General features: G+C 42.6%; 1 protein-coding gene across 4 annotated transcripts; it reads left to right on the forward strand.

Moving 5' to 3' along the window:
* Nucleotides 1-64244: 64244 nt before the first annotated feature.
* VWC2L (von Willebrand factor C domain containing 2 like) lies at nucleotides 64245-120142 on the forward strand. 4 transcript variants are annotated; one of them, XM_075094065.1, is made up of 4 exons: nucleotides 64251-65265; nucleotides 67407-67873; nucleotides 86127-86256; nucleotides 92740-96113. In XM_075094065.1, the coding sequence occupies exons 2-4, from the start codon at nucleotides 67463-67465 to the stop codon at nucleotides 92763-92765; spliced, it is 567 nt and encodes a 188-aa protein (XP_074950166.1). In that variant the 5' UTR covers nucleotides 64251-65265; nucleotides 67407-67462; the 3' UTR covers nucleotides 92766-96113. The 4 variants fall into 4 exon arrangements, with proteins under 4 accessions (XP_074950168.1, XP_074950169.1, XP_074950166.1 ...); XM_075094064.1 differs by lacking the exon at nucleotides 92740-96113 and adding an exon at nucleotides 117938-120142 and having other exon boundaries at nucleotides 64252-65265; XM_075094067.1 differs by lacking the exons at nucleotides 86127-86256; nucleotides 92740-96113 and adding an exon at nucleotides 71997-75284 and having other exon boundaries at nucleotides 64245-65265.
* Nucleotides 120143-121896: the final 1754 nt, after the last annotated feature.

A 121896-nucleotide genomic window follows, 5' to 3' on the forward strand; every position in this document is an offset into this window, starting at 1 on the left:
TGCTGTCACTTTTCTATCTAGATGCAGCAGCTATTGGAGAAATTTGAGGCATTTCTTATACTGCTGTTGTCTAGGGGAAAAAAAAATAGTTCCAGTTTTGTCTTCCACCCCAGTGCTATGCTTTTGATGCAGTGTGAGGAAAGAGCCACTGCCTGTGAGAGCTATGGAACTACATACTGATTTTTTCACCTAAAGTCCTTGGAAGTCAATGAAAAGCCTCCCAGCATATTTGGCTATCACTAAATTCAGACTATGTTTTGAGGAGACATCAAAGAGACAGAAATTAAGGAAGTATGAGTACTGACGCTAAGGGGAAAATACTGAATAGAGCTGCCTGAGATCTGTCCAATGTTGATGAGTCCACCTCCATTTGAAAAATTACAAATGGTTTTTGTGGCACCTGGATTTAGTATAAATGTTCTCATAGGTGCCAGCAGGCACTGGGCCTGCTGGCGGCAGATGGAGTTCACCTATCTCAAAGGGGGAAAAGGATTCTTGCAAATGAATTGGCGGGGCTCATCGAGAGGGCTTTAAATTAGGTTCGAAGGGCGAAGGGGCTGCAGCAAGGCCCACCAGAGAGGAGCCAAGGTGTGGCATACCAGGGTTGGGGGTGAAACTGATAGCCCAGCTCGAGTGCATCTATGCTAATGCATGCCGCATGGGCAACAAACAAGAGGAGCTGGAAGACATTGTTCAGCGGGATATCTATGACTTAGTTGCCATCACAGAGACATGGTGGGATGACTCTTATGACTGGAGCGTGAGGCACTAAATGCCTTCTTTGCCTCAGTCTTTAACAGTAAGACCAGTTAACCCCAGGGTATTCAGCCCCTGGAGCTGGAAGGCAGGGACAGATCACAGAATAAACCTCCCATAATCCAGGAGGAAGCAGTTTACGACCTGCTGCTCCACCTGGACACTCACAAGTCTATGGGGCCAGACGGATCCACCCAAGAGTACTGAGGGAGCTGGCAGAAGAGCTGTCCATCACTTACCAGCAGTCCTGGTTAACTGGGGAGGTCCCAGATGACTGGAGGCTTGCCGATTTACAAGAAGGCCCATCTACAACAAGGGCTGGAAGGAGGATCCAGGGAACTATAGGCCTGTTAACGTGACCCCGGTACCGGGGAAGGTTATGGAGCAGTTCATCGTGAGTGAGCTCACCAAGCATGTGCAGGACAACCAGGGGATCAGGCCCAGTCAGCATGGCTTCATGAAAGGCAGGTCCTGCCTGACCAACCTGATCTCCTTCTATGACAGGGTGACCCACCTGGTGGATGAAGGAAGGGCTGTGGGTGTTGTCTACCTGGACTTTAGTAAAGCTTTTGATACTGTCTCCCATGGTATCCTCCTAGAGAAGCTGGTGGCTCATGGCTTGAACAGGTGTACTCTTTGCTGGGTAAAAACTGGCTGGATGGCCGAGCCCGGAGAGTTGTGGTGAACGGAGCTAAATCCAGTTGGCAGCCATTCACAAGCAGTGTTCCCCAGGGCTCAGTGCTGGGGCCAGTCTTGTTTAATATCTTTATCAGTGATCTGGATGAGGGGATTGAGTGTACCCTCAGTAAGTCTGCAGATGACACCAAGTTGTGTGGGAGTGTCAATCTGCTCAAGGGTAGGAAGGCTCTGCAGAGGGACCTGGACAGGCTGGATTGATGGGCCGAGGCCAACTGTATGAGGTTCCACAAGGCCAATTGCCGGGTCCTGCACTTCAGTCATAAAAACCCCATGCAACGCTACAGGCTTGGGGAGGAGTGGCTGGAAGGCTGCCTGGCGGAGAAGGACCTGAGGGTGTTGGTTGACAGCTGGCTGGACATGAGCCAGCAGTGTGCCCAGGTGGCCAAGATGGCCAGCAGCATCCTGGCTTGTATCAGGAATAGTGTGGCTAGCAGGAGTAGGGAAGCGATCATCCCCCTGTACTCGGCACTGGTGAGGCCACACCTTGAATGCTGTGTTCAGTTTTGGGTCCCTCAGTACAAGAAGGACACTGAGTTGCTGGAGCGTGTCCAGAGAAGGGCAGCAAAGCTGGTGAAGGGTCTGGAGCATGAGTCTTCTGAGGAGAGGTTGAGGGAACTGGGGTGTTTAGCCTGGAGAAGAGGAGGCTGAAGGGAGACCCTATTGCTCTCTACAACTACCTGAAAGGAGGTTGTAGCGAGGTGGGTGTTGGTCTCTTCTCCCAAGTTACTAGCGATAGAATGAGAGGAAACGGCTTCAAGCTGCATCAGGGGAGGTTTAGATTGGATATTAGGAAAAATTTCTTTATTGAAAGAGTGGTCAGGCATTGGACCAGGCTGCCCAGAGAGGTGGTGGAGTCGCCATCCCTGGAGGTATTTAAAAGACGTGGAGACGTGGCACTTTGGGCCATGGTTTAGGAGACATGGCAGTGTTGGGTTGATGGTTGGACTTGATGTTCCTAGAGGTCTTTTCCAACCTTAATGATTCTATGATTCTATGATAGTCTTTCATATACATGCCTTAATCACTGTTCCATGATTATGCTAAAGGAAAAATTGTGGAGATTTGAAATTAGTGTAAAACATGCATGAAATTTAAGACACGATGTATATGAACCATTGTGATATCAGCATAAGAAAAATTCAGACTTCACAGGAGATAAATACAGAAGTAATTGCATGGCATAGGAAATTTGAACATTACTAATTACAATAAGGACTCACTATGACTTTTTTGGATTAATCTAGCCTTTATCAAGTTTTGGTAGGAAATAAAGATTTTTAAAATAACAGAGAATTACACAGTGTAGCTACTTGGAAATTAATGTTAAAACAGCAAAATTATGCTTGTCATTTTGGGTACCTTTTTCTGATCTACTATGATATTGATGTGCCTGTTCATAACTTGATATAGTACTTTTTCATAGAATAGGGTTTTTTTAAATAAACATACTCTGGAAAACATAATGTTGAATGTGCATATTTGGAATACTTGGATTGCTTCATCTTCATATGCAAGTGAGTGATAACCTGTGGTTTGAATAAGTGGGAACAAATGAATGAGGGAGGATTCCCAGACCTGTGAAATTGTCAGTGTGGATTGCCTACAATTTTGGCACATTGCAATTTTCAAAGATTTGGTGTAGCTTGAAAGACAATAAAATGAAATATGTATGAGTAAGTCCAAATTAGGAAGCGAAAATTGGGTCAGTGGCATTTGCGGTGATTCTCCCTCAAAGCACTGCAAATACTACAGGTGATGTGGGAAATGCCAATGTTTTTAACTGGTTGTGCCCCAGGTAACTATACCTGCAGGACGCCAGCTGTTTCAATTTTGTGGCTTTAGAGCTTGTATGTAAGTGGGCTCCACGTAGAGCTACTTCACTTCTGAGGGTAGAAAGAGTATGGATGCAGTGGTTCGAGTAGAAATAAGTAATAATTCAAGTCACAAAGAAATGCCCTGTGCCCTTCCGCTGATTTTGTATCTAAATAAATGAATTGATAGAATACATCTTCCTCTATGGATGTATGTAAGAGTGGCAAAGGATAGCTCACTTTAATGATAGTGGCTGTATTTTCAAGCTGTGCTTGCTTTAAATTCTGGTGAAGCTTTGTTGTGCTGGTTAATCAGATTGTACCGCCTCAAAGAAACAGTAGTTTAGGTTTACGCTTTTCCATTTCTGCAAAAGAAGAGTTATTGTCAGCTTTTTAGTTTAAGTGGTTACCTATGGGCAAGTGCTTCTTTTCTGACTTTTCAGCAGCCGCATTCTGAAATGGCACCGTCAGTTGCAGTGATATTCTTTTTTGCTAATCAGAAATCAGATATGAGCCAGGGGCCAGGTAAGGGCGGGGGAGTGGAGTGCTGAGCTAAAATTCATAGCCCATGCCTATAAGCAGGACTCCAGGTTTGGCTCAGCGTCAGGCTGGTGTGGTTTCCTGACTTCTGGGTTGGCGCTAATTCATGTACGTGTAGAGCAGGTCTGTGACTGTTGCACATGGCATAGTGTGCTTTGAATTTCTCTGTGCACCGTTGTCCTGTGGGATTAATACCCTTTCTTTCTTTCAAAGGTGAGCTGTGAAAATAAATACTAAATTCAAAGTACCTGGATACAGTGCTGATGGACATATGAGGTAGATTGTGGGTATTTTGGAACCTATGGCACTATCTAATACTTGGGAGAAATGGCCTCAGCATCTATCCTGCTATTTTCAGTGGACCTACCCTTGAGTTAAAGGACTTGTGAAGAAGGGCATCAGAATTTGTCTTCAGATAAGCAGAAAACATTTCCAAACCCAGGTATCTAGGGCATTTTTTTTTATTTAGCTTTTAAACATTTATTTTTAGATGGCATGGCTCCACTTGATAGCAGAGTATGAATTTAAATGTTGTAAAGCAATATAAATGGCCATTAAGTTAGGAAGCACAGTATGACCTTTTTTGAAATATTATGCCAAACATTGTGTTTGCTTTGTGAGCTAAGTGGAACTTCTGGAAGGCTGTTGCTGATGAAAGGCATTGGCTAGGTCTCTGGGGAGAGAGCACATTATTACAAGATGAATCTGGGGATCTGACAAAAATAACAAAACAAAGCTGTAAGACAGGGTTAGTTTTTAACAGGAAGAAATTCAGATTGATTGCAATGGCTCTTGTATGCCTTATTTTTCCAGAACACGATGAATGCTTTTTTTTTGTAAACTAGCTTTCCAGCTTTAAAGGTGTGCTATCAAATCCTGAAAGACGCTCTGAAGGGGACTGCAGGAGACTATTTGTGCAAACTTGCCAAATATTTATGCACCTTCAATATTCTGGTATTATTAAATATTAGAGCAGCAATTACGAGCCCCAACCAATGCTGATGTCCCAGTATGCTATGCAGTGCATGAAAAGGCTAATAAGGAGCAGCTGAGGCAGGCAGGAAGATACAATTTACGTGGAGATGAGGCACAGTTGAAGAGGTGCAAAGGGAGGCATAGAGCAACTGCTATGGAGCGGACACAGAGCCCAGCCAGCATTAAGACTGGGGTAGAGTCTCATCAGTGACTCTTGTGGCCTGGGGTGAGGCAAGAGGAGCTATTCTGCACTGTTGAATATAGACATATTTTATCTAAAATACATCCTGAAAACAGCAGGAAGTTTTGCTTTTGTTTCTTCAGACTAAGCCTCAATACCTGTCTCTACAAGAGCAAATAGAGGATTTGGATTCTTGGTTGATCTTTTTTGCAACTTTGTGAGGGACATCACCACCAGAAAACAAGCAGTGATAAGGAATGGCTGCTGTTTTAAGACAGGAAGTATTCAAAGTAAAACTCCACCCTAATTCCAGTCACTTTGTTTACAGCCCCTTCTCTATCTCCTCTTTAGTTTATGCTTCACCTTAGTCAGTAGGTTTATTCTTGAAGGGGAGTAGAATATCCCAACACTAGCAATGAGTTCCAGTACAGTGTCCCATCTTTATATATACCACAGATAAGTAAGTAGTTGCACCACAGTTAAATGAAGCAGTTTATGTACTTCTGTTGTGGCCAACTGGAGTAAACTTAGGTAAGATTTATGAACACAGGGCAAGTATTTGTTATTTTCTCCAAAAAAGCAGTGTACCATTATGGAACAGGTAAATCAAGGATATAACCATTTCCCCTCTGCAGGAACATGTGGTTTAAGCCATTGCTTCTCAGCTGGAGAGATGCACCTCCCTCAGGAGGCATCACAGCTATAAAGGTTAGGCACATGCTGTATTGCAGAAAAAGCGGTGAATGAACAATTTCAACATTCATTTTGAAGAACGTTCATAATACCTTTTTCCTCACCATTTCATTTCATAGAAGGTAGAAAACCTTATATTTTTCAAGTGCACCTGGATTAAAAATCAGCTTTTACCCTTCCATTGGTTCAGCGTTGTCACGTGTCTTGGTAAGCTTTTCAGTTCATGCATACATAATCTGTGCACTACAAATATAACATAGTCTTATTTGCGTCTGTTCTTGTTGCATGAAACTCACAGACCAGAAGTAGGATTTTAAGTCATCGTCTTATTCTTATTTTCCAAAATACTCTTTTTGACCTACCTGGGTATAAAAGAAGTTGAAATTTAGAAGAAGTTTGAAAAAGGTTGAAATAAGTTCAAAGGCTTACCTTTGTATGCTACACCTTAGATGCTTCAAAATACTGGTTTTTGAATGAGATTTTGAAAGAGGATAATTACATATCATTGCAGAAGGCGTTGCCTCTTCCTCTGAAATTTTTTTAGAAAGGTGATAATTTTTCCATCTGAATTCATAGACAAAGCTGCTTAAGCAGTGCCAGACAACTAGACAGCTAACAAGCTTTTCACATTAGCAGGCAGTCATAGCATCAAGTAACCTTGTTGTTACACAATCAGTCATCTCAGTGTTTACATAAAGATGATATCAGGTTATATGAACATTTGTCCTGCATGTGGGACAAGCATGTTACAGAGAAATTACTTAATGTACCGCAGTTCCAAATCACAAGCAACTTTCCTACAATTTCAGGGGGTTAAAGAGTTTACAGGAAAAGCGTTCTCTAAGAAAATGTTTAGCACCTTTTCTAAAAGCCTTAGCTTATTAACTTTTTGTGCAAAGTGAGATAGAGACAGGCCTGTTTTTCACATAATTAATGTTTCTGTTAAAGCTTACATACACTCCTTGTTGCTCCTAAATAGAGCACCCTCCCTATATTCTGTTCAGTAAGGCTTCTTTCTAAAATGCATCTTGAAATATGATTTTTCAATATGAAGCTGATATCTGTACCAAAGTAACATCCGTGCAAAGAAAGGTGTCCTAGAGCCCTGAACAGATACAAATTCATCTTCTAAAAATGCCACCAAGGAACAGAATAACTGTGACTGTCAGACCACAGAACAGGAATCAAGCCTGTGACACCTCAACATGGCCATACTACCTACCCCTTTCTGGTGATTTACCCCTCTTCCAGCTAACCCCAGTGAGGACTTGTGTTTGTTAGGCTACCCCTACGCTGCAGCTGAGGTTGCAGCATCTGCCAACAGACGTAATTTTAACATTTTTACTACTTAGCTGAGGTACTGCTGATTAGATGTCTGCAGATGAAAAGGGACTGTGCACGTGGGTCTGCAGTGAGCTTTGCGCTGCTGTAGGTTAACTGGTAGTAGCAGCTGAGCATTACAACATGCAGGGAGACTGGGTGTATGTATCCTACCCTTGCAGTACAGGCGCAGCTCTCGTCCGTGCCTGTCTCCTATGTGTCGATGGGAGCTTTGTGATTTGCAAGATAATAATGTTTTTGGCGCAGTTTTAGCTATGGAACAAATTCTTGCTAGCGATGATTTCTGAAACACAATTCTAATAATTACATTCTTCACTTACATGACATAGCACTTTTCAAAGCACGTAGGAATTATGACTGAAATCTTAAAATACATCCTTAGGGTAAGTTTAGTCCCAGCAGTTATTCAGGTCAAGAAACAGAAGCATAGGGGTTTAAATAACTTGCCAAAAGTTGTAGAAGAAGTTTGTAGTAATGCTGAACTGAATTCTTGGATCCCTTCTCTCTGTGCAGGATAACACGGCTTTCTCAATATCACCCTTGAAGCAGTATGCTTTGCTATTGTCCTTTCATTACTTTTTAAATGAAACCAATCTTCTAAAGACTGAATTTTGCTTCTTTACTCTTTTGTACATATCTGTTAAATGAAACATATTTCTTCAGTTACCACTTAAGTTGCAAAGGGCATTTGTTTGATAACATACTTCTTAATTGTACCTTTCCAGTTAAGACTGCTACTAGTTTTGGTGATGCGAGTACATCAACCATCTGTCAAACCACAGCAGAATTCTGAATTATGAAGCACATTATGTATAAGCAACAGGCTGCAAGTACTTATTTAGAAAAATAAAAAGAATAATTATATGCATTGCCTTAAACAGTTGAACCTGGGTCCCCAGGTGGTGTAAATCACCATAGCAACATCGAATTTGCTGAATCTCACTTTGCAAAAACGAGAGACCTATTCTGTTTGTCATTTTTCCTTCATCCCTTGAAGACTTCAACAGTTATTCACAGCTTCTCTGTCCTTTACCTCATCCCCTAACTTTCTGTGCTCCCTTTATTACTTCCTGAATCATATTCCCAGTAAACTCATTCTCCCAGGGCGCTCCTGTGATTACAGAGCATCTTATAGCTCCAGGTAACACTCTCCCCTTTCAAAATCATCTGCCTTTTTCTGACACATAACTTCAGACCCCTTCCAATAGCATCACTACTTTCTGCTGCTCATTCCCTTCCCTTTCAACTCCCTTACAGCAATCTCTTTTGCCTTGTATTCCTTTGCTCCCCTACCCTTCAGCCACCTACCCACACACTTCCCCTTTACTCTCAGCATGACTCGTGTTCCTCATGGTTTGTCCTCTTTTCAGCCTGGATGCCTAAGGAAATAAGGCTTATATAATTGGTCCATCTGTTGGGTCCTCCGTGTGTTTGTCAATTCTCCTTTAATGACTTTAATGAATCTGTTTGCTAATTGCAGCTAAACCAGAAGGAGGGGCAGCACAGTAGGAGATGGTAAATTCCCTAAGGTTTCAAGAAAACAAGTGAGTGGGGAGAGGACTGAGAGCATGAGTGGTGGACGAAGGGATATGTAGCAGAGTTCAGCCCCTATACATTATATCTGGCAGAAAATGACTGTCCAGTAATATCCATTCTGTAGATCGGTGTTATTTCTTGTTTGTGCTGATGAAATGGGATAGGTGGGGTAAACTGTGCAATTGTGGCAAGGAGGACAGGGCAAGGCAACAGGAGATACAAATCCACCCAAAATTAGACAACGTTAATTGTTGTCTAATTGCAAAATAATGTTTTTTCTTCTTCTAGCTCCTTGTTCTGTTTGATTTTCCTCCAGATTTTTTCCCCTTTCTTTTCCCCTCTCCACCTGTTCTTGTCTCTGAAGTTTTCCTCTTTCCTTCTTTTTCCATCTTTCACTTGCCTATCCTCATCTTCTCTTCATAAATTCCTTTTCTCCTAAGGAATGCCTCAATAGTAATTTCAGTCTTGCCTTTCATCGTGCACTCCCCCACATACTCTCTTGTTACTGCTAATTGTGCTCCCTTCCTGGACTGACACTGCTTCCCGAGAGGAAGGAGAACTGCTGTAATGATTGGTGGCAGCAATGTCTTAACCATCTTCTTAGAGCACAAACACTGTCACAGTGTTTGAAAAGCTACATTAATTGAACATAGATTTGTTCAAGCTGCTCATTGAATGTATTTCCCTCGTGCCTGGCTTGTGTTACAGCTTATTTTAGCTATAGACTGAATCCGAATCTGACTCCTGCCCACGGCCACCTCTGCTGGATGCCATACCCCACTTGATCTGAGGGCAGAGGACTTTTCATGCACCAGTGCAGGGACTTAAGCAATCATGAACACCAACAACTGGATGCTAAGTGCATCAAACTGTGTACTTGGAACGGAAAGAAAAAGACTTTTCATGGCATAGATTTTACTTAAGATCAACTTCTGCAAGGAAGTTCATCTGCCACCTGTGAGCAGTATGGGGTTTTGGGTTATACCTTTCCCAGGCGCAGGACTGCCAAAGGGACTGGCAGGGAAACGGGGGGGCATTCCTGCCCGCCAAGGCTCTGTGACCGTTTCAGTGGTCTGTTTCATTTGTGTGTTGGCTTCATTTAGTCTGTGCATGATTACTATGCATTGTGCACTATAGAAGATCAAGTATGCTCCTTCCCACCCTTCTGTTTCAGCCTGCTGCCTGAGCACTATAGAAGTGGCATTGCCACGTGGAGTGTTCCTGGGAGGGGTCTTTCACCAATGCCCCAAGCCTTTTGTCACAGCTTAGGCTACTCCACAGTAATTTTTTGCAAGTTGAATACATTGGTAGAGAAGTAAGCAGTGGGGACATTTTGATCCATGCTCATCCATGAATGGCCTCAGTCAGCCATGTAATATCCGGGAACTGAAATAGTGCTTCTGCTAATGATAATTTGGCTACAGCCAGGCACTTCTTACAGTGCTAGTGATTTCTTACAGTAATGACCGCCACCCTTCAGTGTGATGAAAAAGCAGGACATGCAGAGGCAGCGAGCCACTCTCTGAGAAAAGGACTTCCAGCCTCTTGCTGCCTTTACCAGTTTCAATATGTCTCAAGTCTGTAACTGGAAGCAGTGTTGGTGGCAATCAGTGCCTGCTTGCATGTTTTTATTTTATAAATACAGCATACTGCTCTTGGTGTGGTCTTAGGTGCTAAACAAGCACAGCTCCGGGTAACAGTGGAAACTCCATATCTCTAGCATTTCACTGCTGTGCTGTGATCTGTGTCCTCAGAGTCTGCGTGTTGGATTGGGCTTGCTGATTTAGAGCTTCAGCAAGGGCACAGGTGCAGTGGCCCCGTACATGTAAGCACGATATATTTGCATTTCGTGTCTGAATCAGCGCAATTCTCCTAACTACCCTCTTCAGTAAATTCCTAATTGCCAGCAATTTATGTCTTTACCTATTTATTGCAGCTTGCAAAGTTTGCAGTAAATTTGGCTTGTGATTTTGTGTTTGTGCGTGCGTGTAGCAGTTAAATAATTTATGTTCTAAGAACTTTAAAGAAGTATATGCCTTAAAATCAGCAAAACATTTATTACTTTTGCATACATAGTGAAGCCTATTTTATTTTATTGCATTATGTTACTAAATGACCTTGGTTGTTATTCTTCAAGGTCTCAGTGCGTTGAGCCATTAACAGCTATGGAATGTATCTAAACTGCATTATAGCTGCATAACTAAGGGGTAATCGAAGATCTGTCAGGCTTAATGTACGCATATGGACAGCTCTCCACTACTAATATAGGAAAAAAACCCCGCACTTAATTTGGAATTTTAGGTAAAAGTCCCTAAGGATGCTTTTACCTAAATGATCTTCAACTTCCACAATGCAACTGGAACACCAATGTGGGAGAGTAAGGAACTAGGAGTTACTATGCTCTGAAAGGGAGAAGGAGCACATGAATATTTAATCTATGTGTATATATATGAAGTTAGTACACAGATAAACAATTTGATGAGTAATGATGCATATATTTAATTCATAGTTTTATGCATTTTTAAAGAAAATATAAGTATGTGGAAGCTTGAGCTTAATTAAAATAGCAAAAGAAGCATTCAGGCAAGTTTACTCTCTGCTAGATATTGAAACACATGTGACAACTGAAAATTACAGTTCCTGAAAGGGAGGAACCAGAAGAACCTATGAGATTTAACAGGAGTTCTGGTTGTGCTGTGGACAGCAGGCTTTTCATAAAGTCTGCAGAATTTGTGGAAATACAATATATTGAACCTTTCAGGCGTTGCCACTGGACACGCCTTTCATCATCTGAGTATCGTCAGTGCCAAAGTTGTGGAAGTTGTCAGGCATTGTGACACAACAGTGCTATTCTTTATGGTTTTGTATGGATGTTCTACTTTCGTATTATTAAAACCAAGAAGTGATTAATCTAAAGAGAAATGTGGCACTGCGTGGTGGAAAACACATTTTTCTTCTTAGGACCACTGTCTAGCAATTTTTCAGGAAGAATGGCACAGATTGAGAAATCCAAAACTTGAATTCATATTGACTCAGAGGGGATCCGACAAGAGAGCTGAAGTTCTAATTTCCAGCCTAGCTGTGCGCTGATTGAGATCCCACAGAGGTTAGAGGACAACAGTGGCCAGAGTGTGATGTAAGAGCTGAAAACACCTTCCAAGGGGCAGCAAAGCAGCTGTGAATTGCTGCATCCCTCCTCCGGATACACCCACAGGTCTGGTCAATTGATGTTTATATTATACAGCAATGCCTCCAGGCTGTAATCGTAATTGACATGGCATTGTGCTGGTGTTATCTTCATCCATATAAACAATTTTTTTTCTCCCAAGAACTTCTATAAGCCCCAAGATTTTATATAAGCATATACAAGTGACATATGAAGTATGGGAGTGGAAGAAGTACAATCTAATATATACCACTGGGATATAGTATAGTAAGAGGTAATATATATATCCATAAGAGAAAGGCTCAGTGCAGGAATTGCTAGAAGTTATTTTCCTGGAATCAAGATAGATCTTTGCTGTAATATGTTTACCAGCAACTCCTGTATTGTGATTTATTGAGAAGCTTTGTTATTGCTTTTAATTTTGAAAATTCATCTATAACCTGTTCAAAGGAATGAAACTCAAGAAAACCATATGTTCAGGATATTGTTGTTAGTGTGTTATGTTTTATGCTTCTTCAAGATGCCTTAAATGATTTCTCTGTTGGTGGGTCTTTATTTTGTGGGTGTTGCAGGTAGCTCTAGTCTCCAAGTAAATTAAATCCTGTTGTGTTGCTGCTACTTCTTCAGAAAAGCAGCTGTTTAACTTCTGTCCATATGGAAAAAACATCATGCAAATATATAACTTTTTTCCTGATATTGTAAATGTTATTATTAATTGTTTTCTTATAGTAATTTTGAAATAGGTAGGTGTAAAAGAAGTACAAAAAAGGCAATGTGGTGGTTAACAAAGTAATTGAGGAAGGCTGTGTGGCATGTACAGACTGCAAGGAAGGAGGAACAAAGATGTTTGTGTGAGAAGCTGATAAGCTGCTGTGTTGCTACAGAGGACAGGTGCAAAATCAGGCTAGTCAAGCCAAACTGCTCTCTCCTCTGTCACAGCTAAATTGTTGCATAGTACAAGCTGTCTGCAATATCAAAACCCCACCAGAAGTGTCACATTTTCTTAATTTCACTAACTTGCATTGAACATGCATGTCATCTTTTGTTTTTTTCTGTGTTTAGTTGGACAGTTGCCCCGTTACTGACACTGAGCAGAGAAGTTACTGGGTCTGGATCATACATCATTTACTGGATTAGCATTGTAGAGTCCTTCATAAGTTCTCCCTTGGCATTATGAAGGGTGTGTCTGCAGAACAAATGAAAGGCTTTCTTTAAAGGTAATACTCTCAGCATTGTGACTCTGAATGCTGTTCCCATGTAGCAGCCTTGCAGGTATGTATGTGCTGCACAATGAATCTGGAAATATGAGTATCTGATCTAGTTGTTGTGACATTGCTCTACCAGCACTGACAACTTGTGGTTTGGGCAAACTCTGTGCAAGTGAGCCTGATGCTATGTGCAGCTTTGGAGCTATGGAACAGATGCTGGTATCAAGCATTCATAGGCAACTACAGACATAACTTCAATAGCTTAATAGTCTATCAGTATATACTTTCCTAGAGATGTTAAATGTATAGCTGTTGTTTGACTGTCAACCTGTTGCAGATCTAGGAAGTCCTTCCAGAATCAGATACATAATAATTAGATTTGCTTCTGGAAAAAAAAAAAAAGGAGTGGAAAGGGATAAAATGTCTCATCTATAGCTACAAGCAGTTCCCGCTACAATCAAGGAGCCACTCTCTTGTCAGAGCTATGATTTGGCCACTGAAGTGCAATAGGAAATTATTGTGCCCCTCTGCTTCTGTGTGGAGAAATCCGATACAGGAAAGATGAGGTGCATCTTAGAACCAGATCTAAGTTCGTAGGCTGCATCCACCTCTACTAGACGTGTGTATGCAAACGAAGGAGACATCTTGCCATGCCTGCATATAAATGTGCGTTCCAAAATTTTAATATTTTTGGGCCTGAACTTCTCAGGTTCAAATATTAGAAGCCATTGTGTTTGGTTTTTTCTTTTTCTTTTCTAAATTACCATATCGCAGGTTGTTAGGGAAATGCATGCAGTACTTTGTCTGTCGATTGAAGCATTAATTGCCTTAGGCCTTCACGCTGTAAAAACCTGAATTATTCTTTCAGATTCCCCTTCAGTTCTTTAGTTTGAGTGCCTTAGCAATTGTGAAGGCTGGACTTGGTCAATGTGCAGGAAAGTAGGGAGAGTTCCTAAGCCTTGGGTTTCAGTCCATGAATTAACACGGCTACTGGGATAAGGGGACTATATCTTTGCAATTCTCTGAAGTGCCTATCTCACTATTTGTGTGCCATAAAATAAGCAGCAATAACAATAATCCATGTCTGACCATTCAGAGGAGTGAATCCACCGTGCCTTCAAGCAGTTTACAGTCAGTAAATGGGATCATATAGTGCATATCATCTGCATTTAGTGTGACTGCCTGGTACAGAGAATATTGATTGTTTTTCTATATTATTATTCTGAGTTTATATCTTCATTTCTTTCCTATCAGAGAACCACTCTTTTAGCCCAATGTGTTTCTCAGTAAAGAGAAACCTGTGAAAGGTGCGGGTTTGAACTGAGTGTGACTGGTCATGGTGTTTGGGGCTCAGGGACGCCCACACTTGTGTATCTGATGGATCAACACAAACAGGTAGTTCTGGCAGGAATACTCCTGAACTTCTGGTTTCCTTGGACTTCGCACTGCTTTTCATATATGCTGACCGTAGAACTCAAATAATGTGGCCATTCCTAGATGATAACATTTTTTTCACCAAAATGAATTCTGAAAAGCTCCTCACATTCTTACACTTAAAGTCTTAAGTTATTTGCTCTAACTCTGGATTACTGGATATTGTTCATACTGCATAAGAATTTAAAAGTTTTCCCCTTCTTACACAGGAGATGTTACTCGCTATTTTAAGAACTTAAATTTAGTTCCAGAGAAAGGTAGAGAGGACATACCAGCTTTTGAAAGAGATGAAGGACTGAGGCTGGTTTTCTGTCTTTCATCTTGGTATATTGTAAACCAGAAATTGGACAGAGAAACACTCTTTCTAATGGAGGGAGCAAGCTTTACTTCAGGCTGATGGGATCACATGCTTGCAGAATGGATGAAAATTCTTAAAAGGTGATGAGGTGAGCCTGCAGCAGCCTCAGGGTGCTGGGTAAAAATACTGACAGTCATTGCCGCTACGTGTTCATAGATGCAGATGGGACCTATCCCAAACAGGATGATATGTTATCAAATATGATGTGATATTATTGTCATCCGGTTAATACCTTGGAGTTTCCTTGAGTTTGGATAGTGATGTTTCTCCTTACCCTTTGCCTACTAAATTGCAGGATTTTTTTCCCATCAATCATAGGTAAAATTTGTTTTGTTGGTACTTTTTAAATTATTCACATGCAACCTAGCCACTTGAGCTCAAATGGAATAGAAAGCTTTATTCCAAACCAACGATGCATTAGAAGAATGTTGGCAGCATTTTATATTGCTCCAACACTTTGTGTTTAATGAGAAAAATATTTTAAGTGCACACATACCATTGTGGCACAGAAGATGAAGATATTTGAGTAGACTATGTTCACATTTGTGATCATTCCAATCCTGTCCCTTTTGTTTAAGATGCAATTTAAATTAACATACAAATAAAAATGTAATATGTAGATCTTTTTGTGAACTAGACACACAGAGAAATTATCAGAGGGAAGAAAAAAAATTCTGTAAAATAAAATTAATATTAAGCTTAGCTGGAGCTTACTAAGATGCAGATTCATTAAAACCAATTGTCAATCTGAACACTTCCTCTTGATATAGGAGCTGTAGAGTTCACCAGTTAACCAGGGAGCTCCTCTAACTTCTAGAAACAAGTGGCAAATGTGCTGTCACTTCTGCTTTGCAGGATTAAAGACACATAACTCAAGGGATGTTGTTGCTGATACTGAAGAAATCAGATACATACAGACTTGATCTTCCAAGGTGAACAAGACATTTCAAGCAATAAACTAGAACCTCAGATGATATCACTTGACTTTGAGGTGTTCATTTTCATTTTCTCACGCTGAAATTTGGGTCCTGTTTTTCTGTGCCATTTTCCTAGGTGGAGGGTTGACCTTTGTGTAACTCTAAAGTGTATCTACTGTTGTATAACAGCAGAAGATCTGGTTCATGTTTTTTTGAGCATACCGAGAAACAAACCTGTAGTCAACATACTGGTACTGCTCTGTGCAGACACAGGACATGACCTGCAGCTGCTGAGGTCAAATTAGTTCCTGTGCCGAGAAGGGACTTATGTCCCAGCTGCAGGTCTCACAGGTGCCCTTAACAAATATTTTATGTGTGGAAAGGTAGTGATTTTGCTTCTGGGATATAATTGTGGAAAAAGTAAAATCCAAGGAAAGTCTAGTCATGTTGACTTTGTGGATGATGGGAAGGCAACAATGGGAAAACCTGACTGGGACAAGTGCCTCTTACTCCACAGAATCACAGGTTGGAAGGGACCTCAGGGATCATCTAGTCCAACCTTTCCAGGAAGAGCACAGTCTAGACAAGATGGCCCAGCACCCTGTCCAGACGACTCTTGCAGGTGTCCAACGTGGCCGAGTCAACCACTCCCCTGGGGAGATTATTCCAGTGGTTGACTGTCCTCACTGTGAAAAATTTTCCTCTGGTGTCCAGACAGAATCTGCCCAAGAGCAACTTGTGTCCATTCCCCCTTGTCCTCTCCGTGTGACTCCTTGTAAAAAGGGAGTCTCTGTCTTCTTTGTAGCTGCCCCTTAAGTACTGGTACACAGTGATGAGATCCCCTCTAAGCCTCCTTTTCTCAAGGCTGAACAAACCCAGCACTCCCAGCCTATCCTCATATGGCAGGCTTCCCAGTCCTTTGACCATCTTGGTGGCCCTTCTCTGGACCCCTTCCAGCCTGTCCAGATCTTTTTGTATAGCGGGGACCAGAACTGTACACAGTACTCCAGGTGTGGCCTGACAAGCGCTGAGTAGAGCGGGAATATTTAGTTAGTTTTCAATGACTGAAAATTACTAGGCATACTGAGATTCACTTGCCATCCAACCTTTTTAAAGGTCGGTAAGTTAGTGGTTCTAATATTTAGAGACATATTTTACCCTTTGTACGTTCCTATTAACTTCCACAGAGTAGCTGCAGGAAGATTGCTGGAAAGTTGCCTCATATCATTAATTTACCTGTAGAAAGACTTAGAAAAACATGCAATATCAAAATCATTTCAGCTTGAGAGGGAGAGGGAATGGACACAGACATTATATGCACAGGAGATGGAAAGGCAAATAGGAGGGGAAAGACTAAATAGTAATATCTTGGCAATAAATGCCAGCCTACCTGAATTTGAAGGCAATGAAAAGAAAAAGCAGATTTAAAAAGGTGCAAATAACAATATTTTGAATTGCTAAAGATATTGTTTTCTCTTTGGAATAACTGTTTTATCATACACATTAAAATGTATGATTTGCTTCATTAATCACACTCCTTTCCCTTCCAAATGTACAGATATGATCACAACTTATTTCACAGGACCAATATAAAAAGGCTGAGCTTTTATTTTCTTTCATTTCAGTGTTCAGTCTGATTACTGTGAGAAACATTTCTACCCAGAAAAGTTTAAATGCTTTGTATCTGAATGTACAGGCTGCAATAGCCAGCAGCATCTCTTGCCTACCTGTAGTTTCAGTTCCAAATTCCCTTTCCTGACTCAGGAAAGAGAGATCAGTGATTTATTTCTAAACAGGTTACCAAGAATAAAAGATCTGGTGCTAGATTTCTGGACTTGGAGAGAGCAAAGCCAGCTGCAGCATGAGGTAAAAGGGGAAGATGGGGAAAAAACATATGCAGGCACACAGGTACACTTTTGGGGTTACATGGCACTCAGTTAAAATAACACATACTAGTAGCGGGATGAATGAGGACTGAAAAGGAAACATTCTGTAGAAACTGAATGGAGGCAAACATTAAGGGTTAGAAATACACGGGGAAATTACTTACTGAATCCTCAAAGAAAGGAATGACAGGTCATTCTAACAAAGAAACTGAGAAAGGCAAAGTTCAGAAATACCACCGTTTAAATGCTTCCCCCTAAGATGCATTAAATGAAATTCATTTAATATGAAGAAAGCTTCTCCTGAATATATGGGCAGAATTTGTCTTTGTGCAGCTACCAAGGAGAAAAGGTGAGTGAGATCGCATTGAATAACAATCAAGGGAAGAAAGGGAAAATTTTCAACAACAAAATATATCAGTGGAGGGCTCTCTGGAAAAGGGGATTATTCTCTCCACAAAAAAAGAACTCTGGGTGAATAACAGGCATATCTTAAAAGCATTTTTTTAGCCGATATGTTAGTCAATCCAGCCAGAACTGCTTTTACAAAGGCAAACTAGGCTATTGGTATTTATCATTGAAAGTATTGCTTTGGTATAAAATTACAAAGGATTCATTAAAACTATGCTCTTGGGCAGGCATTTTTCCTGGAAACTAAAAGAAAACAAGAGAAATCTTTAATAAAAAAAGGAAAAGATTATATGAAAGTAACAAATAGAAGTCAGATTCACAGCCAGTATAAACTGGAAGGAATTCTTTGTCCTCCCATCGAGGACACACTTGTTTGAAGCAGCTGCCTGATGAGAGCAGTGCCCTTCATTTTTTATACCTGTTCATCATTTCTACTCTTCTCCAGTCCTTGTTTCATGCCACTACAAAATGAGCAGAAGAGAAAAGGAAGCTGGTCCCCGCTATACAAAAAGATCTGGACAGGCTGGAAGGGGTCCAGAGAAGGGCCACCAAGATGGTCAAAGGACTGGGAAGCCTGCCATATGAGGATAGGCTGGGAGTGCTGGGTTTGTTCAGCCTTGAGAAAAGGAGGCTTAGAGGGGATCTCATCACTGTGTACCAGTACTTAAGGGGCAGCTACAAAGAAGACAGAGACTCCCTTTTTACAAGGAGTCACACGGAGAGGACAAGGGGGAATGGACACAAGTTGCTCTTGGGCAGATTCTGTCTGGACACCAGAGGAAAATTTTTCACAGTGAGGACAGTCAACCACTGGAATAATCTCCCCAGGGGAGTGGTTGACTCGGCCACGTTGGACACCTGCAAGAGTCGTCTGGACAGGGTGCTGGGCCATCTTGTCTAGACTGTGCTCTTCCTGGAAAGGTTGGACTAGATGATCCCTGAGGTCCCTTCCAACCTGTGATTCTGTGATTCTGTGATACATATAAGTGAAAAACTTAATGAAATACTGAGTTTTCATATGTTTCATACTCCACCGAAGGTGTTTCATACTCCACCGAAAGTGCTGGAAAACCACTGGTTTCAGCTAGCTTGTGAAAGAGGCTAGTGTACTTATTACCTTCTTGAAACAGATTGACTTCTCCTGTGGTCCATTATTCTATACTCTTCAGAGGTATGTGCAGTGTACTGCTTCACCTTGACTCCTGTTGAAGATCAGTTTAAGTCCTAAACCACAGATGTTATAGTGGCATTCTTAGTCTAGTAATCACAGATGGTTTTCTTCCTCATACATTTGAGTTTCAAGCTCTTTTTAGAAGTCATTTAAGTGGTGTCTTTTTTTTTTTTTCTCCGCACTAATTCTATTGTAAGGCTGTTTGAAGACTTTGCATTTCTAATGGCTTTCATTTCAAGGTTATATTTATTCATCATTGGTCAATTCATACTGAATTGTCTTCCTGTATGTTTTTATTTCACTTAAAACATCATACTTACTCTTGTAGCTTACAGTATCACATCAGACTTATCCTCACTCAGACCCCATTTCTGATCTGCTACTTTACATCTTTTAGGCTCCTCATTTCCTTGATCTTCTTTTTGGTCTTGCCAGCTGTTCCACTTTAGACTAAGCTGTTTAACTACAGTTTACACGGTATTCCAGAGGAAGTTGTATGAAGAACTTTGAAAAGGGCATTAATACTCCTTCACTTGTGTTTTATATCCCCATTTATGCTATGATCAAATGCATCTCTCTTGCATCTGACATGTTGGAAGCAGGAGAGGTAGCAGGTGTGATCAGCAAACGTTCTCTGCAATCAGTGGATTGAGTTGCTGTGAAATCACTGAGGAATATGCCAGTCTGTAGACTTTCCCCAGTTTCTACAGAGAATTTCTTTTGTGTTTAAGGTTACATGTGTCCCCAAAAATCAGAATAGCAGTTGCTTTCAAACATATCCCTTAGTAGGGAATTGTAATGGTCAGTGCAAAACAAATTAGTTCAGAGTCTTGGGAAATAATCTGAAGTTGATGTATAAGGTTCTGATACTCAGAAAGGTGAAGTGTCATTGGACACTGGAAGAGAACTGCAGTATTTTGCCACAGTGTCATTTTTTAACAAGTTAAGTGTGGGAAAGGAAACCTCTTACCCCATGCTATTTTTCTATACCTGGCTTTTCTCCATGCCAAGCTCTCTCCGGTTTCCCTATGGACAGCCATGCTCCTTAGCTCTGGCTCTTGGCATTAGCCAGTCTCTGCTCTCTGGAAGGTCTTTGCCTCTTATTTACTACTGAGACATCTGTGACAAGTTAAAATGCTACCACCTTGTGCTGCTTGCCATTTCTTCTCCCATGGACAATATGAGATAGGCCTTTGGGTTTTGCACTTGTGTGCTAGGCTGCTAGAGGAGTGGCAGTTTCTGGCAAAAAGGCAGTCTGGATAGATTGAAGCGGTTGTTTCTTACACTGATGTGGTTATCTGTAGTAGCCTCTCTGTCTGTGCCTCTGCCAGCATGCCGTGGTCTCTGTGGGCTGAATGCACTGTCAGTGAAACAGGAGCACACTGCAGTCCTTCACCTGCGAGTGGAGCTGACTGTGTTCATGTCACGTTCACCTCACCCAAAGGTAATTTTTCCTTGGGAACACACTCTCTCATGTCTGTGCCCATTGCCTTGCCTTTCCTTGAAGTATCTTTGCTTTTAGTATGACCTTTTCAAAGCGAGAATGACCACACCTCAGCGTGTCTTTTAAGACTATGAAATGTGAACATTTAATACATATTTCGTACAGGAACTCCTGTATGTCTGCGGGAGTTTGCTGGTCTGGTTTGCTGAGCCTGCAGTCTGGTTTGCTGGTGTGAACGTTGCTGTGTGAGTTCCTGAGTTGTCTGCAATGTCTCCTAGATCTTTTCTTAAGAGATTGTAACTAATTTAGAACTCATGTCTGTTTGTGTTAGGAGTTTGATTGGAGTAAGTATGCAGTAAATCTTTGTGTTAAAAGCTGACAGGGCATCTTAATGTTTAACCCAAGCAAAAAAATGGTTTTAAAAATTATTTTGATTTAATGAGAAAGCTAATTCCTCTTTGACATGTTGTGGGAATCTCTCATTCACACGCATCTGTAATCTGCATCTGTAATCTAACCAATAATCAATATTAAGATGACAACTACTCAATACTGTGCAGCTACAGATAGTAGGGACTGTCTTTACCAGACATCTGTGGTGTGTTTATATCAACTCATAAGGAACACTGGATGTGATGTTGTTACTTCAAGAGTAGACTCATTGATTTAAGAGGGGCTTTTTGTAAAGGAAGACTGTTAATTCAATATAAGTAACTGGAGTCTGGCCCTTACAAATTCAGCATACTTCTGTTGATTAGCTGTAACTGGAGTTGCTTTGAATCTTTAAGTTACACCTTTTCAGACCCAGAATATGCAATATGAATCCCAATTTTCACAGTCCCTGTATCTATTCGGATTTGATTTTGAATCAGAATTTTCTTATTCTTTCTCTATACTCTGTGCTCATTTGAATTGTATGAAAAGCCTTCTCCAGTACATATCCTGGATGAAGTAGCAATTCCTCGGTCTTTCCAGAGACAGATCAAAAGCTGTGCAGTTTATCCAAATTCAGAATGTCAGTGCAGACCTCTACAGACCTATCTGATGAGTGAATATTTCTGAATTGTGTTCACCATACTCTTTTATCAAAGCTCTATTGCTTATTTCATATTGTTGGATCTTTTTTTATATCTTCATGTCAGCTGCAACTACATTTCCTCAAATTTTCTCTCTGCCAGGTTTGGCTGTTACATTGAATATGAACAGCTTATTTTGTGGTAGGAAGAAGTTCAGTCATTTAAGACTGAACCGGTTACTGATTACAAAAGAAATTTTTCCTGTGAACCATGCATCTTGTGAGAAAGAATAGTATTAAAGGTGTGTTGTTATGTTTAGAGACAAATCCAACTTATATCTGACTGCTTCTCCAAAATCTACCAGATTAACATCAGTGCTTCAAAGTAACAATAAAAGTTGCTTCTCTAAATACATTCTGTTGTTTAAATATGTTTAAACAAAGTCAATAGTTTCCAAATAATACCCAATTAACATGTTTCAGTTGAGAACCAGGCAAAATATTCCATTAAATCTTCCTAATTTGTACAGTTTGTACAATTTTTTCATCTCTCTGTGAAAGACTCCATCTCAGATAACTCTAATCTCCTAGAAGTCGCTCCCTCTGTTGCCTCTGGAGAGATAAAGAGCTATTTTCTGAATGATGATTCATTTCATCCAAAAATAATTTAAATAAATCGCAAGTATAATCTAGATATATAACCTGTAGATGGCTCAAGTAGGGTGAGATGTACCTCACCTTTGATATGTAATACTGTAGGGTAATTCGTATGTGTTTATGAAGCGTAAAGATTTGTTGAAGATGACACATAATGAAGATCAAAACCACATTCTATTTCTTGCATGTTCTGAAGTGATCCCTGTCCATCTTTCAGGACATTCACGTTTACCCAGTTTAATCCTGAAATTTTACCTTCCACGGCTAATTAGTATGATGGCAAGAGACTGGAAGGAAAAGGCAGGGTGTCTTCTTACTTCTTAGAGGACACTTTCACCTTGTCCTCGTCCAACCTGGGCCTAGCTTTTCCTCTGGACACTGTGTTGTGCACTTTGGGAAGCGTGCATCAATAAAAGCTTCAATGAAACTACTCCTCTTTGCACAGTACTTGTACTTGCAAAGTTCCCACTGCAAGGATGGCAAAGGCTGGAGGCCGTGTTTGAAGATGAGGTTAGTTATTGAGGGGGAGGGAAATAATAAAGTTTAATCCGCTGTTAAGGGAACAAAGAGGAGCTGAAGCAGGTAAATGATGAGCAGGAGGGAAATGAGACAGCAAGTACTTAACTGAAAGGAGTGCCTGAGAGCTCTTAGGAGTGCCAAGGTGCGAGAAGGAAGAGAGGTTTGGAGAGCAGGGTTTGGAGAACCAGTTCTCATCTCATTGCCATCTCAGGAGTGTTCACTCTGCAGTACTTTTCATCAGAACGTGTGTCTTCTGTAATCCACTTCAACATGTGCAATTTGTGTCGGGGGAGCAAGCTGGTTTTATCCTTTTCACTCTGAGACTGGTACTATATCCAGTCCTGTACCTTGAATTAGCCGGTCTACCTTCATTCATAAAGCTTCAGCTTTCTCTGTAATAATAATAGTATTCTTGAGCTGATTCAGATTCATATCTAGACAGTTTATTTTCAGATCCCAAGACTGCTTTAAAATATATCTTAATGCAAACTTCTGTTAGTGGTTAACTGAGTGAACCTGGTTTTGATTCAATATCCCCATGATCTCAATCCCAATAGCTTTATTCTATCTCTTTTTTTTTTTTAAGTGCACCTTCTATAATAAATACACAATCAAAAGAAAATGTGCTAATGCTGTGAACAAAGCAAACTTTGATTTCATGGTTTAGCAAATCAGTCAAATTTTATCATTGTTGCTAGTGGGTGCTTCCACAAACACAACCTGTAGCAGCCTTTTTTTGCCTTTGGAAAGCTTAACTGCCTCACAAACTACTAAATTCCTATTGATCAAAGCAAGAAAGAGGCAAATTCATTTGTATCAATGACAAATGGATTTAAGATACCATATTTGGGTCCTTTTGAAGTAAATAATCTCTATAAAAGATCTCTCTGACTTTGGTTTTAACTGGATTTCCAATATGAATTTGTAGAAGTCTCAAAATAAAGAAGGAGTCCAAGTACTATAAATACTTACATATGTCCTGAAACTCACAGTGTTTTTGTTGAATATCTGTGACCTGCAGGGAAAAAAATAACAGCACCAGATCTCATCTGACTTGGTGGTGGAATACCTGAAACCCTAATTAGTTGGCATTAACACATAGTGCTGCAGTCCACTTGTAATATCTCATTACTTCAGAATTATTGCTTCCTTAAAGTTAGGCATAACAATTAGGACTTTGCAAAATTGGCTTTTTCTATCTTTACTCTTTTCATGTTGCCAGGAGATACCTAATGGGGGGAAGTGGGCACAGGTGCCACTAAAGGCTGTGTGATCACACACACTGGATTACCATGGTAGTGCATTATCCTTAAAATGATTGATTTGCTAAATTGTCTTGACTAAAACTAGTAAGGCGATAACTTAGCATAAAGGAATTATTATTATTTTTCCTCTCTTTAATAGCCAGAAAAAGATAGTAAATAAATAAATTTGGGACCTAGTAAAAAAAGATGTGGTCCAAGGCCAATCAAAGTCAACCGAAAAATAGCTATGAACATCAGTGGAATTTGGACTTTGGAGGATCTGAGAAAGGGAGAATGGTCAAAATTAGAACTTCAAAAAGCCAATTATTTCACCAAGAATCTGCTCCATCCCCTTTCAAGTGCAGACTTTTTCCCAAAAGTACATTCAAAGAGTGTGGAGGGCCAGGCAGGGAAGAGAGAAAGCTCACAATAGAAAGCTTTCACATAAATGCAGTATGTACCCAGAGGATATTAGAAGACTTTTGAGTAAACTGTATGATTGTACACTGGCTGAAAAACACAAGAGCCTGTAATTATGCTGTGTTGTCTTTATTCACTGGTGAATTCTTTTGGCTCTTTTTTCCCCCATAGGATATTCTTTATTTACAGGTCGTGTGTTATGGGTGTACTTCATTTTGAATACCATTCCTAATTTTGTTTTGGAACCACAATATTTATTAGAACAGTATAGCATATAAAAGCCACCTTTTTGCCTTTGTGCAGCTAAATAAATAACATATATAATACATACCCATCTCAGCGCTGAATATATTAAGGCACATTCACAGCACTGTACTTTTCAAGATCCAACTCTATGATTTAACTCTGCTCTGCACTATTTTTTTATTAAATCAGACAGATGGGTGATCTATTTTGCAGTGCATGGAATGTAAGCGGTCCCTGGTACTCTTCATTCTCTGCACACCCTCTGTTCTTTAAGATATTTATTGAAATGGTTGGTGAGGTGCAACAAGCCAGACATAATATTCCCCTTGCCTTTTGTGTGACTACACTGTAATGAAGAATTAATAACAGATTCCTGAAGAATATTAATCATACTTTCACAAGCCAGTAGGGAACAATTTAAGTGCAGGAAAATTAATGTAACAGTCCAACTCGTAGGCCCATGCAGAAAGTCAGAAAAAATGGGCCCTGCTAAAGGGCTTTCCTTCAGGTCTGATGCAGTGAAGCATTAGTGCAACTTGTCGCACAGACCACTAAGCTGCCTCCATCCTCAGCAGATTGTGGCTTTCCAATGTTTCTGGCCATGTTGTCAGCACCCCTCCTGTGCTTTCTGCGTAGGTACTCACTGAAAAGCCCTCTCTTCACAGGATGGAGAATAGCCCTAAATGGAAACCATTCATCCCTTCATGTAAGAATACTCCCACTTGAGATAAAAGTTGATCTGGCAATCTTCATGCATTAGCATACAGGGGGGAAAAATCAGGTGGCCAGTGAAAATATTTACTTTTGATATTTTAAAAATATTTATTTTTCATATCTACAAAACATTTCATTGCAACTTCATTCTTTTTCATTTTATATTTCACCTTTTTGGAAATAGATGTGAAATTAAATTTCAAAATGAGAAATGGTTTTAAGCAAAACTCCCTTTGAGATTTCTCATCCCAAAGACGTCAGAATGAACATTATGGTCATTCCTAAATTTTTTCCAACATTTTCCAGTCTGGAGAATCTCCTGAAACTTCTTCATTCAGGGGAGCAGTTTCAGTTTTGACAAACGGGTGTTTCTAGAGGAAAAAAATTATTCTGTCAGAGACGGTCTGACTAGCCAGAGGGCAAAGTTCCCAATGAGGCTTTTCAAGACCATGTCTTCTTGATGTGATAGATCTATGATAACTCTGCAGTAGTTAGTGCCTTCCATGTTTGCAAAAGGCAGGGTCAGAAGTTGACCCTGAAAACATCTTTAACGAAAAATTATAATGCTCTGTGTATAACCTGTAAAAGAATTAATTTTTCAGAATGTCTTAAAATGTTACACAGAGGGTAATCATGTTAGAAGAATCCTATTAATTAGACACTGTGTTAAAATGAAAAAGACTTCATGAAGGAGACTACATTGTTACATTACGGTCTTGTTTGTTAATCAGGATAAACATATTATATCAGGAAGAGCTATATATTTTTAGTAAGCTCACTGTTGAGGAACTTTACTAAACTAAGACTAAATCTTGGCCCCACAGTTAAGCACAGAAATGACTGACCAGTGGGAAGAAGGGGGCAGGGGGCTTCTTGTGAGTGTGATGATTATTTTGGGGAAAAATGTCCCAGTCCTGGCCCAGTTAGGGGTTTGTTGCTGTTTTCACAGGTATGTTGCATAGAAGAAACTCCAGCGAAGCAGTCATGAAAAACTGTCACAGCTATCCAAATCAATCTTTTGTTATCCCCAGTGAATTTTTTATTCATCTCTAATGTAAAGTATGTTCAGTGTGCATAACTTCACATGGCCAGCTGCTCAGATGGGTAACTAGCTACTGCTGCTGTGCTGTGGGATGCTTTGCATTATGCTGACCAGCCATGCTGGTGGCTCCTCCTGATTCTCTGGGGAGGTGGGATGCTTATTGCAGCAGGTCATAGTGGTAGCTGCTCATGGCATGTTCATAGTCATTGAGGCTCAGCCTTTCTCTTCCTTCAGCTCATCCTGCATCCCGCTGTCCTGTTGTATTAAATGCTAAGGATAACAGCCCCAACTTTGCACTTAGTCATGTGCCAGCATGTAATGTTGTGAGGAATTTAGCCTTTCTGACTAACTGTAAGTGCTTATAAATCTGAGCTGAGCCATGAGGATGTACTGTGGTGCAGAGGAGTGGTGTGTTAAGACCTCATTAAGCCAACTGAACCTGGTAATGGTTTTGCTTCCTTTCGCTCTGTCTTTTGGCAGAGGGGCCTCTATCCTGGATTTTGTGACAATGTTATCACAAAACATGGACCCAGGTAATTCTTCATCCATAGCCAGCCAGCTAAAAGGGCCCCCTTTCCCCACCTAGTAATAGAATTGGCATATGTGGCATGTGTCCTTGCAAAAAGCCCACAAATCATACAGTTTCTAGAGACTCCAAGACCTTCGGGATTGCTCTGACTTTTGCATAATATAGGGATGAGGACATGAGGATATTATAGCCTATTCTCTTCTTCCTCGATTCACCTCTTTAGTTACACGTGACACTGCCCCCAGGAAAAATCTCCAGAGAACACACAAGAGATGGAAAAAGCTCATTTTGGTCTTTTGCCCTTGCTTTAGGGCAGAAGCATCAATGGTCCAAAGTGTTCAAATATTTCTTCTGAATCTGCATGCTGGATATAGATTTTAGACCTTTCAGGCAAAGGAGGAATGACTTTGCATGTTGAAAGTAGTAATCAGAATGCAGTGTCTGAATTCAAGCTCTGATGTAAACGCTACACAAAATCCCAATCAGCTCCTAGCAGAATTTCGTAACAGCACACAAGGAACACCTTGATTAAAACAGTGGTCTACTGAGCCTACTTTCTAACTGCTTCTTATTGTATTAATTCAAAGTTTTTCTCTTATTGGAAAATTAAGTAGCAGGTGTAGTTTTAATGAACTGTAGCAGACTGGGTTTAGTGGTGTGGTAAATAGATTGTGATATTCATTTCCAATTAAAGTTCTTTTGCAAAGATCAATGAAGCACATTCTCATAAATTGAATCACAGTAAACTAATAAACAAATTTCTTTCAGCCTGCTGATGGCAAATTCTTATTTCCTTAACATGTTAGATCACATCATGGTATTAATTATATGATGCATGAGCAACAAAGAAGCAATCATTTATTTAGCAATAATTTCATATTTATTTTTACCTTGGAATTAGCTTCACAGATAATTCCATACCTATAGGCAAGGAACATTAAGCATTAGAAAAGGAAATTTCAAGGGAATATTTTTAATGCTTGACTTCTGTCTATCACCCAAAACGATTTTAAAAATCTTGTTAATGAATGTGCTGCTTTATTTGTTTTGCTGATTAAAAGGGCCACTACATCTGGAAGGGTGCACCGTAACCTTTAAACTCAATTAGTATCGGAGACATTCACATCAGAAGCAACAGTGTTCATGAATAATAGAGCAAAAGTTTAATTCTGCATCTGTAAACACACTGCTATAGTAATTTAAAAAAATTAAGATATTAATTTACCAATCTTAAATGTCAGCAGAATGTTCTTAGCATATAGTAATGGTGTGACAGTTTATTGGGATCCTATTCTGATCATATACAAATATATTTTGGTGCTGAATAGAGCCCTGATCATTGATTGAGGTCCCCGGGGGGATACCAGCACACAGACTAGGCTAATACAGATGATAAAATAAAGACCTCACTGTATAATAATATCATTTCTTGAGATCCTGCCATTACTGAAGGCATGTGAGATCCATATCAGAAGGGATTAAAAATCCCCAGAAGGAGGTTTTTTAGGCTTCCAGTACATGATGCTACATAAAGGCCAACAGCATCCTGGCTTGTATCAGGAATAGTGTGGCCAGCAGGAGTAGGGAAGCGATAGTGCCCCTGTACTCAGCACTGGGGACGCTGCACCTCAAATACCGTGTTCAGTTTTGGGCTACAAGAAGGATATGGAGGTGCTGGAGCATGTCCAGAGAAGGGCAACGAAGCTGCTGAAGGGTCTGGAGCACAAGTCTGATGAGGAGCGGCTGAGGGAGCTGGGGGTGTTTAGCCTGGAGAAGAGGAGGCTGAGGGGAGACCTTATCGCTCTCTACAACTACCTGAAAGGAGGTTGTAGTGAGGTGGGTGTTGGTCTCTTCTCTCAAGTAACAAGTGACAGGACAAGAGGAAATGGCCTCAAGTTGTGCAGGGAGGTTTGGATTGGATAGTAGGACACATTTCTTCACCCAAAGGTTATCAAGCATTGGACCAGGCTGCCCAAGGAAGTGGTTGAGTCACCATCCCTGGGGGTATTTAAAAGACGCGTAGATGTGGTGCTTAGGGACATGGTTTAGTGGTGGACTTGGCAGTGCTAGGTTAACAGTTGCACTTGATTATCTTAAAGGTGTTTTCCAACCCTAATGATTCTATGATTCTGTAAGCTAAGCTCGGGTTTGGAAGGCCAAACTCCCTTCAATCCCTTTTTAGGTTGGTGGAGAGGGATCTGTTTTGCTGGAGGCCACTCAAAGCCCTGAGGTTAGACTTCTCTGGCATGTTCTCTGGAGAGGCCCATCTTTCACCTTCAGCTACGGAGAGGAGAGAGAGACAAGACTGAAGCTCATTTTGTAAATATCATCCATGTAAGTAATAGTAATTTGCGAATATTTTTCTGAATAGTTTTAAGTCTGGACGTACTCATCTTCTGCAATCTTCTTCACAGCACTAAAGCATCCAGCACATCTTTTCCTTCCACTTAAGAAAAGCTGCTGCTTTATTGCATGGGGGATCTTTATAAAGAATTTTCCATCTGCTGTTTATCTCAGGCTAAGTTTATTGCTAACGACTGACTCCTCCCAGTTAGCAGTATTGAAATGCATACTGCTAGGACTCCCCAGGTTCTCCAAGCTACCTAGGAGTGTGCAAGTGGTAAGCAGTCATTTCCTACCTTGATGGGCACCAACTGTGGAGAATTCCACTTCTGGAAAGATGAAAACCTTGTTGTTGCCTTTGTCTTATTTTTAATGCAAAACATGTCTTTGGAAATTTTGCAGTCAGCCAAAAATCTTTTTCAGGCTTAAATATAGTCATTGTGCAAGTGCAGGCTATCCGGAAATCCGGCATTTATTTTCCTTATGAGACCAGAGCAAGAGATAAAAGGGAAAGATTTAGGTCACATAAAAGGGAAAATAAAGTGGCTGGTGACTTTGTGTAGCTCATTCGTGCATCTCCTTTTCTGTGCTGCCCTTGTCCTTGTGTTCCGTGTGTTCCTTGTGTTCCTTGTGTTTGTCTAAGAGGTGAACTGTAAAGTACAATCACAGTCATTTTCTTGTTCTTCAGTCCTCTGGCAAATAGCCGCAATTCTCTGGTGATAACATATTTTCTGTTCTTCCTAGTCATCTTTTTACAAAAGCCTCCATAAAAGTGATTATTCTGTTTCAGGGACAGTGTTAGGTTTCTTGTGTGGGAAGGGGAATGAAATAACAGAAATCTGACTAATTATAAATCACTAAGTTTGCAGTACGTGACAGTTTCCAGAGTGGAAGTGGGGTCTGTATCTGGATGTGCAAAAGTCTACTGTGATGCCGAGTAGCCATGGTCACTTGAAAAGTGTAGTGCCAGATAGTCCTTGCAAGAGGTAAGACACTTTCCCGCTTCACACTGAGCAGAGTCTGTCTTAGGTCCTAGGTCTGCCTTAGATCTTTTCCAAGCCTCTTCCAGAAGCCTTGAAGTTGTAATTCTTCCAAACAAGCAAAAACCCATGTTATCTTCAAGCTGTGGATGTCTTTGCTTAGCATGTAAATGCCTGGTCCTTTTGGCTCAGTGTGCGGCACCAGAGATTGCTTGAGGCAGTGGGTTCACACACATTCTCTGGAAGTTTCTGTTGCAGCTGTGCGCCGTAACTCAGTATTGCCCAGTAAGTTTTATGAGTGTGTATGAATTAGTTGTGATCAGGAGACGTGATAGTGTTAATCAAATACTAGCCAAAGATACTGTAACCACTGGGAAGCACCTTTCCATCTCATGCATTTGAATTATTCTATTAAGCTAGTAAGTTTGAAAACAGAAGGAAAGTAACCATTCCAATGACATAACGGACTTGAGATAGGAGGAAAATTAATCTGCTGTTTAACAGACTGAGAAATACTTACTGTAGTGCAAAATAAGGTTTGCAATATGATGAATTACTTGTGTTGCGTGGAACAGGACACGATGTAAGAGAAAGTTTAAACATAGTTTTCCTGAGAAAGCAGTTTGACTTGAGTGCATTTGATATCATCGCCCAGTGTCCCTCCTTTGCAGGGAACACCAACAACCCCCACAGTTGTGTAAGTGTTAACTGGGGTGAATTGGAAGGCATATAGACATGTGGCTGGCTGGACTATGTATTTTCTTACATTGAAGTTTGTAGAAAGTCCATATATATACATAGAGCCACATAGGTAAAGGATTTACTTAATGTCTACACTGTTTCTGTGCATAGTCACCTCAGATTTGTATGTGAGTAGGAATTTGCTGATTTTTTTCAGGGACCTGGTAAGATTTCCCACGAGCTTCACTGCAACACACCAATAGCAAAAATCTTGGCTGCACTGAAGTTAATGATGGTATTTTCACCAACTTAATAGGACAAGGACTTCTGCCTAGATCCTTAGGAGGGAGGATAAAGCAGTTTTCTATATTAATATATTTTTTTCTCAAATATGGAAAATAAAGATCAGAGTTATATCTTGGTAAAAATATTAATTGGTACTAGAAATACTGATTAATTTTTGTGTGTAAAATGGTTATTTTTGATTCAAAAAAGCCCAGAATTATTAGCATATAAGACCAGTGTCCACAGCATGAGAGCTGTTGCACTGGTAGAACACCACATGGAGTCTCTCTGAAAGTAGGGCACCTCTTGGTAAATCTTTCTGTGATCTGTATCAACAGAACAGCAAGTTTCCTAACTTGATCGCAGCCCTCCCCAAACCTTTCTTCACAATCATCTTAATTACATTCCCATATTTCAAGGTTAAGCATTTTGTCTCTGGCCTGAATTAGCATGGCATCCAAGCCACTCATGGGTAAAATAGAGATGGAGATCTTGTATGTGCTAAAAGCTTCTGTAGCTTCAAATGAGCTGGATGGAATCACTGAAGAAAAATCCAGTGTGGGCTGTTAAATATAACCAGACTTGCCTGGCTCAGGAAAGCTGCAGGTTGCAGATGGCCAGGAAACTACTCTGAGGAAGTATCACTACGTTCCTGCCCTGTCCCTATACTCTTTCCCAGGTAGGGAGGATTTACATCAAATGGACATTTTGCCCCATCTGCATGGATTTTCGTATATTCCTAGCTTTTATCTACTATACTATTCCGATCCCTGCCTAAAATCCACTTCTTCCAGAGATTTTTTTTCTTCCTTCTTTTCATGTTCTTCTCATCTTACATGACCTTTGCAAGGATAGTGTCATCTTTCCTGACTCAAAAGCCTGATGTGAAACTATGAAGTACAAGTATTTTTAATTCTTAAAAATAGTGCAAGGTATCTGACAAACTGGGGAATAGCTGCTGAAATAGAAGTGAGGTGGAGATTTGTTTATAAATTTAGACTTCTTTATTCTCTTGGGTGATTTGAGTGATTCCAGCTTACACAGAGTTTGAGGACTTCGATCACCAGGTAATGATGTGGTTAACAGAAGATTGGATTTCCTGCAAGAAGCAATTACCTTGATTGATAAGAAAATTTGAGAAAATTCATTCAAGACTTAATGAGATTGACAAGGTCATGGTTGAGCCAGGCATCCACCCTGAATAGATAAGGTTATGTGTTTAGAAGAAGTAATCCAAAGACAATAAGCTCCTCAAAAAAATGGATCATTTTTATCTACAATGAGATGATGAATGAAAACATTAGACTTGTGCCTGTGACAGAGAGTCTGGGGTGTGAAGATCAGGAGAGATTCTTCACAAAGTCATTTATAGCACTAGTATCGCTGCTGTCCCTTTTTTATATCATTAAAAGGAATATAAAAATGACTTTCAGAATCTTTGTAGCCTCAGAAATAATCCCAGACCTTTATCTTACAACTCTGTGAGGTGTTTCGTCTGTCAGGAAAACTGGAGGTCATAAGAGAACGGATATCATTCCTGACTGCGTGCTCATCTCCTGCTATCCACAGTGGGGTCCCTTAGGGCTGTCAGCGAAGCCAAAAATGCTTTTTAAATTCATTGATTCAGGACACTTTATAAGCCTGGGTTAAACAAAAAAAAAAAAAAGGATTGCTAAGATAACTAAATAATACATTAAAATGAGATAGAAACAGATGAAAATAGAGTATTTATTTTTTCAAGCATGCTAGGAATCATTTATGGAAAAAATACATTTACACATATGTAGTTTCTATCTTGAAGTGATGCAGTAGATTTTGTTATTTTGTTCTCTGTTGCAAGTGATAAGAAATGGACATGGCCAGTAGAAATGGTAACTAATACTTTATAGTGTACTTTAAATATGAGTGTTTGACACCACATGAAAAGTAAAACCTGTACTTTAGTCCTTATCCCAAATCTAACTTGTATGGTGCTCTTCTGGCTATTTTTTCTTGATGTGTCATAATTATTGCAACCAACTAATTTAGAAATTTCTACCTATATCTCATCCTAACTCCTGGCTCATTTTCACTATTTTTTAATATTTACTTGTGCATAGTGATTCCAACATAGAGTAGCCTTTTAAATGCATGTGGTTTCACCCTTGGAATTAGTCTGGGATAGAAACCTCTTCAGAGGCAGAAAAATTTGTTCTGGTTTTATTACCTATACAAGATCCTTACAAGCAATGGACCAAAAAAAGGCACTTCAAACTTACTTTGGAAGAGTGGTATCATTCCATTTCAGAAAAGTGTATTCACAAGAGCTTGTATTTGCTTATATAATATTTTTAAAGAGTTTGCATGTGGTGGGGGTAAATACCTGAAAGGGAAAGTAATTGAAAATAGAGTAGGACTTGGGCATATTCAATATGTAGCCTTTGTTGGACTGTAAACACTTCTCTATATACTTAATACATTTTTCATTTAATAGATCACCCCCAAATGAATGCAAGGAAAGTAAACATGCGTTCCTTTTTCTGTGGAGTTTGTAATTGCATGCAGAGAAACCTGCAGCTCCTGATCCACAGCAGGTAGACTAATTCTACTTTCACTGAGCCAGTGCCAAGTATCTGCCCCTTAATTCTCTATTCATTTCACTGTTTTTACAATTACACAGAGTAAAAAGTATTCTCTACTCACCACAGCAGGATTTCTGAAACATTTTTACAGAACCCCGTTATGCTTTCACAGAACACTTTTGATTTCATCTCTAATAAATTCTGCAGAAGTCTCCTAAAAAGCCTAAACTATACTTTAGATGAGGCAGCGGTTCTATTTTCAGGTTTCAGTAAATAACATGTTGAAACTACTCATACTTTATAGAATTTGTTTATATTATTATCAGTAACCCCGCATGAAAACACAATTGAAATGCTAATAGATCATCCTACCCTTAGTTTGGAAGGATCCTACAGCACTCTTAATGTTATTAGGAAGATTAAATTATGAGTAGTTCTGCAGTCAATGGATAGGATTTTAACCTAATTTAATGGCTTTAATACCAGGACATAAGACATAATGCAGGCAGAAAATTTAAAATTATGTGGAATTGCTTCCTGTGATGTAAATAACCCTTTTTTAACATTTGCCTGTTGGTTTTGCATTTCTAATAGAAATATTTTTTCAGCGGTAAGAGTGGAGGGGTGTCCCCAGTGACAGATAAGTTACTTCAGCAGAAGGACATTTTCAAAAGGAGATTCATATGAGAGGAGTGTGTTGAGTAGATGCAAAGGCACTGTGCTTGCAGGGCAGTTGGCCAGGCTTCCTATGCATGCTGAAACTTCTCTCCTGCCTTGATGGCTATATGATTTCTCCTTTTGTTCCAGTTATGACTCTTGATATAATTTTTCTTCCTTGACAGTTTGTGGAATTTGTACTCCCATCTCTTACTGACATTGCTGTTTCAGTCAGCTTGATTCCAAAATCCAGCAGATCTGTTTGTTCTATATGAAAACTCCCTAATTACAAGTTGTTACAGACACAGAAGCCTTTAGCTCTGTAGCAGTGTTTCGCCAATGACAACCATGGGACTTAACTATCAACATATTGCAGGATCTTGAAGGCTTGATGTGATGAGATTTCCACCTTATTCTAAATGGAGCTTAAAAGACTGGAATTCCTTTTGAGGTGTCTTCCTGATTTGTCAAGATGGTGTTGATAATTGTGTCTTTCGCTTCTTACCTCTTGCTGGATGTCTGCAACAAGGGTGGAGTGCAGATATCCCATATATCATCGTGTTTCCCATCTCCATGCAAATCTACTCAGAAGTTCAGTTCTGAACCCAAAATCTGAGACATCATGTGTCAACACTTTCATCCCTTAGGATTAGATTTTCCAATGTTAGCCAGCTTAAAACAAAATATTTCTTATCGTTCTCAGCTGGAATTGAGGGTATTGAAGCATTCCAAGAAGCATTCCTGTGCTGTTGGCTCTTCCGTTGTGGCTGTAGTTTCTGGTTATTTATTCTGTTGTTAGACTTCGACGTCGAAGGTGCCTAGAGCTTTAGATAAGCAAGTGCATAACCACCCAGCAATTTCTTGCTCAAGTTTAGAGGTATATTGCAGACATTCATTTTTATGCAGTGGGGAGTTGTGATTCCTAATGTATTCATTAGGGAGAGCATCTGGGGGAAAATAATTCAGACAGGAGCAAGTCAATTTGTCTTCCTTTATTGATGACAAAACCATGAATCTCCTTGAGCTGGAGATCTGCCTTGGACTGATGCCATGTTGAACCTAATCTCTCAGAGAAAAGCTTCATTCCTTTCTTAGGGTCGGAAGACAGTAATTTTGTGTCATTCTTCTTATTGTATGGCCTTTCCTCTGCAGAAGAGAAAAACAGGTTAAGTCAATGATAGATGTCAAGTCATCAGATCTCCAGAACTTTGTCACCTAGTCATTCAGCTTCATGTCATGCAAATTTAGAGATGGCGTAAATCACGAGATAGGTTGCATGCCAGTGAGTGGCTACATTGATAAGAGAGCGAAAGAATGGCAGCCTGTCAGGGAAGTAATTAATAAGAGAAGAATAAGTAATCTGTCCTTCTGATCTATCTCAATACAGTGAAGCACGTGCTTGACTTTGCACATATGAATAACTTCTTGGAAGCCATTCCTTTACTGGAAGGTGATGAAGATATTCACATACTGAAAATTTATATACCTTTAGTAAGGTTGTCGTGAAATGTTTCCTCCCCTCTCTATATGTGCCCTGTGTGTCTTTCTGAACTTGCTGCCTTTATCCCAGCTGTCTGGGAATTCTCACATACATAGAAAAGGTCATTTGTGTGCCTTGCTTTGTGAAAAAGAAGAGGCCTAGTCATGCTGTAATGAAAACCCTGGTACAGAAAAATGTTCTTCTACCCAAAGAGAAATTAATTAAATTAGCATAAATCCTCCCTTTTCTGGAAGGAAGAGAGATATAGTCCCCAGAATTTGCAGGGGTGGGGAAGGACTTGGGAAATCTGTAAATGATATTATCCAGTGTGTTGTAAACGGAAGTATTCTGAATAAAGTAGTAGGAGGAGATTGCTTTGCAGTGGGAATTGTTCATTCTTACAGGCCAGACCTGCAAAGAGGAACAAGACATTTTCCTCATATGTTAATGTGTGTTAAAAAGTTGTCTGATGAGAACTCTTTCTCTCTCTCTCTCTCTCTTTTATGAAGTAGCTGATGCCAGAAGTTTAAGATGAGTGAAATCCTCTAAGATATAATTTTCAAGTTTGGTAGAGTTCCTGTTTTCCTGATCTTCCTCCTCCCCCATCAACGTTTCCACCAGCTGTCAGCCACCACATTAAATTTGGCCTCCGATTACTTTAACTGGTTTAGGTTTGTTGAGATGGTTTGTGGTTTGGGAGGGGGAAGAGAAGGGTTAACCAAACTGTGTTTCTGTTGCTTGTTTAACCTTTAAATTCAGAACATTATAGGCTGTGAGGGATTTGAAATGAAACTTCCTTTCAGATTATGGTGACAGCTTCAGCTTGACTTTGCTGTACAAGGATTTAAAATCAAGAGTTTTTACTTTTTCAGAAATCATTCTGTGCCCTTTTTTAGCTTAAATCCCAGGGATAATTTTTCATTGTTCTTGATAGGACTCTTGGCACTGAGCCTCACTAAGTTAGCATTCATCCAGGCTTTCTAGTTAATGTTTTCTTTACTATCAAGAACAGTTGCAATCCAGGTTAACCTTTTAGAGGGTTTGTCACAATGCACCATCAGAGCAACTGAACAGCCATCAAACTGATCTCCGCAATCCGGTGTGATGGGTTGCAATTGACCGGGAATACCTATTCCCTGACATTATGGTCTACAGTATAATACAATTCTTATTAAAATAATTTCTAGGCAAAGCCCTTGATAGTATTTTTAATTGTCATAGTTGCAAAAGATTCTCAGCAGGTTCCTGTCCTTTCTTTTTTCCACTGAGTATTTCTATGAACTATTTTTGTAAAGTGAACCATTTAGCTGAAATCAAAATTCAGTTTAATCTGGACGTTTGTAGGAACGGAGGAATTGTCATAACACATCAGAGCAATGGTTCATCTGGAGTTGCTAAGGTATCTTGCCTTTGACAGAAGCCAAGACCAGATGCTTCAGAAAACGGTTTAAAACCCCTATAATGGATAATTCAGCAATAACATGCAAGGTGGGGTAAGGAGGGTGGTTCTGGCCAACCAACCTCAAGCAGGTGGCAACTGCCTTATGTCCTGAAGTATGAGGGCTGAAATCCCTTAAACACTGTAACAACACACTCACCATGCCTGCTTGTAGAAACTTACTGGGTCATTTAAATTTCACATTTCTCATTTCAATGAGCATGCGGATTTCTGTTGCTTTCTCCGCAGCTTCATTTTCCCAGCATCACACTTTCTTAATTATTTACCCTATACACTTCTTCCCAGCCCATGTTTTTTTCTCTGTCTCCATGTGGGGACTTTATGCACATTTGAATAAGAGACAATCTTCTCTCTTTCAGCTTCCTGCAGATGCTTTTGAGCACTTGACAAGTCTCTCTGATGCCACAACAGAAAGGCACTCTCATCCATCCCTGGTGCTGTAGATCCTGTCAGCGGCAGCAGCATCTGCTGCCAGAATATTACAGACCATAAATCTGTTGGTAACAACAGCTATTCCATGGCCTCTCCAATCTGTGGCTATCAGAAACCCAGCTTTGGACAACAGCCATTCTTTCATTTAATATTTGGATGGCCAGTTGGATGGGTTGATTTCTATCTAGCTGGAAGTAGTAGTAGTTCTAAATTGCCTGGAAAACCTCCTTCTCTCCCAGTGTGGACACGAAATTTCTAATATCATATTTAAAAGAGAATTTGGATTGTATTTTTGAAATGTCCTTACAGAGAAGTATGCAGCGCCTGACTGATTTTTATTCTGGTATCTAAATTAATACACATTGAGGATGCCTGGGCAAATTTGTGTAGAATCCTGTCTGTGTTTAAATTGCACAAGTTAATGGGAATTTTGCATGCAAAAGGACTATGAGATGAGAACTATGAACAAATCTGCCTTACAGTGATTTTTTTTTTTTCCCAAGTATTCTGCAGACAGCTTTATGCTCAGATACAAAGTTACTTAATGTAAATGAATGAGAATATGCACTAGTTTGATCTCTTCCTTTTCTTATCTCCTCCTCTACTTCTGGTGGTTGTAAGGAGTATCTAATGGCAAAGCGCTAGCTGTGCAGCTGCAGTTCACCTTTTTTCTCTTGGGAGGAAACCCTTGGCTTTCTGTTTCATGTCTGTGAGGTTCCAGATGAAAGCTGAGACACATATAAGAGAGAGGGATCGGGGCTTGATTTTTCCCCTTATTACACTGGTGCTATGCTACTGCTGAAAATCAGCAGAAGTATACTGATAGGAGAACTGAACATATGTGCATATAGGAAAGGGATGAGCATCTTTTTATCACTGAAACCCTGAGATGAGGTCCTAAGCTCAGGGATCCTTCCAGTACAATACGAGGCCCCTTATCACACTGCCATGGGACTAGATCCTGAAACCAAAGGTCCACCCCTGCCTAAGATGGACTCAGCATGAGCACTGGTAAATTAATTTGGCACTGGAATAGATTAAATACAAATATTAACCTTTTTTTTTACTATTATATTAATTCAGTAGGATAACTGCCTAAATAAAAGCTGAGCTCTGTTGCATTATGTTTTATGTTGGCAATATTAATTTTTTTAAAATGACCCTCTTAAATCTGGTCTTAATAGAAATCCCCTGATGTTTGTAATGATTTCTTCATTACAGTTCTTATCCTGCCATGAGCTGCTTTTATTTCTCAGTAATTACTCATGATTAAAATAACATGGTATGCAAATGTTGTAGTAGAGCTGTAGATTGAGCTTGTTTAAGGCAACATTTATAGCTATGCTGCCTTTCCTCCCCCTCGCCCACCTTGTTCATTTTGTGCTTTTTCCAGGGTCAAGCATGTCTCAGTACAGAAAATATTTACAGCTTATAGGTTTGGGGTTTTTTTCATAGTAAGTGTTACCACCCTAATTCTTCTTTGAAAATTAATAGAATAATGTAATTCAAGAAGAGATCTGTCTTTTGAGTGCAGTCTGCTGCAACTGACGGCAGGATTTCCTGAAATGTCAGTAACTCACTTTTGTGTACTGTACTTGACCCTAAAGTGATGTTTCTATCCTTCTGTCATAAAAATATATTCTACTGTTAGTTTATTTGCATTGTTTACTTGAGAAGGGGGAAAAATGGCCAACGTTCTTCATCTTCACTTTCAAAGACTCCCTTTCTTTTATTTGAGAGAAGTTTAGCATTCACCTATTTCTATTCCAAAGCAAGTTTCTGTAATGCAAGTTCTGAGAACAGGCAAAGCAGATGCGAATCCAGTCATCAGCTTGCAATGCTGCACCTGAAGATTTCTATAAAGACACAATTTTTAGTATGATTAGAACCTGATTACAAACATTATAAAGCTTAATACATTTTGTGTATTTAGTGGAGTGTAAATTAGAGGATTGAGAAGCTTTTCTATTCAGAGATAGATTATAATTTCAGTTTAGAATGGAAAGAGAATACGTGTTCATTATGTTGGATAAATTGGAGATCTAACTAGCCTGCTAGCAAAGCCACCTTTGCTGGCACTTGACCTGTCAGTGAAATTCAGTCCTGTACATGCTTTGCTCTCCCATTGTGCTTGCAGAAATGCTCAGAGCAATCACCAAGCACTGAGTCAGTTGGTTTCTATTGATTTATAAAAAAAACTAAGCCATTTTCCAGCTTGCTCTGTTCTTTTGATCATTTTTTATGTTGATTCTTTGAAATTTTTAGACAGCTGATGCAAGAAATCCAGGGCTGCCATCTTAGCCCCAACTTGGTTGACTAACATATTCTTCCAGAAAGAAAAAAAAAAGTGTACTGAAATTGCAAAAGAAAAGAAAAACAATGAAAATGTTTAACCCCAGCACTACCCAAGCTGCAGTTATAGCAAAAGCTGTATGTTGACAAGCCCACCCAGTGAAGGTTGAGGGGGAGAGCAGCCCTGCAATCTCCCAGCCCTCCCATTTGGGGCTATGCCTAGCATCCTGGACAAACACTTAATTGAAATGAACAGAGACCCGTCACAAACAGGCACAGCATCACCTCAAAGTTGGGCTATTTCTCTGAAGGTTCCAAACCTCCCTAGTCCTGGTTTGCTGTACCAATACCAAAGTCAATTCCCACCAAACTTGCTTGTAATGAAAATGCATTCATAAGTGCAAACTGTATCTGTACTCCTCAGAACAGTGGCTCTTCCCTGTGAAATTGCCATATTTTACAAAGCAGGTGACTGATATCAAGAGCATTCTTAAGGGCCACTAAGAAACAGATCTGTTCTTCAAAAAAATCTGCCTTTTCATTTAGTAGTCAGGAAAGCTAACTTCAGTGCAGATCATTGCCTGCTACTATCTTTTGCCCATCACAGATGACAGGAGGCACATTTGGGACCATTAATAACAGAATCTGTCAGCAATCTTTTAATGATATAACCATGCCACCTCCTCTAAACAGAAAACAACATGATTTGTGTGGCAAAAACTATTGCTCAGTGATAGGGACGTCATCACTTGACATCTCTGTTTTATTTCTAAGGGACCTGATCAGGAAACTGGCAGTGCTTTAACCTACCACCAACTACCAGTCACCTTCTCAACTTCAAACACCATGCAAAGCCAGCATTTGTTTTTCCTGTGATTGATCAGTTCTTCTGAAATACATATAAGAGAGGTCTTTGCATTCAGTCAGTGGTATCCACCATTTGGTATTCTTAATGTTTCCCCAAAGGTGCTTCTGGATCTAGTTGGTCCAATTCATCTGTGTTCTCAGGGATTTTTGAGTCCTTAATGATGCTGTAGTTGTCTTGTTCTGCTGAATTGGCTCTGAGACATTTTAAGCTCAACTTTGAGACATTCATTTTAACACCATCCCAGACCTTACCATTTCACTTGCAAGACTCCTAGCTTGGGTTCAGCTCTTTCATGGCAAGTCTTTGATATAATTCTGGACTCTTGGATTGCTCACAGATTTCTTACCTAGTTTCTGATTCTCCATCACATGCCTGATGCTAATGGGGGAACTGCTTTGCTGTGTAAAGTCTTAATATTTCCCTGAACACAAGCAGGTCACAAACAGAAACATCTAAGTGTTTTCCTCTTCTTGTTGACATGAATCGTTGTCAAGGACATCTGTTTTCAGCTTGCTCTGTAGCTTGAACTTCTCCTGAGGTCCTTAGAGATACCGGAAAGTAAAGCTTCCCATCCTCAGCAAGTCAGAAAATGGTACAATTTTCTCCCTGATCCAATGTTTGTCTTTTGTTTTCAGACATTCCATTGATGGGCAATAATTTGTATACATGTCTCTGCACACGCCTAGAAAACAGTATAGAAGGTACTGGTGGGGAGGAGAACACCAATAATGATACCTTGCTTCTTATTTTAAAGTTGAATCTGCTGGGTTTATTTTGTGTTGTTTTCTTGTATCTCAATTTATTTTTTTCTAGCATGTTTACTTTTTCTGTTGACAAAATATTTTCTTGATTAATATTCTTTAATCCTTTATCATTTTCCTCTTATTTATATTAATCTCTATTTTCTCTTTATTTGTTCTCTCTTCTTTCCTCCTCTTATTATTTTTTCTTAGTTAAATTCCATAACTTTTTCTTTGTTTTCAATCCTTCACAAGATACCAGCCACTCTCATAGCTGTGGCCAAATAACATAATTGTGCTTCCTCTGACACTAAGGACGTAACCCCTTTGTGCATGTCCCTTTCGTGCTAAGTGATACAGACAACTCTCAAGTGCTGACAAAAGCCAGATAAGCAGTGATGAAATACAAATACTTTATGGCACGCTGCTGAAAGCCTGCATCGAAGAGAGGAGGTGCCATTTTGATTGATTTGCTGGTGGGATCCAAGGGGAGGGATGGAGTTGCCCAAGTGTTAAAGAGTCTTTACTAGCAGCACAGATGACAGACTTAAGGACTTAAGACAAGCCCTAAGGAGTGTGTCTTTGAAATTTAATAACTTAAGAAGAAAAATATTCCACACTTCACTAGCAAATCTAATGCTACACAGTAAAAGTATTATGAAGCTCTTTTTTTATTTTATTTTTTTTTTTTAGAAAAAGGAAGAGAGCTGGTTTACAAAAGTTGATTAAGAATGTGGTTTCCACACTGCTTCATTTTAGAAAATCATGCTGATGGCTGATGTATGTTTTCTGGCACGTTATAACTTTTGAAGTGTATTAATTTTCCCTGCTGGGGAAAATGTCGTTCAAGAAGATTGGGGGAGGAAGGAGGGGGCCTGACATCCTTATTATGCTGTCACATAAAGACTACTTCTTCAGACTCTTCAAGGTCTGTGTCTCTGGAAGAGTGACAGACTAATAGGTTCTATTCTTAAATTCTAAGTATCCTTGGTAGTGCACCAAGCAATTTATCTTTAAAATAAAAAGTGAAAAAAGTTCTACTGATACACAGTTGTAGCAAGTCTCTGGGAGATAGCTGAATAAAATTGAATTTCTCCTATCTTGCAAAAATACAAACACAGAGTATTGACATGCTTGTCTCGCAGTGCTTCTATCTTCAGAGTATAGGACCAGATGTAATTACCAACTTACTATGAATTTCATTCCTGTCACAGGATCGTGAGTCAGGAAAATCGTATGCTCCCAAGCCTGCAAGGAACTGCAGTATTTCCAATGGGAATAATGACTTTTGATGGCATGATCCATTGTGGCATGAAATAAGTTACATGTTCCTGGATGGAGCACAAAAAAGATTTAATAACATAGAAATAAATCAAATACAAAACATATATTTATTCTCCATCAGATCCCTAAGATCAGAAATCCGGAGCCCAACAGTAGTGGGGACAGAGACAGATGACTTTCAGAGCTTGATGATGCTGGTATTTTGCCTCTGATGTCATAGTTTTTGAATCCAGCCATAGGTTTCTATCTGTGAGGATGCAGCAAAAGATTCTAGGCATGCATTTCGAAGGGTAATAGGTAAGCTGGATAAGCGTATAAGAAGCAAAAGCTTTTATAGTGCAGGGAATTTTCCTAAGCAATTCAGATAGTCAGTGAATTACCTGTTCCTGCTAAATTAATAACTCTTACTTAAAAACATCCAGATTGGCCCCAGACTGTGCAAACTAGGCAATATAAATGCAGCTCATAAAGTTCAGCCCCATACAAACAGGATGAGAAAGCCTTTGTTCTTTAAGCAAATCAGATGTATTCACAATATTGCCTTAGTTTTGTTTGGTCTTGAAATCACAGAATATATGGGAGGGAAATGGGAATGCTGAATCATGAAGTGGTGGCGAGAACATATGGGCAAACTGATTCATGGTTCATCTCAGAATATCATTGCGCTTACTGGGGAAGCTTGTTTTTCCTAACTCTTTCCTGATTCTGCTTAGCTGCTTTTCTAATGACTAGTATCAATCAGCAAAAACGCAGTTTTTCATTCCACTCTAGAAATTGAATGCAGTGGGAATTATTCATCATTTCTGGAGGAAGCCCAGCCCACCCCACTGACCCCTGTGGGTGATCCTGGCTGACCGTCATTTTGGATCTTTCTTCTTTCTTTTTCTGTGATGTATTTCAGCTATGAATAGAGCCATCTCTAGTTCATCTTTGCTCCCTGAACCAAATGATATGCTTTCCAAAACTTCTATATTAACCACATAATGGCTTTGAATTCTGGCAGAACCAGCGGTCTCAGAACACACTTGTAAGTAGATGTCTTCTTGGATATTTTTTCTTCACATTGCCTTTCTCCTACATCCAGCCAGCAGCGGTGATTAGAAGGTAACATCTGTTAGCTGCATACCCCTCTGCAGTACTCTGTGCCTCACAGCTACCTCTAATTGCTATCCCATCTTGTTTTAACCCACATGAAAATGCTAATTCTGAACTAGTCTTTCATTGCTTATTCGCTTAATTTTTGTTGACATCCTTTGGTGTCCACAGTGTTCATAGCCACAATGTTGCGGGGCATTCATCAAGAAAAAAATAACTGCTGACTTCTTCCAGTATGAGATTTCTCCTATCCCTGGCACTGTTCTTGGTGTTCAGTGCCTAGCTCCTACGTAGCCTCAACTCAACCATAGTTTGTTTTTTTAACGTTGCCTGTATTATGTCCTTTCACAAGTGGCCTCTTGCTTAATTTGATAAACTTTATCTTTTATGCCTGTGGCCTCCAAACAGAACTTTTCTCTTCTGCCAGAAACAATTTGAGCAGCTTATTCCTCTTAATTGATACTACACACTTAAAAATAATTTACCAGTCCAGATAAAACCAGGTTAATTTGAAATGGTTTCAGGTTTCTATGCTTGCCTTTACTATAAAATCACAGTGAGCTGAAGTTTAAGAAATGATCATTAGTGTACATAAACCAATCTCTGCTCAGACTTGATTTATTTTAATTATTGTCATCCTTCAAACTTAGGCCAGGCTTTTAAACAAGGGAAGGTCAGCTTTTCAGATAAATGTCACTTTGAAACACAGAAACTTCTCTCTTTCCATAGGGCAGATTAGTGAGATACAGCTAATATCAATAAGTAATATAAGCTACTGGAGCCACATTCTGTTTTCAGACCACCTAATGCTTGCAGCTTGAAGGTATCAAAAAGGGGGCATTGTTTTACCTAACTGAGATACAGGTGAAGAATTTCAGTGCTGGAGCATGTGTGGATTTATAATACACTCTGAGAGGCAGTGAGTATAATACCCTCAATGAGGGAATTATACTTCCCCATTTGTAAACTTTTTGTCTTTGCCATATATAAGGATACTCTTTTTCATTTAATAATTAATCCAAACACAGTACAAGTTACTAATGAAAATAAGATTGAAATATAGTTGTGCAGAAGACAAATGGGTATACAAATTGCATAAACAGGCAACAGAGGATGCTAACTATTTGTAATATGCCTGTGCCTTTCAGAGAAATTAAAGTCTTACTCTGTGCCTCCTATTGAGGCAGCCAATGTGATGAGAACGGATCCGTGTAGCACTAAGAGAATTTCAAAAGGAGGTTTTCTGACATGATTAAATGTTCTGAGAAACAGATTCTGGTCCTAATCCTGAATTTGCCATTGACTTCTGTTCATTCAGATCCAATATTGAACAGTTTTCGCTGACTTAAGTGTTTGAATTATGGATATTCAGGTGCTAAAAGAAAATGTGATCTTCATTTTTAGGCAGAATCTTATTAAGCATCTGAAACAATAGAGTTCAGTCTACATGAGTTTCTTTTTTTCCTCCTTATTTCTTTAATTTAGAGAGGTTTCTACATTTCTGTCTAAAACTCTAGACTTAATGATTCCAGATTTCATGAAAAGTGTCAGTGTATCTCATACAGGCAGGGAGACACCTGCAGAAGCTCTGCTGGTGTTGTGCACAGGATGGCTTGATTGTTGTTTCTTCCTCCAGCATCTCAGATTCTAAATTCCACTAGAAGGACATCTGAAAAGCCTTTCTCAACATTGCTGCTGCATATAACCAATTCACCACCACAATACCGTGTCTGCAAATGAAGCAAAGAGTATCTGTGTGATAGCAAGCGCTGTGGTTGGCATTCACAAGCCAGCATATTTCCAGTATCCAGCAACTTTGTGAATTTCATTAGCAAATTAAATCCTGTTGCGTTAAATAATCAAGTGGATTAACTGATGGCCTCCCCAGTTGTTCAGTCACCTCCATGTGAACGTGTTCTAATAAAGTTCTGGATCTGTTATGTCTCTGGAATGTGCAACTGATCTTAGTTAATGCACTCTTGCCATAATTGCTTTTTAATACAGTGGATTAGAAGATTAAATTAAACAGTATTTATAACAAGAAAAAGAATCACATGAATTATATGTTAATCAGTAGATTCTAAGAGTTAAATTATTTTCTAATACTAGTTATTACAATTACTTGATGTCTTTAGGACCTCAGATTTAAACAGTAATTTACCCATGACTTATTGTGGCACAAAAACAAAATTGTAAGGAACAAAATATTCCACCAGTAGGGACAGAGAAACAGATAATATCAGATTATTTCTAGTCATTATCATCTGTCTGCTGGAATTCTCATCCTTGTTATCCCAGGCATATTAGCTCAGAAACAGCTCCAGTAAGAACAGAAAGTAGATTTTTCCTTAGGCTGGATCCCTTTTGAAACTTCTATTTCTTTGCTAAATGCTTATTAGCTGCAAAGCACTGAAGTCCTTATTTGGTTTGTTGTCTACAGCAGGCCAGTGGTACATCTTTCTGAGAAGGCATCTCTCATGCAGTGGAATTAGGGCAGTTCCTTCTTAGTGCATCAAGGGTATTAACCAGAAATATAATTGAGGGTTGGATGCTAAATCAAAATAACCTTCAGCATAAGCTGAGACTTTGGTGCCCTAAGTCATTCTGCAAATCTGAGTTATACCCTGATATTTAGGATGGAGTAAAAGCGTAAATCGTAAAATCGTAAAAGCGGTGGCAAGGTTGCTGCCTATAGGACAGTGTTCTTGATGTTGGGGTAAACCAAGAATAAACAGGTTGATATAATATAAGAGGCATTTTCGCCCTCTCTTCTGCCTTCTTGATTTATTGCTGACACATTTCTACCTGTTAAGCCCTCTGCAGTGGCTGCCCCTGTTTAGATTTGCATTAAGTCCCATGGAAGGCTGGTTCCTCAACAGCCATTACCAAAAGCTTGAAGAACATTAAAGAACAGGTGCCTTTGCTGAAGCAGAAGGAACTCTGCTGAACAGCTTTCCGATTCAGGAAATTTGACATCAGTGGCTTCAATTGATCTTATTCAAGTCTTCTGTATTTTTGAAGAAAGCATCAATAAGTTACTTGAGTCACGGAACTTCTCAGCATAAAGATTTCTGGGTGAATCAGGCAAATGAGACATTGAAAGCTAAACAGGTGGAAAGGGGGAAGTTGAAAAAACATAGATGAATGAGATGTCTTTGGAGAAAGAAGTTTGAATTGGTGTAGTTAAGGAGTGGAGGCCTTTGAGAGTGGTACGGTGAGAATAGTTAACAATGATGCGCTTGGTAGCAGTGTTTTGCTATGGGGAAGGCAGAATGAGAGTGTGGTACACCTTCGGGAGGGCATTGTGAGAAAGAGCTGAAGGTGATTCACTGGAGATGTCATGGGACAAGTGATGAAATTGTATATAGCTGCAAAGTTCTGATAGAAGGAATTTAAGCTAATGCTGAGGCTCTTGACCTGCTTATTGCTCATAAAGAATAAGGGAGTCTGGAGAAGGCTCCATTACAAGCTATGCGGGTTATGTTAAAATTGAGGCAGACCAGAAGCCTCGGTTGGATAGAGTTTTCATGGTGAGTTTTCCCAAAAAAAGATTTCATCTGAGCTCTGCTTTAAACACACTCTTTGATTTTACAAGCAGAAATGAGAACAAAGAAACAAACCCTTTAAAATCAAGCTTATCAGGCCAGATTTCAGTGTTAGCAGTGTTGGCATCTGCTACCGCATTTATATCTGAAGTTAAAATCTTGGCCCTTAGCCTGTGAGCAGCAGTTTATGACCATTCTGGATACAGTTCAGAGCTATGCTAAGTGGTTCCATTTGAAAGACATTTTTCAATTACAGAAAAACAATTTTGGGAAGAGGTTCTTTTCAAAAGTACTTGTTGAAATTCCGTTTATGCAGGCAGGCATGGTTGCTTAGGTTATGTTGCTGAAGCTCTTGTGAAACCAAACTAACTCCCTGGCAAATGTATTAGCACTGCATAAGGAACAGAGGAGCTGAATCTAAATCAAACCTTTGGAAACATATATATATATGTATGTGTGTGTGTGTGTATATACATAGATGGGACTCAGATGGAGTTTGGGTATAAAGATGGAGTCTTGTTTTTCTGTTCAGTAGTTGCCGCGATATAAACCTCAATCCTGAGCATCCCAAGATTTTGGGAAAATCTAGAACCAGATTTGAACCCTGTTATAAAATAAATATAATTTAATGAAGCTACACGAATTTGCAGCTTTAACTCTAAGGCAGATCAGAAGGCTCACTTACAGTGGGAAGAAAGAATAGACACTGTAGAAGTATTGTCTAATGGAAATGTCAAATTAATCATAGAGGTTATTAAAGCTGATAACAAATGTTAACTGCATTACAGAATCATCCATTCACCTGGAGAATCCAGATAAAAGAGATCTGCATCCCTGGGAATGGAATCATAGGACTAGAATGGAATACTTAAAACAAAGTTCTCCCAGTGTGGAGGAACACAACCTAACCCACAGTTTCCTTGTACAGAAAATAAGATCCTGGAATTCTGCCCCAAGATCATTCTTTCTTGTTTACCAGAGAATGTTCAGAGGCTTTGTCTAAAAATGAAGAAAAAAGACAAAGGCTGGTGGTTTCTTTGGCTAGGTGTGGCTGATAACTCTGTCCCACCTTCCAGCCTAAGCTTTTCTTGGACTGGCACCTAGGTCTGTGTGCTGTCCCAAAACACATGGCACTGCAAGAGTAAAACCTGTGCTTTGACAATGAAAATTGGGCATTGTAATAGCTCCGGTTCCACACAGGACTATGTCAGTACAATATTAATCAGTAACTTCTTAATTAAGAATAATAAAGATGGCATTTAAAACAGTATTTAAAATTAATGTGAAGCAATGGAATTTATAAGCTATTTTCAATATGATAATTTTTTGTCCTATTGAAATAGTCATTTAGGTGATTTAGTAATCCATGAGGTTACAGAAGCCCAGTTGTGTTGATATTCTGGTTAGAAAGCTAAATGGAAAGGATGTTTAAGAAATGATCAAAAGAACACATAACTTGCCTAAAAAGTGCAAACCAATGGTTCAAGAGGGAAATGTGTCAGGAAAAGAGTGGGTTTTGTATGGGGGCTGGAAGAGGAGAAAGGATATGTGAATAGATGGATGAATGGAAGTGAATGCCTGATGAATGGAATGATGGGTGGGTAACTGGAAACCATGGCTTGCAATGGGACCAATTTAAGCATAGGTGAGAAGATGAAGAATAAGGAGTGTGGAGCAAAGAACTGGACTGATGTAGAAGATGAAGGAGGCCATGGAAGAACGAAGAAAGATACACTAAGAACTACACCTGCAGGTAGATGTACAGCTTCAGTACAAGAAGAAGAAAAATTATCAATGGAGAAGGAAAGGAGCTATTAGAGCACAGCGTACATTTTCAAAGAAAAGGAGAACAGTGAGGTACTCACCAGGAGCTTTTTGGGATAAACTGGAAGAAGACAGGAAGGTTGCAGAAAATTACAGAATTAAATATGAAATATATACTCTGGGACTTGTATTCTATTCTTCTAAGATCTTATAAGGTAGAATTGCCTCCTATTACTGTGGGTTTGCCAGAATATAGAAGTAGAAAAAGCTGTGAGAAAAGACAATACAGTGGCAGAGAAGACCGCAATCTTCCCTCTTTTGGAGACCGCGACAGCCTAAATATTAGCTGAAGCCATCCAGCAAGTGAAAGGTGGGTGCCTCTATTTGACAGAGTTGCTTTGGAAATGTGGATTTAAATGAAAATAAACTACCCATGCTTATGCAGCTCTAGGAAAGGGATGGATGGGCCTTACAAAGACTTACCTCCATCATTTTCTTGTGTAACTGGCTCTGTGAGCACAGGAAAGAGCAACTAACATCTCTAAGCAATCATTAGTGTTGCAAATGGCAAGTTCAAGGAAAAGGAACACAGTTCAATGCACATTTTATATCTTAGCCTGATATATGGGAGGCTACTTGGGTCTAGTAGGACATTTTCATTTTGGAAACTCTTGCACGTCATAGACTTAGGCTTGAAAGAGCAGTCAGCTTGCAGGGTCTGAGACAGACTTGACCTATGCTGGCTTCTCAGGCAAGGGATGAGTAATCCATAAATAATTAAAAATAGTTTTTGGCTATGAATAAAAGCAGTAATGTACCAGTCAGTCCTGGACAATGAGTGAAAAACAATTAATGTATTTCAGACGCTCAAAGCATAGGAGATGCCACAGAACAGTCAAAAGTGTTAACCCCGCTTAAAACCTTAGCAGGGAGCGCTGTAAGGAGCTGCATTCAAAGCACCATAAATCTCCAAAAAGTCTAATGTATCCTACAATGAGCTTTTTTTGGTTTTTAACTATCACTTATCTGTAGTATTGCAAGAGATTTTGTGTATACTCAAAACTATAAGAACTATATTAACTCAAGATTCCTTTTCAACGCTGCCTAGTTACGTCCCATTATCTCACCATAGATTTTTATTGGATGCTATCCAGTGATTCAGTATTAGTGTCATAAATGTCATTATGACATACAACATTTATTATACTCAACAGCAGCATTCATTACTGTAAGCAATTGCAGCCAGACTGCATTTCCTTACAGTATTTAGCCATTACTTGATGAGAGGTGAGAGTAATTTGGCAGCTGGTGGGAGCGGAGCAGCCCAAGGAAGTGACACTGTGTGTTATCTCCCATGGTTCAAATGATGCCTTCTGTGCACATGTAGCCAGGAGATCTGCTGTTGACTTACAGCAGTAAACACTTTTGTTATTATTTATAATATTTTTTAATAATACCTAGAGACTCCACTGGGCAAGGTGTAAGTGTTCCTGCCCCAGTCAGTCTACGGAGATAAGCTGAACACAGTAGTGTTATTGCTTTCTATTGCAGATAGGGAGCTGAGGCAAAGGGAAACTAAATTATGTGTAGTCAGGGAGTAAGGCAGTTACTGGAACTGATCTCCAAACTTGACCTACCTCTGCCTTAGCCACATGTCTGTTGATTCTCCACTAATGCTCTTGCAGGGTGTTCATGGATTCGTGCATATAGAAGTTACTAGGCTCCTGTGGCAAATGTTCTTTGGCAATTAAAGTACTAAAGACCTAAATTTTTGTTCCCTTCTCTGTGACTAGAAACTCTTGGAGCATCAATACAGTCACTTAAAGCTACATAAACATCCAGTGATGTTTTATGGTGGCTTACATGACTCATGCCACCTGGAAGTATGTGCTTTGCTTATCACGCTCTTAGTTCTTGCAATTGGGTTTCCTAAATCTATTGGCTGTGTAGCTTCCGTGGAGCCATGCCAGACTGTGTGATTAGTTTGACTGCTGGCAATAGCAGACTGCTACATCTCAAGGCAGCACCCTGATCTTGGGGCTAGAAAATCTTTTTCACCAGCTTTTATTTTATTTTTTTTTTAATACAAAGTGGAATGCTGAAAGAGGAGAGTTTCAAAAAGGCCTATCCCAGGATAATTATTACCTCAGGAACTAGTTCATTCAGTGTCACTGGGGAACAACAGCAGAGCAGGAGCAGGAATACAGATACCCTCCTACCTGTGAAGTGAGTGCTATGACCACTTAAAGGATGTTGACTGTTCTGGTCTGATTTACTCTTGGTGTTCTTCTCTCAGTTTCATTTCAATATTGAATCAAAGGAGTCTTGCGTTACAGAAAACTTGCTTTCCACCGAGCTCATCTGCTACTTTAGATACCTAAAGACAAAATGGTCCAGGTGTATAGAGGTTTATTTCAAGCAGCTGAGTTTCACCTACGCCTGTCACTGAATAATCCTTACACCTACTACAGCTCCCCTCTCAAAAAAAAAAAAAAAGGAAAAAGTCATAGAAGAAGTTTAAGGAAAAAAAACCTATATAAGCTTCATAAACTGTAAAGGCTTCATTTTGCAAATATAACTCCATGGGTAAGTGAGCCAGCTAACCTCTATGATAGATTTATGCCAGCAGCATTTTCTAGGATGGGACTCCAAGGGCATAAAAGTCAGGATTTCATAGTAGAATGAGGCTAATGATTAAAGTATGTGTGATGGTAGTCACAGTAACAGCACTGAACAGGGAAGCACCCGCCTTTCTCTTAGGTGTTCTGACAGCCTGATATTAAAGACCTGCAAGTGTCAGAAGAGGTAGGAAATCAACTGGCCTCTTTGACAGATTTTACAGCATAGTGTTTGTGCTGTCAAGGCAGTGAATATGACAACCCTGAGAAATGACAGTAATAGGAATGTTTAGGTAAGGGAACAAGCCTAATAGAGATGCTGCTGTTGACAATAACATGCTTATGTTAAAAGTAGACTCTTTGTTTGAGCTTTTACTTGGAGAAGATTTTATTAAGCCTATTTTTCTACTTCTGTTTTTTGGTTTGTTTTCAGAGTCTTCCGGTGTGTCTGTCTGTTTTTACTACCATGGTAAAATACTATTTAGTTGTAATGTGGAAGAAAGATACAAGTCATTCTGTAACAATGTTTCGCTTAAATTATCATGATAGTGTAGGCAACATCTGAAGGCTGCATTGATTAGGATTTAAAATCACCATTTTTTATCCTGAAAAGGTTATAAACAAAAGAAGCCAACTTACTAGTTGGGTGACCTGGAGTTTGAGAAGATTAAGGATGGCATTGAACCCACCTGTTTGGCTACCTAAAAATGAGGTAATGTGTTCAAGCTAGTCATGGGGCTACCTCTGGGGTGAATTGAGAATGGGAACCTGCAGAGCACATTTTATTCCACTCATCTCTTTCCAGTCACAATAAAAAATGCCCAGAGAGCTACACAGACTGGGCATGGAAAAGCCAGGAGGGTAACCTCAGGCTAAGCTGGAGGCACACACTGCACAAGCCAGGCTCAGCTTTCCCAGCTGCCTCAGCAGTGCTTTAACCAGCTTTGCATCAGCCTTCCTCTCCAGCAAGCACTGTGCAGGGAAGGATTTTGCTTGACAAAAAACAGAACCCACATACATTAGATCATCCTCTAAGCTTGAAATAATAATGAAAACAACAAACCAGCTTTAAGGAGAAAACGGAAGTGTTTCCTGATCTTATTTGCTTAGAAAAGACTGATGAGTGCAAGAAGCATTAGGAACCAACAGTGTTTACCCAGAGCTTCTGCTCTGCTCTGGATTTGTAAGGACACCAAACTTCTCTTTAAGGAGCATGTTCAGAGATAAAACACTTAGGCAGAACATTGTGAAGTAAAGCAAGATAAATATTATTTTTCCTCAAAAGTGCTTTTTCTCTCAAGTAGTAGTTTTCATGACTCCTGCTTGAACTCTAGAAGTAAACTGAAGTTTGGCTTCCAGGTCTTCATGGGCAAATGCTTTTGTCTGAGTCCACCTTCGTCTCAGGCTTTGATCACCTACAGTGGTTTTTAGCTGTGGTGTAAGAGCTGGCTCTTGGGGTCAAGAGATTTGTATAAAAAAAAGAAGTGCTAATTACAGTCCGTTTCAATACGCTCAGATATATAGCAGAGACAAGTTCATTATCTCAGGGTTACAAGATGTTGACGATGCACACGATCTGCTTTGTTACCAAATGCTACTTGAATTATGGATTGTTGCCACAGCATGAGAGTTGCACCAAATGATTAAGCCTTGGGTTTAATAGAGGTCATTGCCTATGTAAACCTGACTTTCAGTGGTATTTAAGTGCTGGAGATGCACACAGGTGCCTAGTTAACATTTTTGGAAGCTCTGGTATACACAAGCAGGCCAGCAGCGCAAATTAGTGAACTTGTTTTGAAAATTTCTTTGAGATGTCTCTTTGCAAATTTTGAGTTGATTTTAATCTCTCTCTACCTCAGCTGTCTGAAAATGAGCTATGTAGAGTCCCTCTGTAGTCAGTGCACAGAGATGATCACCTGCGATAGCTGTCTAAAACAGGCAGGGTGAATTCCTTTGAAAAGGAAGTTTTTCTCTCTGATAGCTGCAGAAGGAGCCCAGATGAACTAACTACTCATCTCAGGATGGCAAGGTTAGATGAGATGAAGCCCGCTCTGTGTCAAAAACCGATTACGCATCTGGTCATTCCTTTGGAGTTAATGGAAAGGATGATGCATATGCTGTCCAAGGGAAAAATAAATCATTGTTCGCATCCTGGTCTCATCTTCTGTAACACAAGCATATCCATCTTGTCATTTGAGAAAGGAAGGAGGATCAAAGAGGCTTTAACTGCATGACTGCAGGCATCTGAAAATCGAGAGTGGGGAAAAAGAGAAAGAATAGAATATTAATAAAAAGGTTATCTTCTATTCTCTGGATGCTTTTAGAATGGTGTTTCCATTAGAGCAATGTTCCTGCATACCTGGAATTTTTCTTGTCTTTATACATTGCTCAACTTCACTGAATTCTTAAAAATGAGACATACTGACACCTAAAATACATACAGCTGCAGTCAAGTAGGAAGTTCAGAGGAAAGCATGTTTTTGCACACAGATCTATATTCAGGGACCTCACTTGTAGCAGAAACAAGAATAAATTTCAATTTGTGGTGACAGCAGTTTTGCTGTGATTTAATTTTTTTTAAGTTAACCCATCAGTAAGTTTTATTTTCCTTAATGAAAATTTTTATTTAACGTGTGACTTTTTGTCCTCTCAGACTCTTAAAACACCAAGAAACCAGCTAATGTATCGTGGAGATAATATAACACACAGTACAGTACTTGATATGCTGCTTCCGGTATTTAACAGAAGAGAAAAGCTTGTTCTTCAGAGTAAGATTTTAGTGTGTACCTTAACTGTGCTCTGGAGCATTTGCCATCCCATAAAAAGTCCTTCAGGAAGTTTCTTTGTAAGCAGAGCTTCAGCTTGGCAACTTCTGCAGCTGATTTTATGGTGATTTACTCCTGTTTGAAGATCAGGTGATTCAGATGATACTGATCTTTACTCTTTTCCTCCATTGCTTTCCCCTCATGCAGCATTTTAAAATTTGACATTTTTGTCATGTTGTTGCCCTGGGCAGCACAAGCACAACTATAGCCACAACATTACTGATGTCACCTTCTCTGAAATTTCTCAGCCAACAAGTGTTGAGGAGGTGATTTCTCTGCCGAGGCTCCAGGCAGCTCCCTGTAGATGCAATGTCACCGAACATATTCCCCTTTAATGGTGATATAAAAACTAAACACTGTCTTTTGGGATTTGAGGTTTCGGAACAGCTCAGTGGGACCAAGGTCCCACACTGGGTAGCAGTCCAAGGAATTTTGCCAGAATGCCATCTCCTTGTCCCTTACGTTATTTATTTTTTTTCCTCCGGGTAAATTCACTTGGAAACATAGACCTACGTGTACCCACATATAGATATTATAGGTAACTCTGAAAGCTAGACAAATGTGTTCCCATTGTACGCACAATAATATTCTTCTTTGGTAGAAATATTCATTAAAAAATCCTCTAGCCCTGGACAGAAGATAGAGATTATTGTCCTTTTATTCTCAATGTATTACTTTTGAATATATTCTGAATATATTAAAGCATGCCTTATTAACACATCCAAAAAGGCTCCAGAAGTTTCTGCCTTAATACTTTATGGTTTGTTTTGAAACTATTTTGAAAACCCCAAATGCTACCAAAAGGCCAACTAAAATCTAATATAAACAAGCTGAAGTCCAGCTGAAAGGTAGCTTTACACTAATGGTCTGGGTCTAGAAATCCTTATAAAAAGGCTTTAAGTTCTCTTATATAAAGGATTTTCTTCTATCAGATAAATGCTTTCTTTGCTTTGAGTAACTTCCTGGTGATTTTTTGATTGAAAAGGATTTGTCGAGTTCTGCAATCCGTGTAAGCTCTGGAAATAATGCCCCTTCATCTAGGTCACATTTTCCACACAGTAAGAAGTTAAGAGAAGTCCTCTTTTTCTGTTGGCCAAACATTACTCCACACCCTTACTCTTTTCAGGGAAATGCATAGGGCCATATCCTGCCACACACTCACTTCTAATCCAGGACAAATCTCTATATGCAGATTTTTAAAGATAACTCTATTTCTGTTAAAACCTGCCTGCATAAGTTGAGTTTTTCTGTGTTAAGCAGGAATCCCCTTCCACCTTTGTAGGTGTCTGCTGAGCAACCTGTCTAAGAAACTTCTCTGCACTTACTGTGTTTTCTGTTTTTTCTGTTACTTTCTTCTTCTAATACTTGGGTCTAAGAAACCTGCATTATATGCCCCTACTCAGTCTATAAAGCTGCCTTTCTCTTTAAAAGGTTGAACTGTTAGTGTATGGATAAAAGCCAAATAAAAGTGAATTTGTTCATTATAAGACCTTGTGCTGTAACTCATTATTGTAATAATGAATCTGTTTGTGATGCTCTGATCCCACCATCATTTAAGCACATGATCACACTGAATTGAATGACTTCACATGCATAAAGTGAGTCACGAGTTTAAGAGCATACTGAGATGAGCTAATTTTCCCTAATATACTTTGCCAAATCTCCATCTATTTAAATACTTCTGAGAAAGGAAAATAAAAGTCATTACATTAGAGAACGACAAAAGGATTTTATTTTGGTACCAATATATTAAAAACCTATATCAGCAGATTGTTGGACTTCTCCTCTTGTTCCCAGCTTGCCTTTTGGTCTCCATTACTGAGAATATCTAGTAAATTGCTGGAAGTGAATTACAAGCTGTTTAAGATTATTCTTCTATGCCCTCTCCTATGAAAGAGCTAAACAAACACAGTGGGACGGCAAAGGGAGGAGGGCGTTGCCATTATTTCCAGGATAAGAATATTTAGGACATTTTATTAACATTTGAGAATGGAGGACTTACAACAATGTCAAAAAGGTGCATTTCTAAGCAAAACATAGTGTACATTTGGAAGATGAGAAATAATTGCTATATTTGTTGAAAGCTGTTTATAGAACAAAAAAATTGTACAACATCTATCGTATGGTGAAATCAGTTGTTTGGTAAATAACATTCTGTTTGGTGTGACAGTAATGAAGAATTTTATTTACAGCCATTGCAATCATAGTTTGCAGCATCTGTTAAGCATTTTACTTACTCTTATTTAGACAAGCACAGTAACATTCGCGTGAAGAACTTGGACTGTAGTGTTTGCCATCTTCCCACTTGCCTTCCCTACCCCCTCAGAAATGTTCCTTGAAATGAAAGTTTTGTCTAATTTCATACCAAGTAAAATCTGTGGGCCAGGTCATGAGCTGGTGAAAAGCAACGTAGTGCTTTCCTCCCATTTCCCAGGTAAGGATCCAAGCCCATCCAGTCTGCGTATCTCTGCAGCACATGTGATGCCAACTCAGAAGCCAGAGGACATTTGGCTACCGTCATGCCATGCTGTGTCCAGGCTGTGAAGCAAGCCCTATCATCGCCTGGGGGGATGCACCAAAACAGCTATTCTGCTCTAGACAAGCTCCATGCACCTGAACTAGCTTTGTACAGGGAGCGGTACCTGGTACCTCCACATGGGGCAGTGCACATGACTTTAGACCCAAGTCCTGTCCTGCTGCCAGGATGCCCATAAAACATTTAACTATGGCAAGGCAGTGTGACCATGGCTAATTAAGTTTATAATTATCTGTAGCCTTGCCCTCCCTGATCTATTTGATGTATTTCTTGTTGTAGTTGGATGTTTTTTAATTATACTTTGCCTGCAGATTATTCAAGGCAGCGACTGGGTATTTTTGCCTTTTACGCATGGCCTGAGAGGTGCCCTGTTCCTAGGAGACCCTCTAGGTAGAGTGATTGTCATGACGATGCAAATGGTTGCAGCTCCAATAATGACAAAAGATCTTAACTCAGAGGGAATGTAATCCAGTAGGGCTGCATGAGTCATAATATTACCTTGAATAGAGTTTCCTTTCAAAAAGGGAACAGGAAAGAAAATATGTTTGCTACAATGTGTTATGTAAGGAATTAGTAGCCTTTGGTAAGTAAGGTTTAAAAAAACCCCTTCTTTTAAAATATATCTCATTGACTAACAATCATATGCCAAAAATAAGCTAAATTACATTTTGCCTATTCTTGAATAGAGTTTAAAAGTTCTGAGCAATGGCATTGGTTGAATCATTAATATAAGTCCTTAAAATATATGTAGTGTCCTGACACTTTCCACTCTGGGGCATCTTTCTTTAAAAAAAAAACCACAAAACAAAACCAGATGCTGATCTTCGTGCATAGTAGAAATCAATGAATGGGATCAATATTCCCTCCACAGGTAATAAATGCTGAGAAGCATTTCTGTCTATCTAAATTGATCCTAGAGAATTCTTTAAATTGGTTCTGATGTGTATAAAAATCATTTCCCTATTGATCAAAGCTTTTCTTTCTTTCTTTCTTTCTTTGATATGTTATTTCATCTCTGCCATCGGTAATTGTCTCAGGCTTCTCTATGCAGTTATGATAAACAGAATTTCTTAAATCCGTGCAAGATTATAATTTTAATGAAACAAGAAATAACTGGGCTTGTGTCTTTGAAGATGAATGCTTTGCTTACAGTTAGGCAGTGCAAGTATTTTTAAATTGGGACAGTTACATCATCTGAATTATTTACAAGACAGTCTAAAATAACTGCCATACTTTTATCAGAAGCAATTGTCCAAATCCAGCACCTCGACTAGTCCATTTGCACTGAGAGCAAGAGCTGGAGAACAGACAGGAGAGTTTTTGATCTTTCACTGTCCTTGTTCTGCTCTGTATCTGAGCAGAAGAGTTAATGTTAGCTGCTGAGTCTACGGAAAAAAACCTGTTCTGAGATAACAAACAATACTAGTTATCAGTATGAATGGCTCAGCCTAATATGCTACAGTAAGTTGTGCAGTTTGTGACTTTTGTTAGAATACTATTTTATTAACATTTAAGCTGCTAGATTACTCCAGAAACATTAAGTACTTGTCTGCTAAAACAGGAATTTTCAGATTATTCAATAATTGAATGTTACATAATTTGGAAATTAATTTGCCTGAAGAAAAGTTTAGCGCTTCAACGTGCCTGTAAAGAGCTTGCTGATGAGGACGGTAGCTGTTGGTTTGTCTGGAAGCGGCAGCATGTGTATGTAGCAGTTTGCAACGTGAGCGGGGCGCGCTGGGGCGAAGCGGGCAGGTTAGGTCTGCTGGAGCATTTGCTCTGAAGAGGGCTCTGTTTCCAACTGTTTGAGAAGTCAGCTGCTTGACAGCCTTTACAGTGTGACTTGTTTTAGGATTAAATCTTAAGGCTTTGGCCAACATAATTTATTGGCTGTCAGAGCCTAATACCAGTAAACTGGTCTGATTTTTAGGCTTCCCCAGTCCAAAGATGTCACTGTTTCCAGCTGTTTGAATGTATAAACCAGAAAAGCGGTACTTAACATGGTCTTGGCAAGGTTTCACTCAAAATGCATTTTACAAAGAAGATGGTAATTGTGGCTGTGATTTCTGTTAGGCTCTTATGGAATACAAATTGTCAAACCGTCTTTTGACAAGTACAGGTTTTGTTCCCTCTACCCCAAGTAATTTGGTTCCATCAACCCTGCAAATTAATCTTGTCTAGTTTCATCTTCTGAAGAAATGCAGTAACAAATTAGATTGCTTCAACATACTAGCACTATTTTAAATTTATCCACCAGTTCAAATTAGGAGATGGATTTCATATTGTATTCACATGAGTAGCTTTGGTTTTGTTAGTATTTATATATTGGCCTAGGTATGCAAAGTTCCTTGCAGATGAGAAAAAGCATGTTGCTTACTTATATGTAACGTAACTGAGCTTCACTGAATGCAATAGCTTTGATTTTAAGCTCACATGGTTAGGTCACTGAAGAGACTCCAGTAAAATGACTGCTTTTTAAATTTATTTATTTATTTTGCCAGATTCTTGCTTTTGACACCTCATGGCTATGTCCTTTCTTAGGCCCATAACTTTATGTATATTAGGAAAATTTACAGGGCCAGATTCCATACAAGGTAATTCATTTTAATCACCTCATTCTCCAAAGTGGGGTACATGTCTTAAAAGTAATCGCATCTGTTGAGGTACTCATTGATTCTAGGTTTCAGTTCTGGTCTTAAAACAAGGTAGGGGTATGGTTTTAGTATCAGGAATAGTTGTTCTAGGAGGGCATGAGCAATTTTAATTATTTTGTTAAGTACAAATGTATTACCAGTCCAAAAAACAGCAACTGCATTTGTAATTAATCAATGCCCAAAACCAAGAGCATTGCCAGACTGGAAATGGTGGCCTGGAAAGGTAACGTGCATGAGATTAGGAAGTTTTTTCTCTGTAGTACACTGGGACTGGAAAACTACAGCGGTAGCTTACTCAAATGCTGGGGAAAAAAGGGAGCTGAAGTGCACTGATCACTCAGAGGAAATTCAGTTTCGTCCAAGAATTAAGGTGGCTGTTCAGAAATACCATGTCCCATGCTGCGCTGCTTCTGACAGCTTCTCCAGCTGCCTCACAGCTCCCAGGTTAGCTGGGATTCAGACTAGCATTTTGATGGAAAATCTGTGTTTCACCCATACCACCTGGGTGGTCGTTTGGGGTCTGGCTCAGCACTGGACTTCTCTGTGGGTCCCCAGGGAGGGAAGCAGCTACAATATCATGGGCTGACTGAAGCTTGAGGTTTGTATATGGAGAAAGCATGATCAGCCACGTACATTTTAGAGTGCAAGTAGTTTTTTCTGGGGTGAGTTGTCAGCCGTCTTAATGATTCCTTGCACAGAAGTTGTTTATACCTTTCACTGCCTTTGCTGCCTTTCTCTCTCTACCTTTTCTAACTGACTGTATCCTTTTTGAAGCAAGTGACCAGATGGTCAGAACTTATGTTATTCTAAGGACATAACAGGGGTACATCAGAAAAATTAGTACCTATGCTCCGGCAATGGGCAACAGCAAATCGGCTGTAATTAGTACAAAGGCTGCTACTGTAGGGTCTCTTTGTCGTGGCAACGTGCTTTGTCATCACTCCTGTCTGCCGGTTTGAGGAAAAATGACGAGCTCAGGACTGGCCTGGGGCCAGCCAGAGCACAGCTTCATTTCAGCTGACCGTCTGGGAGATGCACCAGCAGGTCCAGAGAAGGTTCTTTGGAAGCCTCATGAGCCGGAGATGTAGAGGCTGTGAGACCTAGAGGTCAGAGTCTTTGAGGCTTTGCATCTTCTAAGCAGAAACTGTTCATTTCAATGCAAACCAGCATAACTGCTGAGTTCAGTGAGTTTGCAAAGAACGGCCCCACCTAACAGTTTGGTCAAAGGTATGAAGAAAAATTTATCTCCAGGTTTTTATCTTCCTCTGAGCATTGTATCAAAGTGCCTTCGTTAGTGCACAAGTAAGTACCCTTCATAAAAACAGCTTTGCATGACAATTATGTAATAGTTTTTGTTTGCTTTCCTAATTGGAGAACATTTTGGAAGAGCAATAAAACACAATTTGTTCCCTCTTTCCAAAACGAAGCATCTCCTTTTGGAAGGAAGGAAGGAGTAAATTTACATTATAATGAGCAAATTGTTATGAGCCCGTAGATCAGTGTTGACATAAAGGGTGACGGAAATGAGATGTTCTCATTTTGTGCATTCCCCTCCCCTTTCATTCCCTCTCGCATGCTTTGCCTGTGTATCCTGCTGCAAGGATGTGGCTGTACTCATAGTCGACGATAGTAACACATCATAACTCAGCTAACAAAAATTAATATGAAATGAATCATCTTCACCACGGCTGCCTCATACACCTAAACCCTTTCCCTAGCAATGAAGGCACGTGTGGTTTACTACTGCACCTGCTAGCTAGTTGTTTTTCATTGTCCCTCTCTATTTTCCTATTGGTTTTGTAATTTCCTGATAATGTCAGAATATTGGCATGGACTGACCAGATAAGAGTGCTATTCTTTTGCTTCAGGCATACAACTTATCTAGCAAAGAATTTAGAGAAAAGCAGTACTGAGATCTGCTCCTGCCCTGCTGCCAAACTGGGGGGGTGAATTAGACATTGAAGCTGTTGTCTCACTTATCAGCCTGTCCTGCCCTTACTTTCTGGAAGTGAACTGCAGCTGTCCAGATCTTTTCTCCTTCCCGTCCCTCTCTCTGTGTAATGAGTGAGTTCGTTACTGGTTTTGAGAGGCTGAAAGTGACATTAACCCCCTGCCCAGCTGTTGCGGTGTCAGGGCTCCAGGTGAAATGGCATTTCTTTGGCTCCTAGAGAATTCATCCCAGCGATTGCCTGGAGAGTCTGGCTGCAAGTGAAATCCATATGCAATGCTTCTGTCAGCAAAGACTTGCTGGAAGAGAGTTTATAATAAATATTCACATCTGCTGCTTTGGACACTCTAATCCATCCTACAGATCTTTGCTGTGTCAGGCTTTGTTCTAGACGAAGAAGGCGGGTAGTTATAAAGGTTTGCAAATAGGGCGTATTTATCATGGTGAGCTCAACTTTCTAGTTCCCTTTCTTGCACAAATATCCCTGATCACGCTAAGCATAACTTGTGGTTAAATATTCTCAATGCATTTCTAAGATGTTTTGGACTATGTGTTTCCTGTGATAAATGGAGAAAATGGCAGTTGTTTACTTCCCGGGCTGTCAAATGAAGCCATCGGATCTCGATGAGCAGAGCTGAGAACACCATTGTTATGAATTAGTTTGAATGGAGGGACAATATATTTCCTGGATAAATTATACATCACATAGGCACACCCACAGCCCTACAGCTTGCATATTATTAAAACGGGGACCGAATCCTCCGCACTGACTTCTTTTGGGCAATATGTTCCACTGGCTACTTGGTGAATAACCTGGATGCCTAAAAATAGCAAAGTATCTCCTGTTTTTCATAATCTTCCCAAAAATTATGACCTCAGTGCCAGATTGACTTAGTCAGTGTCAATATTAATTATTCCCCTGCTGGTGATGTCTTTGCTTTCAGAGAGAAAATCCTGATACATAAAAAGAGCTGTAATCATTTGCAGGGTATATTGAACTTGCTCCTAATAGAACAAGGTGTTTGACCACAATCATGACTGGCAGTACAACAATCCCGTTGTTGGGAGGACCACATCAGCTTTGAAATGAATGTATTGATCCTCTTTTTTTTTTTCTTTTTGGTATGTGAAACTCATGATTATTATAGTTAATTTCTAGAAGGAGAGAGCCTTTATTTGGTGACTGGATAAGTAAAAGGTGCTTCAAACATATCACTTACCAGCTGTTACTTCTGCTTTTATTTAAGCAGGAAGGTAATAAACTTATAAATACATTCTGCCTCCTTGACAGGGATGAAAACTGAGTCCATTTGGTTCATAAATAAACACATGGAAACTGGGAACTCCTTAGAACCTTTTTATAGTCTTTCTTTTATTTTTTCTACTGTTAGACCCAATTCTACACTAACAATTTTATTATGGTTGTTTTTTCCATAAGGATGTAAGGGAGCAAGGCACTCAGTCCCATTAGATGCCTGACCTCCTTGAAATTCCGTTGAAAACCTGCATCTTAGTTTCTTACAGTGCTGTACAAGAAAACCAGCATTAGGAGCGTGCTCTGATGCTGATACCTCCAGGTATCAGAGGAGCATCTGCTTCTCCGGTGCTCAGTCTGCGTGTCAGAATCTGGCCCCGAACAATTATATCCAAATATAAGGAAAATAGCTGTGCTCCTACATGCCCGGGTCTCCAGATCCACTTAACCACTCCAAAATCCAATCTCATTATTATCGATCTGTCCAACTTTCTGATAATTTATCTCAGAAAATACGAGTTTGCGAAATATGGGTGTCTTTAAACGAATGATCTCAGAACTTCCCGTGCTGCTCTCTTGCTTTGCCTTTGCAAACCTCAATAACTTTCCTTTGAATTTCAGGTCGTATCGTGGCTCTGGCAAGCGGCGACGGATCCGTTAAGGTTCTGCACCTCGCGTGTGGGCGGCTCTCCAGCCTGCGGGGCCACGGCGGCGAAGTGCACGGCGTTACCTGCGACCACAAGGCAGAGCAGCTCCTGTCCGGGGGTGCCGATGGTACGGTTTGCCTCTGGACGTGAGGACCAGCACGCTGCCTAACGTAACCTTAATCTAAAGGCTTTACGGGAAAAAAATGGTTTGACAACACAGCAGCGAGGTCTTAGCGAAGTGTTTTTCATAGTTAATGTTTGCAGTGGGAATAATCGCCAGAAAGGAGGATTATTCTGCGTTTTATCCAAATAAAATCCCCAATTTCTCCCTCTTTCTGTTGACACTGTGTTTTTCCGAACATCAAGACTCTCTCTTTGGTGGTTTCTGGAGAAATAGATTTACAATGACGCCTAATGACAGAGCAGACGAATTGCAAGGAGATTGATTTTTAATGTAACACGAGACACCAGAGCTGGGGCGCCCCATCCCCAGCGCCAGCCCGTGGGAAGATGTGAAGTTTTAATAATGCAGCAATGGGGGATTTTTTTTGTGGTTTGGTTCCCCACCCCCACCCCCCCGCAGCAAAGGCTCCGGACGCCGCCAGGGCAGGAGGGCCGAGCGGGAGCCGGGGAGAGCGGCGGTGAGGGGAGCTGCGGGCGGGAGAGCGCGCCGCTCCGCGCCATGGCACGCCCGCGCTGAGGCCCGCGGCGCCTGAGCGCTCCGCCGCTCCATTATTATTTTATTTGCCCCCTTCCCTCTTTTTTTCTCCCCCACCCCCGCAAAAAAAAAGAAGAAAATTAATTATAACAGTAATCGGCAGACAGCGCGGGGCTGCGCGGCCCGCGGCGGGCATGCCCGCCCTCCGGCCCGGGGAGTCCCCTCAGGGGAGCGGGGCCCGCCGCGGGGGCTGCCCGCCGGCCGCGGGGCTCCTCCGCCCTCCCCCTCCCGCCTGCCTCCCGCCGAACCAGCCCCCTCTCCCCCCCTTCCCCCGCCGTGGCAAATCCTGAATCGCAAGAGATCCGCTGGGCATAGGGAGGGGATATATATGGGTTTTGGGTTTTTTTTCCTCCCCCCACCCCCCCCAAGACCTGAGGAAATCCAGCCCAAGTTCGCCGCGATGACTGTGCTACTGGCATCGGGGTTTCTCCGCGGCATCCCTGCCTCTGGACCGCCTCGTCGCTGCTGGCTCTGAATCCTCAACACCGGGTTAAAGCTTAATTCTCATGTTGTGGTTGCTGGGCTGCCGCTTTCCCGTGTTTTGCGATGGGAGGTGGAGGAAAAGGGATTGTCCGTGAGTCAACACTGAAAATGTGATTAGGAGGAACTGCTCTCACTGATCTGTTTCTAACCTTTTAGTCCATGTTGGCCTGTGACCCCTTTCAGCTTTCAGATCGAGCCTGATTAGGTAAGTGTAAATTATTCACTTGGGGTGAGGGAAGGCGGATGGAAATGTTTTACTCGGAGACTTACCTGTGATCCTGGCCTCTCTCATGATGAGAAATGATGAGAAAGTTCAGCTGTAAACTAATTCTCAGCTGAGCAGCATTTGTTTACTTGTTGAAATCTGTCCGTGCAAGACGTCTGCAGTCTGTCTGATTTCCAGGATCGCCGCCGAGCCGAGTGCTCGTGAGTTGCTGTGGGACATCTCAGATGGCTACAGACGGTAGCAAAATGTAGTGCTCTTATTTATGATCTTTGGAGAACTTTTTTTTTTAAATTAAATTCGGAGAGCTTCCTCATCAAACTTTAACAAATTCTCTTTATTGTTTCACATTTCCTCAGACATTAATTACTTCATTTGCTTCTGCTTTTTTTTCTCCCCCCTAAATACCCACCGATCTGCAATATTGCAGCCTACCTGTAGCATTTAGGTGGGCAAGATTCTCTGCTCTGTACATCCTTAAAGCATCCTTATCTGCATGAATCACCCGATTCCCAAACAGCATGTTACAGTAGATATTGCAGATAGTAGTAACACGGTGCATAGTCCTTGTGATGGAAACACAGCTAGTACTTCAATTAAGAAGGTATCTTTTGAATTTGATAAAGCTTGTGTAATATCCGGTGTCTCCCTCTGTTGTGGCTTTGGAAAAACTGCTTTGTCAACAGGATCCCTTAGCTGCTTCTCTAGGATTAAACCTTTCTCCTTCTGCTGCTGCTTTTTTTGCTTCAATTAAGGGAGGATTAATTGCTGAACATCTGCAGCCCACCAAAAGTCCCGATACATAAGAAATACCTCCCGGGGGCCGGGGCAGGGGTGTTGGGGGGTGGAATACGTGTTTACCCGTGTGTCTAGGTTAATGCATGTTGTCATACACTGTGTGTCTGTGTGTGCACACTATGGGAACGGAGGAAGAGAAGGAGTGACAGATGCATCCAAACAGTCCATTTTTGGTGTGTGCCAGCAACTACCTCCATCATTCTCAATCTGTGGAATGCTAGTATTTAATTTCATTTAAAAGTTTCCTGTAATACTTTGCCCACTTCTCTTAAGAGAGGTCAGAAACCATTTTGCTGGTGGGGTTGCACCGGCTGTTGGCTGATGTCCAGGCAGGACGGAGGGTTGGTGGCAGTGATGTGGCACCGTGGGCAGCCGGTAGCATGCCCAAGACAGAAACACACACGCGGAGCCTTTGCCTGGAGCTGACTCCCCTCAGGGCAGTGCAAAGCTCCTCTCCCTCTCTGGGTCAGTCCTTGGCTTGACTGCTTAAGCAGAGCTCTCCAAGGGCCAGGCCATCCTGCATCGCTCCCAAAGTTTTAGAAAGGCTCCAGCTTAATCAGACAAACCCATTTCGGCAGCTCCATGCAGTACACAGCCGTTTAACATTTGTTCTCTGTGTTTCTCCCTTGGTATTACTGAAATGCTGAATAATAGAGAAGATGAATTGCATCTTTGCTTCTGTCGGGGTTATACGGACCTGGCAGTGGCTGGGCTGTGTTGGTAGCCCAGGTAGCCTCTCTTCATTTTCAGAAATGCCATATAAAGAATTCTGTACTATTCCAATTCTCACAGACCGAGTATAACCCTTCTATCAGATGCAGATCTACCTACAGATTATGCTTATGTTATTTTTCAACTCAGGTTTCACACCTCAGGTTAATGAAGGGGGCTGTGCACCATACATAGCACAGGGGGATGGTGGCTACTGAAAGAGGTTAAGACCATGCTTAAACTCGAGTTCTAGTCTCTCTGAGTGGCCCATCACCATGTGATTTCAGGCAGCTAGTTTAACTCCTGGTGCATCAGAAAACTCAGCTACACAAATGAAGAAAGTAAAAAGTAGATGGTTCTATGAGCCACCATTTCTATAGAGGTATTTTGTGTGCATATGCTTACAGGCATGTTTGTCTAATCTATGTATTTCATATGCTTTATTCTCTTCAACAATAACTAAGAAGAGGCTTAATTCAAACGAAACTGTGATAGTTACCTGCGCAGTTTGAAAGCATTGATTTATTCTTGGGTGCTGTTGAAAGTATGGCCTTTATAATTCAATATTCCTTAGAACTTTGACTTTGTTCTCACTTAAAAATATTTGTTTTCAGACCACAACACTGGTCTCCCTATGGAAGCAGCTGTTTCTATCTGGCATTGAGAACCCATGGAGAAGCTGAGGAGGGGGATGGCTGTTCATATCCACGAAGTCTGGATACTTCTGTTTGTAATCCCTGCTTTGGTCACTCCAGCTGCCATCAATCATGAAGACTATCCTGCTGATGAAGGGGACCAGACCTCCAGTAATGACAATCTGATCTTCGATGACTACCGAGGGAAGGGCTGTGTGGATGACAGTGGCTTTGTTTACAAACTGGGAGAACGTTTTTTCCCAGGACATTCCAACTGTCCTTGTGTCTGTACTGAGGATGGACCTGTTTGCGATCAACCAGAATGCCCTAAAATCCACCCAAAGTGTACAAAAGTGGAACATAATGGATGCTGCCCAGAATGCAAAGAAGTGAAAAACTTTTGTGAATATCATGGGAAAAATTACAAAATCTTGGAGGAATTTAAGGTATGAAACCCTTTCTTCAGTATTTAATATATGTGCTATAGGAGTTGTATTTCTTTTGGGGACTCTCAAGGGCACTCAGTATTTTCCCACTGCTGTTAACTCATGCTAAAGCTGAAGACCTTTTTAGCACTTTCAGCCTTGATTCAGGTCTGGCTAATGTGAAATCTGCCACCTCCTCCCTCACGTGCACCAAGTGAGGGCCAATGGTCAGTCAAAAGTCCCCGCATGAAATGCCAGCCCTCTAAATCTGCTACCCTGGACAAACTCCTTCTTTGCTCATAGCATGAATCAGGTTGGACTACCAATGGTGTCTGTAAAAATGGTGGTAAACCAATACTGAGTGCTTTTTAAGAATCCCTTTTCCAATTTGGATAGCAAAAATGGATGGCATGGTACTGAGAGTTTGTTACTCATAGCTGTATGAAACTGCAAGTAAGTAGATTGCAAACTATATTTAATATTTTCATTTCAACTGTGATAAGGCTGTCTAGAATGGCTGAAGATTAATTTCTAGGCAGATGACCAAGCAGATCTCAAGTAATGAGTAGTACGGGTTTTAATTGTAATGGTTGGGTTCCTATTAGGAATGTTGTGAAGAAATCCTTCACAGGACTATATCTTAAAAATAAGTCCAGATTTCCAAAAACCATTACCCTTTACAAAACCCACGTCTCTCATTCTAACGAGTTTGATTGCATGTTTTCAATTCTGCTAAGGAAAACAGCATTTCACAATGAAGAACAGGGTTTGCAAAGGAAATAGGTACACATGAGTTTGTTCTCCCAGGTCACATGGCTTTAAGATTCATACCTCTGTAATTAAGGACAGCCTATAACTCTTCGTGGCTGTGTACCTAATCTCATTATATGCTTGCCAATTTGTTTTCTTTTCTGACAATGAAAATACTTCCATATAGGTCTGTGTACCTGACAAGTTCTCTGTAACATAGATCACAATTTCCACTTTCCCAGATATTGTAATTTTCGGTAAAGGTAGTATTTAGTTCCTTTCTTCTATTATGTATGGTTTATGTTCATCTTTTTCTGTCAATCTGTCAACACAGTCACTCAGTATGGGCAAGTCAGTTTAATATCATAGTCACAAGGCAAAACATATATGAGGAACATCTCCTTGAGGGCCATCCTGATCAGCCTGATCTCTGCTTTGCTTTGCTGAGTATGAAGATGCTGGTCTTGTGAACTGCTTAAAAACAGTTTTTTCTTGCCATAGGAAGGCCTGACCCAACTTCATCCCACAACTGTGCTTCAGTGGTCCCATGTTGACTGCTGTGTTGTCAGGTGGTGAAGTGTCCCACCTAGGTGTAATTTTGCCACATGGTCAGGTTCTTACCTGAAAGTTATAAGGACTCTTTTTGGAGAAATTTCAGTGGGAGAACAATGAGATGAATCTTCTCATAAAAGTGTCTTTTGCATGTGAATGAAATACAAAAGTACTAATACCTTTTCCTGAAAGAAATAATTGCACCCCAATAACAGATTAAAGGATAGAGAAACAGAATTTAGGGGAGAAAAAGACTGTCAGAGGGAGTTAGAACAATCTGGTTCATTGTTTGCTGTGTTCAAAAACTGTGGGGTGTTTTATGGAAAGCAAAGTTCCGGTATCCTCTGAGAAACACAAAGTCGATGGTGGCATGCCGCTCTCACACATCGTAACCTTCAGTCTGGGACTAATATGAGATCCTTCAGACTTAATTTAGTTGACAGTCGAGCTTTTGACCTGGACCTGTGTTCTCCTGAGAGCTCAATACCTAGTGGAATAGGGCAGAAACCAATTTTTTTAAAATCTATGTGTTTACCTAGAATAAATAGTGAAACTCTTTTTTTCCTCCTAAGTAGTGGAAGAGATTCAGGCAGTAGAAGATTACTGTGCATTTCTAAGGGTGTTTTGGGGGGAAAAAAACGGAGCACCCACGAACTATGAGTTTATAAGTGCTATAGGAAAGACAAAACTTCAGGATGCAGGAAACTGCTGCTATGAAGTCAAAACTTGACTTTATTGAAGCATCCGAACATTTTACTGTTTACTTCAGCTGAACAAAGATTTTATCTGCCCTCTCCACGAAAGAAATTCTGAGCAGTCCGTAGGTTTTACAGGCTCTGAGCTCTGCTCTTCCCTCTGAATTTATAAGGTCTGCAAACTTTCTCAAGTCCATTCCACACACATTGAAGTCTGTCTTCGCCAAAGAGGAGAGGCTTTCTCCAGTCATTCTGACTGAAAGACAGACTCTGTTCAATGGAAATGGAGGCACTGTTTTATGTGGGCTTGTAACCCTTTTACCCACTTGATTTACTTTTGCTAATAAGTAGGTTCCATATCATCATCCGTAGAAGTGCTCATCACGGCTTGGTTACAGCTGAAATTAGCCTCCATTTAAAAATCTTTTGCAAGTGTATGTCTGTCTGTGTGTGCACGCAAACATTCATACTTGCTCTAGTAGTATTACCAGGGCTGACTCATCGTGTAGAAATTTCAGCTGACTGATCTTTCACAAATCAGGATTTTTTCTTCTCTAGGAGTTTTTTTTCTCTAGGATATCAAAATCTGTGAGAGCTTTCCATTTGGGTTCTGTTTATGTTTGGGGTAAGAAATGCAAATGCAATTTAATCTTTTTTTTTTCTTACCACTGAGAGCAACTGTGATTGTCTCAGGGTAAAGGAGTAGTTAATAAAGACCATTTCTTTAATATTTAGCTTTCTTCTAGTGAACTGATCTTGTACCTCTGATTTTATTACTCCTAACAATCATAAGTGCAAAATACAAACATGACAACAAGCTGTCTAGCTTAGACAGCTGTCCAAATGTTTATGCTTGTGCCCCTAGTTGTCAACATGTACGAATGCAATGCTGAACTGAAGTTCAATTGTAAATCTAAACCCATTAGTAGTTTTTCTTGTATCCTTTTGCAAAAACTTCTGTCCCTGACAGATGGTTTAGTAACCCCATGTAGCATCTTCACAGCTCTGTTATGGGTCCTGGGAGATCTCTGCGGCCTTCGAGCCCCAGCTGCCCATAAGGAGCCTGCCTCATCCCCTTGGTTTGCCTGGGACTTATCCCCAACCTCAGCTGAGGCTGTGGTTCCGCCAGGAAACCCTCACAGAATAGGTCAGTGCGGTCTCCCTAGCGTGAATCAAGATCCAACTCAAACATGTTTAATATGTAGATTGCCACCCAGTGTTCAGGATTTTGACTCCTGTGGAGCAGTATGCAGGAGAAAGTGGAGGTCTGGTGGCTTTTACTGGGATCCTTCCATCTCTTTCCCAACCTCATTTTCCAATTCTGTCCTTGTTGGCCTTGAATCTGGTCTCTCAGGTCAACTCCGGTCCCTCTCGGGGTGATGGCCAGCTGCGGTGGCTGCAGGGAAGGTGTGAACAATGCTGCAAGTCTCAAGCAGTCTCTCTGTTTTCTCCAGAGAGATCTGGCGGGGACTCTCAGGGTCACTTAGCAGCTTGTTTTTTCTCCCACACATCAGCCGTGTTTTGATTTCAGTCCTGGAGGTTAAGGTCTGAGTCCCAGGTGCTCTACGCTCGCCTGTAGTAGCAGAGATCTTTCAGGGAGGTTATTAACCCTCCCCTTTCTTTCCAGAGAGAGAAAACAAGCAAATAACAACTCAGAGGTCAGTCTCAGTTATTGTAAGTACACATGGTTGTGTTTTAAATTAATGTTCCCAGACAGCAGCTTATGTAAACTTAAGGAGACGCTGTACTGCCAGCGTGATGGATGTTCATTGGCAGCTTATGGAGAAATCGTGCAAATGTCAGTGAGACAACAGTTTCCCTTAGTGCTGATTAGTTTTTGCTCTTCTGCATAACTTGCTGACAGAGAAGCACACGCCTACCCGCATTTAAGACATGCAATTTACAGCATTGTTTAAGGTACATTTGTAGCCACAGTGAGGAGCCTTTTGAAAATTATTAGGTTGTCAGTTTGAAACATCCATAATCACTTTTGAACTTCCTAGATCTTATCATCCAATATAGGCATATCCAGAATAACCTTTTATGGACCTGTATGAACATGTAGTAAAATACCATTGCTGGGAAATGGATGATTGGTTTACAAGAGACTGTCAAGCTGACATCTTGAAACATTCTTGTCATTTTAGATTCTACAGGCAGGAACTGCTCCCTGTCCCTGCAGAAGAGTGAGTCCTGGGGACGTGGTTTTCAGTAGCATGGTGCCATCCTTCTCAAAGAAAATGGCAGAAATTTTCTAGCCACAGACATTAAAATGTCTCCATTCGCCTGGCGAGACATTGCGTGAGTTATCCTTTGGGTGAGAACATGAGAGGTTTTGGCATCACAACTTGGCGTTCCTGGTGATAGTCATGTTAGAAGAGCAGCTTCAACCTGAAGTTTGAACTTGAGCTTGGAAACAGCTGTGAATATCAAGGACATGTCTTGGGTGCTCTTCAGTGGCCGCCCTTTCTGCCAAGCACAGTGCTGCAATCTCTTCCAGCAGTTGGCTCTGCCAGCACTGAACCTCTGGTGCTGCCTTTCATCTGCCTGCCCCTTCCCCTGACTTCACCTCCTTGTTCTCTCTCCTTCCACCTTCGCTGCTCCCTTCCCAAACCCATCCTTGCTCAGAAAGTCCCTAGTAGGTGACACCCAAATTTTTTTCTCTTGCAGCAAGCACAAATGTAGAGGGATGGGAGAACAATCCATTGCCCCTGGGCAGGCCTGCGCACTGTGGTGAAAAAAGAACAACAGGAAAAGAGAAATTATAGTTTCATTCTTGGGCAAAATCTCCACTGACGTGAAAAGAGCCAGGATTTCACTGCTGGAGTTCTACTTTATTTTTCTTTCCCATGTTGCCTGCCACTGTATCTTAAGTTCATTGCTTTGTTTTGTCCACAAATCATCTGTAATCCTTCAGCTAGGGCTTCTGTATCTCACTGACTTTATGTCTTCTTGAGTAGCACTTTGCACAGTAGGGATCACAGCTCTAACAGGGATCTTCGGGGTATAATCAGAATCCAAAATAAATGAGGGACTATATAAGCATAGCATTATCATATACTAATTCTCAGCTCATTATGAAAACCTTTGCTTTGGAATAGTGGCACCTCCTTCTCCTTTGTTAATGCTCTTTAAAAATGTTTTATTAATGCAATTATCTCAATATAAGTTAACAAAATAAGACCTCTCATCAAAAGGCATTAGCACATCCAAGAGTGTATTCAGCTCCTATCCCACCATCTCTCAGTCCCTGAAATGCAGTGTGTCCATTCTGCCACCGGAGAAAAGGAGGCAATGAAACCAAAAAGTAATTCCCCACCCCCAGAACCATGCCAGAAATAGAAATTATGCAGTGCAAACTACAGCCTTGCTCTGACCACTGGTTACCCTGCCTGGGAGTAGAACTTTATCAAATATGGATGAAACACTTGGGACGTTCATGGAGCATTACTGACAGGATGATGCTGTTAGGAGAAAAAGAAGAGTTTCTTGCAGCCCTGGTCTGAAAGGGAAGGTGAGGGGGAGGAAGCGTGCAACCATCTGGTGTCTGGGGTGGTACACTGGGCTGCTGGAAGAGTCCTGCAGTTGTGCCCAAGTGTATTGAACTGTCCAGCTGCAGGTGTGGGCTGTGGATGCTCCGGTTTATATCAGCATGAGAGAACAGAGATACGACACCTGAAATCTGAGGAGCTTCATAAGGCCACCAGAAAATCAAAGTGGGGAAAAAAGGAAGGTTCTTTACTGAGTTTTCTCCTCTGTTATATGAGTGTTCAGTTTCCTGGTGAATCTTGGAAAGCACTCAGATCATGGCAAGCTAATAATTGCAAGAACTAGCATTATTAAAACCTTTTGGTAGTATACTAACCAGTCATCCAAATCACTAGTAGGTTTTAGATCTCTGCTTATAAATTACAAGAAACTAATTACTAACCCAAGCCAGCATGGGGCCACAATTCTAATATTGGCATTTTTCTCTCCAAGATACGTGCAGCAGGTTTTTTTTCTACTATGACTCAAACAAATGGGGCTTGCTTTTTTTCCCTCTTCTTCTTGTGTGTTCTGCAATTTCACGTACGACTAGAAAATCATAATATAAAAGAAATTTCAATAACGTGCCTGTGCTTTAATAAAAGGAGCCATGAACAATGCCAGCTCTGAAGATAGCATACAGCCATTGAAATCAGACAGGGGAAACAGAGCATCAGTCAGATGGAAAAGTATGATTTATTATCTCCCTCCTGGCAAAATTACAGTGACAATGTCTATGCAAAGGAATCTGAAATCACTGACTTACTGTATTTCTGTCATAATTTGTACCAACAAAACGTACTAAAATAGATAGGCATGTCACATATTGATCTACAGTGATGCCTATTTTAAAAATTATATTATGTACTTAGCTACTGATTCTGTAACATATATATTACATTATGCACAAGTCTATTATTACAATAGGTGAAAGAAGACGGGCTGTATTCAAAATTTGGCTACAAAAACATCCATGCTGTTGTTTTCCCCAGATCACAGTAATACATAGAGGCCCCAAAAGCTCAGAGCTCAGTGACGCTGGCTCCGCTACACACAGGTAGTCTCTCAAAGCTCCCCACTGAAATAGACGAGACCCAAAACTCAAGCATCAGCATGATTCAGAATCACCAGGAAATTACACACAAGCCCCCAGTGTTTTAGTCACAGTGCACCAATATGGGAGCACAGAGCAGAATTTGGCCTGTATGTGCAAGCCCAGGGGATCAGTATTTTTCCCGTAAACATGACACAGGAATCGACATGTGCCCAACATTTGTACCGCCAAAGCTGTAGCTGGGCTTTCAGATATGCGCTCCAGGAAATAGCCCATAGGCTCTGCTTGTTTCCAGATTTGGGGGCTGTCCAAAGAGCTACTGAAAGAGAGGAGATATCTCTGCACAGCTGGAGAAGAGGCTCTGGCACTTCCTCTCCCCTCCATTGCTGCTGGGATGTGTATTACATACAACTGTTACCAGATCTTCCAAGAGTGGTAAAATCAAGTCTGAGGCTTTATTATCATGCCAGACAATGCTCAGTGAGGCTAAGGATATAAGCGCTTATCGCTTGGCTCTCCCAAGCTGTGTCCATCTCTGTCACCCGAGATGTTTCTGTAGGGGTAGTGAGCGTGAGGTCCTCAAGTCGTCAGCTTGTGAAGAAGGATGTTGTCCATAGAAATGTTGACAGATCATCAGTGAGAAGTTTTTTACACAACTGTTCCCTACCAGAGCGAGGGGAAGTGCAGGTGTGTGTTTGTTGCTACTGGAATGTGCTTTATGCAGAATTGCATTCATTAAAAATAATGCTCAATTAGCTAATTACCCTAGTTATTGTTTTTAAGACTGTAATTAGATAAGTCATGTAATGACAACGCTCAGCCTAGCTGCAAAATAAAAATACATGTACTGTTAGGCTTCCTTACTCTTTGTTCTGCAGTACAGTTCAGAGGTAATTCTTTGGGAATTATAATAAAATTGGTATGCTTGGAGGTTTGAAGCAGTTCCTCAAAGCAGGGAATCTCTCAGTCTGTTAAATGTGGTCATCCCAGACAGGAAACTTTCCTGACTGAGAGTTAACCCAGTGTGCTCCCTGTGTTAGCAGACCCCAGCATATTCTCTTATCAGATAACCTCTTCAAACCCATTTTCATTTCACATCCTTCCCAGCCTGCGCTCATCCCAAATGCGATAACATCTCCTGAGGGCCGGAAACATCCCAGACCCGGCTGGCTTCTCTCTTGAGAGTTAAAGCAATGGCAACTGGATACAAGGGGCAGATGAGAGAGTCTGGAAAATACCTTCTCCGTAGTGCCAGCTAGTAAAAAGCTGCTTTATTCTGTGGGGCAAGTGGGGCAGGTTCTCTGCTGCTATGAACTGCTGCAGCTCCATGGGTCACAGGTAGCCCACCTGGATGTTGCACTGGTGTAAAGTTCGGTACCAGTTAGACACTCTTCTGTGGAGTCTGCATGCAGCTGACCTAAGATAAGGATTTTGCCTGAGGGAGCTCCCATGAAGCCTAATCTGCCTCTCCAGCTGCCAGAAAGTAAAAAGTTAGGCTAGGGTATGAAAAAAGTACAGATAATGGAGAATGAGAGAGAAGCAGCAACCAGGAACAAGTCAGTATTTGATATGTGTTTGCTCCTCTTCCCCATGTCAACATGCAATGAAAACAGGACTGGTGTCAAAGCCTAGGAGCAAAGGAAGCAAAAACCACAGCAAACCCAAGCAGACATGTGATGGTAACCCACTGGTACAACCACAACTCACTGCTTGGCTGGATGGGGCTTTGAAGCAGGGCCTGGAGACAGCGAAGGAGAAGGGTATGTGCATGTAGATGTAACCGTGGGTGCTCAGCACCCTTTACCTCCTGTACCCTCAGCAATGTAAAGGAAAAAAGCAAGGCAGCTCCTAACTGCTCCTTGACATGGGCTTGGCTTCAGCCAACATGTCTTTCTTCAGGAGGAGAAAAAGACTATACAGTGACAGAGTGTGTTAATGGAGATTAGTAACGAGAGCTTGTTTCCAGCTCTGATGCTAGAGGGAATCCTGAGTTCAGCAGAGGTGAGCAAGAGCAAAACATTCAGGGAGGAGCTGCTCCTCCGGGGGAAAGGAGGGAGCGTATCGGTGTCCCGGTGGGATGCAGGAGCTCCCACTGCAGTACCAGGGGGGTGGGACCAGCTTCCCTTACAGCACAAGAGGTGCAAACCTGTGCGAAACACTGAGGCTGAGGGTGATACAGCACTGAAATCCTACAGCAAGAGGAGCTCACACCTTCCCTTGACTGCCATGACCCAGCCAGGAATCACCTGCCAGGATGATTATTTCCAGCTGCCTGAGCTGCGAGGGGGCACGGAGTTTGTCTTCATACAAAGCAGACTGACCCCAAAGATTGTGTTCAGTTCAGCCAAACAGCCACCATCTGCATATCTTGTGAGTAAGAGTCACAGGGCCAAATCCATTACTGGTGTAAATCTATGTGGCCAGTACTGTGGCTGTGGAAGGTGCATCCAGACAGAAAACTGCAGGAGAAGGAATGGGACCAAGATCCAAATCTCCTCCCCAGTGATGGCTGGTTATGTTATACCTACCTCCTTAGTACAAATTCAGTATTTTATCAGTACATAGGTCTGATCTCGCCACCTTCTCCCATCTTTTGGTGTGAATGAAGAAGGAAACAGCAGATTGAGGTATAGGGAAAACACATGTAAAAAGGATCACCTTTATGACTGGGTTTTTGGTTCCTTTCTGCCTCACCCAGGAGGCTTTCTCCTGGATGAGGCTCCTTCATTGCAAGAGCCGACAGGGAGGGAATGGAGAGCAGAAAGTTGCCAGCTGGGCTTGCTTTCCCTATTGATAATAAAAGGAGCTTAATAAATGCGAAGCCCACACAAACATTTCATCTGTGTCCGAATGGGGCTGCGTATAGCACACTGGAGCCACAGTCCCATCTGTCATATCTGTAACCTTTCAAAAGGAGTCCTGTTCCCTGTGCACTGGGCATGTCTGAACTAAAAAACTATTGTAATAGAGTCATAAAAAGTATCACCAAAGTAATAGAGACCTCCAGTCCCCTTGGCCCCAGGGTAGGTGAGGTACAACTATTGTAAGGGATAAAATGAGACATATATCAAAACAAAGACAGCGTTCTTACAAAAAAAAGCACAGAGTCATGTTGGTATGGAAAGCTCTACTGGTGCCCTCAGGGAGAAAAACAACCATGAGACTGCAGATACTCAGCTCCGGCCAGGGCTGGGCTCAAGGTTGTCTCTCTCTCATCAGCTAATAGTCGAGTCACTCTCCAGACCCAGACCTAGTTTCAGGAGCCTTTTAAACCCATCAAGTTGTGTGGCACATAGCGAATACAGGAGTACAAAGCTCCTAATGCCATCACAATCCTGAATCATCAGATGTAGGCCCAGGATACCCATGGTGAGGCACATCTGTGCTTCTCTCCCTCATCCAGCTTACTCATCTGTAGTAGCTCCCCAGTAATTTTTACAAAAGGGTGGCAAGGCTCATGTTGTTTCCAGGTATGGACAGACATGGTCTGAGACTGAGGGGTGACCTGGGTGGAGGGATTACAGCATCTTTATGCCTTTCCGTCTCGAGAATCCAAGTCTGGTCACCAGCCTGCTGGAAAGACTGTTGTAGCTATGAACAGACAAGCAGCAGTTAGGGATAACTAAGATTGAGCTTTAGTTGGAGAGCTGCAGCATCCATAGGCTAAGAAAATAGGCAAGTCACCTTCAACCTCTTTGTGATGAGGCTCGTCTGAGTATAGGATGGAGTCACCATTTATAGAAAATGTTTTCAGTAATGTATTTCTGTCTCTCATGTCCTTTCCACTGAGTGAGAAATTTGTCATTTAATTTCAGTCTTGCATTAGTAATGCTTGTGTGCATGTTGGGGGCTCCCTTAGAAATACAGGATCTCAGCATCCACTTGTGCTGCTTCTTGGAAGCCAGCTCTTTGTTTTAGCCGATCTGCAGTATGGTGCAAGCATTTTTCAATTTTTGGACGGCACAGTTCATTTGTATTAGTAGTGCTCCATATAAGTAGGCTACAGCTCCAGTTTTTCACTGCAAATAAATTATCTAATGACTTAGTACTTTTTTCCTGTTGCAAAATCATTTGAAACCTGATGGCGTTTTCAGTGATTGTACTTGTCTAATAAACACTCACTGGATTGATTATTTAAGCAACTTTCTACCTATGGAAAGTCCAAGTCATTACAATTTCCATAGGGTAATTGGTACTGGGTCTCCACTAGCTGCATGAATGATTTCTTTTTAAAATAAGTGACAAAAATGAGTGAAATTTTTGCCCCATGCAAGCGCATGTATCAGCACACCCACATAAAAGAGCCATTTACCAAACTTTTATCACCATTTAGACAGTTATTTATGCACTGCTAATAGTAAAGGCAAAGAGAGCAGCCCAGAAGAGAAATGGGCTGATTTCAGTCTCCCCTTCAGGTGGGACTCACTGGATAGCCCGTTCTCCACAGTTTGGCACATGCAAAATTTCTCAGTTGAAAGCTTTCTCTGAACTTTCCTGCAATCTCCTGCTAATCTGCCTGCGATCACAGGCAATTTCAATAACAATGAAAATGATTCTAATTTCAACTCCAGGAGTATCTTCGATGAATGCTATCCCGGTTTCTTTTTTATTCATCTCCCCTGGTTTATGACTTCCCACCTCAGCTGTAATGCAGAAACCATTTTTGCCTCCGATTTTATTCATCACATCCTTTTTAACTTTCTTCCCTTTCTTGCTTCCTGACAATAAATTCACCGCCTGAAACTGTAGCTACAAAATCATTTCCATCAGAATTGCCATTGTCCTTAGTGTCATTAAAAGTTACAACTATTCTTATGATGTAAGTGACAGACTTCACATCGCTCTGCTTTTCCTGCTGTTTTATCTGCATAGGGCAGGATGTTATCAGTCGAGCCTGTCTGAGGGGTGGAGACTGAATGTGATAATCTGTATGAGCACTGGCACACAGTCTCTTGAAAACTAAAAGATGGTGAGTTTGGCAGCAGCGATGGTTTTCAGCTTTCCTTTCCTTGGAGTCCAGCACTCACAGGATGGAACACATCCAGTCCTTCCTGGGGACATGTAGACGGAGGTGCATGTAGATACAGCTAGTGGATATGAATCTAAGGCAAGGTACTGACAAATGTGTGCAGAAGTGCCAGGTTAGATCCATTGCATTCAAAACCACCTTGACATCACTAGAAATGGAGATGATGTCATCTCCTTTTTAAGGGGTTTGCACTTATTTTTCTAACACATTCTCAAAGGGGGAGAAAGCATTGCAACTCTGTATTCAGTAAAACTACCATGAAAAGCATTTTTTCCCTTTCCAATATAATCTAGAAAAGGCACATACTTATGCACTCTTTCCTTTTCGGTGTTTAAAGTAGGTGGGAGCTAACATGCCTGATTAAGGTGTGCAGTGATACGAAGAGTCCTGGCATCTGATCTGCATGTTCTCTGCCAGCCCACTGGCTTATTTCTTGGTTATACACCACACTACTTCACATGCCAGTCAGCCAAGCAGATTTCTCCCGTCATTCTGCCCATTTTGTAAATATATCTGTTTGACTGTGAAAAGCATCACAGGCCCCAATAGCAGGTCTATTCAATTCAGTGTAAATACTTAGACTGTCCTCTACTAACTTGAACAGCCCGTGCATGATGATCAGTAGGTGTCTACTGTAACACGATTAGATGGTTGTAAACACTTACATGAAGCTTTTCTATTTCCTTCCTCGAAAGAAATGTCAAGTATTTGTGATATAATAGTGGTAAAGTTTGTATTGCTCTGTAGTTGTTTGCTAGTAGTTGTGTATAATTAATGAAGGGCTGTTGTGTAATAGTCAGGACATGGTCCTTATGCGACCACTTCATGGGACCTTGTCAGTGAGATGAAGTCTTCAAGTATGGGATTACGGGACATTCTTGTACAAATACCCTGTTCAAGCATAGCTGGAGAGTATAGGAAGGAGGGGGAAGAGAGCAGCCTGATAAATCCTGGTAACTGGATCTCAGAACAGGTGACTACAGGGCAAATACAAGAATTTGCAGTAGCTTTGAGCAGCCTGTACGCTAGCTCCAGCAAAGATGTAAACCTTCTTCCATGAGGCTGAAAACTCAGGTACGAAGAAAGTAGCATGCAATTCAAAGTCTTTTCTTGAAAAGGTGAGGAGAGGTCCAAAGTCTCAGAGAGTGGCTGTGCTAAACATGCATGGAGGACATCAGGAGCTGGCATCTAAATTCACAGAGTAAGAAGTCTCAAGGCATAACAGGTCTGTGTATAGTCTGTTTTAACAATGTAAGAACCACCAGCTCTTGAAGTACTTAGGTGCCAAGTAACACTTTGCTCTCAGAAGGCTGCTTGGAAAATGGGCACCGGTTTCCCAGCTCCTGGAGGGGTATGAGCCTCAAACCCTGAGTCTGAGTGAAGCCAGCTGGATTAATCACAGCTGATCGCAGGAGACTGCAGCCTTAAAACTTGGTCTGAGATCTCTTCTGAGCTGGGTGACAGCCCACATATAGGACTGAAATGAGTGTGCTTGGAAACCACAGTTAGCCTGGTGAATGTGACAGCAGAGCAAAAAGTGAGGAAAATTGCTTCTGATTGACAGAACAAAGAGGTAAAGAAAAAGTATCAATCAGATGTCATCTTCAGGGTTTTTTGCTTGTCTTAGGTAAATCATTCCCTCTCCACCTCTCTAGAGATGTTTGTGTAGAAGCAGCTAAGAGTGACTGACAAGCAGATGTGTAGACAGAGAAATCCTTATTGGGGGCAGGGGAGAGGAGGGCTGCAATATGATGTTTCATATATATATATATATGTGCTCTTCTATTCACTCAAGGAGAATACTACTCAGTAATAAGCGTTTTCAGGGCAATCTACACGTTACAGAAAAGTCTTTCCCATGTTTAGGGCAGCAGAGAGGTGGCTTAAGGTGCTGTAGTTGTGGGCAAGGCATGAGCTAAGGGTGAAATACAGGTGAGGTTAAGTAAGTATTTGGGACAAGAGAATTTCTATGACTAAATGAGATGGCTCAGATGCAGTAAAGCTTAGGTCTTGCAGAAGCTTCTTGCAAGATCTTGCCTAAAAACTTGAAGTTTTGTGTATCAGTTATTTGTGTGATTGTATGAGCTGCCTTGGTCTTTTAGATATTTGATTCAGATCTCTTCAGCTGTAGAAAAGGATAAAAGAGTAAACGTAGACACTGAGTTTTGAATTCAATTTTCCATTTTCTTTTCTCCACCTCTCCCTTAAGTTTGGGAAGAATAAATTTTAGGCCATTTTCCTGAAGAATATTTTGATCATGCGATCTTTCTGTCTGTCCACCAGTCCTTCTGGATGACTTGAGGGCCTGCTGGAGCCCTCAAGTGACAACCTCTCAGAGATATGAAATTTCTGTCTTTTTATGAAACCTAGGAGCTGGCTAGAGAAGGACCCACATGGTGCCCAACCCCGTAAAAAATGGAGCCATTTATCACTGTGAGGAGTAGCTGGATGATGTTAGCAATCATAATTCCTACATGTGCTGGCATTTGCTTCCAAAAAAGGGGTGAAAATCGGGAGCTGGTGTGTATGGGAGCAAGAGTGAAGATTAGGAGATACAGTATCCACATTTTGTTTGGCTTCCCGATTTCCTCTACTCAGGGTGTATCTTGTTTTTCATTCTGTTTCATTTGCTGCTTTTTTCGTTTCTTTGTTTATATAATCTATCAAGTTTATCATTATGTGCTCGTGCACATAAAATCTTTATTAGCCATGTGTATTCTCTATTCTCTGTTTTAATTTTCCTTCCTTCTTTCTTTGTTAACAAACTCTCCTAATGGCAGATGTTTTCCATTTGACAGCACCTGAGACTACAGTTTTCCAGCCATGCAACGAGATGAGTGCTGGCTTCTTCCTCCAGCCGCCCCACTGTGCGAGATGGGACCACCCCCTGGTAGAAGCAGGGAATGAACCTGCCCTCCGAGACAAACCTGGGGTCACAGTCCTCCTTGAGATCAATGCTCCAGAAGAGAAATAGAAGTTGGGCTGTGATCCTGGGTGTGGTTATAAACAGGGGTGTTTAGGGTCCACATCCTTGTGCTTCTTTGGTCTCCTTGAAGTAACTGGCCGAAGAAGAGGTGAATCAGGGTCAGTGTTGAGACTGAGAAGGTCCTTTGTGCTCTGTGTCCCACTTCATCTGTTCTCAAAAGCCCTTGAATGGTGGTTAGATGTTGGCCATGTCTGCTTCCCACCAGCTTGGCTTTACTTGGCCCCTGCACTGACAGCAATATCAAAGAACGTATTTCCTCACTAGTTCTGAGGGTTAGTGCTCTCATTCCTGCTGTAAGTGAAAATTGGGTAAAAAGAATCTCAGGTGCTCCGCACCAGTTTTCCCAAGTCAAAATGCTGTACTGATACCTTCTACAAAGGGTATGCTTCTCTGGTTTTAACGATAGGTCCATTTCTTCAAACATACCTTGAACAGTAAGGGATCATGCCGTTGTGTGGACCTGTATCCATGTTATGGCTGGGCACCGTGAACATCCTTTCCTTTTGGACAATGGTGAGAAGAATGTTTCTGCACCAACATCTCTTGAAATCCTTCCTAACAAATCCTTTCCTAGAGAGTCTTCTAAGATCATTTTGCCTTGGACAGGTGGAGTAAGTAAATCACTTCTGGCCCAAGCCTTTTATGATCCTTTAATCTTAACACTTTTTCTAGAATATCAGTTTAAGGGACACCAATAAAACGTTTGCCCTGTCCATGTGGGAATGGCATAGCCTCTGATTTGTGTTCTCTCTCCTTCATACTTCAGAACCTTCTGTATTTTTTCAACCTTGTTTTTCAGTAGGAATGAAAGTTTCTTTTCAGGCACTGGTGTTAGCTGGTTTTTGAACTTCAGTGGCTACAGAAGTATAAACCACCCTTTTTCATGGGGAATAAATCTTTAAATACAGATTCTGGGACCTGCAAATGTTGGCAGAGCTGCATAGTGGATCCTGTGAAACGCTCCTAATCATGAGCAGTACTTGCGCTGGAACAGAGATCAAGCGAAGCAGCAGCATGTGGGTGGGAACGTCACTGACCACAAAAGAGTAACTGCTGTGATCTGGAGAAAAATAAGAGCAAATGAGATGGAAGAATCAGGAAACAAAACTTTCACTGGTTCCCAGTTTGTCATTTTGCTGCTTGGTCTACATAATGCCTATGTAAATAAATAGAGGACTTTTTGGCCAGTGTCCGATAGTTATTCCACAAAAAAGGTAGCTCCAGGGAAATTAGTAGCAGGGATGCAGAGCACATAGACAACAGTAGAAAGATGCTCAATCAGTGTGCTTGGGGCAAAGTTCTTTCTGAAAGTCAGGGCTTTGCAAATCAGATCCCAAAGCACATCCCACGGGAGAAAGTACCTAGACATTGTTAAAAGAAGTGGACAGGAAGGCTGGAGTCACCCATGGAGATGAGCGTCTGGGTAAAAGCCACAGCAAGGGGCACTGGCAAATGAACAAAATAGATGGAGGAAGATCCTAGAGGCAAGACCAAGTATCTTGAACTTGGTAAGATGGGGAAGAGGAGGTGGCTTAGAAGTCTTGTCATTCATGACAAAGCAGCCTTTTCATTTGCGGCCTGCTTGTTCCTTGTACCACCGATGTGTGCTTTCCTTCTTTAATTGTGTGTAGTTCTTCCCTCCTGAAAAGCTGCTGTCAGTGTCAAGCAACATCATGGTTTACTCCAGTGTCATTTTCAGGTTACACCAACAATGCAAAAGCAAAAGATGTGTATGCCATGTCTCATTTACTCAGTTGCAGTCATTCAGAGGCATCTTCCACTTGTGCTGATCATCTTTAAGCCGTAGATTGGGCTGCAGTCCTGGAAATGTGTCTTGTATTTCTTGGCATCACAGCCACTGTAGTAGTGAAGGTGGGGACAAGTCCTGAAGGATACATCAGTGAAAGCCTGCACAAATCACAAGATCTAGTTCTACTGCTCCATATAATTAGCGATTAAAATAAGTAAAAACAAAGCAGCAATTTTCTTATTGATCCCTCAGCAAAAAGTTCTGTCTATTTTCTTCTGTATTGTTTTTTCTTATTAAATAGGCTTGAATAAGAAATGTCAGTCAAATGGATTTAGATTCCTGGTGCTTCAGACAGAAATCAAAGCAGGATTGAATGAGGAAAGATAATTAGAGAGAGGAATTCCACCTCCACAGACTTCTTCCCTTGCTCAAGGAGTACTGATTTTATCTAAATTGCCAAAGCCGTGAGCAAATGAGAGGTGATGGGAATTATAGACTGCAGATGCTGAGACAAAGCAAGGGAAGCTTTAATTAGTGCATTTTTAAAGTAGAAATGAGTTTCCTGGGAATAAATTATTTGACTCAAGACCTGTGGAGCTTCTTAGAGGTGAGCCAAAAAGCGTTTTACCTGCCAGAACCAGGGCTCACAGGTTGTATCTGTCTTGTGTGTGACACAGGTTGTGTGTCATGTGAGTGATGCATCACTGGGGTCTGAACACATGTGGATGAATCCTTCTTTCCTTTGCATCTCACTTTTTTTTTTTTTTTGCAATATGGAAGAATTCCCGTTGCTGCAGATTTCCACCACTGCAGCAGAAATCAGATTTTTTTTCCAATACCCACATTTACTCCTTCAAGTGTTAGTGGTGAACCTACTGTTGCTGAGGAATTGGGAGTTATGTATTGAACCTACAGGTACTGAAAGGAAGTTATTTTCCTTTCAAATTTTCCTCTTATTCTCCTTTCTTAGCTCTGTTGTCAACCTTTCATCACACTTGAACACACATAAGGACGCTGGGAACCTTAAAACTCTGACCTTTCTATTTTTCAACAGATTTCCACAGCTTTTCAAAGGGTGAGACAGTGGCAATTCTCTACTATTTGGGAGCAGATAGAGATTCCTGTTTGAACTGATGGAGCTGAAACAAAACCATTTAGCTGGGTCCTCTAATCCAGAACTCCCTGACTTCAGCAGAATTATTCTGGCTCTTACTTATTAATATATTCTGTTTGAGGCACTTGCTGAGAAACCTTGTTGAAACAGGCAGGAGAGGGGCCAAGACCAGACCTAATGGTTATATTATGGGAGTGCTTACAGCCCCTTGCTGCAGATGCTGCACAAATGCAGAATAAAATGTTTTTGCCCCTCCAGGAATAACAGTATTCTCCTCTGCTCTGAAAAGCGGGAATGAACAGACATCGAGAGGCTGGCGGAGAGACAGGCCACCCCAGCAGTACCTTTCCAGCATCTTGGGGTTTGCTGGCAGTGGTGGTCTACATGACCTATGAGTTTGAGCTGGAAATCACCCTGTCCTCCCTTCCTGGGAGGAGCCACCAGTTGTGATCTTCCAAAAATCCTGCTCTGTTGCCAGCCAAATGAGTAAGGTAACAACAAATGAGTAGAGAAGAAGTACAACTCAGTGGCTTCAGCTCAGTGTTTCAGATGAAGGGAACTGAAGTCTGACAGAAGCTGAAAAACCCCACACCCTCCCTGCAAAAAGGCGTATCATGCTCACTGATTTTTAATAATGTTCTAGTTGCCTATTTCAGATGTTGCTATTTTGTCCTATAGGTTAATTTGTATTACCCGTGATGAATTAATGCAGTCAAGAGGTATTAAATGCTGGTGTGTTTTTCTTATGGCAAGATAGAAATGTTGCAAACTTTCGAGCTGCAGGAGGAAACGGGCTAATTTTAGATTTGTTCCTAGCCCTCGCCATGCGAATGGTGTCGCTGCGAGCCCAGCAATGAAGTTCACTGTGTTGTAGCAGACTGCGCAGTTCCCGAGTGTGTCAACCCAGTCTATGAACCAGAACAGTGTTGTCCTGTCTGCAAAAATGGTAAGAAAGTACTGTATTGGCTTTAACAAAGAGATATAAAGGAAACATTTTATTAAAATGTTGTTACCGATGCGTTGCCAGGAGGTTTGCTTCCATCAGCACAGGCTGGTGTTGGGGCTGTTACTTCTTGCATGTGGGCTTCAGTTATGAGGTGGCAACTGTGAAAGTTAAGGCTGCCCTTCATGACTTGTGTCTTCTCATGGAAGCTGATGGGACTGCTGACTTGAGTAAGGTTTTATAGGATTGAGCCCTGATATGGGTGATAGTTGTTTGATATCTTTGGTTTTTTCTCATAATTAGTCTAATGTGAAATCAAGTATGTAAGAAAAGAGAGAGTCTTTGCCCCTAAATTAAGAAACCAGTAGTTATTACTTAAGACCATGGGAAAACTCACTGAAATCAATGGAAAAACTCCCCCTGGGGCCAGTAAGACACCCACCAAGCCTGTAATATTGTAGGTTGTGTGCTGGAGTTTGTGTGTGTAGTGTTGGCCCTCATTGTCCTGCTGAAATGATTTCATGAATTGGAGTCAGATTCAGCAATACTTCCAAGAAGGGTTTTGAGATTACTAAAAGTACCTCTTTGGATATGAAATGTGTTTCCAAGAAGGTCTCCCTGGTCTTGTACCGCAGCCCGTATGCACTTATGTCTCTGGAAAATCACCTTTCTCCTAATGTAGATGTGAAGACAGATTAAGATATGAGCTAGCTTCACATAAACCTTTTCATGGCTTTCTTATCATATAAGAAATAGCTGCCTAGACTTCTCGTGTTTGGAATTCACTACCCATATATATTTCCTCTTACATACATCACCGCTGCTGGATAAAAGTAATGGTTGCTTTTGGATCTAAATGAAAATGTTGACAAGTAAATAACATTTTCAACACATTTTCTGCTCTTTAAGACAGAGAAAAAGCAAACAGTTGGAAATGCAAAGTATTTTTACTAAAGGAATTGGCAAAATTAGGGCCGGTCTGGAAAACTATATCAAAAATACTACTTGAAATCCTGAGGTTTATACTAAACCATGCTTTTTACTCAAAAATATTTTAAAAGGTTTTAATTTAGAGTTTTATGTTTCTGTTGAAAAGCAGAAAATGTACATAGGAAATGTCATTGGTTTGTTGTTGTTGATGATCTTCAGAGAAAAGGTATGTTAACCAGCTCTATCCATCACCTTTGCATATAGCCTGCTGCACTTGGGTATGAGATTCCCCATCACACTCAGCAAGACTGATGTCTTGGGTTGATGACTGGGAGGGGTAACAGCATCCATCACCATGCCTGTCACCATAGCTCAGATTCATTTACACCTGATGAACACTGCTCATGTGTGTTTGGCCTCTGTGGTCCCATCACGTATGCGTCCCCCTCATTTATGGTGGCAGTGCTTGCCGATTCCTTTCCATCTCAATCACGTCACATAAATCCGAACTGTGAGCATCACTCAGGCTTCCCAGGAATGCAGACTCAAAGGTGGCTTCACACAGATCCAGGAGCTGCTGGATTTCCCTACCAACCATTCACCACCATGACCATTTCCCCTAGTAACCAGACTTGCCCACTTTGGGGGTCAGTGTCTTTCTGTGTTGCAGTCCCCAACATCCCTGGTGGCTGGCAGTGGGCAGCATCTTTCTTCCAAAAACAGGGAGGGTGCCCAGATAACCAGGAGGAAAGGGAAAGAAGCAGCTCCTACTGATGGGAGTGATGACAAGAGGACAAAAGGAAAATCAGCCACCTGCTGAAGGAGCTCCAGGGCACAGTGTAGTCTTGAGGACCCTCAGGTAGAAGCCAGGAGGCTTCCTCCTTGGTTTTTCCTAATTTCTCCACTCCTCTCTTCACTCATCTGTTGGAGACACAAAGTTCTCTGAAACCTGTTTTAGGCAGGAAAGTACTTCTTACCATCCTCTGAAGAGCAGCCTACACACCTTGGGGATCCTGGTCTCTGGAGCCAGGGAGACCACAGCTCAGAGCACAGCTCTGAGCCAGCAGTGAAGGCAAGAGGCGGTGCGGTGGTGTGGTTGTTACTTGGGGTCGAGGAGGATATCTGTATGGGGGTTGCTGTGGAGGGGAGCTGAACCCCTCCTTGTGTCCCAGCCTGGCTGTAGGGATGAGATGAGAGACCCCCCAGCTGGCAGGACTTTCTGCTCTTCCTGCTGCAGCTGGAGCTGACTGGCTAATAGTTGGCCAATGCTTGTAGTTGTGGCTTTATCCTTTGCAAATGAAATGAAATAATACACAAAGTGATAGAAATAAATAGGCGCCAAGATAGTCTCCATTCTCACAGGGAAACTGATGAGCAGATTTTGTTACTGCTCTTGGATGTGGCTCTGAGGGTGGCACACACCCTTCACCTCCCTCTTATATTTTGGGAACTTCATGTGAAAACAGACATTGCTGTGTCTCTTTCCCCTCTGAATCCCTCTGACACATCCTAATGAATGACGATCACAACACTTTAAGCTGTCTGTTCATCTTGAGACCAAGATTTTATCTTTTGGCTCTCTGCTGCAGACAGTCAATTAAAGCTCAGTTTCACAAATGCATGAAGATAACACAAGCTGACAGACCCACTTAAATGACTGAGAGCCCCCCCCCCTTTTTTTTTTTTTAATTTATTTGGGTTTTTTGCCTTCCAACCAGTAGCTTTTGCTTTCTGCTGAAGTGCTGAAGACAGTTACAGTGCCATGTTTCAGTGTGATGAAAAGATTTTAGTTAGTCTCAGTCCCTGTGGTCATCATTTTAGACTGGCAAACAGAAGAACTCAAGGGTTACAGCTGTGGGGGGCAAAGAAGTTAATCTCCAGAACAATATGTCATGGAAATCCTCGTTTCAAAAGCTACTTCTTAAAACTTTAGTAAGGAAAATCCTCATTTTAGGTTAAAACCCAGCCCTGCATCATTTGCTGCCCTCTGGTAGCAGTGTGGCTTGCCTGCTTGTTTAGCTGTTTCTGCCGTTAATGGGAGAATAATTTCTTCTCAATACATTCAGATAGATTTTCATGCCTTTCTTAATTATGTCTTGCCAAGGGCAAAAGTGCTGTGAAGCAGTGAGGTTAAAGCAAAAATCTGTTGATTCTAACATACCTGACCCGAAGATTCATAAAAAGCCAATATCAATTTCCCTCCCTCTACCATCATTTAAGAGCAGTCTGAACAAGTGGCTTTGGAGATTTATTCCTCATTGTCAAAAGAAATAGAATTGTTATCTTGTGCTTTGCTAAATGCAGTGTAGCTCATGCAAAGCTGGCTCTGCTCAGCAGGGGATACCACATTACACACAGAGCAGGCAGAGTTCATTGGGAGGCTAAAATTTGGGGGTGAAGGACAGAGAGGATGTTTTCTCCTTCGTGTCCAATCGTCCAATTTGTCAGAGTGGATTTTAAGGGTGATGGCTGCAGGTGCTGCGCAGCATTTCTGTCGTGGAGATGAAAGGTCACTGGATTTCACATTTCCTGGTAGTGACAGACTGCAGAATTATGGCCTGGAGTTGTTATTTCTAGTCATTGTGACTTCTCCAGACAAAAGTGTATCAGCTATTGTTAACTCTCTCCTCTACAGGATCTAAAACTTGCCTATCACTGTTAAAGTCAAGCTCATGGCTGCCACCATCTGTGCTATCCCTCCTACCCCAAGGTTCTCCTGCAGTTCAGTGAGAACATCCATCCACTCTGCTTACGCTGAAGCTTTTCCAAGCAAAAATCCCCCACAAGGTCCCCATCCTCCTGGGTCCAGGGCTGTAGATATGCCTGTGTGGTGTTGCTCATATGGAGATACAGGTATTCTCACCTGATCCTGAAGTCTTCATTTCCAAGCCTCTGCTTGTCCCTCCCCATAAATCCATCCACTGCTGCAGGTTGAGCCTCATTATTGGTGGGACACGTGGTTTTTAAAGCCCTTCCTTATGCATTGCTGTGAGGTTGCTCCTTATGTTTCCTTCAACCCTTTGGACATGTCTGGCAAGGATGCAGGATGCAGGGATGCGGGGGGGATCCCCAGTGTATCATCACTTGCATCTCTTAATCTGGTTTAATCTGTGATCCAGATTAAATGGGTTCCTCTTCTTTGCCAGCTCAGAACAACTTTCACCTACTGTTGTGAGAAATTCAGGGAGAAATTAATTACGTTTCGCCTTGCCCAGTGCTGTTTGATCAGAGCCAAACCCACCCGCTTCCAACGTGCCCTTTTTGGGGCGGGTGAGCAGATGTGCTCCAGCAGGGAGTCCCCGGGTGCCCTTGGAGGCCCTTCCTCCAGCACTGTGCTGAGTTAGCAACACGCTGATCTTTGCCCGCTGCTCTAAGGGGATTCAGCTTCAGGCCACTCATGTATCCGTCCCCCGTTTGCTGCTCTGTAGAAGGAAAAACAGACACAATTTCAGATTTGCAGCCTCGCAGCTGTTCGGGGAAAGGCTGGAGGTAAGCGGAGGCAAGGAAGGGGCAGTGCAGGGTTCCCAGCAACCCGTGTTTACAAAATGCTCCTTCAGAATTGTATCCAAAATAATCTTGACATTAGCAAAAACTCATCGTCATGGGGGATTTTATGGCACAGCTGTGTCAGGGAAATTAATTTAGAAATTCCGATAAATGCCACAATAGAATTGTTAACTTCTCCTCTCTAAAGTGTGAAATTCTTTTCAGAGCATTTTAAAGACGGTTTCACCCATTTACACATACATTAACGCAATTGCTAAAATAGACTTTGCCTTGGCGCTTTCATTTTCTTGAGGGATGAACAGAATAAGCATTATAAATTTCTGGTTTGGGGTATGCTTTTGCTTTTAATTTAATTTTTGTTGCCACCAGTCCTCAACAAAAGAATTTGTTACCCAACAAGATAGATAAAAGCTAACGTGTCCACAATGAAATACTTCCTGGCAAGTGTGCTTACTCATGTTAGCATGGGCTTCTGGAGACATTCGTGATGAAATACTGGCAGCAGGAAGACGTTTTGTAGATAATCTGTCACTGAGTCTTTAATTAAAGTTTTAAATTATCACAGTTGATATAGATTTCAAAGAGTCTGATCCTACCCTCCACACACAAGTAAAAGATCCCTTTGACCTTCAAAGACTTTACCTTGGTAAAATAGCATGTATTCAGGCAAAGCTCTTATGGGTACTTATTGTAATACGCCATAAATATTAATAATTCCATACAAATGTATTCATCTTTGAGGCATGAGCACAAAAGTGAGTAAATAATAATTTATTTCCATGCATATAAAGCCACATTTTACATAAGCTTCTCTCTTAATTTACTGAGAATAAAAACTTGCTGCTCATTATTTTTCTGTCTGAGTTAATTTGAAATAAGCATTCAGCACCCCAGCCTGTTCCTTCTCTAACACAGCGTGTTTTGCCCAGAAAAGCCCCAGGGATTTCCCCAGCTCATCAAAGCTGAGGGCAGCCTTTCCTTTAGCAAACAAATATGCGTTACATGTGTCCCTAAGTGAAATTTGCATGCCACTGTGTAGAACAACACCCAGGGGTTGACCTTCGAGGCTGCCTTTTCCTAGCAAGTGGTATGTAGAAATGCCTTTTTTTCTAAGTGGGAAGTGCCCAAGGGCCGAAAGGGTGTCCCTTCAGAAAAGCTCTGCTGTGAGAAATGCGGGGAGTTGGTGCCGGGACATGGGCAGGCAGCCCCCAGGCCAGGCTGTTCCCGTCCTGCCCAGCTGTATGCCAGGTGAAAGTCAGTTCAGGAACTTCATTTACTTTCATAAATTAAGCAAGGTTAATACTGATTACCACTCAGGTGGATAGACCTCCCAGGAAAATCTAGATGCCACAGAAAGAGGTGCTGGCGATGCAGTCAATGAACAGGGCTCTTCCTTCTGAATCGGGGAGACAACCAAATCAATGCCCAGGTATTGTCTTAGGTGGGCAATGCGAACTGTTCATTTTGCAAGACCCTTTGGGATTTGGGGGGACAAAAGGCTCCATATAAATGTAAATTATTTACTGTATTTTAGGTGGAGGTAGTGGATTAAGACTGCAAGTTGTTAACCAATATTGACAAAAAGAACTTTCCCACGTGGTCTCTATTGTTTCAAATTACAGGCTATCTTGAAAAGTGCCAAGATTTTAATACTGAATAATCTAGTGCCTGGATATTAAGTTACCTGTGCTTTATTGCATAAATATAGCTTGCTATTTATCTGCAAGATGTGGATCACTGAATCTCCAGGTCATTGTTTTGGAAAGCATCTGCTTCTAACATGATCCTTGACAAAAAAAATCAAGGAAGTGTGGAAAAAATTTCTAAAAGTTTGAGGAAAAAAAGGAAGGTTTTAGGGAGAGGCTGTTTTGTCTGCCATTTGGTTATATACAACTGTTGCGGGATAAAGATGACACAGAAAATGTGGCAAGAGGACAAGAGAAGACTTCATATTCATTTACTGTTTGGAAAACAGTGGTTTGGAGCCATGGGGAAATTCCTTTAGCAAAAAAACCAACTAAATAAAATTCCTCTTCTAATTTATTTCAGGAATTCCTGAAATGGCCAGATTTTAAGATTGCAGTTAAAACCCCTTCAGTCAAAGTCTATGCAATATGCTGATTGATTGTGCAGATGCAAGCTGAATGTGACCAGCCAGGAAGAGGATGTATCCCCCCATGCTGGACTTTGCTGGACTCCACGATCCTCTTCACAGGTCCCGGAGACCGAAGCCGGTAGCGTAGTGTAGCTGCATCACCCTTCGTTCTTGGTGGATGAAGTATTCGTGGCAACCAGCCAGCTTTTTGGGTACACAGCTGACCCCCCAACTGCTCCCCCATTCAGATGGCAGGCTGAGGGATCACGAGAAGGACCAGCTCCTCTTTGGGCAGTGCTTGCCCAGCGTGTGGGGGCTGGTGGTCGTTTCACAGCCGACTCCTTAGCGCTGCTGTGCTGATGCAGAGATGCCACCCCAAATCAGGAGTCATCTTCCATTTGTTGCAGAACCTGTAGAAGCCGCCTTAACACTGCGATGAGCCCCGTGCACCGAGGCTTCGTGGCCAGCTATGAAAATCAATGGGTTTGGAAGGTTGAATGCAAAAGAAAATGCCTGAGACTACAAAGGATGCGTTTTTGATTGTTCGTCGGCTCGTGTTCTTTGTATTTACCAGCAGGAATGTAAACTGTGGTGCCCTATTAGCTCAATTAAAGGAGAGATGTGATTACCAACAGAGGGAAAAAAAGGATTGATTTAAAAGCTGGTAAAAGATCAAGACTGAAAACAGGGTGGTGTATTTGGGCCAGGCAGTCACCGACCTGACAAAATACTTCAGTACTTGCTTTATTGTTCCTTGAAGAAAGAAGTCATTTCACTGAAATTGATTTTCAGTGGAGGTCGTTCACCTCCATCACTTCAGGGCAAGTGGTTAAAGGCACGTAGATGCCGAACTTGCTGATGAGAGTTAGATGCGTAAGCATCTGTCAAGAGTGGCCCCTCTGTTGCTTTTGGAAATCTCACGCAGTTGGATTATCCAGATGCTTAAATGCCCTGCTGATTCAAGATTGTGACCCGCTCCCTGTGGACACAGCTGTTGGAAGAGCCATCTAATAATGGTGAAAAGCTTTGGAAAGGTACATAAACCTTCCAAAATTAGCCATCCTGGTTCTGGATAGCATCAAGGAGGGCTGAGCTGAATCTGCCATCTCCTGAAGTTTAGAAGGAGAGACTGAAAGGGGTGAGGGAGAGGAAGAGCCTTTAGAGAACAAAAAAAATATGAACTGAGCAGCGCTTAATGTGATTAACTCTATCACACAGCTCAGTGCTCACACAAAGCGGAGGCTGCTGGACTGTGTAGCGCCAGAGTGACAGGGATGCTGCTGGGAAAAGCTCAATTCAAAGAGTGCTGCAGTAGGGCGCCGGCGGGACAGCAGCCCCTTTCGACCCAACATGTTAATCTCCACACTTACAAATCAGTTAACGCTTCCTGAGTATTTGTGATCTGTTCCTTTGCCCAGGAAGCAAGAAAATGATAATTCACATATTAAACAAGGCAGGAGAAAACTCTGCCAGGCAGCCAAAGGCCAGGCAGGAGCTGAAAGCCACTATCCTGAATTTGTATCTGAGGTCCTAACCATGTTGCCATGCTTCCACCCCAGCAGAGTTCAGAATTAATGTCTAGAAGAGTCAGGGAGGATTGTGAGAAGTCATTTGTTGGGTGGGACTTGCTCCAAAGCTCTCATTAAGCAGACACAGCTCACAGAGATGTGGGAAACTTGTTACATGGTCTGCATTGCTCTTTAAACTCAGAAATATTTATGAAGAAGCATCTGCTCACCAGTGATTGTTTCCCCTTGGGAAAATGTGGCTGAAATTTGTGTGCACAAGGCTATGACAGTGGTAGTTCAAGATCCACTATCACAATAGTATATTGTAGAGAAGGGGGTGGGTTTGGGGTTTTTTGGAGGAAGAAGTTCCTAGATTCGGATTGGGAAACCAGGTTCCTTTTGAAGAACATAAGGAGCCTGGGCAGTACTGAAATTAAAGCAGACATGGTGCTGCTGTTCCCCAGCTGACCAGATTCTTGGTGTAACTTAAAAGACCAAAAGTGACATTATTATCCAATTACATTGCTGTAAACCATTTTGCTGCAGGAGAAGCCTAAAGCCAAATCCTGAGTCTGTGTCACTTGGTGTAACACCGGCAGTGTTGTTTTACTCTGATTTACTCCAGCTGAGGTTCTGACCTGCAAGAGCTAAATCTCTGGGTGACTCACAGGCAAATTGCAGGAGGCTGGGGTGTTTTACTTGGCCAGGCTTTTTAAAAGGATTAGAGATGGGTTTGCTTTTCCTGCTGTAGAAGTTTGGGATTATTAAGCATATCTGTATGAGAAGAGTGGCAGACACTGTCTTCATGTATTTCTAATTTAATGAATGTTTAATGCTTCTTTTATTGGAGCCCACATATATGTAGAGTAGGGGACTTTAACAAGGGGTTGACTTATGTCAAATAATTGATGTCTGAACCACTCCTTTTACATGAAATGCAGACTTTACAGAGCAAAGAGACTGTAATGAAAATATGAATTAAAGATTAGAGCTGAGCAAGTCTGAGAAAACTTAGAATTAAAAAAGGCACTTCGAAGTTTTTTCCTCCTGCTTCCTTTCCTTCTCTCTGCCTTTTCTACATCTCCATCCTATGCTTCTTTGGTAGGGTCCTGCATTTCAGCTTCAGCCTTCTGTCTCTTCTACACCTATGCACCTCTGCAAAGGAAGTCAGTGCAGCAACCTCATTCTGGCTCATCCTAGCCTGTTACTCTTGCCAACTCACCAGTCAGTTCAGCTGGAGAGACTAAAAAGTATTTTTAAAGTGTGTTTTTCTTCATCTTTATCCCTCATTTGCTGATGGAGTGCATCTTTTGTGGAACTGTTTTCCAGAGGGACCCATAATTTGTTACAGCACGTCCAGGTGAGGGTGAAAGAGCATTATTTATATGTGGCCGTGATACTGCTGAGTGACAGTGGTTGAGCTGTGCTGCCTGGAGAAGGTTCCTGTAGGACAGGCTAGAGGCTGGTACAGTGCCAAGACTGCCAGTTCCCATTCTCCAGAGATGCTCTCCTGCTCATAAACATCAGCATCCATTTCATTCCACCCTCTCTCTCTCTCAGTTAGCTGTCTTCAGTCTGAGAGCTCATCGCCAGGGCATTGCTCCTGCAGCATGAGGCTTTTCTTACCTCGGTTCCTGTATCGCAGGCTGCAAAGAGCTTGGCTGGTTGAGGGTAATTTCTTGCTTTCTGTGTCTGTGTTTAGAAAACCCTTCTGCAACGTTGTTGTGAATTCACACCTAAGACTGAAGAGCTTTGGCTTGGTCATCAGAAAAATAAAAGCCCAGTGGAAAAGAGGAGAGGATGCTGCTTTCTTTGCCTTGGCTGGTTGGGTTGGTGTTGTTCAGGTCCTCATGCCGCTGGCCATATTGGTACAGCTAAATAAAGGAGGGCTGGGCAGAGCACTCACCCCTGGGACCCTGACTGTCAGCACTTTGTAATGGGTGGCACGCCTAAGTCGCAGCAGTCAGCGAGGGCTGTTTTAGCAAGCGTTATGTGCTCCACTGCTCAGCCCTGTCTTCATACCAACGCCAAGGCATGTCCCTTGATGCTAAGGGACCATCACCCCGCTGGGCTGCAGGGCTACCCCCCTGCTAGCTCAAGCAGTCCAAAGGAACGCACACAAAATAATTACATCTTAGGGTGAAGAGGGCACCTCCTGGGGTCTGGAGGAGGTCCGAGGAGGAGTGCTGGGTGGTGTGGATGTGGCCAGTCTTTGCCACATGGCATTAGAAGCAGAGGAGAGTCTCATGCCCTGTTTTATTTAGCAGTATGGGTGTGCTGAGTCCCTCCACAAGAAAAGCTGCCACTGCACTCTTACCCCTTACCATTTTTCTCTCCAGAAGCACTAAGTGACCAGGAGACTTCATGTGTAGAGACTTGAGGTGGAGAGCTCACACCTGAAATAGGGACTGGGGAGGAGAGGAGGCAGGGAGGAGGGCAGTGATGCACCACAGGGGATATAGTAGCTCATTAGCAAAGACAGTGACAGCCCCATGGTCCTCCTAACTTTGGTGTCCTGTGGACATACCTCTTTCCTGCTGGGGTAAAGGAACCCCTCCTTTGGGGTGTGGGTATGTACTAGGTGGGTCTCACTGCAAAACATGGTCACTCTTAGCAACCCTGTGTAGGCGCACCTGTATTCCTTATAATTTCTTTTTGTATGCAAGTTCTTGAAACTTTAAACCATAAAAATCAGAATTTGATCATAGCAGAAACTCAAAAAAAATCAGGCTAAAACCCCTTCAAAACAGCACAGAAAACAACACAGACTGTCAGTCCTATCTAACAAACAGTTCCAGTGAAATCTACCCTGGCTGCGATGCACTCAGGATGCATGTGGTGTAACTGTATATATGATTTAACCTTATTCTTGCACAAAATATGTCAACTGCAAGTTAGATTTAATCTCCTAGGAAGGTGGAAAGGCAATCAAATCTCCCCTTAGGTATCCCAGAGCTCCTACATCCTCATCACACGTAGTCTATGCCATGTGCGCTATATTGTATTTCTTGTGCATGGAGCCTCCCCAGCTTTATTCTTTCCAGGTAATCTCAAGGATGTACGTGCTCCACTTGTACCTGTTTCTGAAATCATAATTGCCACAAGGAATTCAATAAGTAGTTTTAAGAAAAAAACCCAGATATGGACCAGTCCCACAACTGGTGTAAACCAGTATAACTCACTTTACATAGAGTAAGCCGTATTTTTGTCCCAGTTAAAATGTTTTGTGCCAGGAATTTCGTGGTGGTAGGGAAGCTCATGTTTATTAGAATAAATGGAGCAGGAGCTGATGTACCAAAAATAAAAGTACTGATGTCCTGCACAGGGATCTCTTAAGAGATATGGGTCTGTGTGAAGATGAGCACACAAAGTTCTCCCTGATATTTCAAAGCTCAGACATTTTTCACTGCAGCCGGCTGAGCGTGCTTGAAGAAGATGGGAAAACGTTGGTCAGAAGATGCTGACTCACTGCAATGTCCCTGGGAAGAAGGCCAATTATAGCAAACTAGCTGTTTGTACATTTAAAAAGGTCGGGGAAAAAAACCTTGAAATTATCAGATAACCCATTTTAATGCTTTCAAAATTAACTAGCTCAAATCTGGGAGGGTGGAGGGGGTGACATGGTTTTGGATGTAGATCTTTATTTTATAATTTGGAACATTTCCAATAGGGAGGACAGAAAGGAAGGGGCTTTTTGCCCAATGAATTATTTCGGGCAACCTGCTCTGATTTTATTAAACCCAAAAAGTGCTTGCAATTTTGACTTTGCCTCCCCTTTTGAGTAGGAGACAGAGATAGCTCCAACTACGATGGGAAACATCCTTCCTGCTCAGCTCTCACCCTTGCCTGGGTAAGTAGTCAGGTCCAGGATGGGATTAAAATACTCCTCCGGGGTTAGATGCCTTTGGGGCCACCACCTTCCACGCCTGGCTGGAGAGGGCTGCCGGCACCCAGCACTTCTCGGGAAGCCCTCTGCACCTTGCAGGATCAGGCCCGCAGGCTTTGCTATTTGCAAAATAGCACCTTGAATTGCACTTTTTCTTCTGAAATGCAGGGGAAATGTCAGGAGGCGTGGTAGGAAGAGCCCTCCATCAATATTGCTGCAATACTCTTGAGTCTCATTAGCTCAGATCAATGCATTTGCCTGGTTTCTGTCTTGTGAACCAAAATACCAACGTGCTTTCATGCCGTCCCCTCCCAGCTCTCACCGCATACAGAAACAGCTACAAAAACCACGAGTAAATAACCCTCCCATCAGCTCCTCAGGATGCGTCTGAGCAGAGGCTGGGGTACATGCTGTAGCCAACATGTAGCATTTCAGTGCCAAGCCAGCTCAGTTTGCAAGTCAAAGGCTCTGATTTCACAAGGGCTGAGCCAATGTTGGGTGTTCCTTCCAGAAAAGCCTCGTTCTTTGATCTCTGACTCATCGCAGCCGCTTGCTGATGTCCAAGGGACTCCTTCTGCATGAGGATTATTCATCTGAACCAGGTCCGCAACAACATCCGATGCATCACCCCTTATCTCCCAGCAAACAGAGGCCGGCAGTCGCATGGGCAGTGTGGGCACCGGTCCCTTCCCGACAGCATGGCAGTCGCAGACCTGCCCACCAGGTTATGGATCAGGCACTGGCTGCCAGCTATTCATGAATGAATGTAGCTTGCTTTTGTTTGGCACGCCGCAGTTGATGCTTGTGAGGCTCTGGTGCCCTTACTGTGCTACAGAGAAAGCGACAAGAGAAATTTTGGTTACTTTTCAAGCTGTGTTAAACAAAAAAGAAATGTATTACAGGAAATGTCAAATGGTAATTATTAAGGTCTTGGAAAAGTATGCTTAAAAATGGAAACCTGACCATAATAGTAACAATTAGATATATTTGCTATGTTTTGCACAGAAACTACGATTTTTCTCAGCTACATTCATGTCCCCTAGAGAGCAAATACGTTGTGGTCCAGTTCCTAAAACTGGTGTAAATTGGCCTAGCTGCCTTGCTCCAAGGGAAACACCCATGCTTTTTCAGCAGCTGAGGATTTGCCCCCCTCTGTCATTTGTCCTAACAGCTCGATAATGAAGTTGTTAGAAACAAAAAAATAGCTAGGGCCAGTTCCTGCACCCGTGCAAGCCAGCCTTGTGCCCTCCGAATTGGGGGATGCTGTTGCCATTGCCCCTGCAAGGTGACGCTGCCCCTTGGGACAAACAGCAAAGTTACAGCCAGCCATCCTGCTAGGGTCCTGTGAAGGGAGCTTGCTTGTCTGGGCTAGGACGGTCTGCATGCCCCACCTATGTTGCTGCTCTGCCTCCTCTGGTTTGCTGTCATTTTTTTTCAAAAAAGATCTTGCCAAAATCCGAGTAAGGGACTGAGAAACACAGAGGGGCTCTGGGAGGTTCAGTTGTCCCAGTGCTCAGTGTGAACCTCCCAGAGCCCCTTCTTGAACAGTTTCACTTTCACTTGAAGGACTTCCCTGCCCAAATGGTCACTTGGGTTTCCCAGGTGGATCAACCAGTGAAGTAAAGGTGACTGCTTTTCTTTACAGATTTAGCCTAACATATATCTATGGATCTAAAGGGTCAAGGAGCAGTGATGGAGGTGGAATGGCCTCAAAGGAAGGGATTATAAACGCCCAGCAACAAAACCACAACTTTTCTTGTTCCTGTGTTGCAGGCAGTAACATTTTCTACAGTTTGCATTGCCCCTTCTCCCCTGCTTGTTTTCTCCCTCTCAGGGGAGCGCTGCACATGCTTTCCCTCCTTGGGTTCACGTGTGATCAAGCAAGAAGCTCCTCTCCTAACTGTGGATTAAACAAAGTGCCGCGGCTATCCTGTAGCCAGAGACAAGATTAGAGGAGACTGCTGGCTAATTGGGAGCAGAAGCAGTGACCGTGCTTGGCAGGTTCACACAGGATGCTCATAGGCACTGTCAGACTGGCCAGGACAGCCAGCACCTAGCAAATAGGATGGGCTCGCTCAGCACCATGAATGCACCAGGGTTTCAAAGCAGTGTGTGAAGGCTTTTCCTTGTTGGAATAGGATTTGCCAGATGTGAAGGTGATGCTTAAGGTGCATCAAGGAAACGGATGCATTTTGTCCTCCTGACTGAGGACTGGGCTTTCTAGGCATGGCCTGCTCTGGTACACGAGACATTGGCACACGGAAGTCTGCAGTAAACCAGGTATTGCATGTGCTGGTTGAATATAGACTCCTAGGTGGGGCCAACTGAATGGTCCTCCCTCACTGTATGCATTAATAGGCAGGTCACTGCCATGGGGGCCAGGAAAGGGGCTACATGTCGTTGGCTTTCTGTTTTCCGCTAATCTGTTGGGGGCGGGGAAAACAGAAATGCCCCACGTAAGTTCATTATGTGCAGCAGGCCGTCCCCGTGTGCCGTAAGTCGAGCAGGCGGGGGAGAAGACCAGCTTGGCTGAATAGGGAGCTTTGGCTGGAACTCAAGAAAAAAAGGAGAGCTTACCACCTTTGGAAGAAGGGGCAGGTGACTCAGGAGGACTACAAGGATGTTGTGAGGTTATGCAGGGAAAAGATTAGGAAGGCGAAGGCCCAGCTGGAACTTAAACTGGCCGCCACTGTTAAAGATAACAAAAAATGTTTTTATAAATACATCAGTGACCAAAGGAGGGCCAGGGAGAATCTCCCTCCTTTGTTGGATGCGGAAGGTAACGTTGCCAGGAAAGATGAGGAGGAGGCTGAGGTACTTAATGCTTTTTTTGCCTCTGTCTTTAATAGTCAGACTGGTGATCCTTGGGGTTGTCAGGCCCTTGTGCTGGGAAATGGAGCTAGTATGCAGAATGAAGTCCCAGTTGTTGAAGCGGTGGCAGTCACCAACCTGCTCCTTCACTTGGAAGTTCACAAGTCCATGGGGCCAGATGGGATCTACCCAAGGATACTGAGGGATCTGGCAGAGGAGCTCGCCAAGCCACTGTCCATCATTTATCAGCAGTCCTGGTCAACTGGGGAGGTCCCAGATGACTGGAAACTAGCGAATGTGACACCCCTCTACAAGAAGGGTCGGAAGGAGGATCTGGGGTCTTTTCCAACCTTAACGATTCTATGATTATGTCCAAAACTTTCCCAACTGGTAGGGTCAAAGCAGCAGTGAGTCTGGCAGTGCTTGCAGGCATGGCATCTTTTAATGTCCTTTTAGTAATGACATCTTCTAATAAGGCGTTATTGCTGTCTTTGTGGGGTCTGCTCCACCCCTGTCATTCAGGGTTATTCCCACTGCCATCATGCTGAGAAGTGGTAACCTCTCGGCGAGGGGCTGGCTAGTGAGTCTCTGACCCATTGCCTAAAGAAGGGAGCCTTTCTGGCAGCGTCAGGTAGGTAATCCTGACAAATGACATAGGCACCACGTCCCTGGGCAGCATCGATAACACATCCAATACACTGTAGTGTCTAGTTGTGCATTTCACCCCACAGTTGCTGAGTTTCTACATTTCTCATCTGAAATCAGCTGCCTCCATTGAAAATCTTGGCTGTGCACCCCAGGAGGGGATCTCCGGGGCGGAGCAACACCCCACACTTGGACATCGGCAGGCACAAAGACTAGGTGATACTTCGACTCTTTAACACAGCCTGTGCATTATGGGTGACATTTTCCTTCTTTTTGTTGCTCCAGATCAAACAGAGCTGGTGTGAAGCCCCTTTATTTGTCCCCTTCGTGTCATCCTGCCCCTAAGGTTTCACAGGACCCACCCTGATTTTCTCCCAAAATTTTCCAGCTGAGAAACACCTTTGATAAAGATGACAGAGTTTATTCACTGGGTTTGGCAATTACTTCATGGCCGAGGGAAGAAGGATGCAAAATAAGAATCAGGGGGGATAAATAGATGCTGTTTGCTCTCAAAAGCATCCACTGGAGGTTTACCCAGTGCTGGCCTGTGCTGTCTGTAAGTATTTAGTCTCACTGTCTGATGGCTCACTTGTGATACAGTGCTTAACGTCTCGGTTCTGCAGCATATGTGCTCGGCACATTGATAACCTGCCATTCATTAGGGAGTTGGGTTGGGCTGCCCAGCAGCAAAAATCAGCTCCCAGCCAGCCAAGTGGGACTGGCCACTAGCAACAAAAAGCCCCCGGCCTTGTTTGATCACTTGGCACTGTAATCAGTGGCTTTCAATTAAGGCAGAGGGAAATGGGTTGTGGAGAGTGCAGGAGGGGCAGGGATGCTGGGAGGAATTGGCCGTGGTATAAATAAGATGCTGCAGGGAGGAGGAAGGGAGGGAGTACACAGCGAGAGCACCTGGTGTGACAGCACAAATTGGCTTTATTTAGATGCCAGTGCCCCTCCTTTCCCCTCACTTTTTTCCAGCAAGTACAAAAAGAGCCAAAAATAAACCTCCTTGGGCCTACTGCAGGATCTCAGCTGTGGTAGGGAGGGGATCTGTCTTGAAAGTGCTAAGGCAATGCTGTCTTCAAAACAAACATTTCCCTGGCTTGCTTCTGAGACTAAAACCCTTTCTGAGACAGTGATGCTGGTTATTATAGCCCTCTGGATACTGACTTTCTCACTCTGATCGCTAAAGAGGAGATAGTAAGAAAAAAAATAAAAGGAAGGGGAAGGATTGTGAAGCCAAACTAATAGAGTAACTTCTGGTGCTGGCAAGTTTTCATCTTCCAAGGTCAGCCCTGATTTCATTTGGAGAGTGCTTTCCTCTTTTTAGCGGTTTTGGCTATTGCAGCCATATGTACAAAGGACCATCTGGAAAACTGTTCCCAACTTTAGCAAGCGTTAACATCGCGTTGCCCTGAGCTCGTGTTTGCTTGCTGGCTGCAGCAGCTCCATGTTGAACTTGCTTCAGCTTCAGTATCCCCAACAAGGCAGGGACTGTGTACAACCCTGTGCAGAGAAGGCAACCTGGCAGGGTGTGCACAAAGCCCTCGAGCTTCCCCAGGAATTTCTACCCTCCTTTAGTTGTGGGGTTTGGGGCTGGTCCTGATTTTGGGGTGCTTTTTTTTTCCCCCATCCTTTTTTCCTGTGTAGTTGTTGAGCTCAGCTTTTGTTATACACATTCAAGAGTACCAGAGCATGTTTCATTTTCCAGATTAGAAAATGCTCAGAGGTATAATCAGGTCCTTCCACAGTATTTAATTATCCATAATTAAAGGCATCTACACAAAGCACCGGATTTTCAAAGACTATTCTTGTGTTACATTGCTAATGAATTAAGTAATTAATTGGCATTGAAAAAATACAATAGGAAACATCAATCTTTTAAAGTAAAGGATTTTTTAGGCGTTTTATAAAATCATTAACTTGTATCAGGTCAGTAGCTGTTCTAATGTCTAAATCCCCCTTCTGGCTTTAAAAAATTTTCTAAAGGACAAAATGAATGCAGGAAGAACAAGGCAGGGAATACTTGCTAAAGAGTGTGAAAACACTCAGAAATGAGGAATTTCATTTGGAGTCATTGTCCATCACTTTGCTGCTCTGTCCTGCAGTTCCTTCCCCCTACCAATAATGTCTGACCCAATTTCTATCACATTTGAGAATGCAGTTTGCAGCGTCAAATCTGTCACATTCCTACAAGTTTTGTTAAAAAGTAGTTGTCTGCTGAAGTGGAGGGAGTGACCTTAGTGCTTTCTTCAACAGGAGCAAGTGGGCTGCTGCATGGGATGGCCTGGGCTCTCCTCATCACACAGCTGAGTACTGTGCCCTGTACTGCAAATACAAGGGAAAGGAGGTGACAACTGGTTTAATTCCCCCAGTAAACCCACGACTACACATTACCAGGATGAATCTGTTGGGTTTTTTGGGTGCTGTCTGTCTACAGGAGGTGGAACAGGGGTGAGGGAATCCCTGAAGCTGGCCTGCCCTCCCCACCTCTACCTGGACCAGGAGCACCATCACCAGTCTTTGTGCCACTACAAAAGCTCCCATAACCAAACACCAAAGCCTGTAGACCTCCAACAAGAGATGAAAATTTAAGAGCTGCACATCAGGTCAGCACAGTGCTTAGTGCTTCTGCTTAGTTTTAATAACCCATGGCCCCTTGAGCAGGGCACTGCCTCTGTGCCTCAGTGGCCCCAGTGCACTTCCCTGCCCCATGGGGATACTGTGGCGATGACAGGCTCTCGGTTGTGAGCCATTCAGATAGAGTAGTGCCACCGAGACTAGAGACTGAGTAATAATTTCATCAAGTAATTAAGTAATAAAAGACCAGCAGAACGAGGGGTAACAAAGCATACTGAAAATTGGGGGGGGGAGGGATGCAGAACTACATCCACCATAAATTTTCCCCAGCTTTTCGTCATTCCTAGCTGCTACCTTACAGTGCAAAATAACTATCCTGTCCTGGCACATCAGCGTAATATCATATGGTGTCTGCTTGAGTATAAAAGCCCATATAGATTGTGGTAATGCATTTTGTAGTGGCACCCAGAATTATTAGGAAAGGAAAGGACGATCCTTTTCCATTTGATGATTTTGTTAAATGCAACTATTCACATGCAAACCCAGTACCACTCATTTTATTTTTATTAGCAACCTGACTCTTTGCACGCACCATCAGAAAGCACTGTGCAAATTCCATGGATACCATTAAATTCAGGTAGCATAATGGGCCCTCAGAAGAGCAAAATCTGGGGACAAAATGTGGATTAAAGCTGCTTCTGCAGCTGTTGGAAAAATCAGGGTAGGTCCCAGCAGAAGGCTTTGGAGCCTGTTTACTCCAGAAGCACCAACCTGTGCATGTCTCGGTCTGTCCATCAGACCAGGGTGTGCCCGTCCTTGCAGTGGTTTGCTCTCCCCGTGTGTGCCATCAAGGTCCATCCATCCTGCCCTGTCCCTTCCTCCGCCTCCTGTTTCATCAGGAGCTGCAGATTATGGCAGCAGCAGCACCGTGTCTTGTCTCTCTAACAGCAAGCTCATCGGTTGCTTAGGGTAGGGTCAGAGGGGAGGTGTTTTCTCGTGTTTCTTTTTCCATGTCTGAGGCAGGTAATTAAATTCCCCAAAACAAATTACGTTTCTGACATTGTGGTTATTCCCTCTCTCCAGGTAATCAACCATTTGTACAGATTGGTACAGAAGTGGGAGCTCTGCCGCTGCAGCCTGACCCAAAGGTTGGGGTGGGATTACATTTAGCAAAGTTATAAGGGTGAAAAAAAGGCAAACCCAAAGGCTGATGCCGCTTGGCTCTGTTAAGCACCCTCCAGAAGAGTCCATCCTTCAACTGGAAGGGGTACCTTTGGTGACTGACTTAGATGTCTGGCTTCTATAGGCAAACATGCTCATTAAAGACCTTTCACTTGGGTCTTTCCTGTCCATGGCCGGTCATTTCCGTGTCCGTTGTTGTGGAGGCTGGGAGGATGGGGAATGGTGGTGAAGACCATGGAGGCCAAGAGGCTAGGGAATGCTGCTGAAGAAAGCAGCAGATGGGCTTGCTGTGTCACACAAAGCACAAAAATTGGGTTCTGCTCAAAACTGGGAGCAGAAAACCCAACAACCGAAACACGAGCGGGGAGTAGACAGCCATGGTTTCAGCAGCAGCTCTCTTCTTACATGAAAAGATTTTGCTTTGCATTGAAGTTCCAGTTCTAACACGAGCTTACATTCAAAACCTTCGTCAGAAAAATCTGTCACCAGGTGGAAAAAAAAGAGGACTCTGCTGATGCTCTCAAAGCATCACATTTCCTCTCACACCAGTGGAAAGGCATAAAGGCATTTTTCTACCAATTGACGTGTTCCCACAGCCATTTGGACTTCAATGAAGCACTGCTTTTCAGACCTGAAGGTTTCTCCTGAGCATGTGGTCTCCCACAGCTGAAGAAACCCTTCTGGCACTTGGCAAGGGGTTTGCACAGAGGTTTACGCACACCAACAGGCAACCATTGCCACGACTAATGTGTGTAGTGGTGCAACTGTCATCGTGCATTAACCGCTGTAGTTTCATTATCCAATGGTGGGCTGGGTTTTCCAGTAGACTACCCATCTAAATGCACATCTCAGATAAATATATAGTAATCCTGGTTCCTTCCCCACCCCCTCACCCCCCAGTTTTGCATTTTTTTGTCATGTTTTACACAGAATTAGCACAGTCACAGTTTCCACTTCATTTATGACTGATACGAAAAAAAGCCACCCCATAAAACATCATGCACAGCTGTAGTGACTAAGCTAGATTCAATTCTGGCTTTATATTGAGTTGATGTGCAGCCAGCTCTCTTCCATACATCATCTGTGATTGCGGTTAAGGATGAAATACTGTTTTAATTCTTACACCAAATGTGGCATTTTTTTCTGAAGAAAAAAGACATAAAAATGTTAAAATGGGCCATAAAAATCATTAAATTTTCACACCCAGCACAACCAAGAGGTGAGTAAGTTGGCTAAAAGCTCAAAAGACCCAGAGAAAAAGTCCCAGTTGTTATTCTTTTGTTGTTAACCTTCGCCTTTGAATGGAGATACTCAGGCAGAGAGCAAAGACCCGGTACTTTGGCAAATGAGGGCTATTTTGCCACTTGCTTCCCTAGATACGGGTTTCCCCTCACGTCTGCGTGGACTAAGAGCTGTTGCTGCCTGCTGGAGCTGCTGCTCCCTGCTGACGTCTGAGGACGGTGCCTTGGGAGGTGCCCCAACACCATTGCAGTAGACAGGATGAACATCCAGCCAAGTCCCCAGCTGATTTTGTGACTCTACATCCCAGTTCCTTTCTTGGGTGACCTGGGAAATAGTGGCTGAAAGGGCACGGTCACCTGGACCAACCCTGTCCCACAGCACACGTTGTCCTGTGGCTGCTCTCAGGACCAAAGCTGGCGAGGTGAAGGCAGCAGAAACACAACGGCACTATATATATATATTTATATATATACACTCTCTGGATATATTTGTTTTCACTTAAAGGTTTAGTCTCTGGAAGGTCCAACTTTTCCTCCCTTTGGCTGTTGAATTTACTGGTAACAGTGTTAGCTGATGAGGTGTTTTAATAGTAGTTTTATTAATTGATTTCTTTCAAATGAACCATTTTATACCAGCTCCAAAAAAAAAACACTCCACCTAACCTTATTTGCCATGTTAGAAATAGTAAAAGAATTAATCTACCTTCAGTGCTGTTGGAGTTAATTTTGGGAAATACCTATTTAGACAAATTTTCAAAAGCCTCTTAGTTACCTGAAAGGTTATAATGACCTAGGGGTAGCTTTCATTGCCTGCGATTAAAATCTCCCTGTATTTTTTCAAAAATCTATGGTATTCTCCCAAAGCTTTATGCTGTCTGCAAAGAGGTTTTTAAGAGCTAATCTTTTTCATTGGGTCAGGTAAATGTTGAAACATGCATTTCTCACTTAATAGATGGTCATTGCTGTCTTTGAGGTGTTACTGTTTTCCTTCTTCAACCTTGAATGTGCACAGTAAAAATCTGATTCAGAAAAGCTGTTTTGTATGCACAGTAGCTGCCTGTGCAATGCTGAGCACCTTGCCTGTGTGGGTTTTTTACCAGAAGCTAAAATTTTCAGTGCTGATTAAGGTATTTGCACACGTAGCAACTTCTACAATGAAGAGGAATTTGGTGTGCAAATCCCATAGGTGACTTTGAAAATGCCAACCTGCATTTTATATTAAAAGAGGGGTGGAGGAAACCTTATATTTAAGGCTAGGTCTGTAGTCTGCGATTTGCTCTTCTGCTGTCTAAGAGCTGATCTTGAGACCGTCATGTGTTGGCCATGCCGTGACTTTGGTGGTAGTGGTTAGCCTTCAATGCTGCCCTCAATTCAGGTGTATTATTCAGTCAGAGTGGATAAATGATTATGAATTTGATATTAGCTATTAATCTGCACTGCAGCAATGCCCAGCGCTGCTGGTCAACAGTCCATAACCCGCCACTGGATTAGAAACCCAGTAAAATGGGGCAACGGGGGTTGAAGGTGTTGCAGGGAGTTTGAAGCACACTCGGACATGCTCCCAGCTTTGGTGTTGGTGCATTTGGGATCAGAAGCAGAGAGGCCTGGGGGAAATGCCGGTCCAATGAGGCAAATACACTTAATCTAAAGCAGCAGGAAGTGTACCACTTGCCCTGTTTTCTTTAGCATGCCCAGATCAGGTTTATTAGATTATCAGACCTAGTCTTGGATTGTTAAAAACTGACTAAAAAGCTCTGTTCTCATGGTTGAGGCTCCCGGTAGGTTATTATTGTATCCCAATCCACAATATTCGTGCTAGAGGAAAAGTTCCGCTCCTTCTGGCCTTTAACCCTGGGAATTGCCCAGTTTGACATCCCCTTGTACCTGCCAGTGGCAGTGCTGGCTGTCAGTCATTGGCACCGCTTGTGGTGGATCTGCTTTCTGCAGCTGTCCATGCTGAACATGCGTTTTTCTCCATCATCTCCATGCTGCCTTCCCCGCAGCGAGCCGTGCCAAATGTCTAATCGAGCTCTTTGCTGCCGCCCTGGCGCGGGCAGCGCTGTGTGTCAGAAAGCAAACAAGAGAGCTGCCAGGGGATGGACAAGTGGAGGTGACCATCAACCTTGTGCTTGGTCCCCCATCGTTGTGCTCATGCCACACACACGGCAGCTGCAATTTTCTGCTGGCGCTTTTCAACTCTTGAAAAGCCGCTGTCTTTATTTAACTTGCTGAGTGATAATCGCAAGTCTGTCTGCACAGCTCAGATCTGTATCAGCGCTGGTAGACGTCACCACTCCTAAACAGACTGCTTTTAAATTGCACCCATAGATCTTCCTTGCACCAAAACATTCCTGCTCCAGTATTTAGTGATGCCTGAAGTTATGTCTCCACATCAAATTAAGTAACTGTGCTATCAATAAGGAGGAGTAATGCGGTGTATTCCCTTCTGGATGTCTCCCCGTTCCTCATTTGTTTGCTGCTCCTGATTAAGACGGATAACGAGCTATCGGTAATTTTCTAACTGGTGCAAAGCAGAGAGTATTAAATCAGTCTGTGTCACTGGAAGCCAGGTCATAATTTAGGGAACTCAAGTGGGCCCCCTGCATTCATTAGACTCCAAGGCAGCGGATGCTTGGGGTTGTCTGAGCTAAGACCGGATGATGTGAACAGCTCTGCATGTGGAGAGCCAGAAGGTGACGGGGGGCCACCAGGAGATGCCTGTCCCGCTGGGCTGGATGAGAGCTGCAGGTGTGTCTTATCTCATTTATTGTGCTGGTGAAAGTCAGTGGAACCGTTCCGTTGCCCCGAATGTAGCTTTTTAGCTTGGTCTTGCATTTTTAATGCACTCATTTTAATGATGCAGGGCTTGCTTGGAGTGAGCAACTTGGATTTAGATTGGAGAAGGATACTGCATATATAAATATATATATATATATGTATTTTAATGCAGAGATTAAATAACTTTTAGGCATCTTCAGGCACCCAGTAATGTGAGATATGGCTGGAAAAATCTCTCATGTAAATAAGCAGTGCTTGAGAAGGGCTGTTAGCATCATCTTGTGAGGAGTGAAATATGCAGGAACGATGGAGAAGAGCTGCAGATCAGCTTCAGAGGAGATTAATTCTTTGGGGCAACGGTGCACAAGATTGAAAGCTCATGGCTGGCTAGGAGATACCACCAGTTGACTCTAGGGAGCTTTTAGCCAGAGCCAGCAGGGTTTGTCCACTCTCATTTGACAATGTTTTGGACAACAGAGTGAAGATTGGGGCATTTATTGGAGGTGCCATCTCTCTGTGGGTGGCTGGACAAGGCAGCAAACCTTCCACCTTGGGGTCACCTCAAGGAGGTGACACTTGCTACCACAGCTAAGAGCCATCATCATGCATTACGCTGCCTAAGAGTGGAAACCTCACAGGCAGAAGGTGGCCTTGTCACAGAACCATCACTTGGTCCATCATTACATGTGGTTCCTTTCAGCAAAGAGTGTCAGACAGGAGTGACATAGCCACTTTACAGATAAGCAAATACTGTCTGGTGAATGAAGACCAGAGCAGGCTGAGATTTGGTAGGAAAGCTTGCACAAACCTCCTGTCCTTCTAGAAAAACACTGATGGAAATCAAATGAACAACAGAAAAAAAAAAAAGGCTGTGAGAAATGTATCTTTCAAACCTCTGTGGCTTTGCTTTTATGTGTATAGGCTTACACATACATACCTACATAGGTCTGTGTAAGGCTTTCTTCTGGGATTTTAAAACATCATCAGCAACAAAAGCAAAAAAAAGGGCACAGAGGAATTCCTGAGCTTTTGAAGGGCAGAGGGGCTGGGCAGCTGCTAGGGACACTGCTAGCCCTGCACTCGCTCATACCTCCTCCCCAAAGCTTTCCATGCCCGCCTTGGTTTTCATCCCTCAACTCATGAGGGAGGATGGGATGAAACCCACAGCATTTTCATCCCAGCATCCACTCGCTCGTGGGCCTGTTGCCAAAAAAAGAGGGTGCCGCTTTTGCCTTCCTCCCCCCAATTCTCCGCCCACCCTGCCGCAAGACGGGGCCCCCCTTGCCTGCCAGATGGAGAAGCCGCCTTCCTGGCAGCCGCAGCACTGGGTGAGGCTGCCTTATACCCACAGGATGCAATTGCCATCCAACAGGTCTGCGGTGGCGTGGGGTGGGGAATTAGCAGACGATGGCTTGTTTGTGCTGGTGACCAACTTTCACCTACCCACACTGAAAACATTGTTGTGCTCCAGCACGCAGCGCTTCCCAGCTGAGATGTGCAGCCAATTAGCATTTGGAGTGGCAGATGGCTCTGCAAAGTGTTTGCTTACGGCGGCGAGGACTGACACCTCCAGCATCCCCCGCCTGCCCGCTGTAGAGATTTTTAATTTGCAGAGCTGAGGCTGATGCCATTTGGTGGACTCATCTCCCAGTGCCTCCCAAAGACAGAGAAGCATCCAGATCTTCTTGGGCTGATGGCTGAGGCGTTGCTGCAGTGCCCATGTTTGGGTGCAGGTAGCTTAGGAGAGCTCATCTGCTGCCGGAGAGGGTGAGTGGGCTGGAAGAGGGCTTTCAAAGACCTGTTGGTGATCTGGATGGGAGCACTGACCTGAAACGGTCCTGTTTCGAGCCCTTCAGGAGCCTTTCTGAGGGTTGGGTGGCAATGGACTTGGGAGTCCAGGGCAGGTATTTTTATGTGGTGTATGTGCTGGGAACATGCAGGAGGAAAGGTGCCCTATAATCTGCACCTACAGAACTGTGTCCTCCATAACCTGGGGGACATGGACATCACCTCCAGGAGCAGGGAGGAGGCAGAGCCACAGCATAGTCTCTTCTTTCCTGCCACCAGCAAGAAACAGCTAGGCACAGACCAGGGACTAGACCTAAGCAGTATCGGGGTGTAAACTCCCCCCCCCCCATGCCACAGTTGCAGCAGCCCTGTTTCTGATGCACCCTCGGGCTTCGGCAGTGCTTCAAGCTGGGACCTTCAGCTTCAGCCTCTTTCTAACACAAAAGAGCTCCAGGGTTGTTATCTTTTGCTGGAGTTTTCAGACCCGCCCCCTGCAGAGCATTGCCAAATTTCATTTTCAATAAGGCAGAGCTCAGCATTGGCAGCTGACTTCTTTATGTCTCACCTCTGGCTTCACGTACTGCCTTCTCCTCCCCCCCCCGCCCCCGGCAAGAAGGGGGACAGGGAGTTTCTGTACCAGGCAGCAAAACCAGACTTCTTCCCTCTTCGACTTGTTAATTAAAGCCACAAGTTGTGCTCTTTTCTTGCAATCTGAAGTGATCACATAAATAGTGTTGACAGAGCTAAATGACTATTTGAAAAGATCCTGCAGGATCAGCACAGAGGAGCTGTGTTAACCTCCAGAAACAGGGGCCATCATTAAAATCAAGATGCTGGGTTTTTTTCTTCCCTCTGAGCACAGAGTTCAGCCTGGACATGGAAGAAGTCCCAAGGTGCAGGTAGCCGGCAATTTCTGCCCTCTGCACCAGAGCCTGGGGATGACTTGTATTTCTGCTGTGTTTTGCTTCTTTCACTGTTGGGGAGTTGTTCACGAGCATCCTGTGCAGGTTTCGGGGTGTAATCTTCACCTGGACATTGCTTTATGAGTGGTTGTTTCAGCCAAGTGATGCGGGCAGTGCCAGACACTGGCACTGGAGACCGCATGGCTTATGGCATGGGATGCTCATGGTGAAGACTACGAGATGCCTATTTTGTGGAGCCATGCAAAGCAAAATTCACCTTCCTACTGAGAATATACACCTGTCCGTGTTCACTAGAAACAGCTCCCCCGGTTTGGCACAACTTGCCAGCAGTAAATTCTCACTCCCTGTTGCATTTTTGTTCAAGCTCCAAAAGCGAGGTTGTCAAGGCTCGTTCAGCTGAATGAGTGTCCATGGGGATGTTTTCAGGCTGTATCCATTCCTAAATACTGTTGGGAAACACCACCGTCTTCTGCTTATCCCTTACAACTTTAATTGTGGAGCACATCATGCAGGAGCCTGAGGGATGGCTGGCTAAATTGAGTTGCTATTCAGCAGCTATCTAAACTACTGGTGCGAGGTAGATAAGTGTAGCCATCAGCACCTCTCTCCTTGACAACGTTATCCGTTGACTGAATAAGCTAAATTCTCTTGGAGTCAGCCTTACTATTTCTTAAAGGGATGGGGAGGCTCTTAAAGGAGCGGTGGGACACATAGCATTATCGTCAGAAAATATTGAACTAAGGAAAATACCCTCTCTGAAATCAGATATTGTACCATGAGAAGTTCCAGTGAAGGCAATGAGCTTTTTCTGGTGCAAGATGCTACTCAGGGCAAATCTGAGTATCACAGTTGGCCTGAAGTGATTCATGCTTGCTCGCAGTACTTAACATTTGATTTCCTTTTATTGCTTCTTTGCACACACGAAACAAAATTCTGAGCTGTTGTAAGCCACGGGCAAAGCCATTGAGTTCAGTAAAACCCACCCGAGGAGCAACTGGGAGCAGCCTGCAGCCCCCCAGGAGCTAGGCTGGTGTTCCACGCCAAGTGACTCAAAAGCAACAGCGTGACACTGCATGCTCATGGCGTTGGAGAGCACCAAACCCCACACCTGCTTTTTCCAGCTTTAACTCAGTGTCCAGGCAGGGTGCTCTTGAATTCATATGTTTTCCTCTGCATCCCCATAGTGCAGTGGTGGGGACTGTGCAGCAGATGTGGTTTTCTCCTGAGCGAGGATGGCTGCTCTTCTTGCATTTGGGCTGTGAGTTTTTTCCAGTGTGACAGGGACTGTCAGATATGGGGGGGCGTTGAGTTTCTTTAAAGCACCACCGTGCCACTGAGTCCCAAGAGGGCTTAATCTCACACCCTTGGGTAGCGTTGCATGATGTAGCAGCATGGGATTAGATGTATGCCCTCCGTACCAAGGTGCAGTTCAGCAGCACAACATGGGTCACCCAGGTATCTGGTCTTACGCATATGGTTGCAAAATCTGCCATCACTCTTCCCAAACAAGCCACATATGGTTTTTCTACATGTCTCCCATCAAAACAGCATCTGAATGACCCTAAAATATCTCCATAAAAATCTTCACAGTTGTTCTAGCAAATGCAGAGCGCTGTGGTCTTTTATCAGTATCAATTATATTAAGCAAAGCAAATCTCACAATTATGTTGTCTGTGGGAGCAGCAAACTTCTCCCATCAGTCTCCCCGAGCAAGGAAAAGAGGTTGATTACTGACCTGTTTTCATTGTAGTCATGGTTTAAGATGCTTTTACAAAGAGCAGAACGACAGCCCTTGCCCAGAGCAGCTTCTTGTTCTTACTGCTATGATCATAAGTAACTTTCTTGATGTGCTTGACATGTCATCAAATGTTTCTGAGCAGCATCTTCCTTTGAATAACAATAATTAAAAAACCCATGTTGCTGTGCTGTACTGTCTCGTTCTTTGTGACTTTTTTACATCCGTTTGGCAGATCCTGGTCTCAGCCTGCTCCTCTGAGCAGCACAAATCCACAGTGGGAGAAGCTCAGGACAGTCCCCAGTAGTGTGGGTTTGGGGCACTTGGCTTTTGAAATGTTGAGAGGTTGATCTAAGGAAGGAAAAAAAATACTAGTGAACTTAAAGGAGTCCAGTTAGCTCTGCTGCAGAGCCAAAACAGGACTTGGTTTCTTGTGGTCTTACAGGCTGCAGCTCCTCTAAGGCACATCGCAAAGCCATGTAGCATCCCCAGGTTCTGGATGTTGTCGCTGGCAGTGGATTAGCTGTCAGCTCTATAAAAGCCAAGGTCGCTGGAAAACTCCCCAATGACTTGTGCCATTGCATAGAAAATGCCACTTGTCTGGGGCATGTTTTCAACTACATTTCAGCAGTGCCCTTCTCCGAGTGCCTCCTTCTCATGCCTCAGCTATGGGAGTGATGCTCACTGCCTCCCATACGGGACCAACAGGATCCACTTTTCCAGTGTAAAGGTGGGATAAGTGTAGATGAGAAAAAAAGGCGCTGGCTGACAGTGACTGTGCTGGAAAATTGGATTTCAATGATTCCAGTCAGTGGGAATTTAAGTCGAATTAACAGAAATGGAGTGTGGAAATTTTGCCTTCCACTTGAAATACATGTTTCTGTAGGGGTGGGGATAGCAGGGAGGGGGAGAGAGGATGCAAAAATGCTCCATCCAGTTTGCTATGGTGGGCAAAAGAAAACATTTCACTCTGGCAATGCAGAAGTGGCTATTTTGAGAGAGTGCTAAAAAAAAAGGTCCAGACCAGTGGTAGTGTTGGCCTAAATTAAAAGTACTAAGGTCTGACAGTAAAGGTGGGTGTCCCAAAAGGGCAGCAAAACATCTCATAGAAGGGCAGACGTCAGCAGAGCCCAAAGCCAGGTTTTCATCCATTTTGCTAAAAGCCAAGAAAAAGGGAAACAAATGCACTTGCTGTAATTTTGCCCTCAGTTCACCCTCTGAATACAGCTCCTTCCCTAGGTGTGCTCAGGTGATGTTTAGCCGGCCAGCCCCGGGATGCTCGGTGCTGCTTCAGCGAGGGCTGGTTTGGCCATCCCCAACATTCCTCCCAGCCTTCAGTTCCTAGGATTTATCCAAAATAGCTAAAATTTTCCCTCTTCACACAGTCTCTTTGGAGGGGGTGGGTGGCAGCATACCAAGGATTTTCCGTTAGACACAGAGGCCGTTTGCCAGGTCCTTCCTGGCTCGATAGATGCCAGAGATCAGAAGGGCAGATTATTAGTGTTGAGTTACTATTTTGCAGAGCTGTCTCTTGTCCTTGGCCAGGGCAGGGACGTTGTTGCTGTGGTGCTGTCCCCAAAATGGGTCATCCACTCTCTGCCAGGAACCTCAGAGGCATGGGTGGTGCTTTTAGTACCTTTCCCTCATCTGTCTCCTCTTTTCGTCATGGTGTCTGCTTTCTGCGTCTTGACTCTGGGGTAGAGACATTAATGAGGGGTGTTAAATGATTTTTGTTTTTTTCCAAATGACCCCCCCCCCGTAGAAGCTCAAGAGGGAGAAGGGACCTGGGGCTGCCAGGAGGAAGAGGAAGGGCAGTTGTGACCATGATGGAACAGCTATGGGATGGACAGATAAGCAGTATGCAAGGAAAAATAAGCTTTTCCCCAGTTTGCCATTCCCCTTCGGTGAGTCCCAACTTGCTTGCGCTCAGCTGACCATGACCCCGAGCTGTGCTTTGCCCCTGCGGTGTTTCAGCACAGCGATGCAGTCAAAACCCTATGAAGGGGGCACAGGGTCCCCAAACCCAGGCTGGGCAGCAAAGGTTGACCCACCTGCAAGTGAGAAAGCACACTGGCTCCCACCGCCGCCGGCCTACCGCCTGTTTTCAGCCACATCGAATGGACCAGCACTGCTATAAATCCGCCGTTGTTCAGCGCCCGGCGAAGGCTGTGTCTGGAGACGCATCGGGGTGTCAAGGCAGTATTGGCTTCTCAAATGAGATGATTAACAGGCAGCCGCAGGGCAACAAGAGAGAAAACAATCTTCCCCTTTCCTTGCCACCCTAATCTCTGGAGGAAGCTTTCTGTTTAAATTTTAAAGAAAATGGGTTTTTGCTCTGGGAGCGTGGAGCAGGCTGTTGTGTGGAGGCTGCCCATCCTGGCCGTCCCCAACATTAGTGGGCACTCAGCGCATCCTGTTAAAGAGGGACAGGCACTTACTTCAATTTTAAATACAGCCAGCTACAATTACTGGCATTTTCATTGCATTTGACCCCCGGACATTTAATGGCAGCAAATGAGCCGCCTTGATGGCGCAGCCCCTGCTGGGTGTCATCACACAACTCCACCCACCAGACTTGATGAAGCAAAGAATTCAAATCTGTGTTGACGAGCACAGGCAGTGGCGCGGGGCAGCCAGTGCAGAGACCCAAAGGCTGTGGGAAGAAGTGACAATTTCAGTGGGTTGCCAGAGACGTACCGCAGTTGGGATCCCAGCCTTTCCAATGGGATCATGGCTTTTTCAGCCACGTGCACCATTTGGCTCCGCAGCAGCCTGAATTGCCTACATCTGGTTAAGCCCAGCTCTGTGAAACTCATGGCCTGTTGAGCTTAAACATAGGGTCCTGAGGAGCATCTTAGTCAAGTCAGGGCACTAATAATCAGTGAGACGAAATTAATAGTTCTCTGAGGCTATAAAAGATGAGACCCGAGCATAGGGTTGGCTACAACTCGGCCTGTTTCCAGCCACGCAGGGACTGTATTTTCCCTTTCAAACAGTCTTAAGCCTTATTTTAAGCATTTGCCTATAATTTCATGTCTGTACATGCTCTCATCTTTCGAATGCACCTCGTGCACTGGAGGTGTAGATTAAAACCAGTGGCCAGCTGAAGGGTGACATTTCGGAGTGGCACTCAGGCCACGAGACACTTTTCAATGTCTTCACGCTTCGCTGATGCCACAAATGTGACTGCCTTGAATTTTTTTTTTTTTCCTTCTGTGTGCTGCTGACTCTGACATTAATTCCTGGCACTAACTGATGCAGGAGCAAGAGGAGAGGAAGAGAGGGTTTGCAGAGGGACAGCTGTGCAGTGGGTATTTGAGAAGGAGGAAAGTAAGGTCCTTGCTGACATGCTGCTCAACTTTGATATTGTGTAATAAAGAAGCCAAAAAAATTAGCAATAATGAGAAGATTAGAGGAATAGCCCTTGAGAAAAATGAGATTTTTATCAGAAAGCGTATTTGGGAGGTGAATTATTTTTGTTAATTTGATGCCATCAATGATATATGGTTAACAGCCCCAAGCTGGTGTTGGTCCCTGGGGTTACTGGGCATTCGGGCATGGCTGCCGTGGTCCTGGGGGATGAATTGGCTCCAATCCCTGCAGCTCAGCGCAGGCTCTCCAGGCTAGAGCAGTGAAGGCTGGTCTGTGTCCTGATGCTGGTCTTCATGGTCTTATCCATTTCACAGCCAAATCTTAGGAGAAAGCGATACTGAATCAGTGGGCAACTGAGTAGTAAAAGCTGAGTGCATCGATCAGGCATCTGATACCATTTGTACTAGGGGCTGGGTACAGAAACAAAAAAACGAAAAAGTTTCAAGATTTGGAGGGTTTTTCTTTATTGCCTGAGGGCATTGAAGAAATCTGAGACAAGTGATCAGCATGGGGTGAAGGCTTGGTACTGAGCAGGCTGGGAGAGTTGCTGCTGATTTCAGCAGTGGCGTTGTTGCAGCCAGAGCACGGCGAGCAGCTGGGGCTGAGCACCTGCCTGCTCCCAGGCACTTACAGCAGAGCTGCTAGATCCAGTTTAAAAACAAATAAAAGTATTTATTTTTATTACCCCCGTGTGTTTTTGCAGGTCCAAACTGCTTTGCAGGAACCACGATAATTCCCGCTGGCATCGAAGTGAAGGTGGACGACTGCAACATCTGCCACTGCCACAACGGGGACTGGTGGAAGCCGGCGCAGTGCTCCAAGCGTGAGTGCCAGGGCAAGCAGGCTCTGTAGTGGCAAATCCCCCGCCAGCAGCACCGCCGGGCAAATCACCCGACAATGACGATGACAATGACGAAGGAACAGCTTCGATGCTGCACACGCATCCGTCCTCCCGCCAGCTGCAACAGGGTCACCAGCAAAACCTGCGAGGGTTTCACACAAGCAGAGATTTTACTTGTGGGGAAGGGTCTCCCTCTACCCCCCTCCTGCTCGTCTCTCACTTTACACACTATGTAACCGGTATCTAGGTATCTACTCCGCTTTTGTAATTATCAGTGCTTGATAGGGATGCGATGGTCAGATTTGGGGAAGAAAAAGCAAAAACAGCCCATGCAAGTTCTTGGACTGGTGATGCCTCTGAGACTCTGATCACTTCTCTGCTCTCATTTTCTACAATGTGGATCGCAGAGTTTTCACATTTATTTATTTAAGTTTTTTTGCTATTGTGTTTTGGATTTTTTTTTTTAAAAACCTCTTCTTCAGCTGGGATCACTGGGACAATACAGCTATGAATGAAGCGATGGATCATTTCTTTCATGTCTATACAGTGGGGGCCGGTAAGGGCAGGAGGGACATAGACATTAAAAGGGAGGAAGGAGTTAAAAAAAAGAAAAAACCAACTGGAATGTAACCTGCGGAAGGACCGAGGTAGATGCACAGGTATACGACCGGACAGCCAAGACACAAGCTGTATCTGTGTTACACTTTCTCCACTGAGTGGGGACAATAAAGTCGAAGACACCTACACAGTCACCGTGACCTTGATCAGAGCCAGAGCCAACACCGGGTGTGCCGGCAGGCGGGGGCAGCGAGCCAGAATGCGTTGGAAAGGCACCAAGAAAGCAGCATCTTCCCTGCGTTGTCTCTGTGTGATGCCTGGCTGGGGCATCAGTGGTGGAGCAGGGGTAAGAGGGTCCCAGCTGTGCTGCGCCTCCGCCAGCTCTTGGGTCGAGCAGGCGTTTGCCTGCCTTGCCCCAGCCCTGGCTTGCTGACACCGAGGATGCTCTCGCTGGAGCCAAGGACATCAGTTCATTGACTTCAGTGACAGTGGGACTCGGCTGCCGCGAGTCAAAGTTAAAATATGTGATCCCCTGTCTGCCCATTGCCCTTAGGGAGGTTTCCAGAAACACCCCATCACTGTGCCACCACTAAACTGGCTCAGCTGGCAGGTAAGACCCTTTGCTGCAGCACAAGGGAGCTGCCCTCGCACTCCCCCAGTCCCAGGAGCTTCCATACTGCTGGGGATAAAGCAAGCCAGGGTGCCCAGCGGGGATGGGGATGGGCTGGCCACGTCCTTGGGAATCAGTTCTTGGTGAAGGGTCTCTCCAGAAAATGGCTGCATGCCTGCCTGCAGGAAGGAGAGGTCCCTGCCAGCGGCCTCCGTCGCTCCGAGGGGAAGGGTCCCCTTCAGCCTTTTCAGCACCTCTTGCTTTCTCAGGCTGCAGCTTCCAAGCGATACTGTGAGAGAAAAGCCACCAATGTCATTTCCCCTCTGCCCTGCCCAGGTGAGTGCAGGAGCCTTTCCCATCACTGTCCATGCTTGGTTTGCTGCTTTTTGGTCATGGCCATTATGGCGTCGGTGCTTATTTTGTTCGGACTTCAGTCCAGCACCTGCTCTTAACAGCGACAGCAGCAAATCCTCCTTACAGCATCCTCCACCGAAGTGGATCAGCACAGTGCGTCTCAGTTTATGCACACCATTGCCTTTGTATTTTTCTTTCTTTCCTGTTTTCACGTCTTACTGCAGGGCAGGGCGTAGGATGAGCACTAGCGCGGTGATTGCCGTATGTCGGCTGAGCATTGGCTTCCTGCGATTTGAACTGGTACCATTAAAGAAGTCATCGCCACGTTTCTTTGTAAGCTGTTGCCTGTCATTGACTATCCGGTTTCAAAATTTTCAAACAATAGTGTGCCTGAAACTAGTGAGAAAAAAAAAAAACTACTCTGTAAAAAATGGGGGGGTCCTAGAAACAATATTTGATGTGTAAAAGACTATATTATTAAAAAATTATTTTGTTAAATATAAAGTATGTGAACCAGCAAAAAATCCCCAAATTATATATTTGTGGTGTATTTTACTCTGCTCATCTTCCCCCCCCACAAGCTCCCAAGTTCCCATCCCATCCCTTGCTCCAGCCCCCGACTCTCTGCAGTGTTGGTGGGTGCAGCTGGGTGGGAGGAGCGGGCTCGGAGCCTGGAAACAGCTGCGGAAGGCCTTCGGATGGGGTGGGTTGCCCAGGGAGCGCCTCAGCAGTAAATCAGGAAATCAGCTTTGCTTTGCCGCAAGATACCTGCCAAGCCAGGATTCCCTTCTGGGGAGCTGTCGTGGACTAACACAACTCCCAGGCTCTCACTTTAATCTCCGTATGTTTTTTGCCTTTTTCTGGTGCCATTTTGTATTTTATGCTATTTCCTGAACATGGAAACTTGCTTTCAGTTCACAAATTCCATTTGGTACCTCCAGATGCATCATTATTTACAGTGATTAGTAGTTACTCTAATTAATTACATCTTAATTACTGTAGTTAATGTTTGTACAGTGCTTGGAACAAGTACAGCACTATACGTGCCACATATTATTATTTTCTTCATTATTAAGTACCATCTCCATGCCATGCTGTGCTACTTCATTATTTCCCAAGGCGTCACCGTAGTGCCCTTATTCCCTTCCCCAGGAGTACTTTACTCCCAGCTCCCACCGGGATGCTGTGGTGCTGGCTGCCGTGCTGGATGGGAGTGGGAAGAGCAGTATCTACAGCAAGTGGGATTGCTGAGCAGCATAGGGCTGCTTGGCTTTTCTGCCTCATCATTCAGGACATTGAGTCTAAAAACAAAATGGGGAAAAAAAAAGCTGATGGCGGGGGGGGTGCCCCAAGGTTACACAGAGTGAGCTGGGGTGTGCGTTTGGGTGACATGGTGGGGAAGCCCTGCGGATCCCATCAGACATGCTCTGTGAGGTCTCTGCGAGATGCTGGCTCAGACTGGAGAAGGAATCCAATTCCCCGAATCCACACATGGGCACATTGTCCTGCTGGCGGATCCTGTTGCTCTCCCTGAGCACCAAGGTGGTGGTGGGGCAAGGTCTGGGGTCGCAGGGAGGAGCAATGGGCACAGATCGGGTTTTCTGAGGGTCTGCGTGGAAGTCACCAGTCATGGGTGGGAGGTGTTTCCACAGCTCGAAACACCTGAGGTGCTTGGAGCAGCAGCCATGAAAGTCATCACCACCAGCACTGCTTCGTAGCAGCCCATCTTGAGCCAGACAGCGTGGATCCAGGATTGAAATCCCATCAACCTCTCTGCAGATGCACTATTTTTTCTCCTGAACCAAAGAGTTTCAGCCTCATCTCAATCTTCTTCTTTTCTGCCTTTTTTTTTTTTTTTAATGTTTTAGTTCATTTCTCCCTTTAATTAATCACAGCTCTGGGCCAGCCAGACCCATTAACTACTCTTCTCATTTAGACCTTTCAGAGATGCAGTTGCAGATGCAATTTAATTTGTTGACCCATGATCGATAGCAATTAATACCATCTCTTTAATCTTGTTGAAAGGTTTGTCCTGGGCTTCCAGAGGCTGCCATCTCGAGGGAAAGGTGTCCGTTACATGTGTTATTAGATGGGGTAGCACAACCTCCTCTGCGGGCACCGTCCTTCCTGTCCTCCCGGGCTGGTGCTCTTGAAAATACATGAAGCATTCATGGGACGTGGAGAAGAGGAAGAAGGCCAGGGAGGATGCTGAGAGGTAGAGAGAAGAGCCGGGGCTTGGTAGGGCGGGAAGCAGGGGAAGGTGGAGTTGCTGGGTTGGAAAGATGGGGGATAAAGAGGG

The sequence above is a fragment of the Phalacrocorax aristotelis genome, chromosome 5 (assembly GCF_949628215.1).
Source record: "Phalacrocorax aristotelis chromosome 5, bGulAri2.1, whole genome shotgun sequence".
NCBI classification, from domain to species: Eukaryota; Metazoa; Chordata; class Aves; order Suliformes; family Phalacrocoracidae; genus Phalacrocorax; species Phalacrocorax aristotelis.

Excerpts from the sequence above, each read along its gene's own strand:
- VWC2L (XM_075094064.1), top strand. The coding sequence starts at position 67,463 with ATGGAGAAGCTGAGGAGGGGGATGGCTGTTCATATCCACGAAGTCTGG. Across the intron at positions 67,874-86,126 it reads AAATCTTGGAGGAATTTAAG|CCCTCGCCATGCGAATGGTG; the intron begins GTATGAAACCCT and ends ATTTGTTCCTAG. Across the intron at positions 86,257-117,937 it reads TTGTCCTGTCTGCAAAAATG|GTCCAAACTGCTTTGCAGGA; the intron begins GTAAGAAAGTAC and ends GTGTTTTTGCAG.